A 115257-nucleotide genomic window follows, 5' to 3' on the forward strand; every position below is an offset into this window, starting at 1 on the left:
GCACAATGTATGAGGGGGTATGGTAAGCAAAGTAGAACAATAATAATAATAATAATAATTATTATTATTATAATAATAATAATACTGACAATGCACAGTGTATATTGGAAGAGCATTTCAAAATGTAATAACTGTGTAAAATTTCCATGGCCATTTTATAAGGGCTGCAAGGTTGAATCAGATGATTAAAATGCTTATTTGTATTAAAATTATACATGATTCCAGGGTGATGAAATACAGACATAAGGAATGTAAAGAGTAAAGTTGTCATGTGTATAGCCCATCAGATTTGCAAGCAAATATTGAGAAAAAGAGGTCAAATCACAGCAAGCAGGCTAGTGCAGTCTCTTCACAGGACTAACTTAATGTGGATTTTTTTTTGTGACCAGAGGTCTGGTTTAGTATGTTCCAATCAGTACTGAACTTGATCTAGTTTAACTGATGATCCCAATGATGTAATCAACTTTTGGGTTGCTGCATTAGGGATTAGCAATGGTGCTAACATTAGACCAAGCAGGTGGATCAAAGTCACTTAATCCCCGTTGGGTGCATCAAGTGGACCAATTTGTCACGCTACAATCTACCCATAATGTTTTTTTCCAGTCATCATACATTCCTTTACCTGCATTTCCTGAGTGGTATATTGCTATGAATGCTCACCTTACTCAATTCTCTGGGCACTATATGGGTTGCCCATTGATGAAATGAGTTACTGTTTGTAATATCCAAGACCCATCAGGCAGTTTGCCTAATATTCAGTCTTGCTTTAAAGCTGTGTCTGTCTGCGCACGCACTGCTCAACAGTATTTGTTTGATTTGTTACTACTTGTTTCCCAGTAGCAGTTAGATACTGACGCACCAATCCAGTGGCACTGGAATAATTTTGAAAGTGGGGGTGCTGAAAGCCATTGAACAAAACTGTAACCCCTGTATATGACGGAAGCCATGCAAAGCCATAGGGTGTTGCCGCACCCCTGCACCAATCATTCAGGAACCAACTCTCATGCCCCTTACGAACACACATTTTTACCTCCACACAAGATGTAACTACACCTAAATTTACTGCTGATATACACTACAGTACTTATATGCTGTCCCCTTGATGACCACATGATGAAGCTACATTCATTGAAATGGGTCTGCACCATAATTTGAGAAGTGTTCCATAAAAGTGTCCATACACTTCTCCCTTATTAAAATAACATTGAGCCATGTTCTTAAACTTTGAAACAAATTAGGTTGCATGTATATTCATTATACAGACTTATAGTTATTGTATTTTTACTGTACAAGTGTAACTTATTAATAATCTGTGTGTAAGTTTTGGCATAAAAATTAGATGTCCTTGTACAAACTGAACAGTGTAGGTGCTCTAAACATGGCAAAATAATAGGATAATTGCTGCACCATAAAAAAAAAATTCACAATGTAAACTTCTTTAAGATTATTTTGAGGTATTCAGATAAAAACTTTTTTTATTGAGAATTATTTTTTTTTGTAACAAACATTCAAACAATGTGCTATAACATGACATTGAACACAAATCCTTGGGGTCATTACTGATGTGAGCATGGAAAGGGTTATTAACTTCATACAATAATGTTTCAGAAAGACCAAGCTACAATATATAAAGATGTTCAATAAGTAAGATTGTAAGAAGAAAATGTGCATACGTGTATATGAAACAATAGCATAATTACAAATTTAATAATCAAAAAGACCCTTAAAGATATCCAGAAATATGTACCATGGGATCTTATTTCTCAGTTCTTTTGATGGTTAAGTTGCTACTGGTCGTCTAGAATTGTAAACTTTCACACCATTTTGCATGGAAGTACGAGCATACTTAGTAAGAAGAGCTCCAATTGTTTGCTTTTCACCACACAAGTCTCTGTTGGAAAGAAAAGACAATTTTTATATTACTTTAACTTGAACAAAAACAGGTTGGTGTCAACAAATATTTGTTCAGAAAGTACGAAAAAACTTTACACAAAGAGTGGTTAGTTTAAATGTAAATAATGGGTTACCAAGCCATATTTCTGCTCCAGTTATGGGATCCTTTAGGAGCCAACTAGAAAGTTTGGGATCAATCAGTTACTACGAACCGGACAAGCATTGTTTTGAAGAATGGCCGCTTGTTCCTTACTTTCCTAATGTTTTCAGATATATTATTTATATGTTTATAACCCTAAATTAATTACCGTATATAGGGGGCAACAGCCTCTTCGGTCCATTTTTCCCTCATGCCAAACAGACAGTTAAACCTTTCCTGTGTGTCCTCTGGTAAGTCTTCTACTTTGAGCAAGAAGATTGTTTCTGGCCTTGAGGATCGATCCACAAGAGCCAAACCCTGTTTAGAAATAAACAATAAAAGGAGACATGTCGTCACCAATTATTTAAACCAAAACAGATATTTATTTACTTTCCTGATACTTAACTGAAAATTGTAAGTTTAGTATGTTACGGCCGAAAGTATGACAAATCAGATGATGCACGTTTCATAATTCAGCCTCCTAGGAACTTCTCCAGATTACCCATGTCACTGTTTAATTGAGCAAATATCGCCCCACTGTTTAAAGCCATATCCACACTGGACACGAGCGAATAATTTACAAGTCACTGCAGTCAAATGGAAGTTTCCACACCAGCAGTGAGCGACATCGCTTTGAGAATTTCACGTCGCTAAAAGAGAACCTGTTTCTATTTATTTTATTTTTTTTGTTGCGCGACTGGAATGAAACTGACCAATCAGAAGCAAGGTTAACACCCTTGACACATGTCAAACACACTCCTCAAAACAAGTTAATCATGGACAATGAAAAGTTAATTTATGAGGTGCAGCAGTATCCATTATTATATGATTGCAAATTGAACAACTACAAAGACACCCAGAAGAAAGACTGGCTGGGTGGCTTGCAGGTGGTGCATTTAGCATCACTGAGACATTTTCCTTCTGATTATGAAAGTTGCATAAAAATAGGTTCATTAATAAGCAAAAATAAACCAGAGCATACATGCAGTCTACATATCCAGCATTTAAAGGAAAAATATGTGCACTTTTGTGGAGATTCACCAAACACACAAAAAATATATATTATCAAGGTCCTACTATTCTATACGTTGTGAAACAAAGCCAGCAATACGATTGTATTCTATGTGACACATCCCAACATTACCAAGCTCATACATAGTTTTGAAGATTATGAGCCATATTTATAAAGCATTTTCTGTCAAGTTCACCAGACTGTTTTAAAAGGAAAAACAAGGTAAGTGGTGACCTGCGCATAATAACAATGATTTTAATAATAATAAAGATGGTGATTATGTAGTGCTTAACAACAACAAAGTAATAATAATAATAATAATAATAATAATAATAATAATAATAATAATAATAATAATAATAATGTTGCACTTTTAAATACTTTAAAAAGTTAATAAACAAAAAGGATCAAAGAAGGAATTTGTAAAGAAACACAATTGAGATTGCAGTAAGTTGTATATATAAATGTATAACAATAAAACAATATCAGTGCAACTATACTACTATTGTCCAGCTGTCTTCTGACAGATGTACCGGGCTTCAAATCAGACTACGACTACTACTACTACTACTGGTACCATGAAAAAAAAAGCAAAAAAAAAAAACAAACAAAAAAAAACTGTACAATTACTACTAATAATAATAATAACAATTAAACTGTTGGAAATAGATGTTCAATAACTCTGATCTATTTTACAACAGAGTTGCCGGAGGTCAGGGTGGTAACTTTTTTTTATCAAAACAAGACCTGGTTTGTAATGCGGAGTAGTGGTTAGGGCTCTGGACTCTTGACCAGAGGGTCGTGGGTTCAATCCCAGGTGGGGGACATTGCTGCTGTACCCTTGAGCAAGGTACTTTACCTAGATTGCTCTAGTAAAAACCCAACTGTATAAATGGGTAATTGTATGTAAAAATGATGTGATATCTTGTAACAATTGTAAGTCGCCCTGGATAAGGGTGTTTGCTAAGAATAATAATAATAATAATAATAATAATAATAATAATAATAATAATAATAATAAGACAGCCCATCTCTAGTATGTCCAATAGGAATGCATGGGCGGGTTATGTATTTATTTCCAGTCTTTTGGATTGTTTCCAAGTCACGTCTGGTGTGGACTGACATTCGGCGACTTCACTCGCCTCTCTGTCCAGTGTGGATGCAGCCTTAGACCATTCACAAGTAAGTACCATTTAAACCTGCCTTTTTCAGCACATATACCCTTGCATTGGTTCATAAGATGAAAATAACGTAGCTAGGAATATTATTCTGTAGAATGATGGACTAATTGACAAACCCTGTTAATTACGTCATATCCTAAGATGTTGATGTTTGTCTGATTTTTCTTTCTTTTTTTTTTTAATTTACCCTATTTTAAAAGTATAAATTAAATAGCTTTAAAAGGGCACAGCTATCTAGGAAAACATTTATATATTCATGATTACAAATTAAGTAATACTTTGAGCATAATCTATTTGTTATTATACCTTGGCTGGGACCAAATAAAAACTTTGACAACCCGCTAATAGCATTTTCTTTTTATGAGTAGAAGAAATAAGATACTTACAAAAATAAAATAAAAAAGGAAACGCTGTTAAATACAGTTTTGATTTGGTCCGGGCCCTAGTGTGATAAGTACTTTCAAATCTGCAGACCTAACATAACCACTAGAGGGTAGCATAGCCATCTTTATGGCAAATCCTGCACTTTCAAATAAATAGTTCACCTCTTTGTTGCATTTCATCCAGTATACTGTACTGGACAATCATAAAAACAATGTTTTTATAGTGTTCATACTAAGATGTGCTTAAATACTTCCCAATGCTACATCATGTTTTTGCATAAATTGTCTTTTTGTTAAACATGTATTCATTATTATTTCACAATTTTGATCATGTTTGCCAATTTAGTTTTGGAATATGCAACATATTGTAGGTTAAAGTCCCTAATTTTGCTTTTCTAAATAACTGTGTGTTGTGAATAACAGTAATAACATTTTCAATCCCACTTGTGCTAAGTTGGAGATCTTAGCTGGGGACTCAAAGGGATCACTGCATTGGCCTTTGCTCTCCCACAGGGTTAGGGTGGAAAGTTGTGCAGGGCTAGTTTGCCACATCGCTCAAATATCCCAGGCTGGGTCCTTGCTTTCCGGGTTCAGTAGATTGGTAACATAGGTTGCTTAGGTTTGGAGGGTGATAAGAGGTCGGGAATGGAGGCTGTCCGTTTATCTTCAATCCTCCTGATTATTATGTGACTTGAAGGACAGAGGCTACATTTGAATTGGGCATTCAAATCGCTAATAAAACGTTACATAGTCTTATAGGATAAGCATTCTACTGGAGATACCTTTTTAAGGTACTATATTATTAGAATGTCCGCTGTGTTTCGTATTTACCTTGAGCTGATCCAGTCTGGTTGTCATGCCCTCTGGAACACTCTGCTGCCACACTTCCTGGAACTCAGACAAGTTAAACTTCACTGCGTTCTGTAACAGCATCTGTGCTGTAGCTCGGCACACTTTATCTTCATTCAGGGCAAAATAAATGTCACCTGCTACTTAAACAACAAAAGAAAATTGTTCCTTGGTTAGTGTGTCTCACTTCTCTCATCTTGTAGGTTTTGTAAAAAAAAAAAATTTCTCCAGGAAGAAATGCATGAGGTGCTTTTTTACCTTGTTTCTAGATGAAGAAAAACAGAAATGATTCATATTCAAACATTTACTTAAATAATATAATTCTTTGGTTTCTGTTTACTACATTCTTCCATAGTTTAGCCTTCTCTGCATTAACCTCTGTCTGGTTTGTCTACATTCTCTAAATGTAATTTTCACTCTGCAAAGTAGAACTTTAAAATGATTTATTTGGATTAATTTGACACAGCTAATCTATAGGTTACACTAAAAGGGAAGGAACTGTGCAACAGGGAAATCCCCTTTTAGAGGACACACAGAATAATATGCAGACTGTGTGTGTGTGTACCTTTAAAAAAAATTATACAAGTATACAAAATGCTCAATTTCCAACCAAACTACCAGATTGTTAACTCATATATTCCCTCCGAATAAACTTCAGCAAGGAAAATGAATCCCAAGATAAGAAATCCTCTGATTTGATGATAGGTAACACACTAAGCAAAGCAGAGCAGCAGTCACTGTAAGTACCAGTAAATAACATTACCTTCCTCTGTGTATCGCTTGCCATAGCAGTTCAAGCAGTGTTCAATCATCTCCCTGAAAAAAAAAAAAACCATGGAAAGAGAGCAGCAAATATTACTCCCAAATCTATACCTATCTATCTATTAAATAGTTATACCACTGCATACATATTGTTGTTTAGTACAATGTCACATGGTAAAACACATTTTATTAACCAGTAGCAATTTATCTACAATAATAGCTGTTTATTATTATTTATTTATTTGTTTATTTTCACCTGGGGGTGGGGGGGTGGGGATGGACTTTAGGCACTTGGGACTTTAGGCAATTGGTGTCATCATTTTAAATGCTTTTAAACTGAACTGTTCCTTCCTTTATTTATTTTTATTAGAAATGTAGTACGTAAACCCATTCTCAAATAAAGCAATGTTTATGTACATTTTATAGTTATTTAATTGTGGAAATGAGTTTAAATTCAGGGCTGTAAATTCAGAAGATCTTCGTAGGTTTGGTAGTGTCATGACAAAGCATTGTACTCAAATACAAGTTCTCTCTTGCATGGTATGTAGGGCTTTAATTGGTCACTTAACAGATTCAGTCAATTGCAACTTGTTTAAGAGCAAACAATGACAATTATTGTCATATCTTGGCCACTACACCTACCTGCCGATTCCACCTATTTAACATCCGCAAAATACGCCCCTCCATCTCTTTCTCTGCCACTAAACTCCTGGTTCATGCTCTCATCTTCACCCGCCTCGATTACTGCAACTCCCTCCTCCACCTTCACACCACTACAGCAAATTCAAAACGCCTCTGTCCGTATCATAGTCAACCTCCCCCGCTCCTCTCATACCTCCCCTCTTCTCCTCCAGATACACTGGCTCCCTGTTTACTATCGCTGCTTATTTAAATTCCTTACTCTAGTTTACAAATCCCTCCATGGTCTCGCCCCACCCTACCTGGCTGCACTTATCTCTTACTATGTTCCCTCCCGTCCCTTACGCTCTCAAACTCTGTTGTCCCTCTCGGTCCCACTCTCGCCCTGTGCCCAATCCCGTTTCCGTTCCTTTTCCCTCCTGGCTCCCCTTCATTGGAATAAACTCCCACTCAATATAAAACAGTCCCGTACACGACGCAGTTTTCGCTCCTCCCTTAAACACATCTTTTCACCCTAGCCCATCCCACTGCTTGCCCTAGCCCCTAACCCCCGGTCAGGACCCTGCTTGCTTGCCCAACCCTGCCCTAGCCTCTGTTCTCACTGTAGCAACACTCTCTACTCCCTCACCCTTGCCCAAAAAACATACCTTCTTCCTTCAGCCATTTTCTCTTGATTGTACCGTTTAGTTTAAAAATTGTTAAGCGCCTTGGTTAAAGGCGCTATATAAATATAAATAAATAAATAAATAAATAAATAATTTAATTAGTAAAGTATGGAACTACTATGTAGAAGAAAAAACAAAAATCATAGAAACCTTACTAAATTTGGGAATGTTGCCATTTGTATTACTTTTGCAAACAGGAAAATTGGAAAGCGCAGTTTATTACGAAATCTCAACATAACATACATATACTGGGGAGCCATAGTTACATGACAGTGCTATTTGTGTTCCGCCTTATAAGGAGTATAAAAGGGCTACTGTAATGGCATTATGGAGCAAATGGGAGCAAAACCCTACCGTGTTCTAACCGATTCCACACTATACTATAACTGGTGAGCACTGTGTGTGTATATATATATATATATATATATATATATATATATATATATATATATATATATATATATATATATATCACACACACACACACACACACACACACACACACACACACACACACACACACACACACAGTGCCTATAGGAAGTCTACACCCCCTTGAACTTTTTTCACATTTTGTTGTGTCAGTGCCTCAGAGTTTCATGCATTTAAATGAGGATTTTTTTCCACTTATCTACACACCATACTCCACACTGTTAAGGGGAAAAAAGTTTTTATTGAGAAAAAAATTATATATTAAAAATACAAAACTGAAAGATCATAATTGGATAAGTCTCCACCCCCCTGAGTTAATACTTTGGCAGCAATTACAGCTGTGAGTCTGTTGGGATAGGTCTCTACCAACTTTGCACACCTACATTTGGCAATATATTCTTTACAAAACTCAAGCTCTGTCAAGTTCCTTGGGGAGCGTTGATGGACAGCAATCTTCAAGTCATGCCACAAATTTTCGATTGGATTTAGGTCGGAGTTCTGACTGGGCCACTCATGGACATTTACCTTTTTGTTCCTTAGCCACCAGTGTAGCTTTGTCTGTGTGCTTTGGGTCGTTGTCATGCTGAAAGGTGAACTTCCGTCCCAGTTTCAGCTTTCTTGCAGAGGGCAGCAGGTTTTCCTCAAGGACATCTCTGTACTTTGCTCCATTCATTTTCCCTTCTATCCTGACAAGTGCCCCAGTCCCAGCCAATGAGAAACATCCCCATAATATGATGCTGCCACCACCATGCTTCACAGTAGGGATGGTGTTCTTTGGGTGATGTGCTGTGTTGGGTTTGCGCCAAACATAATGCTTTGCATTTAGGCCAAAAAGTTCCATTTTAGTTTCTTCAGACCACAAAACTTTTTGCCACATGGCTACAGAATCTCCTGAGTGTTTTTTTGCATACTTCAAAACAGGATTCAAGATGGGCTTTCTTGAGTAATGGCTTCCTTCTTGCCATCCTACCATACAAGCCAGATTTGTGGAGTGCTTGGGATATTGTTGTCACATTCACACTTTGACCAGTCTTGGCCATAAAAGCATGTAGCTCTTGCAAAGTTGCCATTGGCCTCTTGGTAGCCTCTCTGATCAGTCTCCTTCTTGCTCATTCATCCAGTTTGGAGGGACAGTCTGATCTAGGCAGGGTCTTGGTGGTGCCATACACCTTCCACTTCTTAATAATCGTCTTGACCGTGCTCCAAGGGATTTTTAAGGCCTTTGATATTTTTTTATACCCATCCCCTGATCTGTGCCTTTCAACAACCTTGCCCCAGCATTCTTTTGAAAGCTCCTTGGTGCTCATGGTTGAGTCTTTGCTTTGAAGTGCACTACCCAGCAGAGGGAACCTACAGGAACTGCTGAATTTATCCTGAAATCATGTGAATCACTATAATTTAACACCGGTGGAGGCCACTTAACTTGGTGTGTGATTTTGAAGGCGATTGGTTACATCTGAGCTAATTTAGGATTGCTATTACCAGGGGGGTGGACACTTATCCAACCAAGCTATTTCAGTTTTTATTTTTAATTAATTTTCTGCAAATTTCTAGAATCTTTTTTTCACTTGGAAGTTGTGGGGTAGGATGTGTAGATAAATGAAAAAAAAACTATTTTAATGCATTTTAATTCCAGGCTATAAGGCAACAAAAGGTGAACATTTTGAAAGGGGGTCGGGCATGAACTCTACAAGGTGTGGAAAGAGTTCCACAAGGATGCTGGCCCATGTTGACTCCAATGCTTCCCACAGTTGTGTCAAGTTGGCTGGTAGTGGATCTCTACTCCGAATAGCTTGTTCCATCTCATCACACAGATGCTCAATTGAATTGAGATCTGGTGACTGGGCAGGCCACTGCAGTAAGCTGAATTCACTGTCATGTTCGTGTAACCATTCCTGGACAATCCTAGCCTTGTGGGGCATTATCCTGCTGAAAAAATCCATTAGCAGATGGATACACTGCTGCCATGAAGGGATGCACCTGACTGGCAATGATGTTCAGATATCCTGTGGCATTCAAACGTTGCTCCACTTTTATCAAGGGGCCCAATATGTGCCATGAAAACACACCCCACATCATCACACCACCACCACCAGCCTACAATGTTGACCAGCGGCATGATGGATGCATGTACTCAGGTGGTTTTCTCCATACCCTAGTCCTCCCATAAGCGTGAAACAGCAGGATCCGGGATTCATCAGGCCAGGCAATGTTTTTCCAATCCTCCAGTGTCTAGTGTTTTCGTTCCTTAGCCCACTGCAACCGCAGTTTCTTGTGTTTTGCTGAAAGAAGTGGAATTCTGTTAGGTCGTCGGCTGCCATACCCCATTCATGTCAAGGTACGACGAGTTGTGCATTCTTTTATGGGACTTTCGGCACCAATGTTGTACTGGGCTGTCAGTTGACTAACTAGCCCGTCTGTTGCTCTGCACAATTCGTGTCAGCCTCCTTTGGCCTCTTCAATCAATTAGCCGTTTTTGACCACTGGCTTGCCATTGGCTGGATGTCCTTTTTTTTCAGGGAGATGATTGAACACTGCTTGAACTGCTATGGCAAGCGATACACAGAGGAAGGTAATGTTATTTACTGGTACTTACAGTGACTGCTGCTCTGCTTTGCTTAGTGTGTTACCTATCATCAAATCAGAGGATTTCTTATCTTGGGATTCATTTTCCTTGCTGAAGTTTATTCGGAGGGAATATATGAGTTAACAATCTGGTAGTTTGGTTGGAAATTGAGCATTTTGTATACTTGTATAATTTTTTTTAAAGGTACACACACACACAGTCTGCATATTATTCTGTGTGTCCTTGATACACACGGGAAACTGTTGAGCATGAAAAACCCAGCAGCGTTGCAGTTCTTGACACACTCAAACCGGCACGCCTGGAACCTACTACCATACCCCGTTCAAAGGCACTTAAATCTTTTGTCTTGCCCATTTACCCTCTGAATGGCACACATACACAATCCATGTCTCAATTGTGTCAAGGCTTAAAAATCCTTCTTTAACCTGTCTCCCCTTCATCTACACTGATTGAAGTGGATTTAACAGGTTACATCAATAAGGGATCATAGCTTTCACCTGGATTCACCTCGTCAGTCTATTTCATGGACATCATGTACAGTGATGAAGAGAGTCGACTACCGCCATGAGAACTTTCCTTTACATCTCAGTAAGCTCCGTCCTCATTGTTGAATACCTTCTAAATGCCCTCTACCATTCAGTCCAGGGCCTCTCTCAAGTAGAGAAAACTGTACATAACTACAGAGTGCTTTTGTGAAGTTTGATGTCCACTGACAGCTAGGTTGAGACCTCCAAACTTATTTCACAACATGACTGGAAATGGATTTAGCATCCACCATATATCAAATAAACTATGTTAAGAAATTAGTAGAGTTGCCATTTAAATCCTTAAAATAGAGCTCTCATTGGCATTTCACATACCATATCGCTTCGAATTTAAGACGCAGCCCAAATTTACCACCCTCAATTTCAGGAAAAAATAAAACATCAAATAAATATGCATTTACAAAGATACAACCTCAATTACACTGTTGTATCCTATAAAAAACTGACACGAAACAGTGTTGTTGTAGATTAACAACACAGCTTGTTTATTGTGCTGCGCACTGTATAATACCGAAGATGGCGTCTCTGTCGTACACACACACCGCCACTCACTTACGGCATCACACTTACAACAGCAAGCACGACACAACACTCCATGGCATCAGGCACCATGTAACCCAGCAACCACAACAGCATTAAACACTGCTGGGCATGTCGAAAAATACGGGGTCTGATCAGCATTTCCGATCTGTCCAAGCTGGTACTGTTTGTTAGAAATGCTGAAATAGTAAATGTTTCTCTTGGTATTCCTCAGGAAGCTTGGTTTTGTTTTTTCTCAGTAGTGTCACGTTGCTGCTTGTGTATTCGGGCAGACGCCTTTGTTGTCTTTTTCTCGGCAGTCACGTTGCTGTTTGTGTATTCTGGTAGTCACGTCTTTTGTTGGCGATTGTAATACACGCATCACTATACTGTACTCGAATTTAAGACGCAGGCTATTTTTGAGAAGCAAAAAAAGGTTAAAAAGTGTGTCTTAAATTTGAAGGAATATGGTACTTTTAAACATAGAAATACACTAAAGAATCTTGCACGCAATGGTTCAGTGGATCAGTGGATTCTAAAATGAAACACTGTCCATTTAGCTTACAGGACAACAAGTAACAAGGGGCATTTACAAAGATTCAAACATCCCTCAGCAATAAAAGCATTGTAATCAAGTTCACAATCCCCAAAATAGACATTAACTAGGGACAGTACTTAAGAGTGGAGTCCCTTCAGTCTCTGTTTAGAAAACTACCCGATATGTGCCTCACAGCCTTGAGCTGCCTGCTTGCTGGCTCAGCTGGTAGAATCCCTCCTTAGCTGAGGTGATAGGGAACTCACCTACCAACTCTGTTTATAAAGTGGACTATATTAAATCATTCCTGCTCAAGAGGATCACATTTGGTAGATGGTTGACTATACAAAACAACTTGTGATTGAGAAAATTGTGCCAGAGCAGGTGCTGAGCATGTAAAAGAAGAGCTGTGTATTCATCCCTCACATGTTGAGAAAGTGTCTGAGTGGTCAAAACACATATTTTGATGACCCTTTTTCATGTGGAGGATGATCTCTAAACAAATAAAGTAATCAAGGAGATTTCTTTCGGCTAGTACACCATTAAATGCAATAGTAAGAAGTCTCAATAGTAGTAAAACTTTTATATTGAAAATTTAGATACTTACTTTGGTTCAAGGGGGCCAAGCTCCTCCAAACAAACACTCAAAGGAACTTTACTGAACGACCAGGATTCTGAATCCACTAGTTGGGTAATATGACCCATAATCTTCATCTCATAGTCAAACTCCAGAATCCTCCAGTATCCTACAAAAGCAAAAATAACACATCAGCTCATGTAAACTGCATCCGCATTCCCTTACAGATCCCCAGCCAAACTCACGATTGCATGGCAAACCACCCACACCTTGCAGTAGTGTCTTTACTATGCGAGTCACTAAGGACCCAAAATAAATACTTCTTTACAACATGCCCTTCATTGAATTATTTTATTTCAATCAGAAGTGTGCATACCTTCAATCTTGCAGGCATGGATAACCTGAAGCTGGTTTAACAGTTCTTGCTTGCTTGCTTGAATTCTTTCCAACAAGTCATCTGTAGAGTACTAGAAAGGTCAAACAAAAATATATGATGATGAACCATGATAATTATTTTATATTTAATTCATTCAATACAATAATTTTGTAATGGCACAAAAAACTAAACAGAACACCATCTAAGAAAATGTACTGTCTGCAATACAAAAAAGTGTGTCAGTAACATACATTCCCTGCCACAGCTGTACATTCAAAATCAGCGCTGTCTGTATGATGAAAACGTCGATGACCATGACATACATCAACAGTACAGAATATGATCCTTACATCCAGAGAATCTGATACTCTCTATACCATATACTAAATAAAGTTAAAACCGTTTCATTACAGTTAGATAAGTGGTTCTCATACACAGATGATTTATGGACAGGCACTGCCACATATTTTCAGAATCAAATATTCTTAGTAACTTATGCTAAATAACGTTACTATGAATTTTCATGATAAATGGATGAGCGGTCCTCCAGATATATATGCAAAAATGTGTAGAACACTATTTTCTCTCGCTTTAAAACATATTAGAAATATAAAGTGTGTTTCTAATTTCTACAATTATTTGGATGAACGGATATCTTGGCCTGGTGTTAAATTGAATTAGTTGGATGACTTGCTAGCTACTGGAGGAAAAAAAGACAAGTTTCTATCTCAGTGAATGAATGAATGTTTGGGGAATCAGACACCAGATACCATCAACAGATACCATACTTAAGACCAGGGTAGCACAATCTTCGGGGCACAGACTATAAAGTTTGGGAAATTTGAAAGAGGGTGGGTGGGGGGGACGGGTGCAGCGGTGGCGCAGTGATTTAAAAAAAAAAAAAAAGAGAATTACATCCTGTAATTTGAGCTGACAAGAACAGAACTATCATGGCTATTTAACCCAAGCAAAATTATACATTTAAAATTAATAAAATTGATAGGTTAGGCTTAATATTTCTATTTCTATCTGATAAGAGGATCGATTAGGTGAGCAACAAATAAATAATTGAAAAACTGTGCAGTTTAATTATAGATTTGAAACTTGTTCCGATTATACAACTGTTTGCACCAATACCACGATTCTGCAGCCCTGCTTAAGACTCTAGTCTGCTTAAGACCTCACCTGTAAAAATCCCTCTAGAGGTCTGGTAAGTCTAATGTTGTTTTGCTCTGAGTGTGTATAAAGCCCAGTTCCTCTTTGAGAAGGGAAGTGAAGCCTTGAGCAGGAACTGTGAGGCTACTGGATTAGCACCCACATGTTTTATGGCAATGCTGTGGGAGGATTAACCCTTTGTTGAACACGGAACACAAACATTGCTCAGACTGGTCATTCGCCTTCACTGAACAGTACAGAGCACACAGTTCATAAACTCACTTCCCCCAAACAAAGGATTTTGCTTCCCTTACATTCATGTGGCCACTCCACAATTAACACTCAATTATCTAATTGGGGAATAGTGATAGTCGGCAGAGACGTACTTAAACCCATCCCTGCCAACCTTACATTCAAAGTGACTGATCTTTATTCAAACCCAACACCAAAACTTTACACACACACACACACACACACTATTTACATGTGCAGGGCTTCCACCCTGTCACAACATCCTTTTCATAACTTGCAACAAACCTGTGCAAATTAATCTTTACACCCCTTATTGCATGATGTACACGGTATATGCAGGAGAAATAGGATGACATTGTTCATTTTCACTGAAATACATCACTTCTAAAAGCACAGAGCACCCACGGCACACACAACATGGCACACGCTACTGGTTGGTGGATATAAAATGGTCTAGCAGGTAATCCCCAATTAAGCTCAATGTTTGCTTATGCATGTTTCAGTGACCCCTAAAATCTACTATTTTCAACAAGATCAATCCAGATCAATCTGCAAACCCAGCAGTATCATATAAGGATTTCTGATTCAGGGGACACACTCAAGACATTGGTAACAGACAATTACCTGGGAAAGGAGATCATTCTTACCATTTGTTCTGTAGAATTTCTCTCATTTTCACTGTCAGGCCCTTCATATGTATTGTCCATCAGAAGTTGTTTGAGTTTCTTTACTTTTGGTCGACATCTCCTCAGCTCCCAGTAACAACTGGAAAATCCTGAGATCTAATTATAGAAATGTCATTAATACTATTATAGGGTTTTTTTTTTTTTAATGCATGTATCTCTGTTTGTGAAATAATCATTGTAATCCACTGTAAGAGTTAATTTTATCATTACTGGGTTATAACAGAGCGACTGACCTCCATAGAAAACAGAGAGCAGTGTCTGGCTGCTGTATTGTTTTTAAAAACATGCCTAGGCTCTTTTAATTATTAGAATGAGTGTAATGCTAGTGCTGGATGTGGGTGTAACAAGGTCAGAAGATCACGGGAGAAGACAGTCTTTATGTATAAAGAATGTTACTTTACTGAAAAATAAAAGAAGAAACTGAAGAAACAAAGTGAAAAAAAAACTAGACATAACTGAACCATAAATTCTAGTGGTCAGTTTTGTTCAAAGTTGGCAGCACTTTTAGCTTACTCTCTGCAGTAGCCATTTCATGCCAGTGAAGTCTCAGCCCCTCTGAGAAAGGCACCAACCTGCCTTTATAGACCTGTCTACAGAACCCTCCCTGTAGACTAAACCAAATTCACAGGTAAAACTAAAATAACAACAATAAATATAATGCAAAATACAATAATTCACCAATAATCCAATTGTATTAATTTACAAATAACACTGGCACATGTCCTGATATATTACTGTTATTAACTAGAATGTTTTCATTTTCAAAGTTAAACGTTACACGGTAATTCAAACTTACAGGCATTAAAATAAATCATCACAGCATTCCAACTGAAGGATCCATTTTCAGATTAAATCCCCGTGATTATTAACCTCAATACTGTACTCGGTTTGTTTTATTTTTCTCTTTTAAGGTCACCTTTGATTATTACGCACTACTAACTCTCTTTTTTCCCCTCCAGGTTCGCGTTCTCTCCCAGACTGATTCCAGGCAAACCCAGCAGACAGTCAGACAGAAAGTCAGGAGGCCAGGCAGGCTCTTTATACCCTGAGATTATTATATATTTTCTAATTTGGTTCAAGCAAGTTTCATCACAATTAGACAAGTGGTTCTGTAGCTATCTGCAAAGTGTGACACGCGTACACAGTGGAAAAATAAGTGATAGAAAAGCGTAAAAAGACCTGAAAAGTACCTGAGACTGAATGAGATTTTGACAAGGTAAGTCTTCTGGAAAGTGATCTGGTGTTTTACAGTCAGGAATAAAGAGAAGCAGGTTTGAGGTGTCAGCTATCTTCAGGTCATACGTTTTATCTTCACTGCACAACACAGCATGCTCATCTTTATCACCTCTGATAACTAGACTAGGAAAAAAAAAAGTCATATTTGTGTCAGTGAACAACTTGTTCTTAGGTCTTGTGTCTGACCTTTTGTATTTTCCATGTAAAGGACAGCAAAAAGGGGACAGCAACAATATTTTCCCCACACGCATAACACAACAAGTAACTATTAAAGTATCTGCAGGTAGAGGTTTACATTAAACATATGTAAAAAAAAAAAAAAAAAAAAAAAAAGTACAGAATATACACATCAAAGGGAATATATTTAAAACTACAACTATATTTAAAACCACCAGTAGACATAAAGGCTGCATCTGAAATGCAACTATTACTTGGTGTAGTGTCCAGTATATTTTAATCAAAGACTAGTAACTGACTAACGCGAATTGTTTCACTTACCTCTTACCAGCCTCAATGTGTTTACAGAGTGTTTCGTCTAGTTCCATGAGGCAGTAGTCCCCAGACGAGACGTTTTCACCGAAGGAGAGACAATGAATGACAGGCTTCAAGTCATCCACGTTCAGTTTAGCAATCTGTAGTGTAGCGTGCACTTCGTCTAGTGTCCTCATTGTTGCGTATTTCACTTTATATATACCAGATGTGTTAATGTGTAGGGTTCTGTAAGAATACACTTTTCTTAAATGCACGAACCCGATAAACAAGTTGTACTTAGTTGCACGGAAACATGCAGTTTCAGAGGCTTCTTGATTTATATAAATAAAATCGGTACCTCAATTGTGTAACCTAGTCTCAAGTACAGTAATGCGACAAAACGTTAGCAAATGAATGCATAACACTGAAAATAATTTGCCAGAAATGCCTTCCTTGTTACGTCTTCAACTTTCCCGCAATGTTAGCAGGAAGTGCAAGGGCGTTTTGATTGACTATGCAATTGTCCAATAGAACGGAAACGTGTTGCTTTGCTAAGCCAATCATAAGAGAAGCGCAAAATTGTAACATAATGGATTTTGAGCTACCATAGAGTTGTACTAGTTGTAACACAGTAACAGAAACAGCAGCGGTGAGCAGGAACTGTGCATATACGTAAGCGCTGTATAAATAAATGCACAGTAAGTATACGTCACATTCAAATACCTACAACGGGCAGTTTGGATTAATACAACACAGCCAAAGCTCAGTAAAAAGAAAAAGAAATACGTTTAAGCAAATACCATCATGTATTGTTATATACAACCCTTTAAAAAAAAATAATTTAGGAAACATGCTCAAACTCTTAAACTATTTTATTAATAATTACTTACATCCATCAGCATGATAGCATGTCGAGGTTTTTTATTTTATTTTTTTTATTTTTTGGGCTATAGGATCATTCTTAATAATATTAGCAGCTTAATATTGTCAAAAGAGTTTCACAAGGCAATTTAGTTATTGGAGATACCAGGCAATGTTTGCAGATAACAATTTGTGTGATGAGCAATTTGTGTGGTCCAGTGGTTAAAGAAAAGGGCTTTTAACCAGGAGGTCCCTGGTTCAAATCCCACCTCAGCCACTGACTCATTGTGTGACCCTGAGTAAGTCACTTAACCTCCTTGTGCTCTGTCTTTCGGGAGAGACGTAATTGTAAGCGACTCTGCGGCTGATGCATAGTTCACACACCCTGTAAGTCGCTTTGGATAAAGGCGTCTGCTAAATAAAAAAATATTATTATTATAACAATAACTGAATTAAACTCAAAGCACCTTTCACGGTAAGCCACCCCAATGCGTTGCATAGCAATACATCAATTAAAAATATCAGGTTTGGAAAGCTAAAGTTCAGGGTTTGGGCTATTGCAAGGTGGCGGATACTACTGAAGCGTACTGAAATGAACCATGAGCTTGTTCCCCAAATTATTACCGCCTGCTGTATCCTGCACAGTCTGCGCCAGGACCGTAAGGAGGTGTTCAGGCAAGCAGAGGAACAGCTACCTCAGCCTCCAGCAATAATTGCACAACAGCGATATGAAGAGGGTCTATTAGAAATGCATGGCTATCTTTATTTTTGTAACCCGACGGTGTACTTTTATTTTGTATCACATTTTTGTTTCATTAGCTTATTTTGTATCTCATCATACCAAATATAGCCTCGTTTGCACTGTACTTGTATGACTGCTTCTGCTTAATAAAGAATTTGAATATTGAGTATTATTGATTCATAAGAAATGAGTCACGAAAATTCCACACTGCATTTTATTTTGAGAGTGGGTTAAACAATGTTCTTCTTGTGTATTGTATCACGCTGCCTCATATCCTCTTCCCTTATGGATATTAACACCCGAGCCTCTTCATCGCTCCAACGGAGGTGGAAGATGGACAAAGGTTTTGCTCATAAGTAACTTTATGGTAAAGGAATACTGCAGCTACCAGTCTCTGCTCTAACCGAGGAGTTTAAGTGCGCCAAGGTCAGACTGGAAATGACATTAGTAGAGTCACGCGATAAATGCGTAAGGGAGGCAGCACCTGTGTTGAAAACTGGAAGAAAGTGGCCGGCAAAGAAAGCTGTGGAAGATGCAAAGGCTGCCCTTCGAATTGGTGATATCATGGGGCAAGTTCAGCATGGAAGAGGGGGTCTTGGTTTCAGTTCAGCTCCTCCTACATGGTACAAGGCAGCCCCAGCTCAAAGGAGGAAGCTGGTAGTCAACGAGGTGCAAAAGCAGGAGGAGAGGATGAGGTGTATAAGGCCAAGCAGGGAGAATGGATGAGATGGGAGAGTGTGGAACAACGCAAGATTGGCTGGCAAGACCTATGGTCAGTGGAACAGAGCAGGATCAGTTTCCTCATCAGGTCAACATATGATGTTCTCCCATCACCACAGAACCTAAACCTCTGGGTAGGAGAGGATCCCTCATGTCCTTTGTGTTCATCACCTGCAACATTAAGGCACATTTTGACAGGATGTAAGGTGGCTCTTAGCCAAGGATGGTTTACTTGGCGCCATGACCAGGTGCTGCGATGTTTGGCCTTAGCATTGGAAGACAAGCGTAACATGACCAATAAGTTGTCACCTGTTCCATCAAAACATTACACACAAAAGACAACATTCCTCCGCCCAGGAGAGCAACCACCAAAAAAAGGTGTTAAAACCAATCCTCGCCCAGGACAACTGGAAGATGCTAGAGACTGGAAAATGCTGGCAGATGTTGGTCAACGGCTTATTTTTCCACCTGAGATTGCCACCACTAACCTTCGACCAGATATTGTCTTGTGGTCTGGATCAGCACGCCTTGTTCACCTGGTAGAGTTAACAGTGCCATGGGAGGATGCTGTAGATGAGGCGTATGAGAGGAAGAAACTGCGGTATGCTCAACTAGCCACTGAAGCGGAACAGCGAGGATGGAGAGTTCGGGTTTACCCAGTGGAAGTGGGTTGTTGAGGATTTGTGGCACACTCTACAACCCGGTTTCTCAGAGACGTCGGATTCAGTGGCCAAGAGTTGCGTCGCACAGTGAAGAACTTATCTGAAGCAGCAGAGAGGAGCAGCAACTGGCTGTGGTTGAGATGGAAAGATTCTGTCTGGGGATCTCAAGCACAATAGAAAGAAAGAAACGCTGATGTACAGGTAAGTAAGCTGGGCTGAGTTGAGTGGGGGACGGAGGGGGGTGATGCTGGGACGCCAGAATCACCGTCGAGCCCTCTTGAGGTGTCGTGGGCTAGTCGACGAAACACTGAGGATGGAAGGTGCCCACTTGAAAACCCCAGAGATGTACCCTACTTAGCTCAATCCAGACGGTTGTCATGCTGATGCGCTGGGGAGGCCGCACTGTGGTTGATCCCCGGAGCCAGCATCGCAGTCGTTGTGTGTGCTGATGCACCAGGGAGGCAAAATAAGCTGATCCCTGGAGCCAGCATTACACTTCAGCCATTAACACCAGACAGAAGGATATCTACATCATCATATGGAAGGAAACATAAATGGATGGAGACACATATGGATCACATTAGTTTACTGTAAAGCTACGTCTTAGTTGGTGCTTATCTTGGCGAGAGCCGAGTTCAAATCAGCATGAAGTTTTAACATCTACTCTCGTGTAATGGAAATCAGAAATTGCATTGGAGAATAGTTATACGCATTTGAACATAGTACTTAGTAGTACTTTACAATAAAGACTTTTGACAGTTGTTTGGAAAGCTATTTGCAATTGTATTCCGAAGTACAGTACAGTAGCTGTAACCACCTGAATTCACAAGCCCACGATGCAGTTTATCAAACATTTTTAGTAATAGTTTTAAACAGAAACTTGGTAAATACAATGTGTATTTACCAATCTGTACAATCTGATACTGTGACGTGCATGGGGGCGCTATGCAAATTAGTTGCATAGCGCATAGGATCTTGGGTAACCTGTAACTGGCATAAAGGGGGGGCCTGATATAAATGTGGGGAGAGACCTGGGTGGGGTAGGAGGGTGTGTGCTTGTGTGTAAACATAGGTGACACTGGGTGGCGGTGGTTTGGGGGGGCGGGGGTCACCGTGAGAGGGGGACACTTTCCTGTAGTGACCCCCTCTGCTTTTACTGTGTTCAGGCAGATAACATTTGGGTTCTGCCTCAGTAAAATGTTTGAGCGTTCAATCAGCTTGTCAGTGTACGTTTTTCTATTGTCAAACATGTAAGTCTGATCGCTTCCAGGTTGTCCTTGTAAGGGCTGACCATTATCCCTGCCTTGTTACAATACTTTACTAACACATTTAGTTCTAGGGAAGACAGAGAAAAAAGTGGGGCTATCGCAACATCAATCTGATAAAGGAAATACTGCAAACAAAACATTAATTTCCCTGCTGCCATCTTTGGACCATGGTAACTTACATATTCCCATGTGACTTTTATAGCAGCTTTAGGAAAGGACTTGAATGAGCTAATTAGCATTTTCACGAGAAACTTGTGTTTACATGTGTAAGTGGGTGTTGATTTCACAAGCTTTTTTTTCCAGGAATCTCACAAGAAATGGAGACTTTCCAGGTAAAATACTGAGATGGATTTTTAGGACACTTTCACAAGCTTTCCCTGCCAAGTTTCACGTGTATTGTCGATTCACTTGAAATAATCAGACGTGTAAACTGGCCTATTCATAGGGTTTCTACGTGGGTCAATTTACACGTGAAATGGCGATGCGCTTGCACGTTTGGGAGAATTACTCGTGTAAATCAATAAAAAAAAAAAACGACCAAAGAAATGGATAGGGTAAATCTCATTTACTTGTGTAATTGACGAAACACACTAGAAAATCCACTGCCAGTTTTGCATGGAAACCCACATTTCACTGTAAATGTTAACTATAAATATTGTTACTGTGAATTCCAAGACAGCAGAAGTAGTGGCTGATGGGCGATTTTATGGTTAGCAGTGGTCGGCTTTTTTTATTATTGTTTTTTGCTGTGTCTGGTCTGTCATGTTGTATATCTCTTGTGGGTTTACAGTTCTGTATAAAACCACTTACCATGAACTGCGTTGTGCCCTTGTTATGGTTTTAAAGCAGCTGTTTAAGAATACACTTGCTGTAAAAACTACTAAAGTTAAACACAAAGAGCAAGTGAGCTGCATGAATGTCTAACTGAAGCTCCTTTTTTTGATCCTAGCTATGTCCATAGACAACACGTGTCTGTCCTCCATGTTAATAAATATAGTTGGTGAACTGGATGGAGACAGCTTGAATGCTAAAAAAGGTGCAACAACATCCATCAACTTGTTGATTCCCTCTCAGAACTGACCAAATAAAATTGCAAATGAACGTACTGATTTTGTTTTATTTGTTTGCGGTAAACTTCACAGTTGCCAAGTCCGTTTATAATAAGCGGGATTGGGCTTGTTTTTGAGTCGCTGGTTGGAATTTGCGTAAACACCCATAATTTAACATGGGTTCGCTTGTTTTGGGCTTGTTTTGAAAGGCAGTGCCGCTTTTTTTTCTTGTGGGACTTGGCAACACTGGTAACCTTCGCCGTCTGTCTCACAGGCAGCCACTGATTCCTGAACACCTCATTTTGTTGTTGACAAGAGTTTGACAAGAGCTGGCAGTGGCAATGTTAGGAACAAACTAATGCTGCGCTTCAGTCTGTTTCATCAGCATCAGTAAAAAAATAAAAATAAAACATCCACCACCTCCCTTTCAAGTGCTATCCGTATTTGCCCAAGCGTGGTGTTGTATGCTTCCTCAGCAGCTGACAGCCATCTGGACAGGTAGGGTTTCTAAGCCAGAGTAGTATACGCAGCATCACCTGATCTCCTATATGCAGTATTGCCTGAATGAAAGGGAAATACATGTAACGTCTCCACCGGTTTTCAGCCATGATCTGCAATACCTGTTGGTCAGTTTCATTTTATACCTCCAAGTTCATTTTTAATTTATGAGTCGTGAGGGCAGCAGTGTGGAGTAGTGGTTAGGGCTCTGGACTTCTGACCGGAGGGTCGTGGGTTCAATCCCTTGTGGGGGACACTGCTGCTGTACCCTTGAGCAAGGTACTTTATCTAGATTGCTCCAGTAAAAACCCAACTGTATAAATGGGTAATTGTATGTAAAAATAATGTGATATCTTGTAACAATTGTAAGTCGCCCTGGATAAGGGCGTCTGCTAAGAAATAAATAATAATAATAATAAATTAGTTGAAACAGTATTCACTACTAGTGACATGACACCCCACTAATGAAATTTGAAAAACAATTTGGGCAAGAGCATTAAAACACATTAACCAACCAGGTACGAGGTATCTGGCTTTATTATAGCAGCTTAGATCCACTCGTGTACCAGTTCTCTGCACATGGAAAACACATTTTCACAAAATTTCACTAGAAGGCTAATCTTCAAAAACTTTTGTGACAAATAGACAAAATATCAATCAGCCAGTCGTCCAGGTAATTCATCACTCTGATCCCTTGCAGCCGCAAGGATGGCATCCATGGACTTTGAAAATGTGCAGGGGGCTAAGGAGAGGCCGAATGGCAGCATGGAGAACTTGAAGATGCTCCCTTGAAAGGTGAAGCCCAGAGCCCTCGAGTCAACAGCAGCTGCAGAGCGAGGCTGGACTTACTGAACGGTTGGGTTCTCCCTTCTCTCTTTTTTTTTTTACAGCTGCAAAAAGCAGAGGAAAATTAAGAAAGGAACGTAGGCTGATGAAGAAAGATTTTTAAAACGAAACGCAAATGCGTAAGCGTTAGCTCAGCCTTCAGTTGCCGAGTTTCTGATTCCTGGGAAGTGGCGAGCCTACTTCCAGCAAATAATTGCAAGGGAACTCACAAAAACTCGAAGAAGGGTTAGAGTAATACTCACCACTTTACCTACCTGTCTGTGAAAGGCAAAAGAGACTGACGTCTCCGCACAGTGACTATTTATTACCTCGGTGAGGCGGGACCGAGGACGTCACTCCGCGGAGGGGCCTATCAGTAGCTTTGTTATAAAATGCTCATCGAATACCTGACAAGCAGGCATATCCCAAAAGTATCATTGGTGGTTATCTTTGAATTGAAAGGGAACCCACTTGCCCCCTTTAGGGCCTCTTAGGTTATTCGGCCATGAATAACTATGTCATGAAAGTTCATGATGTATTCTCTCTATAATAGTAGTATTTATTAAGTATTTACATTGATTTAGTACAATGAAAAAATAAAACTAAATCAAACAAAATTAACTTTTACAAACAGAATGTTATTAAAAAAAAGCAAAAAACACTGTTTATGTCATTTACTACCTTTTTTAACCATTAATTAAAAATGTATCCAAGCACAAACTAACAAATAAAATAATTATATACATTCTTGATTCTTTGGTTATCAGTGTTGTTGTTCCCATCTCCATGCTGTGGGGGAAGATAAACTTTAACCTCTGCCCATAGTGACAAAGAATTTTTATTATTTTATTATTGAGGTCACAAGTGCTGGAGACAGTTGTACATTATTTTGTGTCAGCGCTTTCGTTCTATTGATTTGTATATCTTTATTTAGTACTGACATTTTGAATGTCACAGGATGGTTACATAATGGCTGGACCCTTGATGTTGTGGAAACAGCATTCCATGTAGAGTCATTCTCACAGGTCACAGATGAGCCCTTACTGATTGACGTGGCCCTTTGTTGAGGTAACATTACAAACAGCAGAATGCAGCATTTTCAACACACTACCCTATATGATTTATCCTACAGTTCAGCCAAAAAGTTAGTTTTTTCTTTTTCAAAACAGAAAAAAAACACACAAATAATATCATATATCACTGGGGAAGAGAGTAACATTTCGTTTTTTAGGTTTCCTTAAAACTTTCTTTAAAATACTTTTAAATAATATCAAGTCAGCTGCTGAAAAAAATCATATATTGTATACTACTGTGCATTAACCTTATACTACTGTGCATTAACCTTTCTACTGCTTTTTTTCTGAGATTAATAACTACTGTACTCGAGCCCCGCCTTATTGGTCAACTCCCCAAATGACGTTCTTAGCTCCCAGTATACTAGGGGGTGGCAGGGTACACTCGTTTCACGTTGCTGCTGAGGCGGTGTGACTTGGTAAACAAACCCAGATAGGAGCATAGCTATGGCAAAACGGAGTGACAACTCCTGCTGTATCTGTTTACAAAACTGAAGTAAAAGAAGGCACAGTACTAGTAGAGATGTGTCCTATGCTGTAACTGAATGCATACAGATTTGCGGTCTGTATTGTAAAATGCAACGGGACGATTTTAAAAACAAAAACATATTATTTATGAACAACATATTTTAAATTGCATAAGAGAGAGAGTAAAAAAAAACAAAAAAACAAAAAAACAAAAAAAAACATTTATCGTTGTAAATTACCAGAAGACTTTACGTGAACTCGAGGAACACTACAGTCTGATCACCGTTTGCACAGGCTGTACACCAAACTGGCTGAATTGCAGAAAAAAAAGGTGTCATTGTGCAACTAAATCTAATCGGTATTTCATTGCGGAGGTTTGCGTCTGCCACACACAAATTTTTGTTCGCATATTTATTGTGGACTGTATGTACATCTCTGTAGTATTTATTCTTTATACCAGGAGAAGCACGTCGCTGAAAAAAAGAAGATAAATATATACAATTTGAAGGTGAGTGTTTACATTCTAGTTAAAATAAAAGGTTGTAGATACCAATATGTAATTGTTAGTGATTTCAGAATATTCTGTTTTAAAAATACCGATTTAAGTATTGCATTGTATTTTGAACTAATATCATTAATAATGTATACACATCGAATTAGTCAAATTAGAGGTTGAGGTTTAGATACAAAAGAAGAAATTGGATTGTTGTATTAATAATAATAATAATAATAATAATAATAATAATAATAATAATAATAATAATAATAATAATAATGCAGCCTTTTTACCAACAATTTGACGCGTGTGCGGTTTTGTGTACTAGTCGATTACATGTGATTAGAACAAGTAACGGGATCATATATTAACTGTTGTTATTTTTATTTGTTCCGTCCAGATTCATTTCGCCGACTGCACTGCTCTACACATGGAAGGCATCGGTAACACCATGCAGAAGAAGGCTGCTGAGCTGGAGCGCATGGCTGAGGTTCTGATCACTGGGGAGCAGTTAAGGTAGGAGGGGCACTCTTCCTGTTGAACATACTGTACTGCCAGACTACTGCGGTACACTTCCACGTCTTACACATGGCAGACATTCTTCCCCAGATTATTTTTTTTTTTTACATAATAAATAGGATTCCTTGAGGGATATGCTGTTGCTCTGTTAACCATCTTCATATTCACACAGATAATTGACCCTTTACTGCCTAGTGTCCAATATATTTGACATTGAGAAAATAGCCATTAAATAGGTATGGGAATACGCTGGGTAGTAAAAGGTTAATGTTATAGTTATAAGCTAGTCCAAAATTGGGGATGAGTTTGTAAACTGTAAAGCCTTGTCTGTATCATATCTGGTGTAGTGTCAGTACACCTGACACAGGAAGTCCCTAAATGAACAAACTGTTTGAATCGGTTTCTCCAACAGCCAAGTTGCCTAATAGCACCTAACAATTTTGTAATAATGTGGTATTACGTAATACCAGTGTGTCAGTTTGTCTTATTTTGTAATGAACAATGGGCCTTTAATTTACATTTTTGTTTATATGGCAGTGGATCTGAGTCGCCCCACTTGCTTGTGAATTCTAAGTCTGTATAGACTGCTGCGATAAAGCCCATGGAAAATGACAGACAGGACTGCAAATCGACAGACAATAGATTGTACATTTGTTTATTGGGAATAGTCTCTTTATACAACCATATATCTTCATAGTTAAACGAATAATGCATTTTAAGGGAAAAATATTGCACATAAATCTTTTATTAGTTGGGAAACTGAGATGCCAGGAAAATATTTTGGCAGGCTGGTATGTAGGTGTTAAATATATATTTTTATATATCAATATCAATACTTTTAGCACTGGGCTACTGTCAGTTACTGAAAGCTCTGATTTAATAACCACAGGCAATGGTAATCCTTTTCATGGCAGAGAGCATACTGTAATTTCCAGCTTTGGATTAGATCTTAAAATTAATTAAATTTGTATGGCTCAGATACATCCTCTGGCAATAAAGCAGTGATACCTCAACCAATTGGTTCAAATCCTGGTAAGTAGCAGAATAAAATGTTACATTTGTTGGTGGTGGTTGTTTATGAGCAGTTTTAAATGTATTAACAGTACTAACAGTACACTTATGTAGATAACTGCTTAAGCAGTAGTGACAAAACCTTTTAAATCTGGACTCTTAATAGCAGTGTTGTAAGTCTGTTTTCAGTCAAGATAGACAACAGATTTGACAGACCTTGAATTCATTTGATAATGGTTTGCACGTGCTTCTGTGCTTTGAGCATGGCTTTGTCACGGTCCACAATGCTGACATGGCACTGTCAGATCAGTTCCTCTTCTAAAGGGTGGTGACTTTCTTCTCTCTTTGAGATGCAGCACCAGCAAATACAAATCAATAATAACTAGTGCTGGTGTACAGATTTAGTTATTAAGTAGCTTTAAGTAATCAGAACCATTGTCTTAAAAAAGGCTATTAACTCCCAAAACATTTTTTTATACCATTGAAGTCCTTTATGTGCTGACTCCGCAAACCTGTGTGACCACAAGTCAGTGACCTTTGTGTAAACCAGTTTGTGTTGTTGACGTTAGTACAGAGCACAGAGTCGGGTGTAAATCACAGAACAGAGACATGCATTGAATTCCGGCCTGTCTCTAGAGATGGCACGAGATGTCTGACAGGAGACAGCGACTGGAGGAGATTTGAAATTCAAAAGTATATCATAGGTTATTGATACTCTGCAACAGATATATTTATCCCTGTAATACATATTTTTAAACTTATTATTTGTTCACAGTTTGTGCTGAACAGTGTTATATGACAACCTAAATATGATATTTTTTGACGTCTCAAGTTACAGTAGAATGAATAAGAATATTATGAAAACGGTTAAAATATCCACATGTTAATATAATAGATCTGTGATTCAAAACCAGAATAAAGAGGAATTTAAAACAACTCCTGTAATTTTTTCAAGTGATTTTTATTGCCAGAGTTCACCTTTATGAACCTCACCAAGACCTTTGATTTTGTAAATAATAAATGGACTACAAAGCTTGCTAACCTTGGGGCTTGTCAGCTCTTCACTGGTGTAATTATTTATTCAGTAAGTAGGGCTCTATACGGGATCAGTATTCAGACCTTTTTAAAAACAGAATACACAACAGGAAATCTTTCATTTAGTTTTTTTTAAGGGCTCCTAGCAGTGGACCCTATATTTTGTAAAGTATATATGTAAAGTGTGAATGTATCCATTCTGAGAAATGTGGGCCCTTTTCCCCTTCCCAATATTTAAGAACTCGTTTCTTTAGTATTATTAACGTTCCACATTTTAGTTTTTTTTTTATCTTAACAGATTTTATCCATGATTTTTTCAGTATATTTTACAGACATTAAAATAGAGATAAAATCAGTAAAAATGTGTTTTTAATTGAAGCATCAGTAAAAATCTGGAAAACAAATTCCTAGTATACACACTTCACATGTAAAATATAAAGGCGGAGACAAGTGGGAACAATTTACAAATATGGCAGACGCGGCTGCAAATAAATGTAATGTAACTGTAGTTAGCTAGGAAATTGTAGATATTGTTAAGTTATTTAACAAACAAATTATTTGTGAAATGTATGTTGTATCGAGTCGCTTAGCTAATAAAATTTTAAATCTATGATCACGATTTAAATATATGATCAGAAAGTACAGCAAAAAATCTTTTCAGTACATATCGATTGCTGGAATTAATTATCTATCAATTAATTAATTAATGAACTAGATAGGTAGCTACAAAACTAGCAGATGATATAAGTGAACAATATATTTCAAAATTATTATTATTATTTTTATGAAATACAGGGACAGAGGAAGAGACTCTAAAACTGATCCAGCTGCGTCCGGCAAATGATGTCCTCTTCACAGGGAAAAGAAACGCCGTGAAGCTGGGCTGGGAGTGACATTTGAAACTTTTATGTAGCCTGCACACTTTTATCATTTCCATTATATGTTTTTGCAGTGATTAATAAATTAGTGTAGAACCTTTAGCCATTTCGTAGTGATACTGAATATAAAGCAAAATACCTATAGGATATCTTATTATTTAAAATATTTAAAACAAAAAAAAACGTAAATATTAGGTTACATTTTCAAGTACACGTTCATAAGATGTGGCAAAGTTTTTATTTTATTAACCAGTATCAAAGTTTTTCAAATGATCTCAAAGTTTTAAAATAACCATATACATATCAAATGTTCTAAATACTTCTTTTTCGCTCAGTAGGGCAATAGCGCGACGAAGACGTCTCCTACTTGCCAAAATACTTGCCACAGTTCTTTGGAACAGGAATAGTGCAAATGCTACAGCCATCTTTCCAAACTACAATCTGACAACAAAAGATTGTGTAGCTTTGACTTTACCATTCAAAGGTAAAGGCGCTGAATGATGATGCTGAAGTGCGTCCCATTTAACGCTTTTAGCTCCACCTTTCACCCTACTCGTTCGCTCGCCCAAGTGCACACGCTGTGACATCAGTAAAACGTCACGCGAAGTGTACACTTGTCAAAGGGTGTAGGGTGCAAGGGAATGGTTTGGGACGCAGCCCATGTGTAAAGTACTGTAGCACAGTCACCAGTAGGCCTCTCTACAATAAACAGTGACTGTCTAGCAAAACACAGAGCTCGAACAAACTTATTCTGTGCTCTGTCTTTTATTTTTTATTAAATTGTGTGTAAAAGCCGCAAAAATTGATTGCTTATCTCAGTTCACTTTCTTGTTTTAGTTTAATGTTTTGCTTACTTTCAATATGTTCTTTTATTCTGTCCATTTGTAACTCAATCAAAAGAGTTTTATTTCAGGAACAAAGCAAATCCAAAAGACAGTACAGAACATAATCACATGCAGAAGCTGCAGGTCAGATCTTGAACAAACAAAGCTGCAGGTAAAAACCTACAGGTCTCGGAAAGATGGCAGGATTCCAAGCAACTCAGGGCAAAGAACTACAGTTTACAAACATTAATATACAGCCCAGGTTACAGGTCTACTCCCACCAATAACAGAGTTAGACCCCCTTTTTTGGAGGCGCGCCAGCCGGCACCTTGTGACAACACCTTTAACTGAAGCTTAAAAATCACTATTTTAAGTATAAACAACAATTTGTAAACAAGCGTCATCCGCCCGAGATCAAAAGGGCTCTTCGAACCATAAAATAACAATTTTGTTATCACGTTTCCTAGACAAGCAGGCATCTTTTGCTGGATGCACATTTCATAGCTACAAGGGCAGAGGCTCAATGATTATTATTATTATTATTATTATTATTATTTGTTTATTTAGCAGACACTTTTATCCAAGGGTGGGTGAACAGTGCATCAGCTACATAGTCTCAAGACGGAGCACAAGGAGGCTAAGTGACTTGCTCAGGGTCACACAGTGAGTCAGTGAGCGAGCCCGGATTTGAACCGGGGACCGCCTGGTTACAAGCCCTTTTCTTTAACCACCGGACCACACAGCCTCCCATTCCTCACTTCTCTGCAATTTAAAGGGGTATACAACCTAACATATCTCCACCTTTAACATTAAACACAAAAAGGTTCACATAATTTTAGAGTCAATGGTCCCGTTGTCTGAGTGAAAAGTTGTGTATGGTCCGCTGACTGTTTCTTTTCAGTTCCGTGGTCCATCCTGATATTTAAATTGCCATCAAAATCAGCCTGCAAGAAATGAAGTGGTGTATTAATTATGTTGATACCATCTCATTTCACTCTGAACACAATGGGGTCCTTTTCCTTGACTTTTCCTTTATTTATTTTTTTACCTGGGAATGCATACTCTTGATGCAGTTTGTAACATAAAAAAAATGCTCGCTGCTTTAGCCCAATGATCTGTTTGTCCTACTCAAACACAGCAATTTATACAAGAGGAACCGAAAATACCCCTGTAGGACACATATATTCAACAAAGAATCACAACTAAATATAAACACTTCCCCTTTACAGCCTCTCTCAGATCTCAGTGTTGTATTTAAGTACAGTAGCAAGCAACCATAAACTCACACTATCTGAAAGGCTATTCATTCTCAAGATCTCAATTGAGGCATAAAAGTGCAATTTCTGGGTTTTTTTTCTTATCACAAACAGCTATCTCTGAGCACATCACCCAGACATGAAAAAGAAACTTCAAGTTGCTGAAAATTCCAAAAAAACACGGGGGACCCCCACCACCCCCCATCTGGAGACAGTCACATTCTGCACGGGTTTGGCTGGATGGAGAATTTTAACCCCATCCATGCTGTAAATCAACAACAACCAAACATTTTGTAAAACACAAAACAGTACATAATAGTAATACAAAATAATACAAAATAAACAAAATACACACGGGACGGGGTGTACTCCGTCACAACATAATATAAAATATTCATCCGCAACCACCAGATGGTTCTCATAAATGTATTAAAAAATGTTTGCAGCCCAGTGCAACTAACAAATGTCCTTTTCATGCCAGGGAGTGTAAACATTTATCACCTATAGGAGCTTGTTTTGCTAATAAACCTATTGTCATGTAGAAAAAGAAATGTAAAGTTCATGTTTCTCAATAGCACACACACAGAAATAAAAGTAGCTATTATAGAAATAGAAGTCGCACCGGTGTCTATCAAAAAATGTCTGTGGCAGCACTAACAAGTCGGTCGGTTTCACTGAACTCGTCTTAATCAGTGTACTTTAATAGGGAAACTGTTGCTCCCAATGCTGCATGGTAGAGAAGGAGATTGTACTGCTAGTGAAATATTACCATTAGAGCCTTCCAGCATAATAGTTTTAGAAGCAGAAGCAGTAGGCGGTGATCAGAATGTTACGGACGCACCTGTATCAACTAACGACACGCTAAACTGGCCTTTTAGACTAGCATTTACTACTACTAACTGTATTCTATGATTCCCTCAACAAAGTTCCATTAGAGGCGGTGGCCAGTGAACATTAACTATTTTAGTTGTACATTGTTTTAACCCTTGGACATATCATTGATAGAGATGCTTTTCATGAGCATTTCGTGAGAAAGACTGGGCCTCTTGTCAGGGTTGTAGTAGGAAGTAGGCTGCAGGAGCAGCCATGTGTTAAAACAGCTTCAATCAATATGGGCTTGTGGCAAGCTGGCTTGAGCGGTGACGTCAGACCTGGAACAAACACACAGCACTGCGAGTGAAATGAAAGGGATCCACAGCAGATTGGGGTAGTGAATGCGCTGCTTACATTTGTATTATTCTAAATCATAAATGAACAAATAAAAGGTTTGAACAAGACACAAAACAAACGGCACGTTCAACAAACAGTGGACGAAACAAACAAACAAGTATCGTGCTGGTCCTCCAGCACGTTTAGCAATTGTTTCTATCTCTCTTTTTACTCCTAGCTCTCTCCCGTTCTTTTGCCCTGAACACACAACCCCGAGTGAGTAAAACATTCACCCATTTATGCAGCTATACTGAGACTGGATTGCTAATCAATCATTCAATTGGAATCCCGGTACATCTGCACGTGAACTACTTTGTGCATTTCCCGTGATTCTATCTAAATACCCATTTTAATCTGCACCTGAAGCAACATATAAACATAAAGTACACACAGGAGCGGGGCACACTGCCACAACATGGGACTGTATCTCGCTTGAGGACAACAGTACAAATCTGGTAGAATCGGTGGTTCTATCAGCATCTGCACCTTCACCCAGAGTGAGAGTTACAGTTTGGACCATTGGAGCCATAGGGTAATAAGTAGACTGTGCACTCAGGTTACCATACAAATTCCATTCCCCGTTAGGAAAGTTAGGTTTGTGATCATTATCACCCTCCCTGTCTGAGTCAGTATTACTGTCTCCATCATCCTCCCAGTACCTGGGAAGTGCCCTGACTGCTGCACTGTGTGAATCACACTTTCATCACCAGGTGCACCTCTTGCAATGCCTGCTTTTTTATGTTTAAACATCTTTGTATTAGAGTCATACTGGGTTGCTGCATTCAAAGAACTTTCTTGCACACTCCTTGTAATTATATCACTAAAATCATTGCACTGCCCTTTTGCTTCCTTTTTTCACGTCTACCATTTTTTCTACATTTTTCTAGTTTATCTTGGTGCACCTGACAGCTTGCCTTCAATCCGTATACCACAAAAGCCAAGCTTTGCTTTTTGTTTTTCTTTCTCATGCTTGGATCAGTTTCAAACAATTCTGCAACTTTCCTCTCAGGTTCACATTCTTTCTCCAAATTCTCTATTATGAATTCACAGTGATCACCATGTTTTTTTATGTATTACAAAATTATTATTATTAATTATCACTCAACTTTTCAATTCAACAAATTATTTGTTTTATTCAAGGCGTGCTTACTCTGAATTTAACAATTATCACAACCTAAACACTGGTCTATGTAGTACGAGATGCGCGGTCCTGTCCTACTCAAACACAGCAATTTATACAAGAGGAACCAAAAATACCCCTATAGGACACATATATTCAACAAAGAATCACAACTAAATATAAAAACTAAACACTTCCCCTTTACAGCCTCTCTCAGATCTCAGCGTTGTATTTAAGTACAGTAGCAAGGAACCATATACTCACACTGTCTGAAAAGTTGGTTTACAGTCTGTCTTTTAGTCAGGGTTTTTCAGGGTTTGTATCCTTGAAGTGGGTCGTTCCTTTGAAGGACTTCCACTCGGGTTTCAGTAAAATTTGGAATAAAACGGAAATGTGGAATGCTAAGTATTATTGATGACTAGCTTAATACAATGTTTAATTCATTTTTTGTTAAATTAAGTCCTTTTTTATTCTATGTAAATTATTTAAATCATATGTCAAACTATTAAAAATATATATATATATATATATATATATTGTTATATGTGTTTTGAGAAATGTTAATAAAAACAATTAAAACAGAATTCAGACCTGTAAAATAAAGTGTTCATTTAAAGCTTAATCAGGGAACCAGTGATGTTTCCTCTGTATAAATGATCCACTAAATGTGCGCAGGAGCCATGCATTTTCAGTACAATTAGCCAAACAAGTACAGTTTGGTTTGTTGTAATCTGTAATGCTAAGGCTTTTCAACTGTATATAGGTGGGATCATCATTTGACAAAATATTGTTAAATTTTTCTAAAATTATCTCAAATTAGTTGTGTTTTTGCTTACTTATTTAAGATGATGGGCTAGTTAAGAAACACTAAGGATACACTTAATGCAAAGTCAGACAAATTGGAAGCAAAACATTGTTAACTGTATGCCCTGGTTACTATGCTGCAGTATGAAGTTTCAATCTATAGAGCAGCTAACAGCATGCATCTTTGTTTAATTATAATACAAGATTTCTAATAGCCCATATAATCAGTGGTTAATGAAGACATCAGACCACTTGATTTTGTTTCTTATACGTTGTGAGACAGAAAACAAACATAGGGGTGGATTAAATCCAATTATTTTGCACCGCGAAACCCCATTTGTAAATCTATCACCTTTCCACTGGAGGTAGAGTTCTGATTGAATGTTTTATTGTATCTTTTTTTTTAGTTGATACACAGCTGTATTCTATGATTCCCTCAACAAAGTTCCATTAGAGGCGGTGGCCAGTGAACATTAACTATTATAGTTGCACATTGTTTTAACCCTTGGACATATCATTGATAGAGATGCTTTTCATGAGCATTTCGTGAGAAAGACTGGGCCTCTTGTCAGGGTTGTAGTAGGAGGTAGGCTGCAGGAGCAGCCATGTGTTAAAACAGCTTCAATCAATATGGGCTTGTGGCAAGCTGGCTTGAGCGGTGACGTCAGACCCGGAACAAACACACAGCACTGCGAGTGAAATGAAAGGGATCGACAGCAGATTGGGGTAGTGAATGCGCTGCTTACATTTGTATTATTCTAAATCATAAATGAACAAATAAAAGGTTTGAACAAGACACAAAACAAACGGCACGTTCAACAAACAGTGGACAAAACAAACAAACAAGTATCGTGCTGGTCCTCCAGCACGTTTAGCAATTGTTTCTATCTCTCTTTTTACTCCTAGCTCTCTCCCGTTCTTTTGCCCTGAACACACAACCCTGAGTGAGTAAAACATTCACCCTTTTATGCAGCTATACTGAGACTGGATTGCTAATCAATCATTCAATTGGAATCTTGGGACATCTGCACGTGAACTACTTTGTGCATTTCCTGTGATTCCATCCAAATACCCATTTTAATCTGCACCTGAAGCAACATATAAACATAAAATACACACAGGAGCGGGGCACACTGCCACAGGGCTGGAGATAAGCATTGGTACTTCTGCAAGTGCTAAGCGCTGAATCATGTGCTAAACAAGACAGAGTTGCTACTTTGAGCCTACCTGTACCAGGGGGAGCTGTGTCTCCAATTTAAAAGCCTGACTGAAAGCGACTTTTGTTTTGTGTTTAAAAATAAAAGTTTGGTTTGTACATTAAAACACATCTCTGTACTAGTGTGACGCTTTCCTCCCTGCTGACTATACGTAGACACACAGACCCTTATGGGTTTAGTTGGAACATATGCAAACTTTTAAACATATGTCAATAGTGAAGTTTTTTTTTCTGTGTGTCCAGCTTCCTTATAAGTGCATGTTTTCATTCTATCTGATATTGACATAATTATTCTTTAAAAACAATAGGATCTGGAATAAGAATGCAGTTGAGACTTTCTCAAACCAAAACCAACCAGATATGTTAGGTTTAACCCTTCCTCTTCTCTAGTAATAAATAAGTCCAGCCTCGCCAATTCATTTTTCCTTTACTTTCTATTAATAAAGCAAGTCAGTAAATATTTACTTTAACTCAGATTCTCTCACATGTTTTAAAATATCACAGTGCATACACACTAACTACTGGACACGTTAGTTAAGAAACACAAATGGCACATTTAATGTAAAGTAAGGCAAATTTGAAGCATAACCTTTTTAACTTGATGACTTGGTCACTATGCTACAGTAGCTTAATGAAGTTTCATATTGTAAGATTTTGATCTATAGAGTAGCTAACTGCAGGGCATGAAGTTAAGGTCATGAAGGGCAAGGCAAGGCCTTCGTTGGGCATGAAACCTCAGGGGCACCAAGGCAGTTCAACTGGATTTCATATCGCATGTTGTCCAGTGGTGAAGCAAATGTTTAATCGGTGCATTTTTAAATGCTAAAAATAGTATTCTTTCAGAAATTGAGATTTTCATGGAGAATTGGATATTATTATTACACGGCACTGGTTCTAATTCATGGAAATCGTGAAATCCATGCTCACCATGAAAAAATACAGCCTTAGTGATACAACAGCACAAATAAGCAATGTCAGTGAAGAGAAAGTTAAAGATTGATTTTCAGGCAAACTGGCTGGAGATTTACCCATGGCTGGAGTGTAATAATGATAGTGGTCAAATCAGTTGTTTGGTCTGCAGTGTGTCTGCACAACTGTAGTTTGCTAACCACTGTAACCAGTACAACCTGTATAAACAACGCGGCTTTGAAAAGAAAAAAAAAATCAAAATAGAAACTTTGTCAAGTCAATGCACAATGATGAACAGCTGGATGTACATAATGTTAGATGTTTTCATTTGAGAGACTTTATATAGTTTCACAGTTCTTGAAATTCACAGTTGCAAAGGATTTACAGTTTTGTTATGGTGCATTGCTGGACACTCGATTCATGAAAAAATGCTGTTTTAAAGCATACAAATTATTATTATTTTATTATTTGTTTATTTAGCAGACACCTTTATTCAAGGCGACTTACAGAGACTAGGATGTGTGAACTATGCATCAGCTGCAGAGTCACTTACAATAACATCTCACCTGAAAGACGGATCACAAGGAGGTTAAGTGACTTGCTCAGGGTCACACAATGAGTCAGTGGTTGAGGTGGGATTCAAACCCCTTTCGTGAAAGCACACGTTTTACTAGATAAAAAGCAGAACTGCGTAAGGTAGTGAGAAGGAATTAGACAAAAATAAATAAAAACAGAAATCAATCCACTTCTCTCTATCATGTATTGTTCAATATTATGTTATCTCTCTTACTTGTTTCATAACGCAGGGAGCTGCTACTTGAACCATGTCATACATAGATACTTCCTCGTTTTTTCTGTGTGTTTTTTTTTTTTTTGGTGTAAAGATTTGAGCAAAACTAACAATCATCTACCTATTTATGTGTTCATTTTTAGCATTGATGTTTTGTGGGGAATAACATCGAATTGCAAAACAGCAACAGTCATTGACATGTCAATATAAATTTATCAATGTATATACACTGAAGACATGGAAGGAGTCAGAATGTGTATTCCGTTGCATTTTAAAATATTGCAATTTTAAGCATAGAATCAGAACTCCTTCTACCATATATGATCATTGAATATGTGATTGTGTGTAATGTGGTATACATTATATGTGTTGTTTTTTTTAGTAAGCTGTAAATTAAAAAAGGAAACTTAGATATAGGTCTACATTATTTGAAGGATATTCACGTGTATGGGAAATAGCGGACAGCGAAGCATCGAAAACAAATTTAATTGCAGCTGCTAAAAAATGGCCTGAAAACCCTCTGCTGTTTGATATTTTTTTGTGAAATGCCTAAATGATCCAAACACACTGGAATGCAAACTGTACAAGTGGCTCTTAACATATGAAGGCACAACCAATTTCTACAGTACTTGATGTAAGTTCACATTAATATTATTATTGTCGGGGACGAATTGTTGTGCACCTATTTCTTACCTGAACATTAAGTAAATCCTAGAACACTTTGCTGCCACTATAGACAGCTCTTCTTCCTTCTTTCTTTTTCACGGAGTATCGGTGAAACGTGAATAGAGACTGATTTTTATACAGAGTGATTTATAGCAGACTTGATGAGCACTATTTACTTGAAGGAGGGAAAGTGGATAGGAAAGCAAGTCTCAGTCTCAATATAGATGGAAACGTAGCAGAATAGCGCACATAATGCGAAAGATAAGATGATTGTGGCCGGGGGACCCGCTGGCTAGAGCGCTTGAATGGCGGATGCCTGAGAAGCTAGGGGAAGTGATCAATATCACCCCCAGATAATGGACCCCCAGCTCCCCGCTAGAAAGTCCCACACCTGTGAGGGGAAAGAAGACTGTGCCCTGCACAACACTATAGAATAGAAGACAAACGGGACATAGCAAGATTAGTAAGACATCTAGAAGAAAGCCATCCACGCAGCGGAGAGGAAAAAACACCTTTTTTTCCTTTTACTGTTTTTAAGGTGGAAACCTCTGGTAGTCCCGGTCTGATGCTGACGTTCGAATGTACGTCTCAACTGCCGATGAAGTCCAGCGACCTAGAGTTTGAATAATATGTTAATTTAGAGATTTTTCAGCCGTTATGCAATTCTCGTAGAACATAGACCATTCTAGTGCTGCAGTAGAGTTGTCCACATTTTTATGTCCTTCCTTGCTTCCATAGAAATAGATATGTTCGTGCTGAGGCTGCTGGTGGTGGATGCCAGCGCCAGCAGATGTGAAATGAATGTCCTGCCTTGGGGGATGATTCTTAAGGCGTAATTGAAATGACCCAGAAGAGACAGGAGTTTTCTTTTTGTTTTGAACTGCGACATTTGAAAGTTGCTTATGAGGAGGCGTATTCTTTCCAACTTGATTTGTGGGAGACTGGCCTTGAACTTCACTGAATCCAGAGTTATTCCTAATAATTCAATAGTAGTGACTGGCCCGATAGTTTTTTCTTCTGCTACAGGAACTCCTACTGTTTTGAAGAGAGAGTGGAGGGCTGATATTGCTTGCTCCGGAGGGTGAGAGGGAGGGGAGATGAGGAGGAAGTCGTCCAACAAGTGAAGCACAAACGGTACTCTGTTGGTATTGAGCAGTATCCAGCATAATGCTTCTTTTTTTTCTTTTTTTTTATAAATGTAGTCATCGCCAATTTTTTACCCCAGTTTTTCTCCCCAATTTTGTATGTCCAATTATTATCTGTATCCTCAGCTCACCGCTCACAACCCCCTCACCAGGGAAACGGCGGCTGCCAATCTGTCATTTTTCGCACTGCGCATCCACAGCGAGGCCACCAGACCTATAGTGCTGGAGGACAACACAGATCTGGCAGCTCCACTGCAGAACCACAGGCACCCTATCGGCCACAGGAGTCGCTGGTGCGCGGTGAACCGTGGATTCCCCTGTCGACCTAAGCCCTCCCTTGACAGCCTGTGGTTCAGATGTTGCAGTATGCAGGTTCTTTCACTTGAAGGACTCTGATGGTAGTTGAGTGAGTCCATTAAAAAAGCCGAATTGGAGGCCGATGATTAGATATTTGACGAAGCTGCGGTCATTGTGATTGTATAGGGCCTCCATCAGGGCTGGGATGTTGACTGGAGTTGATACTGTAAGCAGTGCCTGTACTGTGGACCTTCATCCTGATGTTACTACCCTTTTGTTGGACAGGTCGAGCGCTGAGGTCTGTCTGGCTCCTTTATGGCTCTTCCGTATTTATCCTGAGTGGTTGATGATGATGGGGGGACTGAAGCGTGAATCGGGTTTATTGAAACGACTCTGCGTCTAGGTGAAGATGAGTGTGCTTGATAATGTCTTGAAGAATAAGAAACAGCTTTTGGGCACAGGGTTGTTGAGTGCGCAGTAGAGCAGCAGACTCTGCAGGTGTTAGCTCTTAATCCACTGAAGATCCTGTTGAACAGGTCCATGTCTGGTTCCGCCCAGTTGACGATGACGTTGTCAATTTCGAGAATTGATGCTTCTTTGGCTAAAAAGCAACTATGATATTCGTAGAATATTGCCCCCCCCCCCCATATCTGACTGCCAGTTCTGTGAGATACAGTAGATACTGGTCTAATTCCTGGTGGCGGTTTGGATAGGCTGAACATACTGTATCCCTGAAGCTATTGTTAAGTTCTTTAGCAGGCGAGGATTGCTGGATTTTAGAGTTACAGACAGATAGCCGCAATCGACCTTGGTGGTCTAGGAATTCAGAGGACGCAATTAATACAGGAACTAAATTTACGTCCTTACCCTCGATGATCTGTCGTCTGATTTGAGGGGATACATTGTAGTGGTGGATAGCTGAAGACGGCTGAGAGGAGGTAGATGCTGAAGCCAGGTTGAAGTGGGTAGCGGCTTCTGGATCTGGTTGCAGGAGGCTTCTTGGGGGTGCTGGGGCGGTGACTGCAGCTGGCTGTCCCTCAATCATGTCGAGCCTTGCTTTTATATCTGATACCGCTTCTACCAGTGGCTGAAGTCCCTTTATGTCAAATATCTTCTCATGGTTGGCTGGCGTAGAAGCAGTAATTGAGATCGGTGACCTCTGGGGAGCCTGTGATCAAGGCCGATGCTGCTGCTTTGGGACGCTGGTCATGGGTCCTGGCAGCGGGAGGTGGAGGGAAGATCAGTTCTGCCAACATTGCCTCGCACAGCTGCAGGAACATGGCGCTGCGATCTGACCCAGCTAGGATAGCCATATCTTTATCAAACAGCGCCTTCAGGAGCTTGTTAGTTGGCCAATCTGTTGTCAGCAGGCTGGGCACCGCTGTCTTCCCACGGCAGGTTTGATGCGCCGGTATCAGGGAGGGAGAAGGGCAGTCCTCCACCTCGGAAGGAGAGGACGCACCAGCTGATGAATCCATTTCCGAGGCAAACAATACAGAGGGGTAATCCAAAAGAGGAGTCGAAAGTCCATAAGCAAAGGTAGTTCCAATGATAAGTAGTCGCCAGCCAGAAATGAGTAGGGATAATCAACGGAGAATAAACGATAAGCAAAAAGACAGTGGTTGGGTATGTTAGTTGGTGAGTGTTTGCGAGAGTGAGAAGAGCTGTGTGAGAGAGTGAGTGGTTCTTTGTGTATAGTTCGTGTTTAAAGCCTGTTTTTGTGTTTGTCTTTTTGGTTGGCCATCGTGCCTTTTGTTTTGTGTATTTTGTTTAATTAAAAGTCTTTTATTTTCCCTGCACATCCTGACTCTGAGTCTCCTTACCCCAGTCAGCCTGTTACAGACCAGTTTTTAATTAAGACATTAGAAGAAATGTTTGTTTAGCCCTTTGCAGTCCAGTTATTAAGTGCGTGTCAGGCACGCCAGGTCCAATTTATTTTCACACGCGCAGTTAACCCTTTGCAGTCCATTGTCGGACTGGGTCCGACATTGCAATTATTCCTCACAGGTCCTTTGTCGGACTGGGTCCGACATCATTATAGCAACGCAATAAACGGGTGTTTAGTCGTTTTTTCTCCGGAAAAAGCCTAGAAATTGCCGAGTGGGAGCGACAGGAGCCGAGACAAGTCGAAAAAAAAAAAAAAAAAAAAAAAAAGGCGTATTTCATGAATAGTCATACATGGTATCAGGTATCAGATAATGGGCGTTCATAGTAAACAAGCTGGCTAAGTGCGTCAGCGCACTGAGACTATCATGGACATTTGCAGAGCTTTTTTCAGATGTTATAGTAATAAAATAATGACTTGGATCGCATTATTGAGGAGTTTGGTGATAAAACGAGTGATCTGGAGATAATCGATCGGTATGTACGACTATTATTATTATTATTATTTATTTCTTACATAGCTGAACGCTATAGCAAACAAAAGTGTGGGGCGGGGCTGGAGATGCCTAGTGTGTGCTTTGTTGATATGCAGGGCCATTTAAACCCGTTTGACTGTGAAAAAAAATACTTTTAAACAGCGCGTATAAAATTAACTGCGCGTGTGAAAATTAATTAGACCTGGCGTGCCTGACGCGCGATTAATAAATGGACCGCAAAGGGTTAATTTTAGATGCGCTGTTTAAAAGTATTTTTTTTTTCCACAGTCAAACGGGTTTAAAAGGACCTGCATATCAACAAAGCACTCACTAGGCATCTCCAGCCCTGCCCCACCCTTTCATTCACTATAGCTGTCACCTGTGTAAGAAATAAATAATAATAATAATAATAATAATAATAATAATAATAATAATAATAATAATAATAATAATAGTCGTACATACCGATCAATCATCTCCTGATCACTCGTTTTATCACCAAACTCCTCAATAATGCGATCCAAGTCATTATTTTATTACTATAACATCTCAAAAAAGCTCTGGAAATGTCTGTGATGTTCTCTGTGCGCTGATGCAGTCACAGCCAGCTTGTTTCCTTATGACCGCCCCGTTATCTGATGCCAGGGGCAAGTATGACTATTCATGAGATACGCCCTTTTTTATTTTATTTTTTTTCCGACTTGTCTCGGCTCCTGTCGCTCCCACTCGGCCATTGAATGGTTTTCTCGGCTTTTTCCGGAGAAAAAACGACTAGAAACCTGTTTTTTGCGTTTTTTTGATGATGTCGGACAGGGTCAGACAATGGACCTGATAGGAATAATTGCAATGTCGGACCTGGTCCGACATAGGACCGCAAAGGGTTAATGTCCTTAGCCTACTTGATTTTGTGTGAGACAGAAAACAGACATAAGGGTGGATTAAATCCAATTATTTAGCTCCACAAAATGTGATATGATATCAAACCCCATATTTATGACCTATTTCCCTGTTTTTGGCTGAAGGTAGATTTCTGATGAAATGTTACACATTAACCCTTTACGGTCCATTTATTCAGCGCGTCTCAGGTCCAATTTATTTTCACACGCGCAGTTTTATTTTAGATGCACTGTTTAAAAGTATTTTTTTCACAGTAAAACAGGTTTAAAAGGCACTGCATATTAACAGGAGACTCAGTACTGCATCTCCAGCCCCGCCCCACCCCTTGTTCGCTATTTTTCACGTATGTCTTAATAATAGTACATACCGATAAATCATCTCCAGATCACTCGTTTTATCACCAAACTCCTCAATAATGCGACCCAAGTCATTATTTTATTCCTATAACATCTAAAAAAAGCTCTGCAAATGTCTGTGATATTCCTTGAGTGCTGGATGCAGAAGCAGCTATCTTGTTTGTTTATGTCCGTGTTATCTATGTGGTGTCAGGGCTATCTGTATTCATGAGATACGCCCCTTTTGTTTTCGGCTTCTCTCGGCGCCTATCGGTCTCACTCGGCCATTGAATGGTTTTCTCAGCTTTTTCCGGAGAAAAAACGACTAGAGACCTGTTTTTTACATCTTTTTGATGATGTTGGACCGGGTCCGACATTGGACCGGAAATGGAAAATTGCAATGTCGGACCAGGTCCGACATAGGACCACAAAGGGTAAACCAAAGGACAGATGCATCATATTCTGTCACACTAGCATTCTTTAAACGGGATGACAACAGCATATTATAGCATATACACTCAGAAAATATATTATGGTACTTTGACTTTAAAGATGAATGGGTAATGTCTTCTACAGTATATCTGGAAGGTCCAACGTACAAAAAACCTGCTAGCAGTATTAGTTATGGGCCTGTGAAGAGATGCCAGCCTTGATTCAATACATACTAGATAGTATGAAGATGGAATTTGAGCTGCAGTTATGTGGAATTATTTTGAAAGGGACTTGGATCTTTTTAACCTGTGCTTTGTCATCCTGTTTCCAATAGACTCCGACTTCATGAAGAAAAAGTGATCAAGGATCGTCGACACCATCTCAGGACCTACCCCAACTGCTTTGTAGCTAAGGAACTGATCGACTGGCTGATCGATCACAAGGAAGCTTCAGATAGAGAAACTGCAATCAAGCTTATGCAAAAGTTATTGGACCAGAGCATCATTCATCATGGTAGGATTTTATTGGGGTGATTTTGATGATGAATCATTATGTTGGGGGAGGACTAGTTTTATTTGATCTATTGATCAGTTACCTATTTAAAAAAGGAAATGATGGAAGTTTAATTCAAAACAGGCAAAAATGGGGATTACCGTAAAATACACATAATTAGCTTGTTTATTTACAAGACCGGTCCTGCTGAGGTAAGTGTGGTAATTGAGATGTGTGACATACACTACAGGTACATACAAATAGTATTCTGAATAACATTCAGTATACAGTATTCTAAAAACGTAGCCTTGCGTTACATGCTTTGTGTAATATACAGCTCTTGTACACTGCCATAGCAAAGATATACACTATACTAATAGTATACACAGGAGTCTTCAGCAATAGGATATCCACACAGCAAATATGAGATATTTTACAGCAGAGTATTTTTTATTTTTTTTGTAAATCAGCAGTTACAGCCATTTCTTCACCAGCTCATGGGCAGCAGTGTGGAGTAGTGGTTAGGGCTCTGGGTTCATTCCCCGGTGGAGGACACTGCTGTTGTACCCTTGAGCAAGGTACTTTACCTAGATTGCTCCAGTAAAAACCCAACTGTATAAATGGGTAATTGTAAAAATAATAATAAAAATAATGTGATATCTTGTAACAATTGTAAGTCGCCCTGGATAAGGGCATCTGCTAAAAAATAAATAATAATAATAAAGAATCTGTGATGCCGTCTTTGCATTTATATTGTTTATGATACTCCTCTTGGAAAAGCAACCAGTACTTTTTACTTTGATATGTCTTCCATATTTGAGGTTATGTGACTTTTTTGTTTCTGGATAATAAAGCCCAAACGCTTTTGAGATTTTGGCTTCATACTTGATATACAGTATTATAATTCCCAAGCTCAAATTCAATCTTGGTTGTCACATAAGAACATCGTGTGTGTTTGTTTATAACTTCATGACAAGGGGAAGACTGCTTTTGTGTACACTCTGAAATGTATTATTTGCTTTCTTTCAGTTTGTGATGAGCACAAGGAATTCAAAGATGTCAAACTTTTCTACCGCTTCAGGAAAGACGACGGGACCTTCCCATTGGATAATGAGGCAAAGGTTTTCATGAGAGGTCAAAGGTTATTTGAAAAGTATGTCATCTTTTGTTTCTAGCTTCCCTTGAAACCATACAGTTCATTATCTCCATATAATATAAAAGGTTTTCGACTAACAATGTGAAAGGGCTACTGTATCACAAATGTAGTAATCAGAAAGCAAACAGTAATAGAAGTATACATGGACTTCTATTACTGGAATACAACTGCATTCTTAAATAATGTTTCTGAACACATTTGATCTAATATAAAAAATATTATTAAAATATATATAGCTGCATGGTGAGTAATTGGTAAAGATACATATCCCCTTTTTCAGAGAAAGAACAAAATAAATAGAAATGTTCAGCAAATTATCTCTCTTTTGATTTACTGGGCTGTGTTTGGGCAAGTCTGTACACCCGTCGCTGTATATTTTAAGCAATTGTTTAGTAAGTGCTTTGAAAGTATCAGAATCAAATGCTTTCCAAGTATCTGTTCTACATTCTACATGCTGCAGAGGTAGGTCTGTTTGACATTTACGTTTTATTTTGATTTATCAGCTAAAAATGTTGTTTTATTGCGTTTTATTAGATACACATTAATAAAATAACTCAAGTGGATGTATAGAAATAAAAACAGAAGTATACATCATGTTATAACTGAAAACATATATATATATTTTTTAAACATTATCCGCTTTTTTTAACATTTTGACATAAACAGACCTAGCACAGAAAAATAATTTATTTACCATAATTTCTCATTAGCGGCAGTAACGGTTACATGCTGTCCCCTACTCTTTTTAATCAACTGCCTATTTACAGTAAATATTGCCCATGCCCTCTATAAATATACAATAAGATAAAAAATATATATATATATATATATACATTAGGATTTCAATCCCATTGCACTGAAGCAGGGCTCCAGTATACAACAAGCTTAGAGTTTCTCAGTATTTAAACACTAAGCAAAACAGATTCATTCATTCAATTCATTCAAAACCAAAACAGCATTTGCTCCAGTGCAATGTTTGCACCACTTGAAATAAAACAAATAATTATCATACTAATACAAAATACAGTACAAGCAAATGTTTATATTTTGTTTTATATGTTGCATTTCTTTTTATTTTGTGTTATTTCGTATTTGTGAAAAACACAGGCTCTATTTATATCCCTTGGCTGGGGATATGCATGTTATTTACAAACTCAGAGCCAGGTTTGTTGTGATCTCCATGCAATGTAGATGTTGTTGTGAGCCCCTTCCAGCTGTTGCTGCCACCACATTTATTAAAAAGCATGTTATCTATCTGCCTGTTAGCAGTCTTGTCACCAGTGGCTAAGATCAGCCTTGCACACATGGTCCTTGGATGGCATACCATTTGGCTGGAGATGCTTGAGTGATGTTGACATCCAAGGAATTAAAACCGAACTGGTGGATTTAAAACTTGGCAGGCCCTTTTGGATTACCAAGTGACTGCAAATCTGCCTTTGAACAATGTCTTTTTCGCAGCTATTTAGTCCCGCATAAATAATATTATAGTCTGGAAAGTTACTACTCTTGATGTAGTTAGCTACTGCATTCACAGAGTCTTCTCCAACTAGCACTAGGCTGTTACAGTTTTTATAGTTGTTTTCTGTAAATCTTCCTTTAAATCCAATGGGGACGTTGCAATTAGGCTTTACTATCAATACAAAAAAAAAAGTGTCATTGAGTGTTTTATACCATTGGCACATGGGTTTTAACAGTTACATTAACATAGTTAGTAAACAGCTTTCATCTAATTTTTGACACCTGGTATGAGCTTTGCTAGTTTACTGCGACTGTGTGAAGCCCGGGATGCGGACGGATTTGTGTTTTCTGTGATGTGTTATACATTAATCTGGTTGTGGTCAGATTTGTCTGGTTCTCCCTCCCTTACTGAGACAGAACTATGTCAACACCAAGCCCATTTCACGTGCTGGCAAAATGCTTAAAATATATTATAGGCTTGTGTAACGGGAGGTTTGTGCTGAATGCTTGGCTCATGCATGGTTCTGCAGGAAGAGGGCAGCAATCCGTAAGGTCCTCCTGTCAGTCATGGCAACGACACAGAGAGGTGGGACGAGGGTGTGTGGTTGGGAGGCGGGCCTTGGGGGGGGTTGCTGGGCCTATAAAATAACGCTCTGTTGTTCCCTCAGGTCGGCCCCTATAGGACGACGAAACAAGCGAGCAGAAGCTCTATTGTCGGACCGACAACGGCCGGAGAACGAAAACAAAACAAAATAAAATAAAATAAATATAGAGGTAGTGGAGAAACCCAAAAGTAGGCCCAAAAGTATAGACCGTAGTCTGAGGGAACAGTGGAGTGTTGGACGGAGACCCGGACCGTGCGGGTAGCGACAGTCGGGGAAACGCTGCAGAGTGCAGCACCTTTATTTTGTAGTTTTGTTAGTAGTGTTTTGTTTTCCCTTTTTCTTTGTGCCTTTTGTTTTCATTATTATTTTGAACACTTGTATGTGCACTGGACTGTCTACTGTATTGGTAACCCTGTGGTCCTGATTACTGTTGGCAATATTCAGGCCACGGACAACAGCGCCCTCTGCGGGTAAAAATAAATCAGTGCGCCTTAGCGGCATTACAAATAAAGTTTTGTCTCCTGTGTGTCAGTGAATTGCCCACCACCCTTCCACAGCTTGGTTAAGTAAATTGGGACTATTTGGCATTTAATATATGTTTTTCTTTTCTTATTTTAACAATTTAAAATCTGATATTGCACGTATTGCATATCAACCGTACATAATATCCTGCTAGTTCAATCATCTGAACTGTGTGGTCCTGTAAAGCTGTTACATAATATTCCTAGTCGTTAACATTTTTGCACATTTGGTCAAGGATGAATTAAGAATTTTTTGGGGGGTAAAAAAAAGAATATATATATATATATATATATATATATATATATATATATATATATATATATATATATATATATATATATTAATTGCATTGTAAATTAAAAGTCTTGGCTTTGAGGTTTTTAACACTGTGCAGTTTTAGCAATCTGACCCATTCTGTATGGCAGCATTCTCTCCCATTTATAATAGGACAGTGAATAGAGCCTTTTTTGGTGGTCACAGAGCTCTGGCACTACATGAATAAAATGAAAGCTAGAATGTTCTGGGTGAAAGAATACAACTGTTGCTGCACTGGCAGAAACCCTTTCAGAATTGCTTGCTTTTAAAACTTGATTGTGGCCTAACTAAAGCCAAGGAGCTGTGTTATGTGTGCCTATTTATTCCAAAGCAATGTGCGTTTGTACATTGCATGCTAACGCATTCTTGATAATTTATTATTCTCTGTGAAGCAATTGTTTCCAGGAATGGAGTAACACAAAGCATGCATTTGAGAACACATGCCAATGCTTACTCTCATCTTGAACCATTTCAAAATCTTTTTTTTCTGAAACTATTTAAAATGCAGACAGAAAAGGGTGGTCCAGCATAGGAGTTACAGATCTCAATTTGTACAGTTCTCTCATTGACAGGATGTGTTTTCGCATGGTCTGTTAACACTATGTAATCCGTTTACTTTGTTAAGCCCAGTTTGCCAGAACATACTGATCAACACAATCTAAACACCATTTACATTTTTTTCCTAAAAGTGTTTCTGTATTTTAGCAATCAGACACATTTGAACTATTTTTCAGACCTGTAAGGGACAAGTATTTAAGCAACTTTGCAAGCCATACAAATACAGTAATACTAAAACAAATTCAAATTTTCAGGAATAGGACTGAATTTTGTGCTTGTTTACCTTTTCCCTTTAACAGTGTGTAAAAGGTCTCAGAATCTGCAGATAGGATGCCAGAGAGACAGGGGATTTATTAAGTTTATTCATAATAAATTGTCGCTTGAACAAAAGAAAGGTAGTTATGATGACAGCTGTCGAGGGTCATGAATGCTGACTGGAGCTTTGTGTTTACTCATTCCAAAACCATCAGGCTGATGAACACAGAAAACTCCCTGGTACAGACGAGAGAGGAGGAGTCCGTCCTGTTCGAGCGGACGCTGCTGGGCTGCGAATTTGTGGATTGGCTGATCCAGGAGGGAGAGGCTTCCACCCGAGAGGAGGCGGAGCAACTCTGCCGGCGGCTGCTGGAGCATGGCATTATCCAGCATGGTGAGGAATGAACTAACCCACATAACCTCTATGCACTAAGCAGGGTTGGCGATTTTTTTAAATTTTATTTTTTTTTAAATCTGATTTATTTTATTAAATCAGATTATTTTATTTAAATCGATTTTTTTGCTTTTTTTCTTTTTTTTTTAATTATGGATTTTTTTTTTTGGTAGTACCATAGTTGTAGCTCTACAGTACCTCCAAACTGTAAATTTAAGGATGTTGGAAATGGTGGTTAGTGAATAGTTACATACCAAACTAAATTACTCAATCTTAAATTAATAGATAAATACAGCAAATTATTTATCAGTGTGGCATCCTCTAAATGTGAACTACAAGAATTTAGCGATGGAGTACACCAGAGAAAAATACCCCTTACTCATCCCAGTCATTCTTTTACTTATCTTTCTTTGATTTCCTATTTCAGTGTCAGTCCAAACACACACAGTTTTTACTTAGGACTACTATATTATTATTATTTATTTCTCAGCTGACGCCCTTATCCAGGGCGACTTACAATTGTTACAAGATATCACATTATTTTTACATACAATTACCCATTATACAGTTGGGTTTTTACTGGAGCAATCTAGGTAAAGTACCTTGCTCAAGGGTACAGCAGCAGTGTCCCCACCGGGATTTGAACCCACGACCCTCCGGTCAAGAGTCCAGAGTCCAGAGCCCTAATCACTACTCTACACTGCTGCTATATATACTGTGAGATAGCGTCCCCCTTTCGGTAGTGTGGCTAGGCTGCTATCCTCACACAGTCACGTAATTTCCGGGGTTTCTGGGTTGTAGGCAAACTACTGACACGTAATATGCAGTGAATAAAGCCTGGAACACACAGCCCAATGTGACCATCGCATCTCAATGGAGGAGATTGCGTCGCAAAAAAATATTTGCGAGTGGGCATCACACACTGCCTGATTGAAATCGCAGAAAGGGAAGCATAATTTGTGATTTTTTTCTGATGTTTGACCTGCCCTGGATGTATAAAGTACAGTGACAATGTGGCAAATCAGTGACAGTAGGCAAAAACATAAGGCTATGACAGTACTATCTACAATTCTGGCTAGAAGGCGGCGTGATTGTGAAAACCACATATGACTGGAGACATGCATATATTCTCTCTCTCTATTAATGCACACACACACACACAGAGACACATACATACACAACGTATTCCATTGGTTTGTATACAATGTCCATGCCGATATCTTTTGAAAACAAGCCCTGACAACCCCATAAGCATTGTACTTTTAAACTATTAGACGAAATATTTACAGAATACAACCATGATTCATTTATTATTAATAGCGTTTTAATTAAATTTTACCAAATCACATTTTTTATTTAAAATGCAGAGAACATACTGTGTCGCCCAAATGCTTATAATGAAAACATGTATTATGTTTTCCCTTCATTGTAAATAAAAACGTTATTTGGTATAATTTAATTTAAACGCTATTAATAATACATTTATCATGGTTATAACAACAGTTTTTAAGTACTGTATTCTGTAAATATTTTGTCTAATAGTTTAAAAGTACAATGCTTATGGGGCTGTCAGGGCTTGTTTTCAAAAGATATCAGCATGTGATCATATACAAACCAAAGGAATACCGTTGTGTGTGTGTGTGTGTGTGTGTCTATTAATAGAGAGAGAATACATATGACTGAACACAGTTAACTCATTAGTAGCTGACTTTGAGACTTGCAAGTGCGTATAACACACTGCCCGATGCGAGGGAATTATTAAACATGTTTAAACTTTGCGATCGATTGGCCGATCCTGTAAAACCACATTGCAAAGCATAACACACTGCCCTATGCGACTGAAAAATCACGTTGCTATTGATCGCATCGGGCAGTGTGTCCAGGGCTTAGTCCTTTTTAAGTCCAAAACACAGAAATAGGGTGACTGGCCCTTTAAAACAAAAACACTGTGTAGAAAATTTAAACAAAACCTAGCTCTCTGAGCTCTACCTTAACTTGCGTTATTTCACGTGTCTAGTCCCTGACTATAAAAGGAGAGGGCTAATTTCTGCTCCCCTTTTCTTACACCAACAGGCTATTTTTAGTTTTACCTTTGTATATCCAGTGTAGGTCCCTCTACTCACTGGCTTTCCTTTAGCAACCACACCCCCAAGCTAACACCAACAACCAAGGACTGTTTGAACTGGTCTTTCATACCAGCCTTTACTAGTTACTAGGTAACCAGCTGTACAATTACAGGGACGGATACAGACTTTCATGAAGGGGGGGGGGGTGTCAAGACTGTCATGAAGGGGGGGATACCAGATACGAAACATACCGTTAAAGTAAACACTATTTTGGCATTTATTGTACGGAATATGCTTTATTCGTTTATGCCGTGGGTGCATTCTGTATATAGCCTAGCTGTATATATCAGTATGGATTGGTTTTCTCATAAATCATCGAAAAGAGCCGTCGAGGATGTTTTCTTATGAATCTTTCACAACCTCATTAACATCAATATCCATGTGTAATGCATGTTCATTAGAATTAGAGCAGCCAACTGATCTTCCCCCATCGTAGGCCTTAGCATGGTATGTCGAAGCACAGAAAAAGAATGCTCTGCTTCAGCACTGCTAACTGGGATTATACAACTGAGCTGCAGCAGCTTGTACAAGTTCGGAAATATTTTTTTATTGCAGTGTCTTAAGGATGTGAGCAAACTGCTTGGCATTTGGTGCGACTTATGGACTTTTGGTGCGACAACATTTCTGATCCACCTGTCTCTCCACATTTCTAGCTGTATTGCGAGACTCTCATATCGTGGCATGTCATTCTGGTAGAGAATGAGATCAGATGCCAATCGTGAAATCAGTTGAAGTACATTCTTCTTTGAGTCATCGGAAAATCTGGTTTTCAATTGACACCAGACATCATCAACAAATGGAATAATGATCGATTTCTTATAGTAATCTCTAGGTGTTTCTGCCGGATGACTTGTGTGGTGTTACTGTCTATCAGCTGTGCGAGACATTTTCTCATCTGCACCCAAGCGATTGCCAAGCTGTTTTACTTCAGTATACCACTGATTGTAATGTTCGTCTTTGTTTTCACGGATTGACTGGATGTCCTGCATAGCCAAGTCGATGTTGCAGTATGCTGAATGGATATCGAGGTCACGTTTCTGTAGCTTGTTAGTTATACCCCGAAGAGGACACAGGACATTCTTTAAAGCAAGTAGACTTACTAAAAATGCATAATCTTGAACACTGTAGAGTATTCCCTGTGCACAAGTCTTTGTATCGCTGTCCCAGTTCCAGTTTTCTAACAAAATCTCAGAAAAATCAGGCTCATTATTGTAGAGATGGGGGAACTTGAGACTTTCCTGAAAAGACCTTGTAACCCAGTTGTATCATAAGCCTGACCCCGAAACTATTCAAAATTCCCATCCCTAATATAAAATCTTTTAAAATCAAGCTTTTCTTTTAGATTGTAAAATGAAATCTGGGATACATACTTTTTTGAAAAACATTTTTTTTAACTGATCTACATCAGGAGTTGGAACTTTTCAGTTCTTTGGAGGTTAAAATAAAACCTATGCACTGTTTTTTTGCAAGGGAAAACTTCAAAAGACGTGCATGCTCTGATTTTAGTTACCTAACTGTAGCTTGTTTAGAACGATGCTGGTCTGACATTAAGCATTGTTATCTTCTGATGAAATTCACACAGTAGTAAGACACCACAAAATGGAACATTATTGTCATTGGGAGCCTCACCTCTAATGACTCATCCATTCCTCACACATAACTAAGAAATACACTGTTTTTTTTCTATAATATTGGTGCACTGTGTATTGTGTCATCGTTCAAGGAAAATTATTAAGAATAACTCAACCAGCAATCCGATCTGTATTTCAACAGAATTTGTGTTAGACATGACAAGCACTGAATTAAATTTAAATGTAAATTCTGCACCAGATTTACGATTGCGTATTTAAGATGTACATTTCTTACTAGATGTAATACAAGTACAATGCACGTAATGAACAAACCTTTTTGAAACAAAAGCCAACATCGACCCTTGTCTCTTGCTATCCATGCTGCAGACTGTCTGGTTCTGAAATCTTATGGCGGGGCAGCAGTAGCGGTAGCGGGAAGTCCTTGCAGACAGATGCTGACTCGGAAATAAAAATTTAAAAATCGCCACTAGATGTCATGATTCCAGGCATTTAGTGGTATAAAAAATCAGTCCAGTAACTATTTCTTCTAATTTTGTCTTACACAAAAGTTTTGTTTTTTAATGAAAGGAGGAGGGCGGGGGGGATCCGCTCATGAATTAACAAATTTGTTATACCCAATTGGCCTCATTAGACCATTGCATTCTGGGAGATGTCATTTTTATGTCTCTCTGAACTACTAACTGTACTACATCTCTCCGTCTCCACTGCACCTGCAGTGTTACATGGTGTATATGCTCCTAGCGATACGGGGACCTAGGTTTGTGCATGCGCTCAGCTACTGCAGCTAGAGCGTGCTTGGAAGAGTTACTAAAACTACCAGTGAGTTATTTTTGGTTTGCAATGGATGCCAGTTCTATGAGACGCCTAGCTGGGTTGGTTTACCTACTTCATAAATATATTCACGAGTGGGCCAGCTGCTAGACCTATTAATGCCATACTCCTCTTCAGCGTTTTTCACCTGTCTTGACTTGCATTTCAAATCTCTTGACGATGCAGCAATTCTCTTTCTGAGGAATGAGGTGTGTTTCCTTTAAATAACTGAGATTGGGTAAGAAGGCACATAGGTCAGCCAAATATCCTCTATACTAATATTCCATATAGCACGCATCATAAAAACATACAAATAATTAAATGCGCAACAGTTAAAAATGGTTGTAGGAGTGGATTTGGTGATTGACTGGTGTCGTATATGCACATCATTAGAAACAAGTATGGACTTTGCATAAACAACCCCTCCCCTGAAATTAATTGGGCTTGTTTTGGGCTTTTTTTGAAAGGCAGTGCCACTTTTTTTTCTCGCAACACTTGGCTACACTGCCTCTGAGCATACTGTAACTCATTCCCTGCATCATCGTTTTATAATATACTCGAGCGCATGCAACCAATGAGTGCAGTCAGCATTTGCATAGAAAGTTAGTCATATAACTGCATTATGGAGCAAAGTGAAGGACTTGTGAATGGGAAGCTTATTTAAAAAAACCTTCTGATGTATGTGCTATCAAATTGAATCTTTCAATTACAAACGTAGGCTGCATCTAATCTAAAGTACCACCTGCATGCTAAACATGCTTTCGCTTCTCAAAATACACTTTCTAGCAACAACACAACAACAAATGAAACCCGTCAGTTTCTACAGAGTACACTTTTAGAAATTCAGGATCGCTGCAAGCCCATGAATCAAGATAAGTATGATAAATATAACATATATTAATTCAGAAATCCAGAAATAGGACAACATGTTTTTCATGCAGTTTTTTTATTGTTAATAATAATAATAATAATAATAATAATAATAATAATAATACAATGACAATAAAAATACAAATTTCACTTATATAGCACTCTTCATGCAAGCATTCCAGGGCGCTTTACGAAAGAAATACAAAAAAGCCTGTGTCTAATATATAATCCAGCTACAAATAAACAGACCCAAACAAATAAGTTTTCAAACAGGATTTAAAAGATTAAATTGTGCTAGCATTCTTGATATGAATCAGGAGCAAGTTCCAAAGATGAGGGGCATTATAATTAAATGCTCTGGCTCCGACTGAGTTCAAACGAATTTTATGTACTGTCAGAAGATTATCATTTTCCGATCTCAGGGAACGACCAGGGACATATGGGGTCAACAGATCTTGTAGATAAGAAAGTCCAAGACCATATAAGGCCTTATATGTAATAAGAAGAAGAACTTTAAAATAATAATAATAATAATAATAATAATAATAATAATAATAATAATAATAGCAGGATGGGGTAAACAAGGTGGGCAGGGGACAGAGAGGGCGAGGGGTAGGGCAGATGTAGTCCAGAGGTGAGGTGGGGTAGAGGATGATCCAAGACGCATGGGGCATGCTGTACGTCAACGAGCTCTTCTTGTGTTTGAGAGACATGCTGGAATTATCTAAAAAAGAGCATATTTTAAAAAATAAATTACTACAAAATCAGGAAGCAAGAGAGCAACATTTACACAAGAAGAAGCTGCAACTGATAAAACATACAAAACGTAAGCGCAGTCGCCTAACATCTTTGCACCTATCAAATTACAGGAACAATGACGCACACTTATAAGCTTAATATACAATCCAATAGGCTAAATCTGTATTCTATATATTTGATATCGGTTTTATTAACGGTTTAATTTCAGAAAACGTGGCTTTAATGAGGTTTCTCATTTTAACTTCAGTTAGTACGGTAACTCTTCTTCTTAGTCTAAGTAGTTTGCTGGTTTAATTTAGTACCGTATATCAGGAACATCTAGAGGGCAGCAGTCAGCATCTGGAGTTTGTTGCAATTGGAAACATTTTTAATACACACCTGGGGATTATCTGGAAGTTCTTGGTTCATTGCAATTAGTGCCAACTAACGTACTAGTTTAGTCTAGTCCTGAAGTACTAACCACAGGGTCATCCGCAGCTTTTTGTTTGTTGCAATTGACCCAATATATACCATTGCCTAAAAATCAGTTTTAAATGGCACATTGCTTTAATTAAACTAATATGAGTCAATCAAATATTATCTATATATTTATGACAATTCTGAGGAATGTCAGAATTAGCAATGTCCAAGAAAAAGAAGTGTTACTGTTACTGTTTTGAAATAGCAAAGGAGAAGGTTGGGTTGGGTTGGGTTTCAATCTTTGTTTTGGCCCTTGTATTGTGTTTAATTAGTCCTGTGTTTTATTTGTTTTGTTTAGTGAAGTGTGCAACGGTGCTTTAAAACTGCAGCTTTCTGTCTCTGGGTCTATTTCCTACCGGTAGCCAGCCTGGGCCGTGACACTACCCTGTCACAGGTAGTAACAGTGTTTACATGGTTGAACTGTAATATGTACAATTGCAGATATTAGGGAATAACTGTCAGAATATTTTTTTGTACATGTTCATTCAGCAGAACCATTTCAGTTACATTTTAAGGCTTGCTTTATTATTCAGTACAGAGTACTTGTCTCGGCATGACCCGATACTGACATAGATAAGCACAATAGGAACAATTGCTTAACAAGTTTTAACTTGAAGTAATAAATCAAGTTTTTGTATGATTACCATTGATTCTTATATCATTGTAACCTTTAGATAAAATAAATAAATAAAACATGAATATACTGGCTCAACCAATAACATTACTTCTTTACAGGAATGTGTCAACTGTAGTTATACATTTATTTAATGTAAAAAAAAGCTTTAGCAATTTAGCCTATGCTTACTGGTGTGTTTACAGAAAAAATGCGCCCTTTGCAAAGCATAGAAAGGTATGTATATGTATGTATGTGTATGTGTATGTATATGTATATATGTATATTATCATTTACACTTGTTATTTTAACGTTTCGTGATCGGATAGTGTAACAGTACGATACAATTTGTTACACTAGCCTTAAAGAGTAAGAAGCAAGCGAGGTTCCAAAAAATATAGCGTTATACATCCCCATGTGTTGCTACAACAGTTTAAAAAAAAAAATAACATACCTGCAATTTTTCTTTTCATTGTTAACACCCTGACAACTTTTTACACTTATAACTTTAAACTCTGTTTTAAAGCTCTTTTTAAAATAGCCTTCCTTTGTGCACTGGGGTTTGAGATCTGTCCTTAGTCTAAATCACTGCAGGAAGAGCGATTTAAAAAAAAAAAAAAGAAAGAAAACTGGCTTTTCTGTTCCGTACCACATCGTGGATCGTTATTGCTGTGTTATCTGTTTGACAATGTAGGCAATAATCCTTACACTGTCAGTGCACTAGAGCGGCCATTTTGAAAAGAGCTTTGAAACAGTGTAAAAAGTTGTCGGGTGTTAACATTGAAAAGAGAAATGACAGGCACGTTATTTAAACAGTTGTAGCAACACGTGGGGATATGTAAAGTTATATTTTTTGGAACACCTGCTGCTTACTCTAAGTAGCATCTGTCATGGTTTTCTACCAAGAACACAAACATCAAGTTTGTACCCCAATAAAATATAAAATTAGCAGAGCTGGGAATTCGTGTCAGTGGTCTCCTATATTATTGCTGTGAGCTACCGTGTATAGAGTTGAAGTAAAATCTCTTAAACCTAATTCTTGGGCAAGATTTGGTTCACAAGAATGAAAGCATACAAAACACTGTTGGTTACACAAGTTTGTACAAAAAAACAAATATGGGGTTTAAAATCATATATGGGGTTGCTGGCTGCAACATTTACAGGACAAAGTTCCAGAAAGTTACAAAATGGCTGGGTGCATTAGCATGTACTGAGGAATCTGCTGAACTTGTGTGGGCTACCATGAAATATTAAAACATGGCTGCAAAAATACATTGAATACATTGTAAGAATATATAATTGTATATATTTAAATATATTTTAGACATACATTGACATATATTTTAAAATATATCCAAACATATAGTATGAAATATAAGGGAACATATGCTTCCATATACTTTGAAATATGTTGGGAATATATATCAAAAATACATTTAAATACATAAAATGACCATAGAACAAAATATAAGGGAACGTATTTCAAAGCATTCTTCCGTATATATATATATTTTTTTACAACATTTTGAGTTATATTATAATATGTTTTAACATATTGAAACATTACTGCTACACATCCATTATCCCCCGAATTGATGACAAATTCAACAGGGTTAAACCAACCAGTAAAGGATAAATACAAATTCATAATAAATCAAAACTGCAATATACAAGTGTTCCTTTGCTTTCCTATATTAGTAAAATATAATGTCTGGTAAGGAATGAAATTTAGACCCAGGATAACATTTTAAGAATTGTTTAAATGCACTAAAGAAAATGTGTATGTTATAGAAACAGTGTGGGCACTCCACAGACTGCAAATGAGCCTTTCTTTTAAGAATGTATTGCAATATATTTTGATGAAATCCCAAATATATTTTAGTATTTTGCCATCTATCAAATATATCTTGTAGGAATGTACTGCAATATATTTTGAATGTTGTCTGAAATGTATGAGAATATATTTAAAATATATTGCACTATACCACATATAAAGTATTTAGGAAAGAGATGACAGTATATTGCCATGTATTTTAAATATATCTCTATTGCTTTGTACTATATTAATATATATATTTTTTGTATGGAGAATTTCTCTCCCTAAAAGAAAACTAGACATAAATTGCCCAAAAGATACTACCAAAAGAACGTGCCAGAAAGATGAGACATATTTTTATTTCTGCATGTAAACCAAGCCAATGTGTCTATGTTCTCATTTTTAATAGAAGTCATTCCAGATACCAGCGTAATGCCTCTTTTTAACTAGTATCCCAGTGCTGTTGGGGGTTAGTGTACATTCTTTATTTCTTACTTCTATCCCACACTGCAAGCAATTCATACCAGTTCTATGAATGTGTCCTATGTATGTTCCTCCCTTGGCACTCAATAGATGGCAACATCAAGCATTTTGTCTCTATAAAAGTAACTTTGCTTTACATTTAAAGATTCCACCATGTATCTTCTTTTACATTCACTAAGATTTTGGCACAATTCTAAGTTGTATGCAAAGCCAAGTTCAGTTCTTTTGCGATACACTGTTGTTGCCTTTTTTAAAAAATAATTTACATCAGATGCTTTTCTGCAAATTTTCGTAGCATGGTTCGCTACTTTCCCTTGAAATGTCCTACAAATGTTTTTAGCTGATTGCGTGTAATGCATCTGTCCTGATTATGCAATTTAAATGGGCATGAGTCCAAGTTCTTTTCAATCCATGCTTAAGGATGAATGAAAGATCATTACAGACCTATTTAGAGAGAGCTTTTAAACATATCCCTGCGGGGAGCCTTTCAGCAACTAGAAAACAGTAAAGATAAATCCAGCGCTAGTTTTAAGAGTTGATTATGCTGATTCAAGCCAATAAATATACCAGTGTGCTCCGTTCTCTGTAAAATTCTATACTGGTATGAATTGATTCTGTCATTTCCTGCTGGGTACGCCCATAAATACTTCCTTCTCTTTGAAAATGTGATGTGTCTGTATGTATTTGTTTTCTTTACATTCAGGGCTATTTCTTTTAATATTGTTGTTATAAGGGGCCGTGCGAGAGTCTGAACCAGACATCCAGAAAAGCAATGTATGGAAACACAAAATAAAAATGTGTCGATGAAAGTACAAAGACAAACAAACTATGTTTAGGTTGTAGTACTTTGAATGCTCAATTGTGTAAATGATCAAATGTGTAGTTTATTCATGGTTACCAAAATAAGCTGCAATAAAACCTGGTGAAACCTTTTATATTGTCTGTTGGCAAGTCTGTGTTCTGGATTGTGTTCAATAGTGCTACAACAATTTATCGTGTGATTACATTATGACAACTTTTGTAATAATTGATTCATATTTTCACAAAGCATAAATCAGAAAGCACCCTCCCTGCACTTTATTGACAGAATACGCCCAGTCCAGTTGATCAAACTTAACTTCCATTTTAATTAGATTTTAACACAGAAATATCACAGACATATATATAATACTGTAGAATGTATTCCACATAAAATAGCCTACAAAATGTCTTGATAATCTTACTTCTGTTATAGAAGTTGTGCTGTAGACCTAACCAATAAAGCCTAAAATATACCTGAAGGAATAAATGCGCAATCAAAAACCTGTTCTGACCTGTTCCGTCTTTTGTTGGAATAGCAACAGGGCATGGAATCCCAGTCAGCTGTATCTCTGGTCCCCATTATAATGATTAATTTATATACTGCTGATTTACCAATATTATCATAAACTTGAAGGACTGAGAGATCTGCTCTTAATGCATCTGTACAAGCTGAAAGTGGTTTTCATTGCCGGAACCGTATTGTAATCATTCCTGTCAGTTGACAGTTGTAACGGCTGCTGTAAGTGTGGTGCCAGGTAGATAATTTTAGAACTGCCAAAAAATAAAAATAAAATGTAGGTGCAACTCATTAATCACTAGGCCAAACCCTACACAATTCCAAACCAGGGTAAATTACAGAGCTTATGTGCTTCTGTTATTTTACACAGACAGCAGTAAAGTTAAAGATTATCCTTAAAATAGAAAACAGTGTAAATGTTTCCGTTTTTAGTCAGGCAGACATTTGGTTTCTCAAACGATCAGAAACAACAACCATATATACTGTATTTGCAAAACAAAAACAACAAAAATAATCAGCCACACAGTTTATAAAGCGACACACAACACCCACAGCCTCTAATAATCAAGCAGTCAGTTAATAACCTTTAAGTTAAATCAAAAAAGCTGGTTTAAGCAAGGGTGGTTTAACATAAATAAGAAAAACTCAAACTAGTATGCCCAGATGCCCACCAAAGCCAGTTAAATCAGATCTTGCAGACTGAGTCATTGCTTTCAGCTTTTTTTCTTCCTTTTGCTGAAAGAGGAGTTTACTTAAATCTAGATTAATAACTGGGTCATCTAGTTTGCAGTGAGGGCTTGGCTCAATACATTTATATTTTCCTGACATTTTAGATGAATCATATTTTCATAGGACGGATTGAAGACCTATTGTATGCATTTTGTTCAAGGTAAGGTGATTATAAACTTGTTTAATTCTATACTTATACTGTGTGGCTCTCGATCTGGAATATTACAGAGCACACTTCTCACTGGGAAAAATTATTGTAAAAAAAATATTTAATAAAGAGTGTACTAGCGATCAATTATCTTATTTAAAGTTGAAAAATCGAATTACTATAAACCTCGAGACAAGAACATCATGTATCTTCATGGCTTAATCACAAGTCTGAGAGCTTCAGTAGACAGCATGTCTTCAAACAGAGATTGTGAGAGCTTCTTGAGACCAATACTGTCTCAGTATGCATATAACAGGAGTTATATTTGAATGAACTAAACAGTGGCAGACCATCTGCCCTAAAATAAGTAAATATACTCTGGATATCTTTCCACCTAACTTTCAGTTACAGAAGGATTAAAATAGATTTAAAGGGTCACTGTATACTGTATAGATCTGCCGCTGTTTTAAAATACTATATTCATATGCTTAATAGACAATGTATTCATATTTTATGGCAACACTTTAAGGATCTGTTACAAGTTAGCATATATATGAATTGAATGTAGCCACCATAAACAAACTTAAACAAAACTTCAAATGTCTATTGCCACTCAGTGTTACTTTTTCAAATCATAACCTCATAACCAAACTGTTAATAACATATTCATCAACATGTTTAGCGATTATATATAACTACATGTTTAGCGGTGGGCAGCAGTGTGGAGTGTGGAGTAGTGGTTAGGGCTCTGGACTCTTGACCGGAGGGTTGTGGGTTCAATCCCCAGTGGGGGACACTGCTGTTATACCCTTGAGCAAGGTACTTTACCTAGATTACTCCAGTAAAAACCCAACTGTATAAATGGTAATTGTATGTAAAAATAATGTGATATCTGTATAATGTATAATGTGATATCTTGTAACAATTGTAAGTCGCCCTGGATAAGGGCGTCTGCTAAGAAATAAATAATAATAATAATAATACTTATAACAAATAATTGAGATAGTAGTTAATCACATTTACTGTACCAAACGAAATGTATAAAAATAATGAGCCAATTTACACAGAAAGTTATGTGTGGTGCAAAAAGCTGGAAATAAAGAAGAGTTTTCAATTAACAGCATAAATATGTGTGTGTAGAAATATTCATATAAATACTGCTGTAAAGTACGCCATTGTCTCCCCTACATTTTCTCACTTGAACCAAGCTTTTGATCTTGTTTCCCCAGTCTCCAATAAGCACCACTTTGTGGACAGCAATCTCCTGTACCAGTTCAGGATGAATTTCCGCCGAAGGAGACGGCTGCTGGAGCTGCTCAGTGAGAGATGCCGATCGATCCCTGAGAGCCACGACAGCCCTTTCTGCCTGCGCAAACAGAACACGGACAGTGGAAACACCAGCTTTCTCTCAGGTACCACCCCACAGCTTTGCTTAACCACAGCTTGTTTACCCCCTACATCTTGTTAGGTTGTTAATGTGCTAAAGGCATGCTTTGAAAAAACGAGACTCCTTTATTGTGTAAGACAATGGAACAGACAGTGCACTACAAGACAGGATGTTGTTAAGAAACCTCAGGTATTATATTTCCTTGCCTTACATTTTTCAGATATTCTTTACATATTTTACTATCATAATATTATGAACCTATTACAATTGAATCGATCAGTGCAAGAATTGATATGTTCCATGTTTTGTAAACCTATAATCTGACTAACTCATGGAATAAATAATGGTATCTATATATTTATAGTGGCTTTACAGAGCACACTCCACAGGGCAGTGTGCTAGCACCAATCCCCTTCAACATATATACCAATGACCAACCTATACAGAGCAATACGAGGAGCTTCATATATGCCGATGATCTATGCATGGACGATCCGTCCATGCCAATAATCTAAACCCTGTTCTAAATGAGAGCTGTCGTGGAATAACAGGATGTCTAAAGCCAACACCAAAGGATAGCTTGTACTTACTGGCTGGCATTGCACCACCTGATATCAGGAGAAAGGTAGCAAGCCAGGGGGAAAGATCACGGCTGGTGAGGGACCCAAGGCATCCACTATATGGTTGCACAGGAGTAACCAAGCGCCTTAAATCGCGAAACAGTTTTATGACCAGTGTAGTGCCTTTGGATATGACAGCTGGCAAGGCACGACTGAGGTTATGGACACATTGAAATAGATCTGGAACCCCAGGAGGACCTTCCCGAAGGGGCCGATACAGATTGGTCAACGTGGCAGTGCCTGAAACGCCTGCGCACGCAAACTGGCAGATCAAAGACTAACATGATCAAATGGGGCTTCTCTGATGACACAAATACATGTGAGTGCAGTGAAGTGCAGACCATGGAGCACTTGCTCGTTTGCTGACTCCTGTACGAAGGAGGACCTCGCTGCAACATTTAACTGTATCAGTCAAAGTGTTGTTATATTAGTAAGAACCAGCGCTATCTAGTGCACAGCTGTCTATTGCCAGCATACAAAAGGAAACTTGATTCAAAGTAGACGATTGCTAACACTGGTCACCCTTTCTGCTGAAATTATTTGGTTCTTTATTTTTTATACTTAAAGTAGTTTATACTTTAATTAGGAATATGCAGACATTTCAAAGACAACAATGGAAGTAACGGTCACTGGTACTTCCTGTGCTGCAGCTCAGCTTTCCTCTAATAGTCTAGCAGCAATAAAGCCATATATATATATATATATATATATATATATATATATATAATATATATAGTAGTGGTTAGGGCTCTGGACTCATGACCGGAGGGTTGTGGGTTCAATCCCAGGTGGGGGATGCTGCTGCTGTACCCTTGAGCAAGGTACTTTACCTAGATTGCTCTAGTGAAAACCCAATTGTGTAAATGGGTAATTGTATGTAACAATAATGTGATATCTTGTAACAATTGTAAGTCGTCCTGGATAAGGGCATCTGCTAAGAAATAAATAATAATAATAATAATAATAATAATAATAATAATAATAATAATAATAATAATAATACATATATTCAGCATTAAACTTCAAATTCAGAAGCAATAACACACAAGGTGGTCTTATAACCGCATACCTAGGGGTGTGTTATTGTGCTTATAAAATGTCTCCATCCAACATCACCCTAGCCAAAGGGATTTGTAATATCCTGAATTATTGTGTAGAAAAAGCATGAAAACAAGTGATCTTCAACATAGAAAAGGCTGACTAGTGAAAATGCTGCTTATGCTAATAAAAGCTAAGAAATTACAATTAAAAACTTCTTAAGCAGCCAAACATATTTACAACAATATTTATAAAAATTCTAAGTTCATTTTTTATTTCCCTTTTATCAATTTCTAAAAACATTTACATTCATTTTTATCATCTAGTTCATTTGGGACTGCAGTTCCTTGTAGCTGTTAAATGTCAACGTTGGTGTGTGTTTCATTTTTTTTTAATCTTCTTGTGTATCTTAGTTTCTACAAAGCCACAAGTGAGCCAAAAACTTAATGGTGAACATTTTTCAACTTCTGTTTACATTAGAAGTGTGTTGAGAATTATTTGCTTTAAAATGTTTGCTTTAAACAGTTGAGAGAACATTGGCACTGATCGCCTGGTAATGCCAACTAAACAAAGGGTTATATTGTCTTCACACAATGTCGAGTTGATGGAGTGTACCAGAATGCCTTTTTGCATGTGGCTACAGGGTGCTCAAGACACCTATTACTTTGGGGTTGATTGTTCCAGGGCAATTTATTAACTATATAGACCTGAAATATAAGTTGGAAATCAGCTGGTAAAGTCTGTTTTCCAGAATAACCTTTAGTGAGGCAGTATAAATGTAGTAGAGATATGCCATTTGCAGAACAAATGTATTAAGTCATATGAGAGACCACCTCTTAACACAAAACTGTGAACCACATACAGGGTTGGGGTCAATTAAAATTTAAGTTCCAGTTTCGATTCCCTTTTAATCAGTTCCAACAAATCATTGATCAAAATAGCAATTAGCAGTATTCTTTTAAAATGAGCTTCTCACAGTGGCAACAAATTGCTTAAATTGAAGCTACTGTTAGTCAATTAAATTGGCTTCATATAAAAGCAGTTGAACAATCACAACATAATTATTATGTCTCTAAAATATCAATTCCTCTTGAGGTGTCGTGGGCTAGTCGACGAAACACTGAGGATGGAAGGTGCCCACTTGAAAACCCCAGAGATGTACCCTACTTAGCTCAATCCAGACGGTTGTCATGCTGATGCGCTGGGGAGGCCGCACTTTGGTTGATCCCCGGAGCCAGCATCGCAGCCGTTGTGTGTGCTGATGCGCCAGGGAGGCAAAATAAGCTGATCCCTGGAGCCAGCATTACACTTCAGCCATTAACACCAGACAGAAGGATATCTACATCATCATATGGAAGGAAACGTAAATGGATGGAGACACATATGGATCACATTAGTTTACTGTAAAGCTACGTCTTAGTTGGTGCTTATCTTGGCGAGAGCCGAGTTCAAATCAGCATGAAGTTTTAACATCTACTCTCGTGTAATGGAAATCAATTGGAATTGAAATTGGAATTGAAAAACAGGATACTTACATAAATGAACTAATGGAAAACCAGCTTTCCATATGAACTCCCAAAATGAACCCTAAAAGGCTGTATATCTGCATGTGTCTGTATGTAGCATCAGTGGTGATACCATGGTAACTTTCCAGTTTTGTTCTATGACGCAGGACGACACATGCAAGAATTGATGTAGAAATGTAGGTCCTGTGGGAATCAGAGTACAATACAGTGGCCAGTGTGCACACATGAGAACAAATAAATAGGCTTTGATATTTGCTTTTCCGTTTCACTGGATACATTTTCCATTCTTGTTGGTGACAGCTCGTGATAGGATTTCAATCCTGATTTATAATGAATCATATAATGAAACAACACATCTGGCAGGGTATTGCAGGTTAACCTTTGAAGAAACAGATTAGAGATTAAATGCATTGGTCAGATGGGAGGACGTTATTGTAAGGCAAGCAAGTCTCAAGTATATCTGCCTCATATATATTCTGATTAGCGACTTCATTGCTTTACCTCCCCAGAGCTAATGTATGCTGTCAAGTTCAGATTCTTAGATCACAGTAGCCATGGACTGCTGCTTTTCTGAATTAATTGAAGCAGTTCGAAACTGAGTTCATGAGAATGCTGATTGCGCTTTGATGGTGATTAATTAAGTAGTATGGGGAAAGCAGTTAAATCATTAACCTTTTCTTTATTATTATTATTATTATTTATTTCTTAGCAGACACCCTTATCCAGGGCGACTTACAATTGTTACAACATATCACATTATTTCTCATTTTACAGATATCACATTATTTTTACATACAATTACCCATTTATACAGTTGGGTTATTACTGGAGCAATCTAGGTAAAGTACCTTGCTCAAGGGTACAACAGCAGTGTCCCCCACTGGGGATTGAACCCACAACCCTCCGGTCAAGAGTCCAGAGCCCTAACCACTACTCCACACTGCAAAGTCCATTCTCAGGTCCCTTTGGTTCTGGCCTAACCCTTGTTGCCAGGATCTTGTCAGATTTAAAAAATGATATCCTAATCTGAATTTCATTAATCATCTGGCTTCAAAAGGAATCTCTTGATATTGAAGTACTTAACACAACACAGGAGTCCTAACACCAGTGAAGGAGTTCTTCGTTATATAAACCAGAGGGATTGTTATTCCGTCATAGATCACAAAATAGTTTCCTCGGCTATGGTTAGCCCAAAGCAACAGGCTTGCTTGCCCTACAATAATGTCCTCCCATTTAACCAATGCATTTAAATTATTTCTGTGTCTGTAAATCCTCTATGTTTTCTTTTCAGTTAAAGGCCCAATTCAATTAACATTTAGCTGGTAAACAAAATAAAATAGGAAAATATAAATCCAATAAAAATATAATAAAAGTTAATGAAGAACAATATTAACACACTATTGATAATGAATCTAAAACAAAATGAAACAGCGCAATTAAAGTATGTTTTTGCTGTTTTTTTATATTTCACAAGGAGGTGGACGACAATAATGCTAAGAGAGAAACAAAACATTTATAAAATATGGATTGGAGCAGTGTTGCCAATGTGTTACAATGTAATGTTTATGTGCGAGACACCATGTGATGGGAGATAATTATTTACAGTGCCATCGCGCCCTGGTCTAACCTGTTTCTTTTCTCTGGTTACAACTTGTGCTTTTGAGGAATTTGCTGTCTTGGTACTAAAATAAATATGGATAACTGAGTTTGCTCAGATTTTGTTTTTCACTGACTGTTATCAGTTTGTATACATAGTGTTTACTGAGTCAAAGTTGGCTTTGCGTTTTCCTGTGTTTAGATTAATTATGCTCACAGAGCTTGAACTTTGTGATCTTTGGAAAAAGAACCATACTGAGAACTAGAAGCAGTAAACTTGTTGTGATTTCTTACTGTTTTAAGCCTAAGGGAATCTCTACGTGCTTGTATTCATTTGCTTGCTGTTTTCTACCAAGAAGCCGTGTATGAGTAAATACCATTATTTAAAGTAGAATATAACGTCAACGCATTTCCCAACCCGGTCTGTATTTCTAAACTCATTGGGCTAGATTCTCAAAGCCATTTACTCCAAATTATCATTGCATGTTATTTTTGTCTGAAGGGTAAAAACAAATAAAGAAACAACTTCAGACTACTCTCAAGCACCTAAGTTAAATGTATGAGTTTATTTCTGGTTTGCTATTTTTTAATGTGTGAGTTTTTGCTGTCTAAATAAATGTATGCTAATGACGTTTTGTAGGAAATTACTTACGTTAAAAAATGCAGCAGCAGCTCTAGATTAATTATGAATACCTGTACAGGAGCAATATTCAAGAAATGCACAAAATGATTTAACAGAATGGTGAAGCAACTCACCAGAAGTGAAACCACCAAATTGCTCGACGACTTGTGACTGATTCAGGTTTTTTCAGGAGCTCGAACACGTTCCAACCTTTAAGAAACAGCGGCGCATTTTGCCGTTTGTTTACATGCCATTTTGTAGCGATGAGATGCACTCGTGGAAATCACAGTACAAAATAGATAGATCCAAACAGAGGGAGATCTAAATGCTGCATATGATTCCCAATATTCAATGCAATAAAAATACAGTAATACAGGTCCATGTTAGAGTAGAAGATTTTAAGGGTGACACTATTTTGATCTACTGCTGTTAGTGAAAATAGAAGAAAATTCAACAGGCATGCATTATTCTTTACATTTCATGATTAAATAACGCTTTTTCAAAGTCTGTTTTTATAAATAAAACAAAATGTGATATTCACGAAACCATTGCTGCTTATTATAAAAAAGGGGAAGGGTCCCCATATTACAGATTCATGTTTTCATATCTCTATGTTTATTATCTGTCTTTTTCCTGCAGTAGTGCTTGAAGTAAACTCCAGGTTGTTTTACTCATATGGTGTTCTTCACACTTTAGTGCATTTTGTATTTGACACTTTTAGCAATGTTAAGTTTATTTACATATAATGGCACATTTTAAAAGTGGGGTGATTATGAACAAGTTGGATGTTTAATTAGATGCAATGTAATGTAAATAAATACAGAATATGTTAAGATATTTTATAAAAACAAACACATTTTAAAAACCAGTGATGCTTCAGCTCCCATATGTTGCTTTCAAAGGCCCCCTTTAATGATGACATCTGCTTATGATGAGGACTGGACAGTGTTCCAGGTGTAAAAACATCCTAACACTGCCTTTTTGCATGGGAAACTATAACTGGGATGCAACTGATGCTTATCTGAAGCAAAACTATCAAAAGTCAAGCAAACAGCTGTGAAGTTGCAGAAACACTTTTTTTTAGGACGCTGTGCATAGTATTTCTTGGAAGGATGAAATACCTTTATCCCTTTTTTTTTGGAGGATCTCACCCACGGGAATATAGTGTGTAATTTTTTTTTTTCCAACCCTTAATTTCAAGTTGATTGGTTACTTGTGTAATAGCTTTTATTTTTATGAGAAACCACTCTCTTTAGTTTGACAGTGAATGTTGTTTTTAAAAGTTTATTGCTTATTTCCCCTTTTCCCAGCATAGCATTTCTAGAAAGCCTGTGATACTGCCTAATAGCTACACCATCTGGGAAAGGCAGAACTCAAGCAGCTGCAAGTTCACCTTCAGCTGCTACATACTGTCCTCTGGCAGCTTGTGCTTCTGGCTCAGCCACAGCAGGATATCTCGAGTTCCAGGTTTTCTTCGCTTGACTCCCACTAGAGACAGCTCTCCCAGCCATCCTGAATAAATGTTGGCACCATACCACCCCAGATTTAAACTGAATACTGTGCCTTGCAGTGTTGTGGATTTGAAACAATAAATCATGTTGGTTAAAACCAGTTTTTCCTTCAGAGGATGTATGTGGTGGAGGGGCCCCTACACTTACATTTGGTCTCTCATTTAAAGAACCGCTTATCCAATATGTATTAAACTTGGTAGAGACATTCATCAGCAAACATTGTTGAGATCTTAATCCCAAAGCATGTCTTGCTTATTAAAATCTTTTTTGAAGAGGGGATGATTATCAGGCATACCAAGATGTTTAGTAAACAAGGGGTCTTAGTGGGGGTTAATGGGGGTTAATACATTTCCCATCCTTTTTTGTTTGTCATTCCTAGACTTTTTTTTTAGGGTTATCACTGCTCGTGAGAGTGCTTGCTCTTGAAAATGCCTTGTTGTGTGGTCAAGGAGAACAGATACTGTGCACATGTGTGAAGGGGTCTCCTCTTGGTTTCAAAATGTGGTTTGGAGTTCTACACATTTATGCTTTATGCGCCCCGAAAAGAAAAATATTTTAGAGAGAGTAATGGACATTTAAAAAAAAAATTTGAATCCTTTCACCTTTCACTGGCCTTCTGTTGTAAAACTGGTCAAATGAATTGTCACCAAAAGGAAGTTTAAATTATCTTTGCTGTTTTTCACTTGTTTAAGTAGAATGTGCTTTTTAAATCTAGGCACTACACTTTCTCCCATTCATTTAACTGCCATGGAACCAACTCTTTTAACAGCTTCAGGTGTTGTTAATGAATTAGCCTTAGAACATTATTTGTTCAAACATATGGGCAGTATGGTGTTATTCTGCTATAACATTTGTGCCAGAGTAGGGGGAGGAAATATGTAGTCCAGGGGTTGATGCAGGACTACATCCCCCAGAATGCCATTGGGTTAGAATTAGCCAGGATGGGAAACACATGGCTCTACAAGTTAATTAGGGACAAACTGTATATAAAGCAGGGCAAATGTTTTCCAGTATGCAGTTGTAACCATGTTTCACTTTTCATAGTGAGCCCCACTAAGGAGATCAAGATCATCTCTGCTGTGAGGAGAAGTAGCATGAGCAGCAGCTGTGGTAGCAGCGGGTATTACAGCAGCAGCCCTATCCTGAGCAGCAGCCCTCCAGTGCTCTGCAATCCCAAGTCTGGTAAGAATTGTTTTTGAATTTATAAAGTCTTATAGCCAACTGCAACTCCTAACAGACTCAAAAGTAACTGAGAGAACCTCTCGGAAACTTTCTGAATTGTCAAGGGAAACTGCACAACTTTGCAATATGAATCAGTTTGAGTATTTATGATTCTTCACAAATGTACTATCTCTGAAAATGTAATTAGTATTTATGAAAGTGATGGACGCAAACCAACAACCTTCAGAACCAGGGTTCAATTGCATTTCCTCAATACTAGGAGCTCTGGCTTTTCAGTGGCCGAGGATGGGGAGGGGTTAGATATGAGGGATGATACAATGATACTATATGAAATAACATATTATATAGCACCTTTCATTACAGTCATCCCAAAGCACTGTACACAGACTGTATTTCTATTAGTAGCAAATTGATAATAAGAACTATGATGAAAGCAGCACATTTTAAAATAAATTAATAAATAGCTATTTATTTATATAATTACGACCTCAGTTTCCTTCAGATGGAAATCGGCAGCCATTCTGCAGAATAGCCCATTAGGTAGTTATAATTTTTGTGACTGTTCTTTGTGAAATATCTATATTATGTCTTGCCCACTGTGACACAAACTGACTTGCAACAGTGAGATACAGCCTCAATGTATATACATCTATACTTACAAAATACATATATGCACTTTGCATAACAAATTAATCAGTAAGAAATACAGGCCATAAGCAAAAGTGTGGGCTGCAGTTCCAGGTACCAATGCATCCCAGAAATGTAACTGTATGTTACCCAGACAGACAAAGTCTCTCTGAGCATAGTGGGGAAATACTTCATATACAGATTGTCATTGAAGCAAAACAGTTTACCAAATTGGTTCAGAGCAGATTTGCTTACTGCTGGCACTTGGTCTGGATTTTCTCAGAAGAGGGCATACATTGTGAAAAATAAAAGGAATTGGAGGGTGCTGCTAGCAGTAACAAAGATCAGCGGTTTGATGCCAGAGGCTGAGTTTTCATTCAGTTATGCTGCACTGTCTGAATGCAGCCTATCTAATTCAAATTGAGATCACCTGGAAGAAGTCCAGTTAACTTACATGTAGCGTGCACAGTATGGTATGTAAATTAGGCAACTACTGTGCGCGTAAATTATGCGTTCTCTGATAGTAAATGGGGCAGTAAATTTAGAATTATCGCGCTCAGTACTTTACTTGAGCGCTAACTCCAAATTCAGTGCCCTTTTGTAAATGAGGCCCTACTGTTTCAATTGGAAGGGGGAAGAATTCAATATTCTATTGAATGTTTTGTTTTGGACCTCATTATCACTTCCTTCATTATTGTGACTGGGCAGGCGTCTGTATTCCCAATTCAACACATGATATTGCTCTGTAGAGTACAGAAACTAACAGGATTCTATTGACATATACTGGTTTAAGATTATTGGCCTTATTTGCAAGGACAAAGGCAAATTATCTGAAAGGATAAAACTAGCACGGAACAACTTATTTGCAGCTAACTGCAGGATGGTATTGTTCTTCGCTTTTCCTTGCTAGTTTTAACTGCGTGTGAGTTATATACTTCACATGTGAAAACTAAAGCAAAATGTGTATTTCATACTGCAGCAAATAAACTGAGAACTAAAAGGATTACATTGTTTTTTCTCTACAAGTACTTGGAATGTGTGTTTGTGGGGAGGGTGGGTGGCCAAATAAATACATTTCAGATTTTAAGACTCCCAGCATCAGCAGCCTTATGCACTGGCAACATATTAGAATAACATTTCAATATTCAACTGGCAAGTGGAAGGATGGTGTATATGCTTCTAACATAACCAATAGCAAAGCAAGGAGCTGTGCCAGGAAAAAATGTTACACCCTGCCAAAAGGCAGAATACCCCTTTTGTGATCTGTTGTAAAGACTAATCATTGTGTGATGCCAGAAATAAAGATCCTTGTAATAATAAACCAATTGAGAGCAATTGAATGAACGATTTGAAAGAGGATTATGACAGTGGTCCTCGGGAATGCATGTGAAAACTTGAACTTGAAAACACCATGTGCTGTACTGCAATTTTCAGTGAGAAGGAGAAGCAAAGGAGACTACAATATATTGACTGAAAATAGATAGTAGTTTTGTTAATAGTAAAGATCCTTTGACTGCACCAGAGATGTACTGTATCATCTACTGGATCAATCATTCTGTCGTTTTTATCAGTTGAGCTTGTAGGACCTGTTAATTCATATGGAAGAAACACATGAAAATATTCTCCACTTGTGCAGAAATGATTGCATAGCCCAGCTTTCTTGCCTGGAGGAACATTTCAGTATCAACCTGGGGATTCATGTCATGGAAATTAGGCCTTGTCAATAGTCAAACTTGAATTTATGAAGGACCACATGAATAACAGATGAAAAAGCTGGACTGGTTGCCCCAGCTGTTTGACATTGCACCTTTTTATTGAGTATAAAGGCACATCAAGTGTGTTGGTGGTTACTTAACAAAATGGTTGCTTGGCAGAATCTTTGGCCTACCCCCTTCTTTTTTTCTTGTAAGACAGACAGAGTTAGGAACTATCATTTTAGATGTGTGCTTTACAGTCTACACACATATCTGAAAGACAGCTAAGATCATTTGTTTCCCCTGAAGAATTTAATCAGAGTCTTTATAGCTTTTTATGTTGTTGTAGCATCTGTTTGATACATATCCTTTTATCGGGAGGAAATGCTTTGTCTATATCTGCAATTCAAAGGAGATTTGCTTCATTTTAGCCTACAGCTGTTTCATCCTTTGATTGAAACAGGTTGTCTAGAATAAATGTAGCTATATGAATTAATCTCCCCTACTAGGTACAGCAGTATGCCTCTAATCAGCCAGGCTTTTCCACAACAAGGTGGATGTATATGGCTGGCAAAGTAGGTTGGTGATTCCTGGTAGCATTCAATAACAACATCCAACACTTTGAATGTTCATCTATTGTCTAGGCAATAATATTTTAATAGCCTCTCTGGGGGACAGAGAAACACATTTTCAATATTTGAAGTAAGGATTAAGTTAAAGGTTTGGGGTAAAATTGTGATATAACGTTAATTTTATCCGTTGATGCTCCTGGAAGCATGGATGTTGATGGAGCGTTGGGCTGCCGATGAAGCAATACATGCACGCACGTACAGGCTTATAAAAGTTAAATGTGCAATTAAAAATTTAACAAATTGTGCCGCTCTCTATATACTCTCCACATCTCAAGAGCCAAACGTTGTCATGCTTAACATGCATTATTCCATTAAGTATTTAAGCACAAATCTTTCTAGATTATTTTCTGAAATTGTGTGAGGGACCAGTCCAAAACAATAGGCTCTATAATGGTTCATGTTACCTGTACAAGAAATCATTCTGTGTGACTCATTTACTAAACCATGCATGGTTTGCTAGTTGTTTTATATTTACAACTAGCTGAAGTACCCGGCGTTGCCTGAGGAAATTCAATATTTCAATATTTCATGCATGACAAATTGGGGAACAGTATTAATTTTTTTTAATGTTTGTTCTTTTTATTTATTTTCTGGTTTTGTGGGTTTCTTTAATTTGAGATACATGGCTACTGTAGTGATCCTGCAATGGGGTTACTAAATGAAGTACCCCGGGGCTCAAAATTTTGGATCCAAACATAGCCCTCGACTTTACCATGGATGAAAGAGGAGGCCATGCAAAGTTTGGTTGCACTGGCTCCTGCGGGGTCCGAATGCATAAAGGAACAGACAGACAGACAATCTTTCTTCTTTCTATATTAAGATATTTTACAAATTGTTATTGTATATTGTTATACCACGCGGTATTGATATAATTTTCAAGTCTAAAATGTACTGCTATTAAGTTATTTTTTTCACTGGTAATACTTTCTACAGCAATTACTTAATCTGTTCAATATTGTACATAGTCTACAAATATCCAGTGTGACATAATATCAGCCTATTGTATTCCTTCTTAGCCTGCAGTGCACAGTATCAGGCATAGGTGCAGAAAGACAGGCCACGCTCTTTACCTGGTGCAGAAAGACCAACGTAGAAAGGCCAACGTAAAACTGTATTACATTCTTTCGACTAGGGATGGGGTAAGGGTTAAGGTTAGGGTTAGGCTGATTTCAATCTTCAAGTTATCTCAGCTGGCCCGTTCACTGAAAAGCCTGGCCCTTTCTTTCTACGCCTATGCCCAATATGAAATTATTTTTAAAATACAAGCATACTGTTTTGTTGTATTTCCCATGTGGTTATCAGTAGCTGCAGGATACAATGGCGTCACCCTGGTTCCAATAGGTTCCATTAGGTATTAGGAATGAGCTCAATAAACAATTATTTAAAAAAATAACTTTACCCTCCTGAGAGTTGTGTGAATGCTAACAGTGTGCTGTTCTGTTTCTGTCTGCAGTGTTGAAGAGACAAGTGAATTCAGAACAGCTCCAGAGCCCTGGAGGCCCATACATGAAGAGAACTTTCACAGTAGGTCCACTGTTTCAGTCCAGCACAGAGACAAAGGCTGCTTGAACAATATTTGACACAAGTCCCTGTACAGCCTCTAAAAATAGCTGACAAAGTAGTGCTCATCTCATGGCAGTGTAGATGTGTGTGGATTGAACATTAGTTATAATGTACATGGTTTGCAAGCGTTATTGGATTCAGGTCACATGAGTTACAGTCCTTAATGTAGTTTTGGCAATATTTTATAAACACCACACACAGTATTCATAACAAAGGCCTTATTTTTAATGATGTTCATTCTCATCTAACCCAAGTTGGTTTGCAAGGTAATGTACATTTGTGAGTATCCCATCCAGCTTTTCCAGCCTTTTCTGCACTTTTTCGACACGTGAATTTGGTGTACAGTACAATGTCAAATAACTCAACTCACTTTCAAAAAGTGCAAGACCGAAAACTGCTGCAAGCGCCTAGCTTGTGTGCTTTGAAAGCACAACACTGCGAGTTATGGACCTTTTGTAGGCAGCATTAATGTGTAAAATTTGTATTAAAAAATAAGGTATTTTTCATTGGATTCAGGTAGTGGTCCAGTTAATTGACAATCTGGTTAATCGACTTCTGGATAACCAACTCTATAATGTGCTTGGCTATAGTTTACTACACATTTACTTGTAACATTTTAGTACCTGTTAAGTAAAATGTGATTTCATATTGACTCCTTATATACCACAGGATAAATAAATAGCTTGCCCTGTATTGGTACTTTATGATCCGGCTGTGTTGAAAGTGTTAGGTACATACTGGTTAACTAATTGCTGTGAACTGAACTACAACATGTGTTGATATATTGAGTTGCTGCTCTGTTCATAGATATTGATTACATTCTGTCCAGTCATGATCAAAACCAGGTTTTGTTTTCAGATTGTTGGTGATGCTGTGGGCTGGGGGTTTGTGGTACGAGGCAGTAAACCATGTCACATCCAAGCAGTCGACCCCAGCGGTCCTGCGGCTGCTGCTGGAATGAAGGTAAGCTTCTTCCCGTTCCAAACAACGGTTACACCAGTGGCTCAGTCGAGACTTCCGGGGCAGTGCAGGAAGGTATCAGGGGGGTTGTGAAATGACCACATCAAAAGCAGATCTACTGTATGTAATTTCAAAAGCAGATCTACTGTACGTAATTTCAAAAGCAGATCTACTGTACGTAATTTCAAAAGCAGATCTACTGTATGTAATTTCTTCAGAGCAATACAGCAGGAGTTCTATTGAAAAGAGACAAACGTGTCTTTGTTTTATCATTCATGTATTTCCTGTTTGTACCAAATTGAGATTTAAATATTTCTGTCATATATTATTAAATGGCTTTTTTCAGTAGGGGGATCTCGCCAAACTAAAGTCCCACGAAAGGGACAACAAGTTTGAGAACCATTAATATATCTGTGTATTTGCCATGAAGAAACCACCCCATTACCAGCAATAGCAACTCAAGGAATTGGAACAAATATTGCACAGTGGTATTGAAGTTTTACCATAAAACTGCAGTGGTAGTTATGACTTTCTTCAGTTCCACTATGCCAGAGCAATAGGTTTTTATTGACCTGATACAAGCATATTGGTGTCTTATATATATAGTTCCCTATTTTATTCAGATCTACTAGGTGGATGTGTTTTTTTTTATTTTTTATTATTCATTCTGACGTACAGTCAATTCATACAATGAAACTGTTTGTTTAAAATGATTGATTACATTATCAAGTCACTTAACTTATCACCTCACACATCCACACTATTAACATACATTAATATTTTGACAGATTAGGAATAACATTTTAGCAGCATTTTTAGGAAGTAATTGTCATACATTCAGAAATAAAGTAATGAATTAATATAGGTCAGTGGTTCTCAAACAATTTTCTTTGCTGTCCTCAGAGTACTGCCACCAACGCTTACTGGTGGCAGCACTGCACATTTTTCCTAAATATACTTAGTTCATCTTTTGAAAAATAAAGAATATGTAGACATACTCACATCTAAATAGTTTTCAATCATTTCTGTAATAAAGCTAAATTACAACAGTCCCTCTCTACTGGATCTTAATTCCAAGCCCTTCTAACAGTAAACGAGATATAAAACAGGTGCTTGTGTAACGTATTCGGTTCCCGCAGGCAGGCGCATCACACAGGGCGAGGAAGTCCACACACAGGCGGAGGGCGGGCGCGAACCCGGGTCCTCTCGCACTGAAGCATAGCGCCGATACTGCTGTACAAAAGAGCCGGCTCCTTTGCAAGGAGCGTATATCGGGCTTATGTCCCTGTGTGTGATTACGTCACCTACCAGCCCTACTGCTGCCTTCCCCCGTGCACGCTACACTCTCCCCTGCCAGCCTCAAGTCCGCCCCAGACTTGCTAACCAGGCTACAGTCCGACAAGTGCGTGCTGGGGTACCTGCATCCCACTTCTGACACCAATGTAACGTATTCGGTTCCCGCAGGCAGGCGCATCACACAGGGCGAGGAAGTCCACACACAGGCGGAGGGCGGGCGCGAACCCGGGTCCTCTCGCACTGAAGCATAGCGCCGATACCGCTGTACAAAAGAGCCGGCTCCTTTGCAAGGAGCGTATATCGGGCTTATGTCCCTGTGTGTGATTACGTCACCTACCAGCCCTACTGCTGCCTTCCGCCGTGCACGCTACACTTGCAAGGTTTATTTTGCATTATTATTGCACTGACAACAGGTACAACTTGAGTGTCTGTGTCAGCAGACAAACCCCCCCCCCCCCATAAAAACAATCAATCACCTGCTGCACAGTTCAGAGCTACATTTAATAATGCCTTTACATTGTAAAACTCCATAACAAATCATAAATATACCCTTGTTAAACAAGGGCATAGAAAAATGCAAACAAGCCCAGAATTACTGGCTCACACAGAAATATAGCAACAAAGACACAAACAAAAAACTAACAGTAACCTAAAATTTTCTAAAACTTTGACATTTAAGAAAACTTGCACAGTAAAAAGAACAGTGACAGGGCAGCGTCTTTGGAAAGGCCTGTTCCCAGCAGGAGAGAGACTCAGAAACAGAGCTGCACTTTAAGTGTTGTTGCGCATGTTTAATAAACAGGAAAAAACAAACGGCACGAGGGCCAAAATAAACAGTTCAACAAAGCATTTGCCTTCACTGATCAATATACATAAAAAACAAACAACACAGTATTCACCCACCAACTCCCTTCACCAGATAAAGGATTTCTCTTCTCCTAATACCATGTGGCTGGAGCCTAATTAACAATCAATTATTCAATTAAGGTACCAGCCACATTCTCACATGTATTTTGGCAGGGAGGAATTTAACCTCTGCCAATCCAATATTACCCCCCCCCCCCCCCCACACACACATTGCACCATCAGGGCTTCCACCCTGCTACATACCTCCACCCATGTGCACAGCACACCTGGCCACAATCGGCCACCTCCCCACTCCCCCCTTGAAACACCAACCCCCTCCCCCATAGCCATCTTTCCCCATCTGGATTCTTGTGGATGGGTTGGAGGGCAGGTTGGTGGTCAGGACATAGGGGTGGTGGTGGAGGTGATCCCATCGCCTCCTCCTTCGGCCAACAGCTTTTTTAACAGCTTAAGTCTCTGAAAATCATTATGGTAGTTCTTTGCAACTTCACCTGCACGTGTGTTATAATGATACTGGAACTTGCTCACTGATTTATCAAAAAACGTTATGATATCCATACTGTTTTTTTTTTTTTTGCGTAGCTCAAGCAAAGCCTTCTCGCCACTTAATTTTATGTGCACTACTTTTTAAAAATGTTACATTTCCCAAATCGCATTAAAAAAACTGATATTTGATGACGTTTCTCACAGTGTACTTGCGCTGCATTTTCAGTGTAATCTCGCCTGCTTTGCGTTGCCGCCTACATTCACTGGAAGGTAAACTACTGAGTGTGTTGTATGCGCTACAGAACAAATCTCACGGTATGATTTCACCTTCCTGTGTAGTGATTTTCACTACAGTGAATCAGGTAGGGCACTAAGTACCATAGCTGCGCTGATTAATGAGTTGATGGTGGGCTACTTGGGAGCTGCATTGGCTGCACAAAATCACGCTAGTGGCTGCATTTGAGAAACATTGATATATTATTATTATTATTATTATTTATTTCTTAGCAGACGCCCTTATCCAGGGCGACTTACAATCGTAAGCAAATACATTTCAAGTGTTACAATACAAGTAATACAATGAGAGCAAGAAATACAATAATTTTTGTTCAAGTGTGACAAACCACAATTCAATAATACAGCAGATAATAGTGATAGTTACATCAGGATATGATTAAATAGTGATAGTTACATCAGGATGTGATTAAATACAAAGTACTACAGGTTAAACACTTGGCAGATTACAGTATTCTGAAGTACAGGATTAAATGCAGTAAAATAGGGGGCAGATAAGAGCAAAATAAAGCACATTTACATGAAGGGTGATAGTGTCCCAGGATACAGACAGAGGAGTTCTACAGGTGCTGTTTGAAGAGGTGAGTCTTAAGGAGGCGCCGGAATGTGGTCAGGGACTGGGCAGTCCTAACATCTGTAGGAAGGTCATTCCACCACTGCGGAGCAAGGGTGGAGAAGGAGCGGGCTCTGGAGGCAGGGGAGCGTAGCGGAGGTAGAGCTAGTCTTCTAGTGCAGGCGGAGCGGAGAGGTCGAGTGGGGGTGTAGGGAGAGATGAGGGTCTGGAGGTAGCTGGGTGCAGTCTGGTCAAGGCATCTGTAGGCTAGTACAAGAGTCTTGAACTGGATGCGAGCGGTGATCGGGAGCCAGTGGAGCGAGCGGAGTAGTGGAGTAGCGTGGGCGAAGCGAGGCAGAGAGAACACCAGGCGGGCAGCAGAGTTCTGGATGAGCTGGAGCGGACGGGTGGCGGACGCAGGGAGGCCAGCCAGGAGGGAGTTGCAGTAGTCTAGGCGGGAGAGTACCAGGGCCTGGACCAGGAGCTGGGTAGCATAGTTGGTGAGGAAGGGTCGGATTCTTCGGATGTTGCTCAGGAAGAATCGGCAAGTGCGTGCCAGAGTGGAGATGTGCTGGGAATAAGAGAGGCAGGGGTCCAGGGTGACTCCAAGGTTCTTAGCTGAGGAAGAGGGAGAGAGTGTGGTAGATTCCAGAGGAACAGAGATAGAGAGATATAGGTGCATATACAGTAGTACTGCACACATTCAAAACATCCGTTATGGATTACTAGTATTGGGTGTAATAACAGTATACTTCAAGTGTATTTATATTTATTGTGTTGTATTTCGGAAAGTATGCCTGGAATGTGTGTAGTACTGTAATACTTCAAAGACATAGTTACAATTGCCATTTATAAAGTTGCTCCCTCTCTTCCAGTTCATGTCTTCAATGATTCAAAATGTGTTCTCTTGCTCTGATATTTAGATTAGCTTGCAGGTAAAACTTGACGTGTTTCTGCCTGTGCTTTCAGCTGAGTAAGGCATAAGCCAAAACATTTTTCAAATTGACTGAATAGCTTCTTATAGTTTTAACTCGCATGAATGTATTCAACTGTTTTTTTTTTGTTTTTTTTTTAATGTGGTTCTTTTTAAGCGTGTAGGCCTTGGGCCACATTCATTTATATAACCACAACAAGATCCAAAATAAGTTAAGGCTGTGTCTGCTTACTTAGAAATGTATTGAAATCTGATATATACCAGCACATACAAATGGCAATTTTGGTGCATACTGTTTTTTTTTTGTTTTTTTTAAAAAAGGTGGGTTTTATAGTAGTTGTTTAATTTTAATTCACTTGTGTCTCGCACACATTTTCCAGGATATTGTGAAAACATTGCCTTGGATGGAGAAGCACTCAGCTGGCATGTATATGTGTGAAAAGCTGTCTAACCATTAGTGAGCGTGGCTATATTAATGCAGGGGCCAGAATAATATAGCGTGACTGTAAGTTTGATATAACAGCAAATGACAAGTTAGCCATTTCTGTGTTATTTATAACACATGTCCCGTGAAGCTGCTCCAGTCCAGGCCCCTTAGCCCCATTTCCTTCTAAACTCTAAATTGTAAATTTTATAGAGATGTAATGCCCACAGTTTGGTAAGACGGACAAAGGTGCAGTGTGACTTCCTTTTTAGGAGCAGCTTATTGCTAATTACTTTTTAAATAAATCCAATTTCTTGACAGCAGCGTGGAAAGAATTTTGCTTTGCTAATCCTTTGCAGTCACGGAAAGAACACCAGCAAACCTTTAAAATGGCAATGCAAACTGAAACGTGAGGGCCTCCCTACCTATTGTTTATACTAAAATCACTTCCTTGGCTGGGCACTCCAAGAGCTGCAGCTCAACCCAACTTTCTATACAGGCAGAATTATTTAGCTATCGCAAAAAAATATTATATTATCTGCAGCGCTCCTTTACACATTGAAAAATGAGGAATTATGTATATTTAAATTGAATGCATAAACAATACATATAGCAATTTTGCTGCATAGCTTGAGTTTGCATTTTATCAAGCTCCCCGGCGTCTCAATGGTCAATTTTGAATATACTGCAAGCGATAGGTAGTGGTTGTAGGTATGAAGTGGCCGCTCTTCATCTTGAGGACCAGTATGATGTTCCTCTGACATTTCCAGTAACCTCTCAGGACTGTGAAGAACTTTGACCTGAATATCACTTGTTCCTGGTTCCTGTGCTGCTGGACAAAACTCTTTTGAAAAATGTATTTGGGTTGTTTCCAAGTTGTGCACTTGTGTTGTTGGAATACCATGGTATTATACGGTGATAAGTATAACTATTATCCTCTTGATCAGATTGTTCTGTCCTCTACTGTCATTCTGTTTGTTGAGCTCTGAATTCTTCTTTGCTCTTGCCTTCCTCAGTCCACTGGATTCTGCTGCATACAGAGTTTTTTGGTCAACAGGTAAGGCATTTACACAATGTGGCACATGGTCTTTCCATTCAGTTTTATTCTCCACCAGGGTGCGAAGCATCTGAAGTAAGATTCGGTTAAACATTTGTCTGGATTGCCCTGGGGGTGGTACGGTGTCATGTGGGAGTGTGCCATTCCTGTTAGCTGCTGGAAGAGTTTATTCTGAAATTTTCGCCCCTGCTCTTAATGGAGCTTTGCAGGGTACCCAAAGCCGGGAATTAAATCGTGGAAAGATAAGTTAGTGCTTATCTTGGTGAGAGCCGAGTTCAAATCAGCATAAAGTTTTAACATCTACTCTCGTGTAATGGAAATCATGACCTTGTATGGACTACCGATTTATACCAATTCATCTAACAACAATAACTATATACCACATTCTACTGGCAAGAACCTTGCACGGTCATTGCGGGATTCAGATTCAGGTATTACTTGTTGTTGTTGTTGTTGTTGTTGTTATTATTAATATTGTAGTGTGCACGGGGGTAGGCAGCATCAGGGCTATTAGGTGACATAATCACACACACAGACATAAGCCCGATATACGCTCCTTGCAATGGAGCCGGCTCTTTTGTACAGCGTTATCGGCGCTATGCTTTAGTGCGAGAGGTCCCGGGTTCGTGCCCGCCCTCTGCCTGTGTGTGGATTGCCTCGACCTGTGTGATGCGCCTGCCTGCGGGAACTGAGGTTCGCTACAATATTATTATAAGAATAATATTTAGTGAAACACAGGGCGAGTAGGGTAGTCTGATTTACTACAGATATTTAAACATTTTGACTGGATAATTTTTATATCATTAACCTAAAGTGCTGGTATTTTAGCTCAGTTAGTAGACTATAAGGATCAGATTTGCTGAAGCTATGGTTCTGTAGGAAGAATAATAATAATAATAATAATAATAATAATAATAATAATAATAATAATAATAACGTGTAATGTATATGCAGTCAAAAATGTTTAGCAAATAGTACACGGATAGTACACAGTACTTTCTTAAGGAATGCTTTTTTATTATTATTTGTGTCACTAAAATATTTGTGGAAACTCAGTTTAAGAAAGCTGTACGATATAAGCAGCCGTGCAAGACCAAATTGGAAGTCAGACACAAACATTTAAATGTAGCCTCTCGTATTATAGGTTATTTGCATTTGGAATGAGAATTTCTCTGGCTAAAACTTAAAGAAATGTAAATGGAAACGCACACAACTGGAAAGTACTACCAAAATAGAGTGAGAAAAAGGTGAGACATATTTTTTTCTATGGAAATTGCCCCATGGACATCCTATGGATGTAAAGAAACCACGTCAGATGTTTTTTAATTGTTACACAACTGTAAACTGTTGTTAATTCTCAATTTTAAAAGGAACTGCTGCGCTAGATATTATACATTGCACAACTGTGCAAAGGGCCAAACATGAGTACTGAAAGATAAATGTTCCCCGACAAACTTGTTGTTGAACATTTTCACAGGCTTGCCAACTACTGTTTTTAGCAATAGTTATTTTAAACATTCACAAACTGCACAGATTCATTTACAAACTAACTGTGTGTTACATACCGTACGGCACTTTTTATTTGGTTTAATTGATATTTTAACACACGGGTGGAAATTATCACAGCAATACAGAACAGTCCAGAAAAAGCTGGTTCATTGAAAATGCATTGAGCTAAACTGGGAACAATTATCTGTGTAATTCAACACTAACCTTATGTACTATTACATTTGAGGGAATTACATTTTGCACATTTCTGTTATTGTGATTGAACAGATTTCATATTGCGTATAAAGGACTGCTTGTTTTTTTGTTTGGTTTTTATTTGACGTTTGTTTTTTATGTACTATTTCATAATATTTGTAAGTCGTTAATGCCATGGTTTAGCATTTGTTAAAGGTCTGGTGACATTTCAACAGAGGTAACAGGTTTTATTTTTGATCACATGATGTCCCTTTAAACTTATTTTGAGCTGATTCTGATTCCTAATTAAACTCAGAAAAAGCTGTTAATTGCAAAACAATGTCACTTATTTTTACCTTCATATCTTGACTAAGCCTGATTCTGTTTTGCTTAATTTTTATTTCAAACAGACGTGACAAATTACGTTAATTGCTCATACCTGAGCCTAATTGCATTTCATTCTTGCAGTCGCCTGGTTTATCGTTGTGCTTTTGTTATTTTCACTCGTTCAACAGAGTTGCCCTGACAGATTTTCTTTTTACCCAGTATGGAGTGTCCGCTGAAAGCAAGTTCATCATTTAAAATCTCCTTGATTTGTAGTAAAGAATTATCTTAACCCCAGTCTTTAATCAGTAGTTTTCTATTTATTAGGCTGCAGAGACAGCTTAACAACTACTAATTATTATTTCACAAAATGGTCGCTTTTGTGTTAAGAACGATAAAAGGTGGTAAATTTGTCTCCTGAAATGTTGAAAATCTACATTTCAATTCAGGTGTTTATTTTGGCATATAAACACGATAAACAGACATCATATGTAGGGGTCATCTAAGAATAGTCCCCATTGATAAAACAAACTGTTCTTTTATATGATATATTTGAGTGTAACACACACCATTTTGTACATTTTGAGAGAATTCAGTATGAGAGAATCTTGTTAGGAGGTTATGTGTTATACACAAGTCATACAGTATAACGAGGTTATAGAATTCTGTGTAGTATATTGGGGTATTTTTTGCAGGTATAAGGTGTGCATTATGTAAGACATACACACAACATTATACAAGGGATGTAACCCAAGGCTTATTTTAAATATGGACACTGATTTACAGAACTTGGTAAGTGGATTTGAGAAAACAAATACACTTTTATCAATTTAAAAAGTTTAAATCTGAGCCTAAATTGTATGTCCCTTATTGCTCATAGAACTGTGTTGCCAAGAAAATCAGGCTCATGCTGCGTGTTATATTTAAAAAAAAAAAATGCAATCTTCTTATCACTTGTGCGCTTGGAACAAAAATAACAGTGGAATTGAGGCATCATTGTTATTTAGGGGCACTGGATAAAGGTTTAACCAAAAGGTCAATAGCAGCAGTTGTTGGCATAATGTTACTTTAAACCCCCACACATTCAGCCAAATAAACTTTACTGTGTAAATAGAAGCACAGCCTTATTTAGCCTTTAGACTATCTATGTCTACAGATTATGCTGACCCTTTTTTGCTTCACTCATTTTGCATGCAATCCAGAAAGTCCATGCCTTTAACTGCTGTGTCGACAGAATACAGTAGTGTTTTTTAACATACATCACCGTTTGTCTGATGTTCCACAAGCAGTAAGTATAATACTGTGTATGGCTGGATCATTATTTAATACAGAATACAACAGCTGTGTCCTGCTAGAATATTCAGCCTTATAATGCAGCAAGACAATGTTGCAGCAAGATAGTCAGAACACTATATACAAAACATTTGGCCATAGCTGTAGATATGGTATATAGAAAGCATTATTATAAGAAAATATCAGTATGCTAATGTTGGAAAATGGTGGTGTGGACCTGTGGCAAAGTGGTTTGCAGTGTGCAGGTGTAGTGATGATGTGAATGTGAAACAGAAGACAGACAACCAAGTTCATGATCCAAACAGGTTTTATATTATAATCCTGGTCTGGCGACCACAAAGAAGAATCCCAGGCAATACACAGCAATGTGTATTGCACTGTTCCAAAACAACGGGTTGCATCCCAAAATAATAAAGACACAGTTCGTAAATTAATTAAACACAGTATAATACACACAAAGGCACACGTTCACAACTCCAGAGTGATTGGTATTGTGCTCGTGGTGAAAATACAATTTATTTGTGTACAATGGTGCAGTGTTGTCCGGGTGTAGTGCTGGCTTGTAGCAGCAGCTCGGGGTCGTGTTAACTGTCTAATAAATAACAAACAATACAATTAGAACCGGCAAAACAAACAAACACTAGACACTCATGGTAACGCTTGTCCTTTAGCGTTCTCTTAACCATAAAAAAAGGAACAGATCACCTAGCCACGTCCTCTTTTGTACCATCAGTCACGCCCCCCTTGGTTAGCGAGTGCAACCGTTTCTACTCCAATCCGCGGTCATCACATCGCTTTCCCTCTGGAGCGATGACTTAATTGCAGCTAGATGGCCGACTTCCACCTAACCCTGAGAATTAATTGTCAGGCCGTCCAGTCCAGGGCACTCTGTTCCCTTTACACAGAGCTCTCACAGGTCAGGAGGGAGATTTATCACCAAGAATCATTTTGTCTCTGTCACAGGACCCAACAACTTCATATCCTGGACCTAATATGTGCCTTAATAGGGACACAAAATACAAAATAAATGTAGAACTTTGTTCATTTTTTATGATTTTAGGCGACCAGATTTAAAGAGCAAGTAAAAGTTACTTATGTGTCTATGAAAAGTAATTACAAAATAATTTATTTATATTAGAGTTTTAAAACCAGAAGCTTGTCTTAGCACACAGTAATTTTCAAAGTAACTAAAGTCCACATATTTAAGTAAACTGTTTGACTTTGTAATAATTTATTACACAGAAAAAAAGTGGTGAATGACAGAATCAGACACCAGTGAAACAGAAAAATTGTATTTCAGGCACAAAAACAAACAATATCACATTATATAGATACCATAATACCAAGTGAGCCAGAAGAGAAAAATGTGAAGCAATTTCGAAATTAAAGACATAAGATAAGAAGCATTCTTAATTGGTAGTACATTTGAATACAGAAAAGGTAAGTGTAAGCTGTGTTTTGTTTTCTATTTTTTCATGTGTTCCATTTTTTCTTTTGCTTTTTAAACAAAAAAGACCAGTTTTAAGTTTCTAAAAATATTAATGCAGCCAACCAGTCCTTACATTTATTTGTAGTCTTCCAAGATTTTGAGTATACATACTTTCCCATGTTGCCGTTTCTCATTAACTACCGAGTCCGAAAATGCGCAAGTGCATAACTAAATAAATAAATAATGCATTTTTAAACTGATTTTACAGTTTTCAGTTTGTTTCTGTTGCATTTTCTGTAAACATGAATGTGATTTCTACAGTAAATTGTATTATTTTTTTTCTTTCCTTTTTAATATTTTTTTTCAATTCTGTTAACTGTTGCTTGATTAAAATAAATACAAATAATAAATAATGTATTGGCATTTACTTGAACAATGTAGCTTGAAATTAAAAGTCCAGTACATAAATATCAATAGGTATATGAAATGGTACATTTCGTACACTTTGAGTAAAAAAGACGATCTTACAGAGAAAACTTAGGTTGTTTTGTTTAAAAAGAAAAAAAAAAAGTTATACGATTTCATAACTGCTGTACGGTTACTGACTCAGGTATATCTGATTGGAAATTTGGCCTTCATCACCAACATCGCTTGTAAGCTCGAAACTGATTGGTCCATCACGATTCACGGTGTCCATGGAAACAAAACTCCAGAAACAAAATGTCTTCAGAGAAGGAATGCTTCACTCCACTTACGTACGTAATAAATTGTGGAAATTGCCAGACTTTTACTAGAATAAACATTTTGAATTCTATTCACTGGAACATACGATCACTGTAAAAACTTTTATTTTTTTCTTTTTGAAATAATTTCAGGCAGCTCGTCTGGCAAACTAGACAGCAATTTAGCCGGCCGATGGCTGGCAATGAGAAGGCTGCAGAAATTAACCGCACGGTGTATCTGTTTTATATGTGTTCAAGCCCTAAATTTCATACATGATTAGTGTAGGACAAGATACAAGGCCTCATGCACTAAACGGCAGTAATCACCAGAATTACCACGTGGCAGGGGAACACACCGCACGCAAAAATGAAGCAGTGGTCGCTCTATTCGTTAAGCTAATTATATGCATGAATAAAATTAGCTAAATGATTAATTTGTCACATCACACGGAATTCAGCACAAGGTTTATACACACTTTATTGTAGTACCGGTATATAAAGAAAGTAAGTTTGGTTCTGAGCGGAGGAGCAGAAGGAGGGGTGTCTTGCTTGACCCATTGCCGTAGTAACCAAATGCACGGCATTGATGCCGGGCTGTGTACAACTACTGAAGCGCTGCTTCTACTTGATACAAGTATGACATGAACAGGGGAGGTGAAGAGTAATGTCAAATACTGTAAGGAAAATAAAATGCATATTTCTCACAGTAGGCAGTCAAATACACAATTTCTGTGAAATTCGTGATATCGTGAATTTTCCGGGGCCCTATATAAGGCTAGTATGATCTCTGTGCTCAGTCTGTATCTAGTTATTACTTTCCTCCTCACACAGCTCTAGTAACGTCTGCCTGGTACGAAATACTCTCTCCCTGACTCCTCTTCTTGCTCCTGTAACAGGGCGAGCAGCCCTGTACATTGTTTATTTATTTTTAGATCGGGGTCTCCCCCTCCGCCCCTGTGCAGAGTGTTTTGTATTATTTATTTAGTTTTATTGTATTATATTTATGACGGCGTAGCGCCGTGTTTTGTTTATTTTTAAAACATGTCCTGGCAGAGGCGAGATCGGTGCTCGTCCTCTGCCAGGTGTAATGAAAAAAACTCGTGCAGAAGGTGGCCATCTCCCGAATTAATTAAGTGATTAATTTAGTTGCTAATCGGGAGATGGTCACCTGAATATAAAAAGCCTGCAGCTCTCCAGTTCAGGGTGGGTGTCAGAAGGAGAGTGTGCGAGAGGAGTGACGGAGAAACGAGAGAGAAAGTAAACATAGGAACAGTGAAGGCAATCTGCCCAGCCTGACCTGTGTTGCAGTTATTATTTTGTGTTCGTGATTTGTTTTTGTTTACCCTTTTATTTTTGCTCTGTGAGCGAGTGCTTTCTGTTTGAAATATTTATTTTATTTTTGGATTCTTTAAATAAAACGGCGCCCGCGCCACTGCACAATACCTTTTTGTTTTGTTGTGCCTTCTTCTGGTCTGACGTCACCCACTCAGCCATTCCTGTCACACGTGGTGTCCTGCGTGGGATCGCAGCGCCTCCAGGACGCAGGCAGAAGTAGGGTACTGCATCTTTTCATTTTTTTTTTTTTTTCTCGTTTTTTGAGTGTGTGGAGGGAGAAAAGGAGACTGAAGAGGAAGATGGGAGGAAGAAGGATGAGGAGACAGCAGCCGCTGCAGCAGCAACAGCCGCAGCAAGTCTGCCTTACCTGCCTGTTGGGGGAGGAGTGGTGTTTTAACTGTGGGGAGCCATGGCACATTTCCCCTGGCACCTTCCCCATATGGCAGGAGGAGGGGACACAGACAGAGGTGAGGAGGAGGAGGAGGCCAAGAGGAAAAGTGGAACGAGGGGAAGAGGAGTGGTGCACCAACTGCATGAGATACGGGCATGAGGAGCACCACTGCCTGGAGGTCTTCAAAGACACGGACCTGGAGTGGGAGGAGCCCGAACGTCCTGCGCCTAAAAGGGAGGAGCCCGAACGTCCTGCGCCTAAAAGGGAGGAGCCCGAACGTCCTGCGCCTAAAAGGGAGGAGCCCGAACGTCCTGTGCCTAAAAGGGAGGAGCCCGAACGTCCTGCGCCTAAAAGGGAGGAGTCGGTGCGTCCACGGCCCAAGAGGGGGGAGTCGGTGCGTCCACGGCCCAAGAGGGGGGAGTCGGTGCGTCCACGGCCCGAGAGGGGGGAGTCGGTGCGTCCACGGCCCAAGAAGGGGAAGGCCGAAGGTCCACAGCCCAGGTACCTGCCAGCAGAGGGGGAATACCTGCTGGTGCCGCCTCCATCTCCATGGGAGGACTGTGAGTCGCTCCCACCCCCGCCAGCAGAGGGAGAATACCTGCTGGTGCTACCTCCGTCTCCGTGGGAGGACTGTGAGCCGCTCCCACCTCCACCAGCAGAGGGAGCATACCTGCTGGTTCCACCTCCACCGCCGTGGGAGGACTGTGAGTCGCTCCCACCTCCGCCAGCAGAGGGAGCATACCTGCTGGTGCCATCTCCACCGCCCTGGGAGGACTGTGAGTCGCTCCCACCTCCGCCAGCAGAGGGAGCATTCCTGCTGGTTCCACCTCCACCGCCGTGGGAGGACTGTGAGTCGCTCCCACCTCCGCCAGCAGAGGGAGCATGCCTGCTGGTTCCACCTCCGTCTCCATGGGAGGACTGTGTGTCGCTCCCACCGCCAGCAGAGGGAGCATTCCTGCTGGTTCCACCTCCACCGTTGTGGGAGGACGACGTGTCGCTCCCACCGCCAGCAGAGGGAGCATTCCTGCTGGTTCCACCTCCACCGTCGTGGGAGGACGACGTGTCGCTCCCACCACCAGCAGAGGGAGCATACCTGCTGGTGCCACCTCCGTCTCCGTGGGAGGACGACATGTTGCTCCCACCACCACCACCAGCAGAGGGAGCATGCCTGCTGGTTCCGCTTCCACCACAACCAGCAGAGGGAACATGCCTGCTGGTTTCCCTGTCGCTGCCAGAGGGGGAGGTGCCGCCTTCGCAGCCTGAAGGGGAGGAAGCCCTGCCGCCTTGGCCGCCTGGAGGGGAGGAAGCCCTGCGGCCTTCGCAGCCTGAAGGGGAGGAAGCCCTGCCGCCTTCGCAGCCTGAAGGGGAGGAAGCCCTGCCGCCTTCGCAGCCTGAAGGGGAGGAAGCCCTGCCGCCTTCGCAGCCTGAAGGGGAGGAAGCCCTGCCGCCTTCGCAGCCTGAAGGGGAGGAAGCCCTGCCGCCTTCGCAGCCTGGAGGGGAGGAAGCCCTGCCGCCTTGGCCGCCTGAAGGGGAGGAAGCCCTGCCGCCTTGGCCGCCTGAAGGGGAGGAAGCCCTGCCGCCTTGGCCGCCAGAAGGGGAGAAGCCTTGGCCGCCAGAGGAGGAGGAGCCCCTGCCACCTTTACTGTCAAGAGGAGAGGAGCAGGAGCTACCTCTACCTCCACCACCACCATTGGGAGAAGTGGAGCTCCTGCTGCCGCCTTCATGGCCAGGGGCTCCCCTCCCGCCGTCAGCATCGCCTAGGGTCGCCTGTGTTTCCCTTGCGTCTCCTAGGGTTCCTCCCGAGGGTCCGCTGCCGTCGCCTCCCGAGGGTCCGCTGCCGTCGCCTCCCGAGGGTCCGCTGCCGTCGCCTCCCGAGGGTCCGCTGCCGTCGCCTCCCGAGGGTCCGCTGCCGTCGCCGGGGGTCGCCAGGGATCCGGCTTCACCTGGGGTCGCCAGGGATCCGGCTTCGCCTGGGATCGCTACACTGTGGTCGGAGCCCCACGGAGGGGAGCTGCCGGCCATCAAGAAAGGGGGGGAGGTCAGGAGACCAACTCCCCCAGCCGCACTTTCGCGGCCAGAGGTCATGGGGTCGGAGCCCCACGGAGGGGAGCTGCCGGCCATCAAGAAAGGGGGGGAGGTCAGGAGACCAGCTCCCCCAGGCGCACTTTCGCGGCAGGAGTTTGGGTGGTCAGAGCCCCACGGAGGGGAACTGCTGGCCATGAAGAGGAGGGGGAAGGTCAGGAGACCAGCTCCCCCAGCCGCACTTTCGCGGCAGGAGTTTGGGTGGTCAGAGCCCCACGGAGGGGAACTGCTGGCCATGAAGAGGAGGGGGAAGGTCAGGAGACCAGTTCCCCCAGCCGCACTTTCGCGGCAGGAGAGAGTGTGGAGGGAGCCCCGGAAGAGGGAGCTGCCAGCCACGAAAAATTGGGGGGTGCCGGAGATTCCACCATGGCCACCCCCCGGAAACAACTTGCTTCCCCCTCTTCCGGGACATTGAGACTGAGGGGGGAGGTGGCCGTTGGGGCCATGTGTGCTTCGCACAAGGGGGGGGATATGTAACAGGGCGAGCAGCCCTGTACATTGTTTATTTATTTTTAGATCGGGGTCTCCCCCTCCGCCCCTGTGCAGAGTGTTTTGTATTATTTATTTAGTTTTATTGTATTATATTTATGACGGCGTAGCGCCGTGTTTTGTTTATTTTTAAAACATGTCCTGGCAGAGGCGAGATCGGTGCTCGTCCTCTGCCAGGTGTAATGAAAAAAACTCGTGCAGAAGGTGGCCATCTCCCGAATTAATTAAGTGATTAATTTAGTTGCTAATCGGGAGATGGTCACCTGAATATAAAAAGCCTGCAGCTCTCCAGTTCAGGGTGGGTGTCAGAAGGAGAGTGTGCGAGAGGAGTGACGGAGAAACGAGAGAGAAAGTAAACATAGGAACAGTGAAGGCAATCTGCCCAGCCTGACCTGTGTTGCAGTTATTATTTTGTGTTCGTGATTTGTTTTTGTTTACCCTTTTATTTTTGCTCTGTGAGCGAGTGCTTTCTGTTTGAAATATTTATTTTATTTTTGGATTCTTTAAATAAAACGGCGCCCGCGCCACTGCACAATACCTTTTTGTTTTGTTGTGCCTTCTTCTGGTCTGACGTCACCCACTCAGCCATTCCTGTCACACTCCCCTGTGCAGCTCTTCTGCTGGTTCTGTGACACGGCTTGGTTTCAATAAGCGGTACTTTTAACACACGCTGAGGCACCTAGTAAAGGTAGAGCCCTTAAGTGAATATGGTTTGCATATCAAAAACCTCCCTTGTAGTATTTTGTGACGTAATTTGTATACACTTCCACACATTAACATTATTCATTCTATTTTATTCGAACGCGGTACTTTTTCCATGTGCTTATTTCCACGCGCTACACGGTGTACACAGCACGCAGTAAAGGGGCTTACTGCAAACAAAACATGTTACTGCTGTTCAGTGAATGAGGCCCACAGATTTTAAGATTGTAGGCATATACAGTAGTTGTGAATTGATTCACACCAAATGACACATCAATTAAACATGAAAGTTAAACTGTTTTTAAATTTAACGAAAACATCCAGTGAAATACCACAGTGCCAATCTGTACTCTTCGTATTGTTTAAAAAGAAATAGTCAGTAGCTGTTCTGGTGTATTGGGAATCATGCATTGTGTGAAATGTTATTTGACTGAATGTCACTGAATGTTAGGTCACTGAATAAGATGCCTATCAATCTGGTGTTATTTTGTGAATCAGCAAGGCATGGATAACACGATTTAAAGAACATTGCAAGGTAACAGCATGTGGTGTGTCATGTGCACTGATTGAGTGACTAAGCTCCCTTGAGAAGTAATTAATATACATTGAAGACTTGCTGGACTGTTACCCATTAGACACCCTTCTCTCAGTCTTAGTAAACCAAACAGGCAGCAGTATTGGTTTTTTTCTTTGGCCATAGTAGAATGGCGTTGTTATAATTCCCTACTGGTAGAAACAATATGATATTGTTGTACTATATATGTAATAATCTGTGGGATTTGACCTTCATAGTCGTAGGAGGCCCTTGTAAGTCTGTGCCCTTTTGTTTTCCAGCTTCCATTTGATAAATGTAACCCCATTACCGCAAATAACCTTACAATTGTGATTTATGTAATACCCAAACTGATATATTTACTTCATCAGTTATGATACAGCTATAATATTTATAGTATCCTTTTTTATGATCAATTTTTGAACAATTATTGCAGCCCCATTTTTCTTCCTAATTTTAAATGTATTTTTAAATGTCATTGTATTTTGTATCTTGCTCTTAATTGTACTGTAATTCTTGATATGTATTTTTTGTATACAACTGTAAATTGCCTTGGGTACGGGCATCTGCTAATAACTAACTAACTAACTAACTAACTAACTAACTAAATAAATAAATATATAAATAAATAAATAAATAAATAAATAAATAAATAAATAAATAAATAAATAATAACAAATGCCCAATTTTAATGTTTCCTCAAGACTGCCCCCCCCAAAGGTATTGAGTAATAGCAATATAATTTACCATCAATCTAATTCACCACAGTATTTTCGAAGACCCGATTTTGAAAGCAGTTTTCATTCCATAAAGTGCTGGTTAATTGCTGATTTAATTGTAGGAAATTAAGTTGGACCATAAGTGAGGTAGCTCTTACATTTGCTTTAAATTGGAGAGGAGTGGGAAAATATGTTTCACATTTTTATTAGAGAGCCAAACATTTTACTGTTAGCCAGTATACCAGTGCCTGAAAAATATTTCACAGTCAATTTATAGTAATTTATAGTAAGTAATAATTTGGTGTAATGAATGGACCTACAGTATACCTTCAGCGAAGTTTTTCATGGAAAGAAAACCCCAGACGCATTTTAATCTGTAATGTGATGTTATGCTTAAGATTTCAAACAAGGCCATGTTTATATTGTGCATGAATCAGCTCTCCTATTAGGCAATTGCAATTGCAGTTTATAACAATCCACAACCCACCTTAGAATGTATCACTCTAATACAAGTCTGCAATTATTAAATTGAAATGTATTATTATTTTAAATTATGATTATTTTTTAAATCTACTCTGGCATATATCCATGCTGTGATATTACTCTTATCCTTTTAAATAATATTTGCCATATGTCTGCTTCTTGAAATCTGGAATGCTCGCTCAATGAAACATATCTGTTTGACCTTGCAAAGTGTTTATATTTCTTTCATTAATAAATTAATAACACTTCTGGGGTGGTGCTAAATAGTAAAATGAATGTGCTGGAGAGCTATTAGATCTTTAAATTTTAATACAAGAACATGATACATTAAACGTTTCAATTGCTTCCTGGTAACTGTGGTATAACTCAAGGACAAAACGAAAGCAAAATAAATAAATAAAACAGTCCACAACTCCTTCTCCATTCAGTCGAATGATATAAAACCTCAAGTGCTGATAAAATAAGAGCAAAAGCCTCTGTGTTTCGGCTTTTATTACTTGGAATTAAAAATAATTTATGGCTCTGCTGAAAACCATATTACTTTATTTATATACTGGTATCCACTGTAGCAAATAAGCAATACAATTAGGCATACTAATCACTGTAAGTAACCTAATGACTATGAAGATTATTATGGGAATCGCAGTCATGAAGGTTTAATGTACCCAATATGGGTATGATGACTAATGCAGATTAGCATACCTGAGGCTTTTATGGTATATTAACTTGTAAAAATGTGTATTTAGCATACCTTTAGGCATTTGAACAGTGATATCCTTTGTAGCTGGCAAGTTTTATACAATTTATAGATTAGCTGTTGCTGTTGCTCCACAGTAAATGTGTTGTAGCTCCAATAGTCAAACTGGAGTCATTGGAGCTCTCCTAAATATCATTCCTAAAATGTAACCCAGACATTCGAAAGACATGAAATATAATGGGTTTGAGTAAAACAATTAGAGGCAGAAAACTAATTGTTTTTAATGTCATAATTAATTTATTTATTTATTTATTTATTTATTTATTTATTTATTTATTTATTTTACTTTCAGGTCTGTCAGTTTGTTGTTTCTGTGAACGGGCTAAATGTTCTTCACTTGGACTATCGGACAGTCAGCAACCTAATTCTGACAGGCCCACGCACCATTGTCATGGAAGTCATGGAGGAAATTGACTGCTGAAACAGGAAGCAATGGAGTTGCACCCTACCTACCAGGACATATCTGAAGAACCAAAGAAACACAGACAAATAAAGTAAACATCTCCTCAAGCAGCTCACACTTCCAAGTTGTATTTTTCACACAGCTTTCAACATGATGATTGTATGTATACTGTATTTAAGGTCTACCATACAGTTTGCCTTCTGTATAGCACAGATAAGGGAGCCAGGCTTTGTGTGATGCATTGAAGGGCAGGTAATGAATAGGACATCTCAAATGAAGATTTAACCATTTATCAGAGTCTTGAACATTTCTGTTTCTTGTCAGGTTAGAAAAATTTAAACAAGATGCCATTTTGACCGCTCTGTAGAGCTATGGGCAAAGACAGTTACAGCTCCCTTCTGATACAGGAACATAAATAACTGCTGTTACTTTAAAAAGGAAGCAGTTGGCCGTTTTATTTTTTTTATTTTTGCACCATTATGGAAGGGGTTAATGTGCTGGGAGTTGATGTGCAACAGCCTTATACTGTAGCGTTGATAGTACTTTTAAACAGAGCCTTTTAAATGACTGTGCAATCTATATACAAATACATAAAAAAAGCACTTGCTATCCCTTGAAACTGTTTTTAAGTAAAAGTTGATATTGATTTCCTTGGTCCTACTGTGTAATCAATATTTTCTTTCACAATCACAAAAAGCACTTATGTATGTTAACTTAATATCAAAATCATAAACAATAACAAACGATATATGAACCTCTAAAAATATGACAAACAGAAGAAGCAATGGACATAATATAAAAGGAGAGAATGTTTGTGTGTAACTTTCACTTACAAAAATTGTAAACAAAATGTAATTTATATTACAGATGAGCGAAAATAGCTGTGATTGAAAGGAGGGAACTTCGTGCATATTTGTTCACTGGAACAGATTAATTTGTTGGTGGTGCTTAAGAAGTACATTACTGCTAATTTGTTTAGTGGGCAGACTTGGGTATTTCATATTCTGATAACTGAGCCCCTCCTTTATTCGCTGCAAATTTCACTTTACTTAAATGAGATGAAGAAGAACATAGTGTTCTTTTACTATAATACTTTAATTTTACATGAGGCATTTTTGATTAAAAAAAGAAAATATTTGGACACTCAGGCTGATGAAAATTCAGTACTGTGAGTGCTATGTTGTAGTTCATAACGTCGTTGGTTTATGCCCAGATCTGACCCAGATTCTAAATTGATTTGGAATTGCTGAATACAGCGCCTAGTTATGCTTGATTATTCTTACTTACACTGCTGGTTTCACAGACCTGGTTATCACCAATCTTGGACTGCCCTACCTAAGATAACTTTAGGTACACGATTAGATCTAATCTGGTTCTTGTATAATGAGCTGACAGAGTCACAGCTTTGTTTTAACTTTCAGCTTTTGTTTATCTTTTTTTTTAAAGCACTTGCAAAATGGATTATAGCGTATTATTTTAATATCCAAAGTTATAATTTATCTAATCTTTAAATGAAGTTTGTGTAGGTCAAAGACAATTTAGTAGATTGAAGAGCAGCGTGCATATTTTTTAATGTCCTGTTATGGAGACAAGCTAAAAATTCTACAAGCCACAGTTCATTGAGGTACTGCTAATTGTAATTTAAGACTCTGTAGTTTAGTGGATGTTCAGAAGTTGGTCTCATAAAGACTGTATATAAAAACATTTATAATGCAAAGCGCTTGACTGTTTTGAGTATGGAGCAATGAGTAAAAAAAACTTGGTCTGATTTTGTTGCCTTTTTTTTTGTAATGTGGAATGGTACATCTAAATAAAGATATTTCCTCTCTGACACTGTCTGTGTAACTCAGGCACTTGCCTTTCTGTCTCTAGGAGGCGTTTATATTTAAGATAAGTAAAAAGGAGAGACCCTGAGAATTTGACTGTAAGATGAGTATCACTTTTCTGAGGCTTTTCCACTTCGTTGCTGTCCGCAAAAAGGACTTAAGAACATAAGAAAGTTTACAAACGAGAGGAGGCCATTTGGCCTATCTTGCTCTTTCGGTTGTTAGTAGCTTTTTGATCCCAGAATCTCATCTAGGCCCAGCGCTATGGGCAGGCCTTAGGGGGCCTGTGTGTGTGTTTATTGCAATCTCTGTAGAGGGCCTGCTCACTGTATAATTGTATTTGTTTCAAGTATTGTTGCTGAGACACCACGTTGTTGCTAATGCTGTAATAATAATAATTTAAAAGAAAAAAAAAAACTTTTCTGGAAAGAGCTGTGGTAATTCATGCTGTGTGGATAGTTCATAATATTGCACTGTCATATGATTTATTTATTTCTTTGTTTATTGTCATCACAGTGGAGTAAAACAGTAGAGAATACGAGCTAACTGATTTGTCGTTTCCAAAATGAGCCCACCCTAAATAAGTGGATGTCCCCCCACATCGCTCATGCTGCCCCCGGGCCTGATCTCATCAAACAGCTTCTTGAGGGATTCCAGAATGTCAGCTTCAACAACATTACTGCGGAGTTGGTTCCAGACTCCCACAATTCTCTGCGTAAAAAAGTGCCTCCTATTTTCTGTTCTGAATGCCCCTTTATCTAATCTCCATTTGTGACCCCTGGTCCTTGCTTCTTTTTTCAGGTTGAAAAAGTCCCTTGGGTTGACATTATCAATACCTTTTAGAATTTTGAATGCTTGAATCAGAGCACCACGTAGTCTTCTTTGTTCAAGACTGAATAGATTCAATTATTTTAGCCTGTCTGCATATGACATGCCTTTTAAACCCAGAATAATTCTAGTCACTCTTCTTTGCACTCTTTCTAAAGCAGCAATATCCTTTTTGTAGCAAGGTGACCAGAACTGAACACAATATTCTAGATGAGGTCTTCCTAATGCATTGTTAAGTTTTAACATTACTTCCCTTGATTTAAATTCAACACTTTTCATTATATATCTGAGCATTTTGTTGGCCTTTTTATAGCTTCCCCATATTGTCTATATGATGACATAAACTCCTAGATCTTTTTCATAGATTCCTTCTTCAATTTCAGTATCTCCCATATGGTATTTATAATACACATTTTTATTGCCTGCGTGCAGTACCTTACACTTTTCTGTATTAAATGTCATTTGCCATGTGTCTGCCCAGTTCTGAATGCTGTCTTGATCATTTTAAATGACCGTTGCCACTCCTCATATTTTTGTGTCGTCTGCAAATTTAACAAGTTTGCTTACTATACCAGAATTTACGTCATTAATATAGATTAGGAAGAGCAGAGGACCTAATACTGATCCCTGGGTTACTCCACTGGTTACCTTGCTGCATTTTGAGGTTTCTCCTCTAATCAGTACTTTCTGTTTTCTACATGTTAACCACTCCCTAATCTATGTGCATGTATTTCCTTGAATCCCTACTGCGTTCAGTTTGAGAATTCATCTTTTATGCAGGACTTTGTCAAAAGCTTTCTGGAAATCTAAATAAACCATGTCATATGCTTTGCAATTATCGATCGATACCACCTCTTCTATTTAATTTTGATGTTTCACTATTTTCAGTTTTTGTGTAACATTGATGCACCATTACATTCATCCTTGTAAAATACAGCATCTGCGAGGTCTTTCTACGTGTATGTTATGTGTATTTTAATAAAATATGTATGTCTCTTTGTTGAGATAGGAGAGGATTGTGTCTAAACTGCTTATAATAAGGGTGCTGGAATTTTCAAGTTCACTGTTAAAATAACAAAACAAGATTTTTCTCAGTAGCATATTTTGTTTGGATCAGTAATTTAATCAACATGGTATTTTTGTTTAACGATAATATTAAAACGGTGTAAGTGGTATTGTTGAGGTTTAATTATAAGAGCTACCTACCGTTCTGTAATGAACTATGAAATGTACGTTTGTAAACCAAGAGTTCAAAATAGACTTTTCTGTCAGACAAACTAGAAAAAAGGATGGGTCCTTTTAAATATAACCTTCTGCTAAATGTAAGTGTTTGACAGAGTCAAGTATTGAAATTTCATTAATTACTTTATTTGGAACTTATGCACCGAAAAATAACAACAGATAAGTGTCTCTTAGCAAACCCTGCGTATCATTGGAATATAAATTTGGGCTTTTTATTTTTCTTAAATGTTTACAGTAGGAATAGTTAAGCTATATCTATCTAGCCATATATATATATATATATATATATATATATATATATATATATATATATATATATAATATGTGTATGGACACTATATTTCTAATAAAAAAAAATGCAAGGAGGTGCAGAATAAGCTACAGCTGATTGTTTTTTAAACTTGCAAAACAAAAGGATTACTGTTATGTCCAATATTTTGCTTACAAAAGCAAGTGCTGGTCATGTTAATTAAAAACATGTGCTATTACTTTGTGAAAGTGTTAACATTATTGTATTATACAGTATATCACATGTGTGTAATGCGTTGTGTTATGCAAGTCGTCCATTTATGTCCTAATTGATTTCCTATAATCATATATTGTATTCACTGAAGATTGTATTACAATAAATGTCTATGCTATAAAAGTAATTCTTATACAGTGCTTCATAGTTCAAATGTATTCACATTTCAGGTAATTTTGTGATGTGCAACGCTAGCTTTGTCATTGTGGGGTACCTTTTATTATACAGCAGTGGAATTGACTTTGTCACTTCTAGAGGGATTCCAAGTCGGTATATTCTATGATATGTCATAACCGTCATAAAGCCAACTTAGATCTCCACACAACTGAGCCTCCACTTAATGAAACTAACACCAGCCTGTATTTTAAAGGGCCTCGACTTTATGCACTTTCAATTTCTAAATACTTAATATCCCCTTCAGTCACTGTGTATAATTGTACCATGTACCTGTGTAAATTGTACCATCTATGCATCTGTTTTAAAATCCATAATGCTTTTTAAAAAACTTTTAGCTGGGCAACTTTTCGAACTCCATAGAGTTCACACAAACTGTTTTAAAATGTCTAAAAATGTAATTAAAAAATGGTGACCAAAGGAGATCTAAAAAGACTATCTGATGCTGTGCCTGCACTGTGATTTCATTTTCATTTTCATTTACACTTGCTTGAAAAAAATAACTTTTTATTTAAAATATTTCAAACCATCAAAATGGCTAGATTCTGTGTCTTAGTATTTCATAAAAAATAAACGTTTAAGTACAATGAGAGCGGGGGAGATACTAAATGTGCAGAAATCTCATGCACACCTGGTGAAACAGCTTGTAGGCTGACCTCTAGGATAAAGATTATCCAGCTGCATTCATTAACGAGCACAAGCTTGGTTCTGCCTCCTTACCAAAAGGCCATTGCATTGCATACTAATCTTCTTTCTTCAATTAAGAAATTAAACCTGTCTATGGAAGTGGGAATCTATAATATGGCATTCCACTGAGCAAGACACGCTAGACAATATTCAAACCCAATTATAACCCACACACTGAAATGCCATCCACTCTATATTCCTCACAGCTAGATGATTGAATTTCTGCCATAATCCCTGACATGCAATTTATCATGTTTCTCATAAGCATACTGTTTTCACTGAGACCAGAACTATACTAACTGTTAGTGTTAATGCTGTTTGTTTATTTATTTATTTATTTACCTCAACATTTACAGTACAAATATAGTACAGAACACCCCCTAAGAGAACACTTTGCCTAAGGGAACACCCTTGTGGTGAAGCAGATTTTTCCCATTGTAAATGCTCTGTCTAAAGGAACAGGAACTTTGCTAAAAGAACACCTTTTTGGCACCGCTAGCGATTTGTTCACAACTGATACAGTACTGTTTTGTAACCTGATAACTGATCATCAAACTTAAATTCAAATGGTTTATTCAATCTTTTCAAATGTGACTTGTCATCGTGAGCGTGTCTTGAGACACACTGACTGGTTTATTCAATCTTGAGCGTGTCTTGAGACACACTGACTGGTTTATTCAATCTTGAGCGTGTCTTGAGACACACTTACTGGTTTATTCAATCTTTTTTTTTTTTTTTTTTTTAATAAATTTAGTCGTTGCCAATTATTTTACCCCGGTTTTCACCCCAATTTAGCATGCCCAATTATTATCTGTATCCTCGGCTCACCACTCGCAACCCCCCCACCGACTCGGGAAATGGAGGCTGGAACACGCGTCCTCCGAAACTCCTGCCAAGCCATCATTTTTCGCACTGCAGATCCGCAGCAATGTCACCAGACCTATAGTGCCGGAGGACAACACAGATCTGGCGACTCCACTGCAGAGCCACAGGCGCCCTATCGGCCACAGGGGTCGCTGATGCGCGGTGAGCCGTGGATTCCCCTGCCAACCTAAGCCCTCCCTACCCAGGCAGCGCTCAGCCAATTGTGCGCCGCCCCCTAGGAACTCCCGGTCACGGTCGGCTGTGATATAGCCTGGATTCGAACCTGCGATCTCCAGGCTATAGGGCACATCCTGCACTTTACTGGATGCGACACTCGGGAGCCCCTGGTTTATTCAATCTTGAGCGTGTCTTGAGACACACTGACTGGTTTATTCAATCCTGAGCGTGTCTTGAGGCACACTGACTGGTTTATTCAATCTTGAGCATGTCTTGAGGCACACTGACTGGTTTATTCAATCTTGAGCATGTCTTGAGGCACACTGACTGGTTTATTCAATCTTGAGCATGTCTTGAGGCACACTGACTGGTTTATTCAATCTTGAGCGTGTCTTGAGGCACACTGACTGGTTTATTCAATCTTGAGCGTGTCTTGAGGCACACTGACTGGTTTATTCAATCTTTTCAGAACCGCCATCATATCATTGCCTCATTTTGTATTCTGATTTCCACGAGTGCACCTCATCGCTACAAAATGGCATGTAAACAAACGACGAAACACAACGCTGTTTTTCTTGCTAAATAAAGTTGGAAATTGTTCGAGCTCCTGGAAAAAATCTGAATTATACACAAGACGCCGAGCAATTTGGTGTTTTCCGTTCTGGTGAGTTGCTTCACCATTCTGTTAAATAACTTTGTGGATGTCTTGAATGTTGCTACAGCTGCTACTGCATTTTTTAACGTGTGTAGAGGTGTTGTGTTAATTTAGTTCGACAGTTTGTTTATTAGCGTTAGTTTGTCTGTTACTTTATTATTATAGTTTATTAACATACACTTGCCTATTGCTTTTCTCTTATTCTATTCATTTCATATGTTGATGCCCATGTGTCCTACAAGTATTTATTTATTAATTGATTCATATTGTTTCTGGTGGTCAACTCTGTCTTAAAGAACACTTTGGCTAAGAGAAACCTTCGCTTGCTTCCTGAGGGGTGTTCTCTTAGCCGGAGACTGCTGTACAGTTAAATGAGACTAACTGTAGTGTAAAATAAGATGAGCTGTATTTTATAATTCTGGTCTTCATCAGTGTTTTCCTGACATTTTGTCTTTTTAAAAACAGAACCATGCCACTACCTACCATATGGTAACATATGGAGGTGTACTGATAATTAATGTTCAGAAAACCAAGGTTATCTGAAATGAATTCACTGAGCTCTAATATTTGCACCTAGACAATATTTACTCTGGGTAGTTCAAGTTACACTAGTAGTCATATCTGTAATGTGAACAGTTGTGCAACTCTGAGTTTCTCATCACGGTCAATCCAAAAATACATGTTTTGTGCCAAGATCGTGATAGCATTGAATAAACCCAGGACATACATATGAAAGATGAAGTATGGCAGATGTTAAGGCTGGTCTGATTGAGTTGCTCTTTCCACACAGAAGATCATTTAGACTCAGGAGCATCCAATTAGACACTATACGTCAAGTAAGGTGAGTAATATTTAGTGTAGAGGTTGTTACAATCTAAGATCCCTTAGATCCCTTAGTGGCTTGATTACACTGCTCCAAGGTAAACAGTCAACTGAACGATTCTTGTGACTTTCTGAACTGTCTAGGACAGTACAAGACTCTCTTCTGGCCTTCTTCACCACAGTGCACTGTGGAAAGATAATAAGAACCTAACCTTAACCCTACGGGTTCTGGCTTCTCAGGGACTGAGGAGATTGGTAGCTGCCTGAACTCTCCTAAATCAGGGGTCATCCCCCAAGTCTTGCTGCCCATGTTTTCTGCACTTAACTTATTTGTTCTATTATTATCTGTTATTTCAGAATTGCAGTGGTATTCTTAATCTGCCAATGGAGAAACTTGCTTCTACAAATGTGACAATTTTCAAACACTGGAATTAGCTACAGCCTTTTGTCAAGCACATGGACGCTATGAAATGCCATCAGGAAGCGTGTCCAATATGTAAACAATGTTTCATTTGACCACTCTTTTGTGTTGAATATTGAGAGCATGGATGTTTTGACTTCAACTCTGGATGCTATGGTAACATAAGCACGTGTTTCTCTTATTCAATCTCCAGTTCCCACATGCACTAGCATATCCTTTAACAGCTCGCAATTCACGAAAGAACCAGATTTGTGGTTCTTTTGTTACCAGTCTTGCAGGAATGCCATACATTCCACCTTAAATTTCCTTCAGTGCTGAGATGCCGTGAAGAAAATGCAACAATCAACATGATCTATTTTTGATGTTACCCATGTATGAGAGCTTGTGTATTGTAGATTATATTTTATAAATATTTTAAAAGTTTGAGCATCAGGAAAATAATGATGTAATAGCAAACATAAGTAACATATTTTACAGGTACATGAAAATTCATGCTAACATTGTGTGGTCCAGTGGTTAAAGAAAAGGGCTTGTAACCAGGAGGTCCCTGGTTCAAATCCCACCTCAGCCACTGACTCATTGTGTGACCCTGAGCAAGTCACTTAACCTCCTTGTGCTCCGTCTTTTGGGTGAGACGTAGTTGTAAGTGACTCTAAAGCTGATGCGTAGTTCACACACCCTAGTTTCTGTAAGTCACCTTGGATAAAGGCGTCTGCTAAATAAACAACAATCTCTTAAAATGAGAAAGTGACACTGTGGATCTGAGTGGGTAGCTTATTCCAGTCCAAGGGGCAGTAAAAGCAAAAGCTTTCCTGCCAATAGTACATCCCACTGTTGGAATTTTGAAATATTTTGTGTCACCAACATTTCTTAAGGAATAAGCAGAATTAAATTCCTGGAACAGACTATTTAAATAAAATAGTTTATTGTTCCCCCTTTAAAAATGATCTGGTTCCAGAGGAAACTCCTATGCTCTGGTGACAGCCAGTTTAACCCAGTGTACAGGGTGTAATGTTGTTCTAATGGACCACACTGAAGAATAAACCTACAAATCCTATTAAACACTGTATCTATTTTCTTTAACGTTACTTGTGCTCATGTATATCACGTCACCATAATCCCGGATTTGTTTAGGTAGTCTGAGTCTTGTATTAAAACTTATACAGTGACGCTGACCATACAATACCGGTAATCCAAGTTTTGCTCCAGTGTTGCCACATTCAACTTGAATGTGTTTTTCAATTCAAAGAGATGTATCAATATGAACACAGTATTTAAAATGGCATTTTATTACAACTTATGTGAACTGATATTTTGCACCATTTTCTCTGAACCAAACAACATGGTATAAGCCTTTTTTTTCTTTAAAAATCAAACCATTTTTGTCAAACCAGTCTTGTAGTTCGATAAAAGTTCTGAACTAAATCATCAATGTTATCAGAGCTATAGTAAAGCACAGTGTTGTCTGAATCAAAAGCTTTCTAGAAATCAATAAAAAGTGTGCCTGTAATTTTCTTTTTGTTTGTTATCAATGAAATATCATTTGTCAATTTCAATGAGACAGTCTAAAGCCAAAAGGCTAATTAATTAATAAGTCATTTATAATCAAATAATTTGATCAGAAAACATGTACAATAATAAAAAAAGGTTGACATCTCTATGTACCTTGTCATACCATACCTTATTATAAAATACGGCTATTTGTTACAGTGTTCTACTGTAAAGACTACAATTTAGGTAGTTTTTGTTAGCATTTAGAATGGTAACTATATATAACGTAGTATATTACAGTAGTTGTTTGCTGTAAGTGCATTTTTTAAACTATAGTAATCACTGCTGACTTCTAAAACTTCCTTGAAAGTAAATACTTTGAAGAATGTGTTATTAAATTCAGAAGAATAATACAACCACTGCCTCATATACTGTGGTGATAGAGAAGACAGCAGGATACCATTCTTACCACAGTAAAATATACAAGGTATACAAGGTGTGTTTTTTTCTGTTTGTTTTTTGTTTTTGCTGGCATTTTATAGTGCAGTATGTATAAACTGATGAGGATCACCTCTTTCATTGTATCATGTTAGACTCCTGAAACGGTAAAAAGTGGATTACTATACTGACACACACAAAACAAATCATAAACAAATTGCCATTCTGAACACACACACACAATTACATAGTGTGTACAGTACAGTATTTTAATGCAGTCCTTTAGCACCCTCTGTGGGGGAAATGACCCACGGTAGCTAAGTACATACAATAACACCGTGTAACACATTTTTTTTTTTTTTTTGGTTCCTGGGTAGTAACTGTTATTTCCTAATTGCTTATGCCTCAAAAGTACAGAAAATGGCTATTATTCCCCACAAACTTTGCTTTTGTGACCAGGACAGTGATATTTTGAAATTTACCTATTTCCAATGAGAAAACAGGCAAATTTGTGTCTTTTCGTTCACAAGTCAGAAAAAAACAACATATGAATCCAAATTAACATGCATTTATACTAAAGTAATACAAAAATGACTACAAAAGATTTAGAAGTGAGTAGTTTTTCGAGATTTACGATTATACTGTAAATCACTTTCACGAATCAGCCCCCAAATGTAGTCTCCCATCATGTTCTCGTTATACTGTCCTTGGTAGCGGAGTTCAAAGTCCAGTATATCCTGGTGGAAGCGCTCGCCTTGCTCCTCCGAGTATGCTCCCATGTTCTCCTTGAATTTATCAAGATGAGCATCTAGGATATGGACTTTGAGGGACATCCTACAGCCCATTGTGCCGTAGTTCTTCACCAGAGTCTCAACCAGCTCCACATAGTTTTCAGCCTTGTGATTGCCCAGGAAGCCCCGAACCACTGCGACAAAGCTGTTCCAAGCCGCTTTCTCCTTACTAGTGAGCTTCTTGGGGAATTCATTGCACTCCAGGATCTTCTTTATCTGTGGTCCGACGAAGACACCATCTTTGACCTTTGCCTCAGACAGCTTAGGGAAGAAGTCTTGAAGGTACCTGAAGGCTGCCGACTCCTTATCTAGAGCTCTGACAAATTGTTTCATAAGGCCCAATTTGATGTGAAGCACCTTCCGGGGGTCCCAGCCATACTCATCATACTTCAAGGCGTCCAGCAAGGTCTTGATGCTGTTGTAATCCTCTTTGAGGTGCACCGAGTGAGCCAGGGGAAGGGACGGTTACTTGTTACCATTATGGAGCAGCACGGCTTTGAGGCTCCTGGATGAGCTGTCAATGAAAGACAGTATAACGAGAACATGATGGGAGACTACATTTGGGGGCTGATTCGTGAAAGTGATTTACAGTATAATCGTAAATCTCGAAAAACTACTCACTTCTAAATCTTTTGTAGTCATTTTTGTATTACTTTAGTATAAATACATGTTCATTTGGATTCATATGTTGTTTTTTTCTGACTTTATGTGAACGAAAAGACACAAATTCGCCTGTTTTCTCATTGGAAATAGGTCAATTTCAAAATATCACTCCTGGTCACAAAAGCAAAGTTTATAGGGAATAATAGCCATTTTCTATACTTTTGAGGCATAAGCAATTAGGAAATAACACTTACTACCCAGGAACAAAAATTGTGTTACATAGTGTAATCAACCAAAGTTTTTCCAAATGTTTGATCTCTTGAAATTTATAACAGCCTTCCCTTAACTGCAGTGTGCCAGGGATGAGACTCTTGCGGTGGAACGAAGGCAGTTTAAATCTGTTTAGCTTCTAAAAAGTAGGGCCTGTTTGCCTGTCAAACTTGCAATTGTATGTTATTTTAGGCTGCCTAAGTCTTTTTTTTTTTTTTTTTTTAGCTTTTTAGGTATATTGTTATACTCGTAAACACATTTTGTTTTGTATTTAATACACAAAGGATTAAATTCTTAAAGTTATTTACTCCAAATCATTATAAGTGCAAAATCAACCTGAGACTGGTTACAAACACATCATTTAAATTCTGAGGTTGTTTAGTTCTGGTTTCGTAACTTTATTCGGTGCTTTTTTCAGATGTGGTTAAATGTAATTCCATGGAATATAACCTTTATTCTTTATATGCCATTCACCAGATGCAAATATAGATTGTGAAAAAACAAAGCTCTTAAAATGCTTAGTTCTGGGATCTGGCTCTTGTACTATGGAAGTGTGTTTATTTTTCCCTCCTAAACCAACTTTTTTCACAGCACAAACCTCACAAAATGGTATTAAAAATGCATTTTTTTTCACAAAACATTTTAAACAATGATTTCCACAGGAACAAAAAAAAAGAAAATAAACATGCCTCACACTGCTGTAAAATAAAGGTCATTCAGAAATGATCCACTAGTTGACCACTAGGGTGTGCTCTTGTACTGTACAAATGTTTAGACTGACACCCACAGAGGTAAGATACTGAAATTGAAGAAGGAATCTATGAAAAAGACCAAGGAGTATATGTTGACTCAGAAATGTCTTCATCTAGACAATGTGGGGAAGCCAAAAAAAAAGCCAACAAGATGCTTGGATATATTGTGAGAAGTGTTGAATTTAAATCAAGGGAAGTAATATTAAAACTTTACAATGCATTAGTAAGACCTCACCTAGAATATTGTGTTCAGTTCTGGTCACCTCGTTACAAAAAGGATATTGCTGCTCTAGAAAGAGTGCAAAGAAGAGCAACCAGAATTATCCCAGGTTTAAAAGGCAAGTCGTATGCAGACAGGCTCAAAGAATTGAATCTGTTCAGACTTGAACAAAGAAGACTACGCAGAGATCTGATTCAAGCATTCACAATCCTAAAAGGTATAGACAATGTGGACCCAGAGGACTTTTTTCACCTGAAAAAAGAAACAAGGACCAGGGGTCACAAATGGAGATTGGATAAAGGGGCATTCAGAACAGAAAATAGGAGGCACTTTTTTACACAGAGAATTGTGAGGGTCTGGAACCAACTCCCCAGTAATGTTGTTGAAGCTGACACCCTGGGATCCTTCAAGAAGCTGCTTGATGAGATTCTGGGATCAATAAGCTACTAACAACCAAACGAGCAAGATGGGCCGAATGGCCTCCTCTCGTTTGTAAACATTCTTATGTTCTTATGTTCTAAAAACCGGATTTGGAGGAGGAATCAGAAATCCAGGTTTTAGGTACCAAAGATTATTATTTATTTATTTATTTATTTATTTATTTATTAAATATTTTGTTCAATTTAATAGTTGGAAGTTTGTTTTTGTATTTAGTGTTTATTATACAGTATTTATTTGTAACTATTATTGAAATAATTCACATTCACATTATGGACAATTGTAGAAATGAAGGTGACAAAAATGGACTTCAGAACCAAATGTCCAAAAAAAACATACATGTTTATCCTTTGATTTATGTATTTATTTAAGTAAACAAGTCTATGGCATTTAGACATGTATAAATATCAACATAAAATTAAATAAAAACATGTATTGTGTTGCAGACTGAATTGAAACCCTGGATTCTAAATCGGTACAGATACCATCTTGTGACAGGGCAGTACATGTTCTGACTGACAACATTCTTTTGTGTTTTCATAAAGAACAAAAAAATGTTATTACCAGGTGCATACAGTAGTTTACCGATTAAACACTTTCAGCATTACATTGCATCAAGTGGTCCTTGAAGAAAGCGTTGAAGTAGACATGTAGACACAAATAGATAGCATCTGCAATATATAAAACAGATGTTTCAGATTTCCTTTATCTTTCCCCTGAAATTCAATGAAATAGCAAGACAGGAAATAACAGGAAGCAGTTGAGAACCGTGTCCTTTGTGTTTATTGATAATGTTTGACAGGAAATATTAGTTGTAACTAGAGGACCGTGTCTATTTGGGAACTGTCTGTCACACTTAAACTGTTTATTAATATGCCAAAATCCAAAAGAAAACAGATTATTGTCTTAATTGTCAGAAAGTGTGATAAGTGTACTTTTTTTTCAATTGTCAGTTTCTGTCTTTTGGTATTGTTGTTATGATATGCTACTGGGGTGTTGAATGACTATAGGGAGAATGTTATCATGTTATGTGCCAGGAAGCTAAGGGGGCCACCCACCTGGGTTTTCAGTGGCTGGAATTTGGTCCGGATTTATACATTTTAATTAAATGGATTTAGTCCAGACTACTCACCAATTTTGTATTAAGGTTAAGTGGTATATAAATGACATTAATGATATATAGATTTCCCCCCACAAGAAACATTTAACAAATACAGACTTTTTATAGGACAAACTTTAACGTTAGATCTTAAATGGGATGTCAATCAATGTTAAGCTATTAGTGTGGTTCGGGGTGCGGGAGCTAGGCTCCTCCCTATCCTTTGATCGCCTATCATCAATCAGATCTACTTTGTATTTAAACTATTCATCACACTTTATACTTCTGTCTTGTGTTTTTCGTTTTGTTTGTGAACCTAAGCGGATTGCAAGACCTCCAGCAATTTCTTTCTGTGTAAAGAATTAAAAAAGATCAAATTAAGTATGGAATACTTACTGCACAACTCTTCCTCGGATTCGGAGGTCTGTGAAGATCACTTCTTGTCTGTATCTGAACATTCTCTGACAGCTTCAACCCAGGATCTGAGCAGCCCACCACTCTCTATCAGGCGTTTCAGTAACATCTGAGCAGGTGCCTCCTGAGCAGGACAGTATACCACTACCCACAATCCAAGGAGTCAATCCCTGTCGATCAAAGCGGCTACGGGTCAAGGATACACCTCCAGAGCGACTGTACTTTAAAGACTGGACTCTCAATAAATTCATAAAGATCCTCCTCAAAAACAGCAGTGAGATTACAGCAGGGAACAATCGGGAACCTCTTTTTATTTTCTATTGTAATTCCATCTCGGCAGAACCAATTTTTCCACCTAAGAAAACTCTCCAGCTGCGCTCGGCTGTTCAGCGGCCCAGGTCAGACAGCAGGCAGACTGTCTCAGAGCAAGCTAACGCAGCAGCCAGCACATCATCAGGCCAGCAGGCAGCTGCTCCAGTCAGCGAAACTCAGCAGGAACATTCTCAGATTTTTTTACGAAATAAAAGCATTCATGCAACCATTCGCGGATACCTTATCCTCAGTCAATACCAAACTCAGCAATAGGGCAGCAGTGTGGAGCAGTGGTTAGGGCTCTGGACTTGACCGGAGGGTCGTGGGTTCAATCCCAGGTGGGGGACACTGCTGCTGTACCCTTGAGAAAGGTACTTTACCTAGATTGCTCCAGTAAAAACCCAACTGTATAAATGGGTAATTGTATGTAAAAAATAATGTGATATCTTGTAACAATTGTAAGTCGCCCTGGATAAGGGCGTCGGCTAAGAAATAAATAATAATAATAATAACTTGGATAAACAGGTGTCCAATATTGAGCAAGAGAAGCAAGATTCCGCAGTTAGTGTTTTCCTCCATTCCTGCAGTAAACTCAGCTGCCTCTACCATAGCTACAGTCACTTCGTTTGATACCAACCCCGGTCACTACGGTCGAGCCTCTGATCTACAATCTTGCAGCTGCCACAGCATATGGTTCCGCCTCCACAACCACTGCTCGTCGTCACTCAATATCCACACAGATTCGGCGAAGCATAATTGAAGGTAAAGACGTTAATCTGGTTTCTCTGTTGATGGCTACATCTGAATTTCTGGACCATAGAGTCGTGGATTGCAGACAGCGTCATAACCAGAGCTGACATTCTACCAAGGTCAAACTTAGGTTTGTAGCTGGCAGTATTTGTATGACTGCTTGGTATTGACTGTTCAACCTCCAAATCTATGTTACATGGCAAACCAACAGAGAAAATGAAGGAGTCTTTTGTACTTTACCAGAATTTTTTACACAAGCATCAGCATTGGTGATGCAAAAGAAAAAACAACTGAGGACACGACCTCAGTGTCCTCATAGCTAGTTACGGCTATGATTGCAGAGATTTATCATTCACGCTGAAATTACTGAAAAATTTAACTCTTGTGAAATTTGTCCTTGCCTTTGCTATATACAGAGATGTGCTATGTTCAGTATACCCAAACCACAGACAAGAACTGGATTCTTACAAATTTTACATCGTGGAGCTATCTGTCAGATATGGAGGGACCATGTTTTTCGATTATCACAAATCACTTTCAGCAAAAGCAGCAGCTATTTTGGCAACAGATAATCACATCATCGACTGGGCTCAACCTGATCTAGACCTATTCAACAAGATTTTCAGCAGCTTCAGAGCCAACGCATGTGGGGTATGCAGTTCCACCGGCCACTCTATCTCTCTCTGCCCAAAAGCTGCTATAGCATCAACTTCTTCCAGTTCAGCAGTCTGCATTACTCCTCCCCACTTTTCAAACAGAATCTCGATCCCTAACTCCATCCATTCTTCAGCCCCACCTGAGCAATCCACAAGGGTAGATAAATTTGGGTGAAGAGTCAGATATGCAGGAGAAGGTAAATCTTTTAACACCGGTATATGCTCATTCAGGCAGTGCAAAAACAATCACACATGCAGTTTCTGCATCTATGGGGTCATCTTTGGCCAAAGAAATCAATGTGACAACAAATCTACAGTTCATATTATCAATAAAGGCTGTTCCAGTTCCCCTTTTATTATGCAATTGCTGTGGCGGTTAATATGGATTTCAATATCAAATCATTTTCTAATCCAAGCGCGGTGTCTACCGTGCCAACTCCAGCAGTGACATCCCAGTTCAACCAGCTAAGTTTCAACAGAAACCCAACTATCAGTGGACTACTCAATGCAGTGCAAGCATACATGGCTGCAGCACTGGCTCCTTCCACCAGATCCTCTTATTTCACCGGTGGACCACCTATTAGACGTTCTGCTTTTAAAGCAGGATTAATCCGACTCCATTCAACCAGGACTGGATTATGACTTTTATAATACACGCAAAGGACTCTTTACATCTTGCACCAGCTACAATCAAATCCTATCTATCAGGAATACAATACCAATTTCACTTGATGTCCATTACCTCCAACTCTCCTATCAATACCAACTGTCCATCTCCTCCTGCTCGGAATCTCTAAGAGCTCTCCGATTGCTTCTCCTTCTCACCTGCCTATCTCTATAGATATTCTTGCCAATTTGATTTCAATCCTCCATCAAGGCTGCTTCTCTACATTTGATGACCTAACAATGGAAACTATATGTCTAACCACATTTTTGGTTTTTTTTAAGATGCTCATTTAGCCAGGCTATTTATAGTTTAAAAACTGCTGATTTAAAATGATCCTCGAGTGGGAATGTTACCTTTATTTCTTTTTTTTTCTTTTTTTTTTTTTTTGTAAAACATATAGCGTTGATTACATTGTGCTTTATGCATGGTTAATTCACAGAAAGTTAAATTTTTGATTCACTATATGCATATTATAGAGAGGGTGTTATTTTATTTTCTATTTCAGTCAGATGTGTGTTGTTATGTGTCTCGCGGCGTAAAGGTAAGGATTTAGGAAAACATTTACCGGTTGCGGTCCTGGGGGTTGCCACTTTTTCTTGTAATGACGCTTGAGCGTGATGTCGAAATGCAGTAACCCCGCCACAGCCTGCTTCGGCCCCGAGTCTGTCAGCCTCAGGTCTTGTAAAAATACTGCTATTGGGAACAATCTCAAAAGTAGGGTATGTTGTTTTATATGTTTGAACAGGATTGTTAGGTATTGTGTTTGAGTAAGGAAAGACTCAAAAATGAAATGGTTAATCTGGGTGAAAAACTGTTTAATAATTAATGCATTGTCTATTTTACTAAGAGTTCATATTGCTGTTTTATTTACAGAACCTCATAATGTAATTTCCTTGACATCAAAACCATAACCATTGTGGTACAATATTCAGCCATCTTTAATAACCTGACAGAAGACATGTAATAATTGAAAAATAAACACAGATACTAAACCAAAACCCAGGTCACTTTTAATTCCTGGTCTAACATCTGTTAAGAAACATCTCTGTTATTTGTTCAGGAAGCCGACAATTCAAGGAATGGGCTGACACTTTCTTTAAGGACGGCCAAGGCAAGCACACCTTTAAAACCCTATTATGGGCGCATTCTAACAAATGCCACCAGCAAGTGATTTTTATTTCCATTTGTGTTAAGTAGAAAATACGTTTTATTGCTTAATAAATCTTAACAAGATTTTACTCACTCATTTTGTCGTACACAAGTGGACATTTGTCAGTTCACTTAATTCAATTGCCATTCATAGATATACTGTAATTCATGCCGTAAATCATTAAAGAAATAATTTAGTTTGTAGATAATTATTTCGTATAAACCCTGATACTTCGTTGAGGTTCCCTGGGGTTGGCACTAAAGACATCCAGATTTTCACATTTCCTGTTCAGGCTAGCCAGTTGTTTAGCTGAATTATTTGAATGTCTAGCTGTTCTTCACAACATTTTAAGATTTTGTAATCTGAGTGATTGGGGAAAATAGGTACGGTATATGGTTGCTGTCTAGGATTTATCATTTTCTGTAGACAAACCACCAGAATTAATTTACAAGGCAGCATCAAGATGCACGGTATCACAAGGTATAGTAATGCTAGAAGAAACTTTTGAAGATGGATGAAGTATCACAAGATAATGTAGGCAGAGTCTGTGACTTTTAAAAGGCTGCTCTTTAATAAAAACAAATGAGTTACCATGCTTGGTTTAGTGTGCTTTTTGTTTATTTTGTTTATTACATTTATTTAATTTGATAACTGAGTAACACCCATTTAGACTTCTGTGCTGGAGGAATCAGATAACAACCACACAGATAGTTGTACAAAATACTGTCCAATAGGGTGGCTGGACAGACATGGCAGCAAGGACAGCACCTTATTGACCTGCCAGGTCTACAAAGGGTGGAATACGTTCTGGAGGGATATGTGATCATTCCTCAATGATTACTGCCTCTGATTCTTTCTGGGAAGTTAGGTGTGGAAATCTTCAGGAAGTCTGTTCTCCCAAATTGCCAACATTGTCCACAGTCATCACTTTTGAGACTGCTCCATGTGAAATACCAGTACTTTGTGGAGCCTTAGATACAAAAGCAAAAAACAAGTTATAATTATTATTATTTGTTTATTTAGCAGACGCCTTTATCCAAGGCGACTTACAGGGTGTGTGAACTATGCATCAGCTGCAGAGTCACTTACAACTACGTCTCACCTGAAAGACGGAGCACAAGGAGGTTAAGTGACTTGCTCAGGGTCACACAATGAGTCAGTGGCTGAGGTGAGATTTGAACCGGGGATCTCCTGGTTACAAGGCTGTTTCTTTAACCACTGGACCACACTGCCTCCTCAGCTGTCTCGCTCATTGTGAGTGTAACTGGGCAATGCAGCTTTACATATAAATGGCAGCTGATTTACCCAGAAGTGTGTGCCACATATTACATTATGTTTCTAACTGTTCGTACCCCTGCATGTTCTAAATAACCACACAAATTTTACAGGTAAACAAATGCAAGCCAGAGCGAATATCGTTGTATAAAAGAGGCATCTGTTTTTGAAAAGGGTTTTGTTCAAATTGTGGTGTGACAGCTTGTGACTGGAGAGAAGGACACAGTTAACAAGAAAAGCCCCCCATAACTCTAAACACTTCACCACTGAGGCAAAACTATAACTCAAGCCAACACACTTTTCAGGTAATACCTTCCATCAGTGTTATGACTGATTAAGGCATTAGTCAAAACCTTTGTCTACTTGAATTACAGTTTTACAAAAGATAAAACGCAGAAAAAGGTATTTGAGATACAAGAATGCAGTCAACAAAGTCATTTTGATTGAGTCTTGGTTGCAAATTATTGTTGCCAAACACAATTTGCCATAGCAGCAGATCACTAATCAGATGCATGATATTTGGCTATTAAGGACATTCGCTGCAATTAGGTTACAAATTCCAAAAATACAACTTTTCATACAACAAGTCCATTTTCATCAGCGATACTTAGTTACAACACTATAAAAACAAAACAACACCGTGGCAAACTGACAAGCATTCCTTTTTTTAAATATTCTCATTGAACCGTGCATACCTTTCAATAAGAATGGTATATATTCTGGTGGGATTTAGAATTTCAT

General features: G+C 38.6%; 2 protein-coding genes across 2 annotated transcripts; one reads left to right on the plus strand and one right to left on the minus strand.

The window, feature by feature from the left end:
- Positions 1 to 1444: 1444 nt before the first annotated feature.
- On the minus strand, positions 1445 to 17399 carry LOC117394921 (sister chromatid cohesion protein DCC1-like). The gene is made up of 9 exons (XM_033993662.3): positions 16922 to 17399; positions 16378 to 16546; positions 15149 to 15283; positions 13095 to 13185; positions 12749 to 12887; positions 6221 to 6273; positions 5440 to 5597; positions 2202 to 2350; positions 1445 to 1891 (listed from the first exon to the last, which is right to left on the minus strand). The coding sequence occupies exons 1-9, from the start codon at positions 17089 to 17091 to the stop codon at positions 1780 to 1782; spliced, it is 1176 nt and encodes a 391-aa protein (XP_033849553.1). The 5' UTR covers positions 17092 to 17399; the 3' UTR covers positions 1445 to 1779.
- Positions 17400 to 24918: 7519 nt separating this feature from the next.
- On the plus strand, positions 24919 to 99517 carry LOC117394830 (DEP domain-containing mTOR-interacting protein-like). Its single transcript, XM_033993455.3, has 10 exons — positions 24919 to 25568; positions 25957 to 26072; positions 43594 to 43772; positions 44781 to 44904; positions 48836 to 49014; positions 61967 to 62149; positions 70082 to 70219; positions 74626 to 74696; positions 75594 to 75698; positions 94861 to 99517. Exons 2-10 carry the CDS (start codon positions 25987 to 25989, stop codon positions 94987 to 94989), a joined length of 1194 nt encoding a protein of 397 aa, XP_033849346.1. The 5' UTR covers positions 24919 to 25568; positions 25957 to 25986; the 3' UTR covers positions 94990 to 99517.
- The last annotated feature ends 15740 nt before the right edge of the window (positions 99518 to 115257 follow it).

This window comes from Acipenser ruthenus, chromosome 3 (assembly GCF_902713425.1).
Source record: "Acipenser ruthenus chromosome 3, fAciRut3.2 maternal haplotype, whole genome shotgun sequence".
NCBI classification, from domain to species: domain Eukaryota; kingdom Metazoa; phylum Chordata; class Actinopteri; order Acipenseriformes; family Acipenseridae; genus Acipenser; species Acipenser ruthenus.

Excerpts from the sequence above, each read along its gene's own strand:
- LOC117394830 (XM_033993455.3), top strand. The coding sequence starts at position 25,987 with ATGGAAGGCATCGGTAACACCATGCAGAAGAAGGCTGCTGAGCTGGAG. Across the intron at positions 44,905-48,835 it reads GGTCAAAGGTTATTTGAAAA|GCTGATGAACACAGAAAACT; the intron begins GTATGTCATCTT and ends CAAAACCATCAG. Across the intron at positions 75,699-94,860 it reads CGGCTGCTGCTGGAATGAAG|GTCTGTCAGTTTGTTGTTTC; the intron begins GTAAGCTTCTTC and ends TTTTACTTTCAG.
- LOC117394921 (XM_033993662.3), bottom strand. The coding sequence starts at position 17,091 with ATGAGGACACTAGACGAAGTGCACGCTACACTACAGATTGCTAAACTG. Across the intron at positions 15,284-16,377 it reads AAAATCTCATTCAGTCTCAG|ATCTCAGGATTTTCCAGTTG; the intron begins GTACTTTTCAGG and ends TTCTATAATTAG. Across the intron at positions 13,186-15,148 it reads GAAATTCTACAGAACAAATG|TACTCTACAGATGACTTGTT; the intron begins GTAAGAATGATC and ends TGACCTTTCTAG.